At 31.2% G+C, this 139,209-nt stretch overlaps 17 protein-coding genes, 2 long non-coding RNA genes and 2 other non-coding genes across 32 annotated transcripts; 9 read left to right on the top strand and 12 right to left on the bottom strand.

Annotated features, from left to right (window-relative positions):
* Nucleotides 1–10,237: 10,237 nt before the first annotated feature.
* LOC133676882 (uncharacterized) lies at nt 10,238–12,186 on the bottom strand. The gene is made up of 2 exons (XM_062098665.1): nt 10,943–12,186; nt 10,238–10,837 (listed from the first exon to the last, which is right to left on the bottom strand). The coding sequence occupies exons 1-2, from the start codon at nt 11,883–11,885 to the stop codon at nt 10,491–10,493; spliced, it is 1,290 nt and encodes a 429-aa protein (XP_061954649.1). The 5' UTR covers nt 11,886–12,186; the 3' UTR covers nt 10,238–10,490.
* Nucleotides 12,187–14,603: 2,417 nt separating this feature from the next.
* LOC133677731 (omega-3 fatty acid desaturase, chloroplastic-like) lies at nt 14,604–17,469 on the bottom strand. Its single transcript, XM_062099866.1, has 8 exons — nt 16,690–17,469; nt 16,465–16,554; nt 16,268–16,334; nt 16,058–16,150; nt 15,797–15,982; nt 15,603–15,683; nt 15,210–15,347; nt 14,604–15,070 (listed from the first exon to the last, which is right to left on the bottom strand). Exons 1-8 carry the CDS (start codon nt 17,205–17,207, stop codon nt 14,885–14,887), a joined length of 1,359 nt encoding a protein of 452 aa, XP_061955850.1. The 5' UTR covers nt 17,208–17,469; the 3' UTR covers nt 14,604–14,884.
* A 7,107-nt stretch (nt 17,470–24,576) lies between these two features.
* LOC133677154 (selT-like protein) lies at nt 24,577–26,660 on the top strand. 2 transcript variants are annotated; one of them, XM_062099008.1, is made up of 5 exons: nt 24,577–24,827; nt 24,931–25,016; nt 25,688–26,006; nt 26,211–26,329; nt 26,453–26,660. In XM_062099008.1, exons 1-4 carry the CDS (start codon nt 24,645–24,647, stop codon nt 26,292–26,294), a joined length of 672 nt encoding a protein of 223 aa, XP_061954992.1. In that variant the 5' UTR covers nt 24,577–24,644; the 3' UTR covers nt 26,295–26,329; nt 26,453–26,660. The 2 variants fall into 2 exon arrangements, with proteins under 2 accessions (XP_061954992.1, XP_061954991.1); XM_062099007.1 differs by having other exon boundaries at nt 26,211–26,660.
* Nucleotides 26,661–26,808: 148 nt separating this feature from the next.
* LOC133677155 (uncharacterized) lies at nt 26,809–28,176 on the bottom strand. Its single transcript, XM_062099009.1, has 4 exons — nt 27,767–28,176; nt 27,597–27,697; nt 27,433–27,495; nt 26,809–27,161 (listed from the first exon to the last, which is right to left on the bottom strand). Exons 1-4 carry the CDS (start codon nt 27,807–27,809, stop codon nt 27,054–27,056), a joined length of 315 nt encoding a protein of 104 aa, XP_061954993.1. The 5' UTR covers nt 27,810–28,176; the 3' UTR covers nt 26,809–27,053.
* Nucleotides 28,177–28,321: 145 nt separating this feature from the next.
* LOC133677152 (uncharacterized) lies at nt 28,322–36,899 on the bottom strand. Of its 5 annotated transcripts, none has more exons than XM_062099002.1 (24): nt 36,670–36,899; nt 36,288–36,418; nt 36,116–36,200; nt 35,905–35,958; nt 35,573–35,664; nt 35,372–35,475; nt 35,150–35,225; nt 34,478–34,928; nt 32,991–33,329; nt 32,691–32,897; nt 32,502–32,600; nt 32,330–32,402; nt 31,517–31,644; nt 31,098–31,392; nt 30,762–30,997; nt 30,557–30,681; nt 30,331–30,445; nt 30,034–30,089; nt 29,806–29,899; nt 29,540–29,729; nt 29,379–29,453; nt 29,201–29,301; nt 29,054–29,116; nt 28,322–28,670 (listed from the first exon to the last, which is right to left on the bottom strand). In XM_062099002.1, exons 1-24 carry the CDS (start codon nt 36,724–36,726, stop codon nt 28,563–28,565), a joined length of 3,354 nt encoding a protein of 1,117 aa, XP_061954986.1. In that variant the 5' UTR covers nt 36,727–36,899; the 3' UTR covers nt 28,322–28,562. The 5 variants fall into 5 exon arrangements, with proteins under 5 accessions (XP_061954986.1, XP_061954987.1, XP_061954988.1 ...); XM_062099003.1 differs by having other exon boundaries at nt 36,288–36,420; nt 36,675–36,899; XM_062099004.1 differs by lacking the exon at nt 36,288–36,418.
* A 120-nt stretch (nt 36,900–37,019) lies between these two features.
* TRNAA-AGC (transfer RNA alanine (anticodon AGC)) lies at nt 37,020–37,092 on the top strand. The gene has a single exon. It is a non-coding gene; the product is annotated as a tRNA-Ala (tRNA).
* A 6,789-nt stretch (nt 37,093–43,881) lies between these two features.
* LOC133677728 (acyl-coenzyme A oxidase 4, peroxisomal-like) lies at nt 43,882–50,954 on the top strand. Of its 2 annotated transcripts, XR_009835822.1 has the most exons (14): nt 43,882–44,039; nt 44,140–44,244; nt 44,420–44,526; nt 44,646–44,723; nt 44,820–44,943; nt 45,045–45,118; nt 45,211–45,270; nt 45,375–45,484; nt 45,579–45,738; nt 46,921–46,997; nt 47,084–47,255; nt 47,346–47,438; nt 47,830–48,049; nt 50,838–50,954. XR_009835822.1 is itself a non-coding variant. In XM_062099862.1 (13 exons), the coding sequence occupies exons 1-13, from the start codon at nt 44,018–44,020 to the stop codon at nt 47,959–47,961; spliced, it is 1,314 nt and encodes a 437-aa protein (XP_061955846.1). In that variant the 5' UTR covers nt 43,882–44,017; the 3' UTR covers nt 47,962–48,114. The 2 variants fall into 2 exon arrangements, 1 of the variants encoding a protein (XP_061955846.1); XM_062099862.1 differs by lacking the exon at nt 50,838–50,954 and having other exon boundaries at nt 47,830–48,114.
* Nucleotides 50,955–55,033: 4,079 nt separating this feature from the next.
* TRNAA-AGC (transfer RNA alanine (anticodon AGC)) lies at nt 55,034–55,106 on the top strand. Its single transcript has one exon. It is a non-coding gene; the product is annotated as a tRNA-Ala (tRNA).
* Nucleotides 55,059–56,254, top strand: LOC133676411 (uncharacterized). The gene is made up of 2 exons (XR_009835601.1): nt 55,059–55,480; nt 55,892–56,254. It is a non-coding gene; the product is annotated as an uncharacterized LOC133676411 (long non-coding RNA).
* On the bottom strand, nt 55,439–55,999 carry LOC133676410 (uncharacterized). Its single transcript, XR_009835600.1, has 2 exons — nt 55,784–55,999; nt 55,439–55,656 (listed from the first exon to the last, which is right to left on the bottom strand). It is a non-coding gene; the product is annotated as an uncharacterized LOC133676410 (long non-coding RNA).
* Nucleotides 56,255–56,723: 469 nt separating the features above from the next.
* LOC133676409 (phosphoinositide phosphatase SAC8) lies at nt 56,724–63,123 on the bottom strand. Of its 2 annotated transcripts, XM_062098047.1 has the most exons (20): nt 62,823–63,109; nt 62,661–62,753; nt 62,445–62,572; nt 62,283–62,374; nt 62,128–62,185; nt 61,685–61,741; nt 61,460–61,493; nt 61,234–61,314; nt 61,032–61,138; nt 60,490–60,576; nt 60,322–60,399; nt 60,080–60,144; nt 58,699–58,797; nt 58,483–58,582; nt 58,219–58,327; nt 58,052–58,124; nt 57,871–57,964; nt 57,684–57,770; nt 57,135–57,210; nt 56,724–57,022 (listed from the first exon to the last, which is right to left on the bottom strand). In XM_062098047.1, exons 1-20 carry the CDS (start codon nt 62,989–62,991, stop codon nt 56,895–56,897), a joined length of 1,815 nt encoding a protein of 604 aa, XP_061954031.1. In that variant the 5' UTR covers nt 62,992–63,109; the 3' UTR covers nt 56,724–56,894. The 2 variants fall into 2 exon arrangements, 1 of the variants encoding a protein (XP_061954031.1); XR_009835599.1 differs by lacking the exons at nt 56,724–57,022; nt 57,135–57,210; nt 57,684–57,770; nt 57,871–57,964; nt 58,052–58,124 and having other exon boundaries at nt 58,296–58,327; nt 58,483–58,590; nt 62,823–63,123.
* A 5,685-nt stretch (nt 63,124–68,808) lies between these two features.
* LOC133676608 (cell division cycle 20.2, cofactor of APC complex-like) lies at nt 68,809–71,731 on the top strand. Of its 4 annotated transcripts, none has more exons than XM_062098312.1 (6): nt 68,809–69,186; nt 69,568–70,125; nt 70,218–70,799; nt 70,882–71,079; nt 71,205–71,277; nt 71,400–71,731. In XM_062098312.1, exons 1-4 carry the CDS (start codon nt 69,088–69,090, stop codon nt 71,020–71,022), a joined length of 1,380 nt encoding a protein of 459 aa, XP_061954296.1. In that variant the 5' UTR covers nt 68,809–69,087; the 3' UTR covers nt 71,023–71,079; nt 71,205–71,277; nt 71,400–71,731. The 4 variants fall into 4 exon arrangements, with proteins under 4 accessions (XP_061954296.1, XP_061954297.1, XP_061954295.1 ...); XM_062098313.1 differs by having other exon boundaries at nt 71,195–71,277; XM_062098311.1 differs by having other exon boundaries at nt 71,190–71,277.
* Nucleotides 71,732–74,398: 2,667 nt separating this feature from the next.
* LOC133676407 (glutathione transferase GST 23-like) lies at nt 74,399–75,770 on the bottom strand. Its single transcript, XM_062098045.1, has 2 exons — nt 75,346–75,770; nt 74,399–74,870 (listed from the first exon to the last, which is right to left on the bottom strand). The coding sequence occupies exons 1-2, from the start codon at nt 75,652–75,654 to the stop codon at nt 74,517–74,519; spliced, it is 663 nt and encodes a 220-aa protein (XP_061954029.1). The 5' UTR covers nt 75,655–75,770; the 3' UTR covers nt 74,399–74,516.
* Nucleotides 75,771–77,864: 2,094 nt separating this feature from the next.
* Nucleotides 77,865–79,189, bottom strand: LOC133677673 (glutathione transferase GST 23-like). Its single transcript, XM_062099795.1, has 2 exons — nt 78,753–79,189; nt 77,865–78,328 (listed from the first exon to the last, which is right to left on the bottom strand). The coding sequence occupies exons 1-2, from the start codon at nt 79,059–79,061 to the stop codon at nt 77,966–77,968; spliced, it is 672 nt and encodes a 223-aa protein (XP_061955779.1). The 5' UTR covers nt 79,062–79,189; the 3' UTR covers nt 77,865–77,965.
* A 273-nt stretch (nt 79,190–79,462) lies between these two features.
* On the bottom strand, nt 79,463–82,570 carry LOC133676695 (protein SCO1 homolog 1, mitochondrial). Its single transcript, XM_062098416.1, has 7 exons — nt 82,326–82,570; nt 82,036–82,242; nt 81,836–81,926; nt 80,972–81,184; nt 80,389–80,478; nt 80,162–80,294; nt 79,463–79,886 (listed from the first exon to the last, which is right to left on the bottom strand). The coding sequence occupies exons 1-7, from the start codon at nt 82,449–82,451 to the stop codon at nt 79,763–79,765; spliced, it is 984 nt and encodes a 327-aa protein (XP_061954400.1). The 5' UTR covers nt 82,452–82,570; the 3' UTR covers nt 79,463–79,762.
* A 3,039-nt stretch (nt 82,571–85,609) lies between these two features.
* On the top strand, nt 85,610–88,058 carry LOC133676430 (uncharacterized). The gene is made up of 5 exons (XM_062098074.1): nt 85,610–85,687; nt 86,015–86,111; nt 87,300–87,361; nt 87,452–87,510; nt 87,600–88,058. The coding sequence occupies exons 2-5, from the start codon at nt 86,035–86,037 to the stop codon at nt 87,618–87,620; spliced, it is 219 nt and encodes a 72-aa protein (XP_061954058.1). The 5' UTR covers nt 85,610–85,687; nt 86,015–86,034; the 3' UTR covers nt 87,621–88,058.
* Nucleotides 88,059–90,000: 1,942 nt separating this feature from the next.
* LOC133677510 (agamous-like MADS-box protein AGL62) lies at nt 90,001–90,639 on the bottom strand. The gene has a single exon (XM_062099590.1). The coding sequence runs from the start codon at nt 90,637–90,639 to the stop codon at nt 90,001–90,003; it is 639 nt and encodes a 212-aa protein (XP_061955574.1).
* A 1,282-nt stretch (nt 90,640–91,921) lies between these two features.
* On the bottom strand, nt 91,922–94,107 carry LOC133676801 (protein trichome birefringence-like 3). Its single transcript, XM_062098541.1, has 6 exons — nt 93,787–94,107; nt 93,450–93,687; nt 93,171–93,342; nt 92,830–93,029; nt 92,560–92,718; nt 91,922–92,401 (listed from the first exon to the last, which is right to left on the bottom strand). Exons 1-6 carry the CDS (start codon nt 93,962–93,964, stop codon nt 92,068–92,070), a joined length of 1,281 nt encoding a protein of 426 aa, XP_061954525.1. The 5' UTR covers nt 93,965–94,107; the 3' UTR covers nt 91,922–92,067.
* A 5,758-nt stretch (nt 94,108–99,865) lies between these two features.
* Nucleotides 99,866–102,359, top strand: LOC133676468 (bifunctional monothiol glutaredoxin-S16, chloroplastic). The gene is made up of 2 exons (XM_062098132.1): nt 99,866–100,314; nt 101,561–102,359. The coding sequence occupies exons 1-2, from the start codon at nt 99,928–99,930 to the stop codon at nt 102,062–102,064; spliced, it is 891 nt and encodes a 296-aa protein (XP_061954116.1). The 5' UTR covers nt 99,866–99,927; the 3' UTR covers nt 102,065–102,359.
* A 1,178-nt stretch (nt 102,360–103,537) lies between these two features.
* LOC133677274 (AMP deaminase-like) lies at nt 103,538–113,075 on the bottom strand. Of its 2 annotated transcripts, none has more exons than XM_062099201.1 (20): nt 112,517–113,075; nt 111,536–111,708; nt 111,203–111,395; nt 110,563–110,744; nt 110,404–110,455; nt 110,180–110,307; nt 109,903–110,082; nt 109,603–109,670; nt 109,381–109,523; nt 108,749–108,810; nt 108,056–108,169; nt 107,721–107,861; nt 106,822–106,974; nt 106,405–106,458; nt 106,214–106,324; nt 105,931–106,104; nt 105,774–105,854; nt 104,703–104,801; nt 104,159–104,278; nt 103,538–104,068 (listed from the first exon to the last, which is right to left on the bottom strand). In XM_062099201.1, the coding sequence occupies exons 1-19, from the start codon at nt 112,902–112,904 to the stop codon at nt 104,210–104,212; spliced, it is 2,565 nt and encodes an 854-aa protein (XP_061955185.1). In that variant the 5' UTR covers nt 112,905–113,075; the 3' UTR covers nt 103,538–104,068; nt 104,159–104,209. The 2 variants fall into 2 exon arrangements, with proteins under 2 accessions (XP_061955185.1, XP_061955186.1); XM_062099202.1 differs by having other exon boundaries at nt 110,563–110,741.
* Nucleotides 113,076–127,179: 14,104 nt separating this feature from the next.
* On the top strand, nt 127,180–133,689 carry LOC133676908 (chlorophyll synthase, chloroplastic-like). Its single transcript, XM_062098703.1, has 15 exons — nt 127,180–127,382; nt 127,491–127,535; nt 127,653–127,747; nt 128,283–128,370; nt 128,552–128,637; nt 128,735–128,821; nt 128,920–128,985; nt 129,067–129,150; nt 129,247–129,308; nt 131,171–131,246; nt 131,330–131,392; nt 131,513–131,594; nt 131,970–132,046; nt 132,733–132,780; nt 133,197–133,689. Exons 1-15 carry the CDS (start codon nt 127,277–127,279, stop codon nt 133,257–133,259), a joined length of 1,128 nt encoding a protein of 375 aa, XP_061954687.1. The 5' UTR covers nt 127,180–127,276; the 3' UTR covers nt 133,260–133,689.
* The last annotated feature ends 5,520 nt before the right edge of the window (nt 133,690–139,209 follow it).

The raw sequence follows: 139,209 nt of genomic DNA, 5'->3' as shown, positions 1-139,209 counted from the left end.
CATATATGTCGCACGTGAGTGCACGTCACAACGAATGTGTCCACTCTCTTGCTTGGGAGAGACAAAGAGTTCTTGTCTTTTACCAGTGAAAAGAGGGAATGAGTGTCGCCATATAGTATTTTGGTTACTGGAAACCTTAACTGATCTTAGAGATTGGGCACTAGGACTAGTTGCGTAAAGGAAATATATTAGCACCCGAAATATGTCCTACTTAAGGTAAGCTGTATTATTTAATTGTCTGATAAAAGCTGAGGTTTTATTGAGCTTTCTAATTATTAATTTGTCTAAGATTTAAGAAAAGTCATACTTGGTAAGGAGATTCTTATATTATCGGGTAAAACCTAACCATTCTAATGTAAAAAAATAACAACTAATTTTTATTTAATATTAGAAATACGTCTTAAGTATAAGTTTGTAATCTCAAATATTAAAAGAAAACAAAATAATTCTTTTGGTATTATTTTTGAAATATTGGTCTAGTTCTCATGACTTTAATAAACTGGTTATCAAAGCCAAACATACTAATACATAAATTTTTGAATTTTTTTGTTATATGACAATATGATATGAAAATTTCTATATTTGAGAGACTTGACCGTATGTAATGAAAACAAGACTTTTTTTTTGTTTTATATGTGTAATGTTTTGCAATGTTTTGGAGAAAATCGTGCATTTTAATATAAGATTTGTATCTTTATAATATAAAAATACAAACCAATATTAATAAAAATTGAGAAAAATACGCGAGAAAATCACAAATATTTTTAAAATATTTTTGGAATTTTTTTGAAAAATATTTTCCTTTTGTTTTTAATTAATATATAATATAATATAATATAATATTATTATATTATAATAAATTGGAATTGACCAGACCCAATTATATGGATTGAGTCCATCCTAACTGTGCCGAAATCAACCTAGAATAAATTGGGCTAAGATTAACCCAAAGGTGTTGGGCCAACGTTGGCTTGAGACAAGGCTTGATAAATAGAAAATATCATAAATATCTTCATAAATGAGCTTTTAGAGTGTCAACTACATAATTGTCATAAAGTCATGATATATTATTAATAATAATGTCCAATAATACCCATTATTTCAACATAATTGATAAATGTATTTGGTGATGATTCTTTTGTTTATGTTCTTTTCATTAATAGATCAACAATCATAAGATTGATGCTCATGAATTCAATTAACACTCGTTGTTTCTAAATTTTTTCTTTGGTGACAACGTATTTTAATTCTATATGGTTTGCAGTCTATCAATACTTTTCATTTTTTAAAAAAAGATAACCGTGAAATTATCACAATACATTTTCAGTGACTTAACATAATTGTCAACTACTTCAAGTTCTAAAATAAAGTTTCATAACCAATTCAACTGACTTGTGTCCTCAAAGCATGTCAAAAATTCAGTTTTTATAATGGATGCAACAATAATAGATTATTTCACACTCTCCCATAAGATTTCTCATTTGACTAAAAGAACACATATCACAATGTAGATTTTCTTATATCTACACGTCAAAGAAAATTTGAATATGAATATTTAACAACCTTAAGACGATAAAATTTTCTATAAGCAAGCATGTAATATTTTATTTCTTGCAAGTATCTCAATATTTTCTTTACATTTGTCTAGTGATCCAAACCTGGATTAATAAGAATACAATTGATGTTTAAGTTGATACAAGTTTGAACATACATCAAACTTCCAATAATTGAAGTATAAATATATTTATTTATTTATTTATTTATATTCCAATTCATTCTTTATGCATTACATAATATCAAATTTATCTCATTTTTTGAAGTTGAATAACATTTATTGAGCATCTATCTAATCTAAATATCCCTATAACTTTATTGATTTATTCCTTCTAAAACAACCCTAACAATTTCCCGGACCTAATATCCTTAGGTTTGGAATCATTTCAAGACTAAATACATATGGAATGGAAAGTCTATAGAGGCCCAATATGAGGTCACGAGGCTATTTTATAATTCTTAACATAAAATGTTAAGAATATAGGATAATCATTTCTCTATACTCTTAGGTGTATAGAAGTCTTTTAAAAGCCTGTTATATTCTTATCAATATTAATATTACGTACAAAATAATATATAAAAATCTCTTATTGGTCTTTTGTATTCCCATCAACATTAATGTCGATGTAAGAGCTATTCTCATCAACATTAATATTTTGTAAATAATGTTTCTTCTCATCTATGTTTTTTAGAGGAAATGACTCTTTGTCCCTCGACAAAATAACAAAGTTCATGGACTATAAATGTCCTTTGAGCCGTCAAGGTAAAGGGTACATACTTTTTTATTCTCTAAAGTATTCATATTTTTACTTTCAAAACATTTATCATACATAAATAAAAATTAACACTTTTGTTCTTGAATAAAATACTTATTCTTTCATTTATTGCATTCTCTTATAAAAAAAAATTCACTACTTTATTATTAAAGGGTTCCTAAATATAAGGATTGTTTTGTAGTTGTCAAATCTTTTATAATCAACTATCAATTTTGTAAACTCTGGAGAAGAAAATATAAAAATGAATATATAATTATCTATTATTCAAATACTCAATATTCTTTTTCTTAAACATAATGGATTTTGGAATATCTTCACATTTCTTTCTATTTATATACCTTTTTATTCACAATACCCCCATTTCATTATTCATACAACCCATTTCTTGAGATTGAAAAGCAAGTATATTAATCACCAGAAAAGTCTGTTTACAGTAATTCTCTTATTTTAAAGAAAAATTCTACTTTAATATTATTTAAAGCAAGTATAATTCCCTTTTCTTTTATATTAAAAAACTCATTATAGAGAAAGTTATCATGATTTAGAGCACAGAAAACATTTTTAGAATAAATGAAATGGTAATAAAAAGCAATTAATACACACACAAACATATATTACAATTACAATCTAGATACATTTTTTGGCACCCTACGAAAAGTTCCTAGCTATGCCACTTGACACCAAGTTTTGCATTTGGTAAGTTTGATTCAGTACAAGTAACGTATTACTTTGTAAGAGATACAAACGCTTCATTTCATTTATAACTTTGAAAAATAATTATTTTCTTTCCAAGTAATATAAAGAACTAATTTTTTTATTTAATTTTTTTGTAATAAATCAAATATTAATTTATTACATAATAAACAATGGTAAAGTAAAGTAAATATTTTAGTTTATTCAAAAAAAATTCACATTTTTTATTTAATTTCATGTAATATATAAAATAATTACTTTCTGATATCATTTTCAAGTGATAAATAAAAGTAACCGTGAATAAAAATATTATTTTATTTTAAAGTTGTATATAGAATAATTAATGAATTTTATTTTTTTATTTTAAAAATTATTAGTTATTTCAAAATAAGTAAACTATTTTATTTGTGATAGGATTCTGGCTTCCCTCACCATGTATGAATGATGGTACACAGTATAATAACAAGAAATATTTCTACCCGGGGCAATGTATCCATAGGATCCATCAAGAACAGTAGGTTGTTCGAATCTGAATTCAATAAAGTATTTGTTGCTTCATATGTCACGATGAGCAACTGGTGGAGTGCAGCCATGATGCAAGTAAGACATCGAATGCCCGTTGCCGTTGTCTTTGTTGATTTTTTTTTTTTTTGAATTTGAGAAAATTTTATTTTTTAAAAAGCGTATTTTATGGATCCAGATGATTGAATAAAACTTCGGAGGTCCCAGGCTCTTATAAGAGATGCACGCCCTAACTCAAACTCAAAACTTGCTGTGCAGATCTCAAGCCTTTTGTTATCACGCTACCTCCCTTGGAAACGTTGTAAGACATCGAATGCACGTTGTCTTTGTTGATGCTCACTCTTTTCATCCAATTCAATTCCACATCTCCAACATCATTTCTTAACGCATAAAACAAGCTTCGCTCTCTTTATTTGCAAATGATAAACATATTATTAGGAAATAATATAAATTATATTTTAAAATTTTATTTAATAATTTAAATTTTTAACTTAAATTAATTTTTTAATATAATATCAGAATTTTAATAACCAAACAGTCACGAATTCAAAACTCATCATTTTTAATTATTTAATAAGAATTAAGCATAACATATCATGGATCTATATAAGTTTTAAGTTTAAAAAATTTTTACTTAAAAAATTATTAAAAAATATTATAAATTATATCTTAAAACTTCATTTAATAACTTAAAATTTAAAATTAAACAATTGTTTATCACATGATTTGTTCGGACATAAAGTTCATAAAGCTTTACAATGCTCAAGTGCCGTATTTATTTATGGGTTTCGCCTCATTCTTGAAACTCTTGTCAAAACTTTGGCTCCACGGCCTCTCGACGATGAAGTTTCTTCAAGGCAATTATTTTTTCCACTTGGAAGTTGTGCTCTGTACCTAGACACTCCCATAACGACGGATCCAATACAATATTTCTGATGTCAAAATCCTCAGTCGCTGCGATGATGTCTTCCTAAGCAGCCTCCCATCAAAATTATTCTTGACGTTACGTCTAGACGGAGAATAACATCCAAGAAACAAGAGACCAGGGGAAGTAGATATGGTGATGGGAAGAAATATTTTGGTGGAATGAATATTTTTGTGGTGTTTTGGCTGTAAGAAGGAAATTTTTGGTGCTGAACAGCTTGAGAAATCAAGGTGTAGAATTTAGTTGCCATCAAACGTGGAAGAATTGTCAGAACCACAAATTGCTTATATTAAGCAATGTAGAAGAAGGAATTGAACCGAACAGATGATTAGAACAGAGATACAGTCCTCACAAAATCTCTAATTCCAAAGGGATGGATCCATTGATTTTGTTACCATCAAGGCCCAAACATATTGAATTGCTTAAATAGCCCAATGTAGAAGGAATTGACCTCTGATTAGATTATTAGGGACCGTTTGGGAACGCGGCAGCGGCCGCGTTCCTAAAAAATTTGAAAATTTTTTGTTTTTTTTTTTTGCTAAAATTTAATATGGTTTGTACGTTTTGAATCGTTTTGATGTGCTGATGTTAAAAATGATTTTTAAAAAATGAAAAAACATCGTTGGCATGTATTTTGGCACGAAAAGTTATTTGAAAAGCACCCGCAACCACACTGCCAAACACGCTCTTAGAATACTAGCTGTGAAACCGCGATATACAACTGGGTTAGAAATTTATTTATTTATTTATTTATTTGCCTGAAAAGTAATATTCAGGTGTTATAAATATGTTTTAAACCAAAAAAAAATCTATTAATAAATTGGTTTTATTTTACTTGTATGATAAAAAAAACAACAATAATAAATAGAATAAAAAAAAAGTGACCACAGTAACTTAGAAAAAAATATTGATAAAAGATTAAATTGGATAAAAAATAATCTAATTCAACCCAGGTTATAATGATAAATTTATAACCCGGATAATAAAGATCGAGTCATCCTATATTAATTTGTCAAACTCAAGTTATGAGATCAAAACAACTTCATAACAAAGAAAAAAAGAAAATTAAAAAGCTTATATATATATACAATGATGAAAGATGAAAATAAAATACGTAAAAAAATACAATATCAACCCACGTTAACTTTTCAAACCTGTGGCTCGGGTTATTATATTAGAAGCATCCTATTTAGAAAAATCACAAAACTCAATCCCAACCAACCATATGTTAAAAGCTTAATTGGAAAAATAATTTCAATTATACAAAAAGAATCCCTAACAATAAATGGTAATTAAAAAAAATAAGGATCAAAATTTAAATAAAAATAAATTTTATTTTCGATTGAATGGTGAAATTGAAAAGAAAAAAAAATTAACAAAATGATTACTCCAAAAAAAAAATCTAAAGAATAAGAACCGGATTAAAAAAAAAAACATATCACAAATTAGAATTGAAGAATGAAATTAAAAACAAACCAAAATTTTAAAAAACAGTCAAAAAATTAAAAGAAATTAATGATTAAATTTGATATATCAATAGATCAGATAACACCTCTAAGATTTTGCATTCTCATCACTTTTATGAGGTGAGGAAAGAGTGGGAGGAGAGGAAAAAAGGTCATCAACATCACATCGTTAACCTAACGGTGCCATGTGTCGTCTCAAAAGAAAGATGACTCTTTGTCATTTCCAATGACATGGCAGAAGATGGTGTTTAACTGTCGGGAGGCGTCATACGCATTGCCCGAATGGCACATATGCCTCCCATATGTTGCACGTGCCAGCCACGTTTTATTTTTTTATATATATATTTATTCAAATATCGAATAGCACCTTGTATGAATTAATAATAATAAAATGATCATTATGAAAATACAAAAACAACTCACTGGTTGCTAATTTTAATTTTTTTTGCTTCCAATAATATTTTGATTGTTTTAATATGCTTTTGAAATAAATTAAAAAAACTTATTAATCTCTCATCAATTTAGTAATAGCTAATGAAATGCTCCTTAAACCCAGTTTAAGAATTTTTTTTATGAGAAGAATAAAAATATCATTACATTCTTTCATTGAACAATATTTTCACTCACAGTAAATAGTGTTCTTCCAATAGCAATTAGTTTTTGTTAATAAAGGTATAAAACCCATATATCCCAGTGTAAAAGGAATTGAATTGATTAGATTATCCTCACCAAGATCTAGTTCAACCAAATTCTTTAAGTTCCCAAATTGCAAAGGGATGGATTCACTAATTTGGCTGTCGTTAAGCTGGAAGGACCTCAAATTGGAAAAATGGCACAACATAAAAGAAATTGAACCAACATGGCTGATGGAACAGAAATTATATGTTCCAAATTCATCAAATTCCCTATTTCTAGAGAGATGAATCCATTGATTTGGTTGCTTTCAATGGTTAGAAAACGCAAAATGGATTAACAACCAAATGCAGAAGGAATTGAACCAACAAGTATGTTATGACTAAGAGCTAGATTCTCAAGCTTCGTGAATTTTCCTATTTCTCGAGGATATGGATCCACTAATTCTACTGACATGAAGGCTTAAAGACCTTGACTAAATTGCAGAATGTTTCAGAGATTGGACCACTAGGTCCACTGTAACTTAAGTTTAAATTCTCTAGATTTCTCAAGCTCCCTATTTATGAAGGGATGGAACAGTAGATGGATTGGTAAGGAATGTCAAGTTCAACTAATTGGCGAAGGTTTGAATTAAGTGAAGATGGAAACCCACCTCTTACATAATCTGGGGATGCGTCCAGCCTTGCTGCAATCCACACCTGCCCACCGGCAACGGTTTGAGTGAGATTCATGTCGTCTTTATGTAATCCAAATTTATAAATACATATTAGAGTGCTAATAAAAATATTTAGTTTATTAATATTTAATTTATCGTTATAAAGGCACGATCAAACAAAAAATATCCAACAAAAACCTAGAGTTTATATATATTTAAAACTATAAGCATTTAAAAATATAACTCAGGATAAATATGCTTTTAACATAAATATAATAAAAAGATTTCTAGTATGCATATTAAACATATAATCAAATTTATGATTTATTATTGATATTAATTTAAAGTTATAGTATGCATACTAGTAGTAAAACATATCCATGTTTAAATTAAAATAAAATAGGGTACGTACTTGTTGAACGATTTTAAAGTGATAAAATTTTTGTTGTTGTCAAGAATGAATCGTTTGTTCTTAAAATTTTATTGTTCTTCACTTGTGCAACTAAAATGTTTGCAATATGTCTCTAAAGATTCCAACAATATTATCATCTTAGTTTAGATGCACTCCTAGATTTGAGTGGAAAATCAAAGTTTAAAATAAATAAAAAATACTAAAATATAAGGTGAGCAACAGTATGTAGAAATTTAAAAAATCAAAGTTAAAAACTTTTCTTTCACTTTTTTTTACCGTGAATTTTAAAAGTTAAAAGGTTAAAGAATTAATTTTTATGAAAAATAAAAAAATAATTAAATAGGAAAGCAAATAATTATTTAATATTAATCAATAATTTATTTAAATAATATTAATTAAACAAATTTCTAACAACTCCACCGTCCACTCCGAAGCAACGCCTTGCCTTCTGACGCTAGGAGGTACTGAGTCAAGTGCAGCCACAAAACCAGAAGAAAAATGTGATCCTCACTGTTGCAAGAAGTTTTGATTGGTAGATGAACGCCATGTTCGAGCTTAGTTAATTCCAAGTAAAACTCTTTTAGTCGTCCACGTGCACTAACACTTAATTTCCAAAACAAATCGTACAACAGGACATTCTGTCCGGTCCCATGCCAGAGGCGGAAGGTGCAGATAGTCCAGCTCCATCAATTATGGCTTTGGAAAATTAAAGAGATGTTAGAAAGTAATTGATTATTGAAATAAGTATTTGCTGGGAAATATATTAAAATAATATTATTTTATATTTTACAAAATTATTTTGGTATTAATAAATTAAAATGACTAGAAAATAATTTACTAATACTGAGATTTTGAATCAAAATTGATGCAAGAAAAAATTTTGTTGTTTTTAACCCCTGATTACCCACTATAAATCAAGAACAAAACCTAACTATTTAACCTTAAAACCATAACTGTTCGTGTAAAGGAAGGTTTCCGAGCCAAGCAAGCAAAATGTATGCATGTGGTTTAGGTGCAAACACATGGCCTGGTTTTAACTTCAAACTATCATGGTATAAATAATAAACGATTATTTTTTGTTTGATTTAGTTTTTATAAAAAAAAATTTGAAATCAGTTCAAATAAATCGGTTTTATTTTGGTTTGGTTATTTTAGAAAAAAAATCTGGTTCAAACCGGTTTAGTTCTGTTTTTTCCGGTTTTTGCTCGATTTGACTCGATTTTTTCCAGTTTTTTTGTTTGGGTTCGGTTCAGTTTTTTTAGTTTCAGGCTTATAAAATCAAACCGGTCAGTTTTTTAAAAATTATAGTCAGTTTTTTTTCACAATTAAGTTTTTTCTATTATTTTTTTCTGGTTTTCTCGGTTTTTTAGTTTTTTTTCTCCCTCCTGATCTTAAACTCGATTCTCAATCAACTCAATATCAAATCATAAAATTAAAAAAAATTAATTAGAAAAAAAAATAAAACCTAAAACAACTTGAATTAAAGTATGAAATAAAAAAAAATCACTATTTCATTTAATACTGATTTGTAAGGAGATAAAAAGTGAATTTTTTTTTAAAAAAATACTGTTAATATAATAAGTAACGAAAACATAGGAAATTGAAAATTAAAAAAAAAATTGTTTCAAAGTGAATGATCTGATGATAGGAACATTAGGCTGAAGAAAACGGCAACAAACTGACAGCGATTTGGTTTGTACGGGTATCAAGTTTCTAGATCTATAGAAAGAGTGATTGCAGGAGAGGACAGCTAAACCCCAACGCCTTTTCCTTTTTCTGCTTAACGAGGACTTTTCTTACGATTTTGCCATAGCATCAATGATAGATCACCTTCTAGATCGGGGATCATCTATTCATTGTTTACAGGCAGCTCTGAATTCTGCTACAGTTAATCTGTAGTTTATATCTATATATACAAGTTGTTCAATGTTATACCAGTGATTAAGTATTCTTTTCCTAGTTAACAACGACATAACACTTTTTAAGAGTGTCCATGGGAACTGTCCCTAGCATCCTAAATGCACACTCCCAGATGATATCAGGTGTATATATGAAAATCTCAGGTGCGTAGGTGCTTGGAAGCTTTCAGGTTGGATATAAAATCTACCCTGTCCTGGGGCTTAACTCAGAGGCTGTACAAGAATGTGATAAAGATTGCGTCTTAAAATATTTTTCGCTTGGAAATTCTTCTCGTTCTCGTCGTTCTCGTGTAGCAATGCATAGACTTTCGTCATTAAGTGACCCTAATTGTTGTCTTGGAGTGTTTGGAAAGTGGCCGAAAGAGAACTCTTAGGGTATATTCAACAGAATAGCTATATAGAGAGTCACGTGAAATAATTATCAAAATAGCTCTTTATATATTGATTTTGAATCTTTAAGGGATAGCTACACGGGATGCTATAATGTTTTTTTTAATCAAAATAATGAGTCATTTCTCTATGTTTTTCGCTCTTTCAAATGGTTTCTGCCATTAAAGATATACCCTTGGCGTCTGGTTGGTACACTACCATACAAAGCTTGAAGTAACAGTGGATTTGAAAGGTTGAGGGCAGCAGAATCCGATGGTCTTGTTTATGTGGTCATTGCGCTCATTTCCAGGCATTTCACATAACTTATCAAAGAAAGAAATATAAACAGAAATCATTTCCACAATCAACATGTTTACATTTCCCCAAAATATGTATTTTAATCCAATTAGCACCACCATACACCAGATGATTCCAAGAACCTTCTGCCCTTCTGCATCCCATGCCATGTGCATACTATATATACAAACTTCACTATCCTGAAGTCGGCTAACTCCTTTCACATTAGATTTTCAAGCAAGAAGTACACACAGAAAGACTTCCTTGAATCAATATTCTTCCATGTGAAATTCAGCAAGTTCTTCTACTACTTGGCATAGAAGTAAATCAAGGATGTGCTGCCCAAACTCAGTAAACATCTCTTCAAGACATTCAGAATCAAACGTGGTGTTCATTACCCATCTAGACTCCTTGACATCTTCCTCTGTCAACCTGCAGAGCTTTCTCAGTACTTCACTGTAATGTTCCTTGTTGCGATTATTACATGATTCAAAATCATTTTTCTTGATCCCCACTGGCTCATCTTCACCATTGATCAGCATATTATCAGTTAAATCTGGAGGATTTGGTGAAGATATCTTCTTTGAGAACTTCAAGTCCACAGGCCATGTGTCACCTGCTTAAAAGGGAAAAAGAATTAGCAACAACATTAAGTTGATTTGGATGTTGATAATGTAGAGAAAATCCACAAATAAGAAGTGTGAGTGCTTAATAAACTAACCAGGTAGAGGTATTGCGTCATGAGCCAAAAATTCACTGAGACCAAAAACAGAAATTGTGCTTGAATCTTCTGAGCTACAATCAGACTGCGAGTCTTTATATGCTTGCCGTTTCTTTATCCTCTTCATGAACTTTGATTCTACCAATACTTCCTTCTGATTTACGGGCTTCTTCACTGGACTTCTTGACCTTGGATTCTCTCGAGATTTTCTGCAAACATCTTTTTTATGAGGCATGACAAAGCCTGATGAAAATTGGACACCTTCGCAATTACCAACACTTGAAAATTGTCTACTGCTAGACACCCTCTTTGGCTCATTCTTTGACGTGGAAACCTTCATGTTGTTGTTATGTCGATTCTTCTCCATCTTTACTGCTCCTTCCCTTGTAATTATGCCCTCCTTGTTCTTGCTTCGCTCTTCATAATTCTTCTGCTTCATCTGATCTCCAAAACTGATCCCTTCAGATTTCCTCTGTTTTGATCCCATTTTCTTAGGTTTCTTGTCTTGATCATCCAAGTAAAGAACGTAGACATCATGGTTTTCTTGATTCATCAACGCTGGCACTTCACGAAATGATACTGATGTTCTCACTCGGCGATGTTGTGCTTGTGCTAGATCCAACTGGAGCAAGTAATCCATAAAATTCACTGACCTACTTCTTGTGACCGACTCTGGGCTACTCCTTCCTCGTGGAACCCGGTTGGTATCTGGCAATGAATCTAACCCCATTAACCTAGCCACCACACCTGGCGTGGTACTGACTGGAGCTTCAACATTAGCATCAATACCAGTTTTCGGATCTTTCTTTACATGATTGAAGAACTCTGGAGTGATGGGCTCTACTCTCTGATCTGATGGGTGTGTTTGGTGACTGCCTCTGCATAGAAGAAGACGTACCACGCCTGAAAAGCACCCAGAACCTGAGTTCTGTGAGTGACTCATAGTTTGGTTTGCTACTTTTGAGTATGCAACCAAGTGATGTACGTGAGATGCAGAGAAGAGACAGGCTTTTGAAGTATGCCACAAAAGAGGGATGAGCAGAGGCGGGCTTTGGGTTTTGAATGGAGTTCTGTTGGACAGTAGTGAAGAAAAAGTCGGCAGAAAAAAAATTCGGTCGTCGAATTCACATTGAGAAAGAAGAAAAATCAAAGAAAGATGCTACACCTACGCGCTGCTAGGTCGGGTGATAGATAGATAGATAGTACAATATAAATTATATTAGGATAAAACGACCTGTCAATTGCATTTTCTGACATGCTATCTGCCTACTATTATAATATGCCTAGCTAGTAACTATATTGAAATATTATTTAATTTCAGAAGAATTTCAGGGTTCAAGCATGGTATAGCTGTATTTGTTGACTTCCGAGACTAGATGGTCTGCTATGGTTCCGAGGAGGTTGGACCACAAGGGTCTTTGTGTTCAAAATTCTCAGCCACCGACGCTGCTGACTGTGATGTCTCTATGACCTTAGGTTAATTATGGGCCTGTTTGTGAGTTTTGTGTGGAAATGTCAAAGACTATGGCTTCTTTAGCCAGCAATTGGGATGGGCCTCTTTTACGTTATAGTAAGTTGATATATATTTTAAAATTATTTGTTTTTATGTTTTAAAAATATTTTAAAACAAATAAAAAGTTTTTATTTATTTTCTTATTTTAAATTATTAATTTTTGATATATTGATGTTAAAATTAAATTTAATAAAATAAAAAAAATATTATTTTAATATATCTTTTAAAAAATACTTTGAAAAATAATCTCTGCTGTAATATCAAATATGTTCTAATAAATTAAGCTATTTGTATAAAATAAATACATACTATTAATTATTTCTTATTTAACATTAAAGGGTTTCTCTTGGATCAGTTTTATATCTCAGTCGAGATTAGGTCCACTCTTTAAAAAGGGTTTCTCTTGGATCAGTTTTATATCTCAGTCGAGATTAGGTCCACTCCTTAAAAAGTCTTTAAAATGCACTCGAATTTTGAATTTAAAAAATCAAGAAATATACATTCTTAACCACTAAATCAACTCTATATAAAGTATAAATTGTAACTATAGGAGAATTTAAGCATGTTGTCACGCATAAAATACATAGCTGCAAGATTGCAAATAATATTTACAAGAATCAGAATACCGGTGTTTGATATAATTAAATTTTCAGTGATTGAATACAAAAATCTGTATATTGACTAAAAATCAGCTTATTTTATATTAAACTACTTTTCAAGTTTGGTTTCGGTTTTTTTTTTATTTTTATATTAAACTCGAAACTAAAACGAAACTAGTGAAATCAATAAGAATACACACATTATTAGGGTTAGTTCCCACTAATATTACGAGTTGATTGAGGATCCGGTTGATTCAAGATTTAATCTAGATTAAGTATTAAAAAATCAAATAAGAATTAACCTAATTAAACTTGAACAATTCAATTAAAATAATATTATTTTAATTAATTTAGATTAGATCAATCTTTAATATAGAATCTAAATTATAAACCGAACGATTGTTTTCATTAGAGTTTGGTAAGCAAACTCTATGGAGAAGACAGGCCCTTCTCCCACCAGTCAATTACCATGTTGAATGCAGCCTGTTGAGTTTGGTAAGCAAACTTCAAGTTATAGCCATGAAAAATTTCGAACAAAAACAGGATAATATCTCTCTATAGATGGTTCAAAAATACCCATCAACTGCTCGTATTGCAGTTTCAGGGGCGTGGACCACGGTGCTGTACCACTGATAAATAATTTGCAGATTCCGGATATAGGCGCAGGCAAATTGGCAATTCAGCACCTTACATTTCTTAATATTTTGTTGCAAAAAATGCTTTCTTTTCTAATCAATCATTTGATATTATCTACTCTCTCTTTTTTCATTTATTAAAATAAGAAAAGCAAAGTAAATTGAAGAGGAACATAGAATAGATGAGAAGAGTCAAACTATAAATAAATTTAAAAATATAAAAAGTGTATATTTAATTTCTAAGACTATGATGTGACTAATTAATTAATTATGATAAATAACAAAAAAAAAGAAATAATAAATTAACTCCAATTTCTCTGTCTCTACACGTGGCCCTTACTGATTTGATGGTTGATGTGAAGTCATTCATTGTGAAAAGGAAATGTAATAAAATGCTTAAATCAAAATGACGTTTAAGAGCTGCTTTTGGTCCGGTTTGATGGGCCATTCCTAAAAGTCAAAGTAGGGTGGACTTCTTTTTTCGTTTCTCTTTCACAAAATAAATATGGAGGAGAAAAATACAAAGCAGCACAGACCAGAATCCCTAAACAGAGTCCCGAGTCCTAATTTCGTCCACTCAACTACATAAGAGGGACGTAAGAGGCAAGGTTTTTTTTTTTTTTTTTTTTTGTTGTAGATTCAAGCCTCAGCGTGAATACCTATTATTTTTGTGATATTTTCCTTGTTTATTAGACTTATAAAATATTTAATAAATCTGAAAATTAATTATAATACATGTAAACTGATCTAGACACTTTAAATTACAAAAAAAAAAACCATTATCTTTTTTGACATCAAGGTGATTTCATAAAAATATATTTATTTTCTCATGTTTTTTTTAATTATTTTTTTCAAATTTATTTTTTAATATTAAAAATATTATTTTAATATATTTTTAAATAAAACAACCGACGGGAATCTAAAACACTTCCTTAATATACATTATTTCCTTCACTGTCACAGCAATAATTACGAAAATAGCCCTACATGTACACTCTTCCCAGGCACCAAGAAAGACCTGCAGTCAATCCTGGTAGGCATCAGTTTTTCTCAAAGGAAAAAATTGAGATCAAACGAGCCTGGCCTTTACCATGGCAAATCTTGCTCAGACAGATTGTCTAAGCTAGGCAAATAAATCCAATATAAAGCGGCTGAGCAAACTATCCTGTGATTCAGTTGAGGAAGGCCAGGGAATTCACTCTTCCGATGATGAGCGACTAACTTGAGAGTCAGTCTGGTAGTAAACAACATCCCCGGTGTCGCTAACGTAGTGGTCTCTTGCCATGCTTCTTATCAAGTCTCCGATTAGATGAAAAGGTAGAGGGCCTGATTTCTTTGGTTCTCGGTAATATTTCCCAAGCACTGGTTTGGCAGCCGCAGTCTATACATGCAATGAAGCAATAACAATCGGATAAGAGAAAACAGCAGGTCAAAACAAGCAAGTCTCTCCTCAGGTCCCAGAGAGGTGATCATCTGAAGCAATAACAAACAAGTCTTGTTCAGAATAAAGAAATACTCACTGCTTCGATCAAGTGATAGTGTGGGATTTGAGGAAACAGATGGTGAATGATATGGGTTCCAATATCATGATGGATGTTGTTAATCCATCCATAGTCACGATCAAGTGTCGTAAGCCCTCCCCTCAGGTAACTCCATTCCTGTTCAATGACATTGAAAAATTAAAATGTAATGATTAAGCTTCAGACCAATCTTTATAAAGAGACCATAGACATTTCTTTTCTTGGTGATAGAGTAACTACAAAAGACCTAGCAATGAAAATCAACTTAAGCATACGACTCTAGATATCAATATATTATAGTATTAACTTGTCGCATATTGGGATTTAAATATAGTGTCGAGATCAAGGATCAGGACAGGAAAAAACAATGACGCAGCAGTAGGACATGCATACCTTTCCACGATACCAAGGAAGCTTGTCTTCGTGACCATGGTGATGCAGGTAAGTCACTAAATCCAGCCACATAACAAAACCCTAACATTGAATAAAAACCAAGTTAAGAAATTCTTTGAATCGAAAAAGAAAACCTGTGGAAATTCAATTTCCATTGCATAGAAACCTACAGCACAAGGGAACCTGGCATTTACCACATATGGAATTCCATAGAGATTAAGCAGTTGAATAGGACCAATTACAAAGGATAAGCCAACAAGCAAAGCAACCATTGCAGTCCAACACACGGTAGAAGTGATCACATCGATTTTCTCACTTGGGACGAACAAATCGCTGTTTGGGTGAAAGTGTGAACCGGTTTTTCCAGGACTTCTGCTCCACTGTTGAAAAGAATTTTCAGCAATCAATTTCTTCAACTCTTAATAAAATTGCTCAGCAAAAGAACACATACTTACAAGATAAATGGGGTATGCAAGCATGGGAAATGGCACAGTGAATCGTAGCTTTTTTGTCATGTCGTCCAAACTTTTATATATTTTCTCAGACAGCTACATCAAAAAACAAGAAATTGGTAAAGCTTGAGGACTTACAGAACCGCAAAAGCAAAGAAGCTATAATGCAAACCGACAACGGAAGAGAACCCATAAACAGAGTTTATCACTAACCGGATGCCATGATTCATCCTTCTCAACATGTCCATGGTTTTGATGATGAGTCCTATGGCTAATTCTCCTGCGAAATAGAGCCAACACAATGCATTTCCTCATTAATTCCTCAAATCAATACATTACAATTTCTGCAGATTGTGAAAAGAAACACAAAAACACAAACAATTTGTATAAATCAAAGTGCAAGATATTACCATCCATGGTAAGGAACAAGAATTGAAGAATGCAAGATATGCCCCACCACACTATTTAGATTGTGGTTATTGGAAAAACTCCCATGGCCACTACACGAATCAAACTCAACATACAAAACACAGACTTAGCATCACCAAAACAAAAGGAACAAGCAAAATAAATAATAAAAAAAAACCCAGATCCATAAACAAAAAGAAAAGAAAAGAAAAAATAGAAGTGATTACCAATCATGTCCAAGAACAAAAATTGCCCAAAACATTGTCGATTGAGCAGCCCAATACAAAGGCCAAACAAGCCAATTGTTAAGATAAGCAGCAACTGCAGCTAAACCAAAAACCACAGCAACATCCCTAACAACATAACTCATTGACCTCCATGGATCTTTAACCCAACAATGCTTTGGTATAGCAGCTCTAACATCAGACAAATTAAATGGAGGTGGTGAGCCAGGATCGAATTCTATTTCCTCTTCTCCCAACCCATTAAAGCCTTTAATTTTATTATCTTCCTCACCATTTGCAACCTTAAACGGAGCACTCACTTTAAGCCCCCAATTCCTCTCCCTAAAACACCCTCTTGAAAACTTATCGAAAGGGAGTCTTTTTAAATCTGTGAGTGTCCTGTTGGCGTATAAAAATCTTGTCTTTGAAGGGTTGTTGTGAGAGATGATCCCAGTTCTAGGTCGAAGCAAAGTTCGAGGAAGAGGCTTTAAGCCACATTCTGACAACAACAGGCTAGCCATTGGAACCCAAACTGGGTGTGTCTATCTGGCTTCAGACAAGGAGAGACCCGGAAAGAATAAGTGAAGCAAGAAACTAATTAAATATAATAAAGAATAAGAGAACTAACAAGTGAAGCAAGATATCTAGGGATAAAAGAGTTCCCCTAAAAGATTATGGTAGTCTAATAATACTATATAGTTAGGCAAAAATAAAGATGACACTGTCTCCCTCTCCCTTCTCCTGACCTGTGTGGTCTCTCGACATATCTTCTGAATGTGAGGAGGTTATAAAGGGCTGAGACGGCTGACTCTTACTGATGGTATCGTGTGGCTTTTACTGTTGTTTGGTTCGCGTGAAACTTGCCCACGGGCCATTTAGAGCGTGTTTGGCAGTGTGGTTGCGGGTGCTTTTCAAATAACTTTTCGTGCCAAAATGCATGCCAACGATGTTTTTTCATTTTTTAAAAATCATTTTTAACATCAGCACATCAAAACGATTCAAAACGTACAAACCATATCAAATTTTAGCAAAAAAAAAAAACAAAAAATTTTCAAATTTTTTGGGAACGCGGCCGCAGCCGCGTTCCCAAACGGTCCCTTAATAGGAGTTTGGCGTGTTCAAGGAATTCTATTGTCTTTTTCCTCTTTTTTTTTTGGAGTACAAGGAATCAAGGATGATTTGGATGAACGATGATATGAATGTGTACGGGAGATAGACTGTAGCAAAGCTTATGCTGTTCAACAGTGAAATTTAATAAATTTTCTTAAATACTAGCACAAAAATTTAAATTCAAAAAACAAAAATAAAAGATAAGAAATTTTTAATATAACCTCCTCACAAACTAAACTATTTATTAGAATATTATTTTTTTATTTAAATTTTTATTTTAATATTAAATTTATTTTTTATTAGGTTATTTGAATCTTTTAATACAAGTTGTAGGTTAAACCGGTTGACTCGGATTTTTTTCAATTGGTTTTTTTTAATTTTATTATTTAATATTAGATTGTTTGAAAATTAGATTTCATAATTTGTTTTGTATATTTTTTATTAGGTTATTTTGACCTCATGATCTAGAAAATAATGCTTAACGAGTTAATCCAAATTGACTCCGGTTGTTTTTTGTGTCTATTTTTTTAATTTATTTTTTTTTAAAATTTCATCATTCAACATTGGATCGGTTGGAAATTAAGTTTCATAATTTGTTTTGATTTGTTTTCTATATGGTTATCATAATCTCATAACTCGAATAACGAATTTAACATGTTAACATAGATTGATTCAGGTCAATTCAATGTTTTGTTATTTTAATATTAAGAAAATATATCATCTGGATATTTTTTTTAGTCAAATTATAATTTTACGAGTCATTCATGTTATTTTTAGATTTACAGAGTTAATTCTTTTACATTAAATCAACTTCCACATAATTTAATTTTTATTTAATTAGAAAATTAATAACTTCTAAATATTTTTTTCTTACACGGCGTGGGTCAATCCTTCCAACCATCAAGGCAACTCTTTGGAATTACACTCGTGCCACCCTCAATTATTAGATAATAGATACATGACATGCATATGGTATTATTGATAGAGGTGGATATAAAAAAGATGGGTCAAATACAGAGTATAAAAAAATAGGTCAAATACAGAGTATTATTAATATTCATACATATGCTTTTCTTGTTAATTTTGTTTGATATATTTATTTACCAATATAAAGTTATGATTTTTTTATTTACTAATATAAAAGTATCATATATCATAATATTATTATTAAATTTAATTTGAGTTAACGTGAAAATTTGATCAGAACTTAAATAATTCATTTTTAATTTAAATTGAATATTAAATTAAAATTAATTTAATTTAACTGGATTAATTCCATAACTCAAAAACCTAAAAAAGGGACTCATAACTTGTTTTACTTGATTAAATACTTAATTTAACTTTTAAAGAAACTTAAAATTATATTATTTTAACTTTATTTTTTAAAAAAGAAAAGGCCTAAATTAACCTTCATCAAACGTGAGTTGACAAAGGCCTTATTGATCGCCAGCTGTGACAACATTGAAGGCCTTATGATGAGAAGCATGTGTCAAACGTGAGTTGAAAAGTAAACTTTCCTACTTTGTGCACTGAAATTGGATGGGGACACGGAGGCACTATGAAAGAAAAGATCTAGATCCCTCCCATGCCATCATCGTGCTTCATTTTATATATGCAATAATTGAACAATGGATGTGTAAGAATTTGGTGGTGATTATAATTTAAAATATTTTTTATTTAAAAATATATTAAAATAATATTTTTTTATTTTTTAAAATATATTTTCAAACCAGCACATTCAAATGATTTTAAAAAATAAAAAAATAATTTTAAACAAATATTTAATTTTTTTTAATTGTATTTCCAAACATTGCTGTTGTCTTTCTCAAAAAGAAATACGGACCAAAGGTTATATATCCATTATAGTCTAAAGGATGCAATCATGTTCGAATGGTTTTGGAGCTTTCTTTAGTACAATAATTGATACTAGACTTTATTATTAAAAAAAAAAAAAAAACCTCCACTGCCATCACTATTTTTAAAAGAAAAAACATCGAATATTTCTCCATATTATTAGAATAATATTAATTTTGTATATCAACTATTTTTTATATCAACTTCATCCTTTCTATTAGAATCACTTAACTAAAACAGTTAGATTCTCTATAAAATCACATCATTTCTAAAAAAGAAAAAAGAGTATAATTTGAATGGAAATATGTAAAAAGCCTTAAAAATAAATGTAAATTCTGAATTGAAAAGTTTTCAAGTTTGAGAGTAAGATTGATATAAGATATATTTGGTGATAAAATTGAGATCGTGTATATAGTTGGAGGGTAATTTTTATATTTATATTTTAAAAGTAATAAATATTTGGAAATCAAGAATGTAAGAATTTACAAAAACAGTATTTACTAAATACTATATCACTGTCAATAAAATAGCAACGAACTTGGAATACTATTACGATTTTGTAGTTTTTAGAGTAAATACATATAAAAAAATAATGTTAAATATCAAGTAAAATATAACAATAAAAAATTTCAAAAATGAAGTTTGTAGAGTCTTAAAATGGAATTCATTTACAAGTTTTATGAAATCCTTGGAATTTTTTCTTATCCTACTTTATTAATGTTTAACATTACTTACTTATATCAATGAAGTGTTATCTAGTAGTTAAGATACTGATATATCCCTGTAAAAATAAGAATACAAATTTGATTTTCAAAAAGCACACTTATTGGGAAAGACAACTACGAACTACGAACGACACTAGTTTCACCCTTTAAAAGGGTGTGAGTTTTTTTTGTAAAAAAAATAGTTTCATTGCCTTTTTGCTTGATTTTGCTGGCTTAGGGGTTTTTCAAAAATCCTTTTTGGTCCTTTTAGTTTGAAAATTAAATACTTTAGTTCAAATTTTTATTTTATTTACATTTTAGCCCTTGAGCTTAAGAGAGAAAAAGAAATCGTTGAAAAATGATGAAAGAGAGAAATTAGATGGTCTAATTTCATTGGCACTTAATATCAAAGTATTTATCTAGACGAGAAAAGTGTCATTAAGATGTTTTTGGACTTTCATATTGCTTGAAAAACAAAGTATTTAAAATTAGAAAAAAATTAATTTCAAAATTTAGTAATCTATTTTTTTAAAATGATTTTTTTGGTAATTCTATTGATAATTAAAAATCTCTTCAATTTGTTTTTTGGTTTTAATGACCTAAATTCGTTGCCAGAATATTTTGGCAGATAATTATTAAATGAGTTATATATATTCACTTTTTTAAAATGATCTCAATTTTGTCTCGAGAAAAGTTGGTTATAAAGACATAAATTAGTGACATAAATATTTCTAATTACCAAATGAATTAGATATTAAAACAATTCATCACTACTTACTCATAGAGTTATCGATGGATTGGTGACTAAAAGATTCCGTCCCTAATTAATAATAAAAATAGGAAACAAATCTTCATCACTAATTCCATAAAAAAATATTTAAAAAATTAAAAACATATATTTTTAATTTTAAAAATCAAAAATCTATTTTTTATATATAAAAAATTGTCAGTAATTCTATTGATAATTAAAATCCCTTAACTTTTTTTTTAATTTTAATTTTCTTTCAACAAAAATTACCTCAAAAAAAATTAAATTACTAACAGAATATTTCATCAATAATTCAAATTTTTTCCTTGTTTGTTTCATAAAAAATAATATTTTTAAAATAATTTTTCAAACTTTTCTAGTGAATTTTAGAGAATTGGGCAATGGAAAATGTTTCCACAAAACTTAAAAAATAATCATTTTTGCTACGAAAACATTTTTCTCTTCTTAGCAAAGAAATACACTTTCCTTTCTCACTTTTCTTCACTTACTTACGTTAAACATCAACATATACCTGTTTTTAATAAAAACAACTTTCTCCACAACTAAATTAAACCACAAGTAATTATTTTTTTTCCATATATTTCTTCTATTTTAGGGTTCCATTTCTTCAATTTCAAATTTATAGATCAAACTTATTGAGATGTTTTCTATGTTATGGGTTTTATTACTTATTACAATAAATTTTTCTATAATAATCTTATGGTTTAATCAATATTTTTTGTCATATGGTTGTATTTTCTATTCAAATTTAGGTGGCTAGAAACTACTCTCAAGTACTTTATCTTGAAACCTGATTTTGTTGAATGAAAAAAAGATTGTTTGCCTACTCAATTGCTTGTCGTGTTATATATGTGCACGTCTCTACATTGTTTCTTAATGATTGAAGGAATTATGTAATTACATTTAAGGAATATGCAATTTTTTGATATATTTCAATTCTAGAAATTGTTGATTGTTTTTCTATCAGTAATATTAGGATAGGATGAAACACTGACTAGGCAAAGAGAAAGAAGAGGGCGAGAGCGATCGAGATAGAGAAAATAAAAATAAATATCATATTTTTAATATTTTTTCACATATTTATATTAAAAATAAATTTTAAATATTAAAAAATATATTATTTTAATATATTTTTAAAAGTACTTGAAAATCAATCAATATCACAACACTAATTGGGCTCTTAATGATGCATTTCCCCCTCATAATACCACTGCAAACTCCTAAGCTAACATTAATAAAATCCAATTGGAAAGGAATTTTCATTGTAACTCGTGAGTGAATCATTGTTCACTTGAACAATAATTTTATAGTTTTGCTTCTCCATCTAAAAAACCTTAACACTCGCTTTTAAGGTTATTTTAATCTTCTCATAAGATCTACTAGTTATTATCAAATTAACCTCAGATAAATAAGTTTTTTCTTGTTTTAAATGTACAGTGAAAAGACTAAAATACCATTTGCATTAAAAAAAAATCTAAAACTAACATCAAGGGGCAATTTCATATTTTCATAATAGTTTTTTCAATATTATCAATTTAGTTAAGGAGAAATTTAGTATTTGACAAAAAAACAAAAGTATAATGAAACGATCAAAATGCTCTTAAAAGCAAAATAAATTTAAAAATGGTGTTAAGGGGCTTTTCCATCTTTTCGCAATAGTTTTTATTATTATTATTATTATTATTGTCATGTCAATTTAGGTGCAATTTGGTATTTGAACAAATATAAAAAAAAAAACCAAAAAGGTAGGGGCGTATGTGGCGCATTCTTTAGCGCATGCGGCGCCTCTCGACATCCAAAAACACTCTTTCATCATGTCATTAGAAGCGTTGTCATGTCCTTTTACTAGTGGTGCAATGCGTGTTGGTTGTGGTTGTCTAGTTTGTCGTCAATGGACCTTTCAACTTGATCATTTTTGTACTTATTCTTTTGATTTCTAATTTTTCTTCTTAGTTGTTTTGTAGAAGTTTTATATATTTTCAATTTCATCATTCAATCCCAAGTTGTCATATATTATGTTTTCTAATTTGATCGTCCTTCCTTTGAATATTTTTTTAGGATTTTTGTTTAAGTGATTTTTCTTTTTAATTTCACCATTTAATCAAAAAATTATTTTAATTTTATTTTCAATTTTGATCCTCATTCTTTTAATTATTTCTTGGTCCTTTTGCTCAATTAATTTCTCCTTTTAATTTCACCATTTAATTAAAAATAAAATTTATTTTGTATTTCAATTTTGATCTTTATTTTTTTAATTGTCATTTTTTTATCCTTTTGTATAATTGATATTTTTTTCCAAGTTAATCTTTCAACATTTAATTAGTTGGGAAATTGAGCTTCATTGTTTTTTAATATAAGGTGCTTATGGTCTAATGCTTTAGATGACAAGTTTGAAAAATTAATGCGGATTGATATTGTTTTTTTTTAAACTTATTTTCTTTTTGACTTTTTATGTTTTCTTTTCTAATAGATTATCCGATCTCATGATTGGGGCACATATTTGGCAGACATTTCCCGAGTTACAGGCTTATCTTACTAAGTTGGATTGATTTAATCTAGTTTTTTTTTTCTTTCTTTTTTATCCAATTTTATTTTTTTGTATTTAATAGGCCGGGAATTGAGCTACGTTATTTGTCCCGTTTTACAAAAATATTTTTTTTCTCAAGTTATCGTTATCATTTTTTTTTATTAATTTTGTCCATTACTTATTATTACTTTTTTTTTTATCATTTAATTAAAATAAAACTGATTTTTTAAAATCTGTTCAATCAATAACTCGAGATGTAAATGTTTTTCCCTCTTTTTTTAAACACATTTGCCTAAACAATATTTTTAATGAAAACAAATCTCGCTGCGCAACGTAGGTACAGTACCAGTACCTCTCCTACATTTCCATATGTGCGTGGAAAAATTCTATCATATTTGTATCAAGCTTCAAATTTAAGGTAATTCTGTAAATAAAACTTTAATTAGAGATAGATATACCAAAGGTTGGATATGTCTATATGTATGTTTATTTTACATAATATTAATCTAACTATTTTACATGATATTGAACTAAATCTTCCCTTATTTTTTTTATTTAATGGCAAGGGAAATTCTCAAACTAAAATAAGATAATACTAAGCTAGCTACCTTAAAATTCAAAGTCTATTTTAAACCGAGTTTTTAATTAAATTAAATTAAATAATAATATGAAGAAATCTAATTGATCTAGTTTAAACCCAACCTGGATACTAAAAAAACAAAATGCTATCGTTTTAATAAAAATAATTAATTTGTATGTGCTCTATAACCTGTAAATTTATACAATAACTCAATGAACCTTTTATCGTCAATTTCTGGGTTGGGTATGGTCTTGTTGTTCCAATGTGCCACTGGGCCCTAAGGCTCGATCGGAATAGTAGTGGGCATTGGCCCGTTTTCCTCGAAATAAATCGCAGATAAAAACGACGTCAAAAGCCGCTCGGTAGACTTTACAGCATTCCGTCATCATCCCTGACCTTGCTTTCTTGCTAGAAATGGATCGATCTCAAATCCTCCTTCTAGGCTTACCAATCTTTCTGTTTTGCTCAGACATTCTAAATCTCTTCACAACATCACCACCTCCAAAACCAACTCCAAATGATCACCACAACATCCATCAATTCCAAACAAAACCTCAACAAGTTCATCAACAACAGCCACTTCAATTTCCGAAACAGGTGTCTTTAAACTTCTCAAATTTCATGTTTCTTTATGCTTTTCACATAATCGAAGTGGGTTTTCTTTCTTTGTGATACTCTTTAATGTTTTGATGAGATGCAGAAATCAAGCACCATTGTTGGAGGATTAGGCAATATTGGGTTTGGCAACGTTATTAACATCAACTTCTGTGTTTCTTGTTCTTACAGGTTTAATCCATTCTCCACATTTTCTGTTTGCTGTTATTGTTATATTAAACTGAAATCGTTTAGGTTCCGTTTGATATGATTGATTTAAGTTTTTTTTTACTCGTAGAAAAGTTATATATATGTTTGGTTAGAAATTTTTTTATAAAATTTAGATTTAATTTTACTTCTGACTTGTAGATTTTAACTTACACTATATATATTCTTTAGAACAGTTGCTTTGAGTTATTTCTATCAAACTTACTTTTAACTTAAACTTAAAGTCATTTGAAAATATTTTTGTCATAAATTATTTATGAAAAACAACTTTGAAGTATGACTTAAAGTCAAAATTCACTTTTTATAAGTTATGTCAAATAGACTTTTAATTATCCTGAGTCTAACTTGCATTGGTGGTGATTGTTTATAAATTATTTTTCATAATTGTGTACCATCAAGAATCAAGATTATTTGCCATAATTATTTTTCCAATTGTTGCGGACAGTTTTTTTTTTATATAATTAAAAGTAGAGTAAAGGGAGGTATTTTCTCATTCATGTGGGAACAAATTAATAATATTAATTAGATCTAATTTTTAGTTTTAGGATTTGTGGTTGTAAGGTTACCGTTTTTAATCCTAGTTTTTTTTTCTCTTACATTTAATGTTCACAGATAAGTTGTGTTTCTTTTGGCAGAGGAACTGCTGTGACTATGAAAAATATGCTGGAATCAGAATTTCCTGGGATACAGGTTATTTTGGCAAACCATCCTGCTCCGCTTCCGAAGCGCCTACTCAGCAAAGTAGTTCCTGCTGTTCAGTTTGGAATAATTGGGATAATATTGGCAGGCGAACAGATTTTTCCAAGGTTAGGATTTGCAGCTCCACCCTCGTGGTATTATTCGTTGCGTGCGAACAGATTCGGAAGTATTGCTAGCACTTGGCTTTTTGGAAACTTTATCCAATCATTCCTTCAGAGTTCTGGTGCTTTTGAAGTATTTTGCAATGGTGAATTGGTAAAGTCACTTCTGTTTTTAATGCCGCATGTTGTCTTTTTACTTGAGCCAAATTTCCTTTTCCTTTTATGTTATGAATCATACTGCAATTTTAGACTTAGGAGGAGATAACCTTAAATACCTGCATATAGGTTGTTAGGATGTTTTGCAGGAACAAATGTGGTATGAATAAAAATGCTTTCTTTTGTGTTCTCCTCATCATAGGTTTTCTCCAAGTTGATGGAGCATCGGTTTCCTGGTGAAATTGAGTTGAGGGATGTTGTTGGCAAAAGACTTGCTATCAGATGATTTGTTCAGGACAATGTGGGAGATGTCTGGTCCTAGTGAGTGTTCCGAGTAGGCTATGAATCAAATTTTCAATGAGTTACATTGTTCACATTTATGATGCAACTTTCTACTTCTACTCATTCTTGAAGCTGACAATAACACGCGGCGTTGGTTTCCAGGTCTTCTGAAGGTCTGCTTCGTTTCTTCTTTTTGAACTTTTGGTATCCCATCCTCTTTTTAGACTCTAGATGGCCTTCAGTGCTCTGTGATGCTACATTTGTACAAGTTCAGTATTGTGGCGTAAGCCTAGCTATGATACTTTTAGACAATTTTTGGTGCATTGCCTTCAGTGCCTAGCTATGATACTTTTCGACAATTTTTGGTGCATTGCCTTCAGTGGTCACGGGTTTAATTTTCCATGGAAATAGTGTTTGGAGGAAAAGAAATAATTATAGAACATTAACTGTGAATCCAAGAGACCATTGAAGAACCAGTCCTATTCATGGAATTGGTGATTGGGAAGTTGGAGGAAAGCTGCTTTTATAATGTGCAACCCATAATCATCTATAGAAATGCAAGCACAGTTGAAAATTACTCCATACATATCAAAGTACAGTTTCTTAATTTTATAATGAATTACATGCCAGCAAGCATACTTTAGGTATAATCTCCTGCTGGTGTCTTGGAGAAATCTCACCATGCACAAGGGGTAAACAAACAGAAGGGAAAACCTGAAAAAAAGTGTCAGATAGCTAGCATATCAGGCCTGTATTATCTTTATCATATTTGCCACCATTTTCGTTTCTCCATCTTCTTGAGAAGTTCATTTGCCAATGATGCATAGTCTTCTGAATTACCTTCCAGCTCTTCAGTTTGATTGTTGATTTTCTGATAATTATTATACAAACAAAAATAAAATAAAAAATCATATTGCAGGTGGTAAGAATACTCTGCTTGTGTATAACAATCAAATTTCAGAAAGCAATATAATTGTGATTGTCAAGGAATGTATGAAGGCTGAAGAAATCCATAAACAGGTAATTTGCCTAAGCAGGTCATCTGGAGAAAGTTTTGATCAAATAAATTATGACACGAGATGAATCTAGGGAAATTAAACAACGAAAACAGAAGATGTTTAGATCTATCCCTGGAATCTTACACCAAGCTTTTCCTGCCTTTGCACCAGCTTGTTCTTTGCACTCATAGCCAGGGAAGAGGCATCCTGAAATTATTTACCAAACCGGAAAAACACAATCAATTCAAATCTGTTGGCCTTACCAATGAAATAAGAGTTGATTGATTTTAACCAAGATGCAACATTACCTTGGATTTTCTGTACTTGGCTACGATTTCTCCAAGTTTCCTGCTTCTGGGCTTTGTTTCCTCGCCGTAACCCAATAAATTTTCCCTTCCAGTTCTCTTCTCTGCAAAATTAGAGATGATTACTGTTCAATATAATCCATTCGAGCTGACACACGATAGCTCAGATTTACCTCTCCTTTTGTTTTGAACTTCATTGGATGATTTGGTCGCCATATGAGCAGGTTCAGTGTTTCCGTATCAATTCCGATGAAGAAAACACGAGCTGAGAGGGAAATATGAAGAGAATAGAGTTTTTGGGTATATTAATGTAATAAGCTCCACATACCTATATTAAGCCCCACCATAATTAGCATGCTTTAAGCTCCAATGGCCTATATTAAGCTCCACAACTCAAATGAAACCTCAAATTTAGTAAAATCTGGCCTCCAGTCATAATTTGAGCCTTTTTTAGCCCTGAATTTTTAATTTTCAGCACCTGGAACCCTTAAGTAACACAGCCAAATCACAATTTCACAAAGCAATCTAGAGAAAATTGATGCTATTATTTGAACCTGCTTGTCTTGCAGCAAGAACCTTGCCTTGTAAAACAACATAAAGAGGCCACAATCGTAGAACCAGCAACAAATAGCATAACCCTTGCATCTGGCTGGTACATTGCTGAGAAAAATCCAGTCCCGTTTAGCAAACCTTCTGGTTTCTCTCAGTTAATGAATGGGCAGCATCGGTTTCAGTGAATCAATCTCTTTCAATCTCTTTTTATTTCTAGAAAACAAAAAATTCTATACAACAAATGAAAATAATAAGAAATGTCTCGAGCTTCCGTGTTTTACATATTGCACAAAAAAATTAACTGCAGTCGGATAAATTAACATACATTAGAGATTTAAAAAATGCACTCCTAAAACTCACGACAAAAAGGGTACAAACAATCAAAACCCATGCCAGCAAGCTAGACTTCTATTTTCTTCATATTTGCCACCATTTTCGTTTTTCCATTAACTTGACAAGCTCATTTGCCATTGATGAAAAGTCTTCGGCTCCACTTTGGAGCTCTTCAGTGCGCCTACTGATTCTCTGGTGCAGAGTGATAAAAAGGTATCTTTAGGGGTCATCAAGACAATCTATGCACAGTTAACAGATCTAGAAGGATAAGCTGAAATTCACTGACTTGACCATGAGACATAACCAATGTAGTCTACAGGGATATTAATAAAGCAATGAAATTGTATAGTGAATTTCTCAGTTAGCTGCAAACAAAAGCGGCAAATATAGGGTGACAAGAGAGGGGAAACTCCCAATTCATTGTTGCCACAAAGAATTGGCATCTTCTCTTTTCTCTCATCATTTCCACTCAACAAAACCTACAAGTTAGTTTAGCTTTAACAAAGTAGAAGCCATTTTATCCATTTCAAATACCAAAGCAATCTCACAGAAATCTTAAATCCATAATATCTTACTTCAAGTTTTTCCTGCCTTTCTACAAGCTTTTTTCTTGCATGTGCAGCAACCGAAGCGGCATCCTGAACACAGTAACCACATCAGACAAGGAAATCCATTGGAACAGATGTTAAGATGGAGGAGACAAGTTGATCACAGGAAATTACCCCTGCTTTTCTGTATTTAGCCATAATTTCTTCAGGTGTCCTAAGTTTGGGCTTCATATCATCAGTCGCACCTACTAATTGCTCCCTTTCCGACCACTTCTCTGGAATGCAAAATCTGTAGTGTTAAATGACCAACATCAGTTAAAACTTGCATAACGTGTGGAAAAATCAAATTTACCTCTCTTCATATGCTTCACATCTTGTGATGAAGTAGTTGCTGTGGGTAGAGAAGGTTCATCTATCTCTATATCATCTGCACGGGGACAGTTTTTAGTATGGGAGAGAAAAGACTATGGTACAGATAGGCACGGGTAATAACATATATTAAGGTCCACAAACCTATGTTAAGCTCCACAACTTCCTCATTATCTACTGCAGTTTGATATGAATCTGAGAATGGCTGCTTCGAAAAAGCACCTTCAAGATGACTAAAATCAGATTTGGGATTCAGAGTAATATCCACACTGTGGTCTACCTTTCCCCCTTTAAAGCCTTTGACAATGCCACCCAGAATCCCAGGTTTAGTACCCTATAACAACATAAGATAAGATACAAAAACAAAATTATACTTATTATAATCTGAAACTGATGGTAGTAATTTGCACCTGCTTCTTCTTCTGATTCGAGGAGAAATTAAAGGCAGCATCGGCGGCGGCGGCAAGTACCTTATCATGAAGACATGGAAGAGACTCTGGAATCCTACAAAGAGCATTGCAGGTCTGTCAGAAGTTCGCTTTCCTACTAATAAGCACAACTGAAATTTACAACGACGATTGTCCAGGCATTGGCTATACATGCATGGCATTAGTTAAACATGCTTTTTCATTATATACCTGAAACAATTTTCACCGGAAAATAGTGAGATGAAGGCCAATTCACACCCATGAGCCTACAAAATTATCGACATTAGATATAATCACAATAGTTGTGAAGAGTGCAGAACAATTAGACTGTAATTTATTGAAGTGACAACACACCCATGGCTCAAAAAGGTTGACATGACAAGCAGTAGTTTAAGAAAGTATGCAGTAGTATAAAAAGGTAGACATGGCATGCATAAGTTTAACATGGAAAAAACAAGTACAAAGATGATTTTCTGACGATGTCAAAATTTTAGAAGCAAATAATACCAGTGTAATCTGCCCATTATCACAACTCATCATCTTCTCCATGTTTGCCTTGAAATTCCACCTTAGAACTGACATTAAGGAGGTTTCTTTCACCAACTCTAAACCCGAAAATGATCTGTCCAAATATAGGCAATATCAACAATATTGCTACTAGTAATACTATTTAGATGTGCAGTACGAAAATGCTGGAAAGCAATCTGCATTATTATGAAGATAAGAATTTCACCTGATTTCTATTACTCCGCTCTGGAACAGCAAAACCACTCCACAAATGCTTCCCTCTTTCCTAAAAGTTGAAGCCCAACAGCAAGGTTTTGCATGTTTCACTTTACAAATGGTTTTGTTGTTTCCCTAAGGAAGATATATTAGTTGGACTGCAAACAGAGTAAATCATTGTTGAAAGTAAAAACAAAAAAAGGCAATGGAGCTACCTGAATAACATTCTTTGTAGAGTATAAGTGCAATGAATCCTCACAACAAAGCAAAATAAATGAATCCAGCAATCTTTCTCTGGTTAGTGTGTTAACTGAAGAGTGATGCTCATTATTATGTGAACTAATCCCTGTTGAAGTTGTTGTATGTTCAGATTCATTTTTGGCTGTGAAATTTTGGTCAGACTCCTCCAGCTGCTTTCCATCTGTTAAGCCAGGTACAGAAGGACTGCCATCTGTTGAAAAAAATAAAAATAAAATTCCAGAACTTACTTGTGAAAGTCAAATACAAAGAAACAAAACTCTTATTTACTTCTACTTTAAGATTATACTTGCCTATAACATACATAGAAATTGCAACTGATTTCTTTTTTGGATGCCATGGATGGGAGCTGATCATGCTACCGGTTCCACCATCAATCATATAAAGAGTTGCATCCTTGGTAAGGAAAAACATGAATTGCTCTATAGGGTTGATTGGCATATTAGAATCTGAATGCTTTGGGCTTTTCACAAGGCTACAAGTATTTATACATTCAACCCAATTCACTGAAATGACTGGCGAGCAAGAGCTGGATACAGATTCTGTAGAGAACAAAACTGCTAATGAACTCGTATCAAGTACAACCACCTGAAATGAAAGCATACAAGACAAGAATTCATATGAACAAAGAAACTAAAAGCCCCAGTCAACAAACTTAGCATGAAAACAATCAAAACAACATAATACAAATGACAAGACAGACAATACTCACACGACCACATTCTAGCCCCACAGCAAGCTTGGCTCCATAATTAGCAAACTGTAGTGCAAGAATAGGAGAATTGAGAAGAGAAAAAACAGCTCTAAGTGGAGGACCTTTCCCTTGAGGCAACGTGTGAACTATGAGACGAGTAATAAATCTATTAGTTTGAGCAAGTAGAGATGTAATGATACTTTCTCAAAACAAATGCAATATCAATGATCCAGTGACAAGAAATGAACTGTCTGCAGTGAAAGGACCATGTAAATGAGGAACTTTTCTATCTAACTGAAAATGGAAAGCTTTTTCAGTAATAGTTTCCATATCAGATGGCTGAAATCAATTAAATGATGAAGTAAGCTTGCCATTTTTCTATCTGCAGCAGTTTGCATATGATTAGTGACTAAAAGTGGTTACAATCTAGCGAGCTGGAAAATCAAATGAGGTAACAAAAAGATTATGTTCTCAGAGTTGAAAGCCATCATGTCACGAAGTCAATTGCTCAAATTCTTAGCAATTTGAAAACTTTTTCCAATATGTACTATTTTGAAAAAAATTCTGGCATTTTAAAACCAGTTTTAACAACAGGCCAATTGCAAAAATTTGAAATTTTAGCATAGTCAATATTCCATGTATGACTTTCTTTTTGCAATTGATATTGGATAACGAGCAGGAATTCTATTTTTGTCTGGATGAAAGTTCATAACTCATCTCGAAACAGAAAGTAAAGCTGGATCTCAAATTTGGACTCTCTTGCCAAAGAAAGTTAATGTTTGAAGAAAAAAAAGTTTGTGTGCTTCTAGAGAAGGACCTCCTACAACTTACCTTCATGTTTAGTATCTATGAGAAAGTGGAAGGTAGTCTCATCTGAGCTGCCATCCAGGTTATAAATGCGAACCTATACATCAATGACATAGGTATGGTAAATACAGAAAAAAATGACAAGTACACATTAGTTAGAAGGCAAAAGAAAAACCACTAAAGAAACATCTCTGACCAGTCCACATTTGTTGCCAACAGCCAGACTTAGTGTTAGGGAACAGAAGTCTAAATTTGTCACTGGATCACTAAATCCAGCCACTTCTATGCTTTCAACCTGACAATCATATGAAACTAATAAGAATAAAAAATATGCGTTCAACCTAAGAGCAACAATTTCACGGATAATGATAAATGAATCTCAAACCTCGCCTTCTACAATGCAAATAAGTGATAAGGCAGGATATGTGGCATCCCATAACCGTACAGATCCATCTAGATAACCTGCTATGTACACTCTCTCAACACCAGTATGTTCTGTGAATGACAGATGACTGGGCACACCCCCAGTCAAGGGCCAATTTGCAGAACCACCCTGGAATGGTGTGGATCCGCGTTTTGTAGCTGAGGCTATCTGAGAGATAATTTAGCATATGAAATGCTTTAATGACAGATTAACAGAAAAACTAAACATTTCAAAACAGAATAATTTAGGAGTCTAACATACCTCGGAAAACATCTTTGATGAGTTTCCTCCTGAGGGCAACGTAATGAACTTTGCCACAGTTATGGGTGGATCTACTGTAGGTACTACCATGGGAAATCCCATAGTCAAGACACTTGCTTTATGCTTTTGCTGAGATGGTAAGGCAGACAAGCTAGCATCATCAAAAAGATGAAGTTGTCCAGGGTTTGCCAATACAGAAACAGCAGCTTTGGGATTACCCTCTGTTGGTCCAGAACATGGTAACAAAATCATGTCCGCAAAAGAGCCGGCAAGTGTGATATCCATGCGACCAACACATCTCACTGTTTCCATCCTAGATGACCACTCTAAAGTTAACACCTGAACCACTCAGATCACTTATCAGACCAAACAATTGAAGGTTGAAAAACTCCAAACATCAGTTCAGTAAATGATTCAGTGATTGCAACATGAAAAGTGCCACATGATTACTACATATTAGTCCTTGATGTCATTTTTACAATGTACCATTCAAAAACTGGACCCAAGCCCCTAAAAAAGCTTACAATTTAAATAGCATCTGTATCATTTAAAAAAAATGTATTTGAATGCTTGCCTTTTCCTTTCTCTGTTAACAAAGATTGCAATGCTCTTTGAGAATTAAACTAATTCCTCACTTTGACTCTTCCACTCCTTCCATGCCCTGGCTGATAGATGCTAGAGGAAGAGTCAAAGGGAGGTTCTGTTGAGTCTTAAACCAACTCTTGGGGGTTATTCATATAGTTACGAGCTATTCCAGTCCCACAAGACAGTTCACTCTATCAGTGACATCTATTCGAAAGTTTGAGTTTGCAACACACATAACCTCATAGAAAACAATAGAAACAAATTATGAAGCTCAATTCTCAATCAAGTCAATGTTGAAGGATGAAAAACAGCATTTAAATTCAAAGTCAAATCCATTCTACAATTAAGTGTAGGTAGACTGATGCTTGATAATTATTGATTTATTTTTTATTTTTTTTGTATTTAGAGAAAATTAGTGTTTGTTAGGAGTAAAATTGAAAGCAAAGGGGATGGAATTAAAGCTCTTAAGGTGCTGCATGAACATTTCAATTGAACAAGAAAAAGACATCCTATCAGCAAAAAGAAACCTAAATAAAGACAAATATCAATAGGAATGACTAGAATTTCACTATACATGCATCGGTAATGAATTAACAATTAAAAATGAAAGGTACAAAATACTATGAAAGTCATATTCCTTTTGAATTCTATTTTTGTAGTTGCTAAAAGCTAATCTAATATACCAAGCCCAGACAATGGATTTGGAATGTAGATCTGAACCTATCCTTGAAAATCATGTGGGCTTTTCCAATAGCAAGACTTAAATTGCATATTATGTTTTTTATTCTTTTAAAGAATCTGAAGTGCTTTCTTATAAGAGATAAAAAGAGAGAGAACAGTATACAAATGTATGCCAACAAAAATAAAGAAATAGTAAATTGCTAAGAAGAAAAATAACTCACTGTTAGAACTTCTTCAGATCCTATTTCATCACCACCATAGATAAACAATCGGCCATCACCATCATTACTAGGTCTATCACTTGTGGACCAGTGTAAAACAATAATAGGGAGCCTCTTTTCAGCTGATGATAATTGTAACTTAACAATATTGCTGTTTGTCGATTCATTTTTTTGACCTCTAGTGGACGAAGTAGTTGATGTTTTCCAAAACAAGATATCCCCGTCTAAATATCCCACTGCAAGGATGGACCCTTTTGAAGATGCCCAACTTAGAGCTGTGATCTCTTTCTCCTCTAAATGATGATGAGATGTATCTTTGGGAATATTAGGGTCTACTTCATTTTTAGAATCATCCTTCAGTTGGAGATCCTTGCCACCTCCAACAAAAAGGATCTGACCTTCAGAAACATCCCAGAGAACTATCAATCCATTTTGATATGCAATCAGAACCCTGCAAAAGAATTATGATTTTTACATTTCCAGTAGAGATAAAAACATAAAATCTCAATGATAAAAAACCAATTCCAAGCTCATGAGTCACAACTTATATGAATTAAAGAAAACAGAATGGTGCTAAAAGGGAGATGGAAAATAACACCAAAGCCAGACTTTCCATCAAACTTCCAAAATAAAAAATAATTTAAAGTAGATGATTAAGCTCTCATGTCTTGCCTATTTCCCGAAGAATGAGGCTGAGGAAGAACTCCAACAATAGGTTGGTGATCGGGAGATGGAAATCCAGCTGCTTCTGTGAAACACAAGACCCATACAGTAAGAATGAAGTAAGAACTGGAGCACACTGGAGCCACAGGAACACTCAAAAACTTATTAGTACAACGCACAGAAGAACAAGAGAAATAAGAGCCTCAACTATTCAACGAAATAAGAAATTACCCTTTAAAGAGTTTGCAGTTATATGATAAGGCAACCACAAAAGTTTAGCATCTTCAGAATCATACTTCAGCACGGACATTGAACCGTGTTCATCTCCAATATACCTATGCAGCATTGTTCCAGCAATCATTTCCACTCTCATTCAATTAGCAGAAAATTAAACATGTATGCAACACTTTATAATTTACATCAATTCTGTACATGAAACAAGAGCGACTGATTACAGAAAACGCAGTTATATTCAATTCCCATTGTAACGAACATGCTAAGCATCTGCTCTCCAGATTCCAGACCTGCAAAAATGAGTTAAACAGGTAACCATAGTCAATGAATTTAATCAAAATCATACACAACTTATGGAACATTGATTTTTAAATCAGCAATCAATTAAAAAGCATGCAAGCAGCAAGCAGCAAGCAACAAGAAGAAACCCAACAAAATGACCAAACACAAAAATCTAGCTGACTTTTCATGTAAGTTTTTCAACATAGCAGAATCCAAAAACCATGCACGTCGCTGCGGTAGAACCATACCTGAATATCGTTCTCAATAGAAATGCTGATCAAGAATCCTTGATTCTGTAAGAACTGCCAAATGAAACCAAACATCAATTTCTGATCAACAAATAATTGATGATCGAATGCATCAATTAACAATAAAAAAATAATATTCCAAATGATACCGAGCGTCAAAATTCCAATTGAAAATACAAAAATACTCCACATATGTTGTAAGAATAATAACCTCTATGTTCTTGTAAGGCAGTTGCTTCGGTGACGTAAAAAGTGCTTCAATACCATCACCACCAATCACTTTAATTCTCCCATCCCTGCAATCAAACCAATTAAAATGCAGTAAATAATCAGCATTCACTCCTCAACGCTACAAATTATACTTTAACCTGAAAAAAAATTACAGTGTGGCAATAGCCAAAAGGCGCTGAATGGGATCAAAAGCAAGAAGGGAAGCCGTGGACGGAATCCCGTGGTGTATAACAACTTGCAAATCAAAGTCCGCTGCCGTCAAGCTGCTGCGTTCCTCGTTATTCTAGATCAATAAATTACGAGGTCGTTTACTTTCAGTTAATGATGACTTCAAGGTGATTAACATTTTAATTAGCAATATAGAATTTGATTTTCCTACGCATGCTTGAAATTATTAAATAAATAACTGAAGATCACTTAAATTGAAAAGAACGGCAAAAAAGAATTATTTAAATGGAAATGAAACCCTAGAGAATAATCAATAATAAAAAAAATTGAAAGAAAAAGAGAGAAAGGTGAGCGTTGATGACCAACCTGGTGGTGGTGGTGGAGGAGGACGGCTTTTTGAATGAGTCGCTTGGCAGAAAGCATGGCGAATCGGAGAGGTTGGAAAATGTGAGAGATTATTTGTTGATTAATAAAGACGAGAGTTTACTTTGTTGGAGTGATTATATCGATGCTGCTGCTGCTGCTGGTAGCACATTGCTGGACCTGACTTTACTGGTCAATGAAAGAAAGTAAAACAATACTTTTAAGACGTTGATTAATTCTTCACAGTTTGTTACTCTGTGGTTTCAATTTTCAATTCAAATACTCCCTCAATCATTCCGCCTTTTAGAAATATATAATTATTTATATCTAACAATAGGAATCATTAAGTAAAAGGGGATGTAGCTCAGATGGTAGAGCGCTCGCTTAGCATGCGAGAGGTACGGGGATCGATACCCCGCATCTCCATTGTATTTTAATTTTTGAGAATTAGGGATTTTGTGCCTGAGAAATGATTTTTTTATTTTCAATTTTCTTGCTCTCATAAATTTTTTAATATGATATTTTTAAATTGATTTGTAATAAAGTTTTTGATTAAATTCAAATTTAAAATTTCACAAATAGCAAATTTTAAAAATTTGATTAAATTTAGAATATTTGCAAGAATTTACTTGGTTTTTTTATTTTTTTATAGCTAATTCTTTTTTCTCCTCTTATCCTTTTGTATTTATTAAATTAGAGACTAAATTTTGTTTTTCTAGCTTGTTTTATGTGGAATTTTTTTCGGTCTTGAAAAATAACTTAATTATCTTGGTGTTTTATATTTATTATTTTTTATTGGGTTTTTATAGCTAATTTTTTAAATTGATATTTCCTGATTCTATTATTAAATATTTGAAATAGTTTTTACAGCAATTTATAATATTATAATTCCTTTTCTATTTAATCCTCCTTTATTTTTTTTATCATGCGAGTTTTGTTTTTATTCTTTGTATTATTATTTATTTTATTTGATATAAATTTCTTAATTGATTTTTATTTATTTGCTTTCTTTAAGATTTTTTATTGATTTTAAAAATAATTTAGGTTTTCTTTGGTTTTTTCATTTATTGTTTTTTGTTGGATTTACTTGCCTAATCAATATTAAATTGGTTGAGAATTGAGTTTTTTAATTCAACCCGGGTCTACGATTTAATGGATTACGAGTTCTAGGTCTTTGACTAAGTTTAAAAGGTTTGCCCAAGTTTTCTTGATTTTTCTTTCCTTTTTTTTTAAGCTAATATTATTTTTTAATTTTATCATTCAACTTTTTTATATTATTAGTGATTAAGCTTTGTTTTTTTTTTTTTACATTATTCGCCTTCTATATAATTTTTTTAGCCTTTATGATTTTGTGGGTTTCAATATTTCTTCTTAGGTTTGTCCATATGCCAGTCTATTTCAGGTCAATGTCCTAAATCACATTTTAAAACACGCTTGCATCATAAAATTACATATGTTTTTTAATTTCATCCATTTTGTTTTTTTAGTCTTTTAAATTTGGTTATTATTTTTTAATTTTATTTGAAATTATTTTTTAGATTGTTCATCCTTTATGATTTTTTGATTTTTTTTCTATTAAATTTGATCATCATTTTTTTTATTGCTATCTTTTTTGTTTTTGCAAGTTTTTAAAATTGATTTTTTTTTCATGATTTCATCGATTAAAAATAAATTGGTTAGGAATTAAGTTTTTTGATTCAACCCGGGTCCATGATTGCACCATTTGTGAGTTTTAGATATTAGATCTCAAGTTTAGGAGGTTTGCACAAGTTCACTTAGTTTTTTTTTTCTTTTTTAAAGCTAATATTTTTTAACTTCTTTTATATATAGTTTTGTTTAATTACTTTTTACGGTTTGTCTTCTATGAGATTAGTCTCGGGTCATGATCAGGGTCAATAGTTTCAAAATTTAATGTGGGTTAATTTTTATTTTTTTAGTCCTTTTTACTATTGATTTATTTCAATTTCATCATTCAACATTTAATTTATTGGAAACTGGTATTCGTACCTTTTTTTTCTTATCTTTTCTATTGGGTTATCTCGATCATGTGGTCATGGTCACGAGGTTTGCAGGTTAATCCGAGTTGATTTATATTTTTTCCTATTACTTTTTTATTTAAATTACTTTTTTATTTATTTATATCATTCAACATTGAGTTGTTCGATAATTGAGTTTCATGATTTAATTCAAATTTCTTTTGAATGCAATCACTCTAGTGTCACGACTGGGTCAAAGATTTTAAATCCTAACCTCAGGGAGCTCAAATCAAGTTTTTTCATTCTCTTTTTAGCTATATGTATTTTTTCTTAATATTTGTTCTTCAATATTTTATTTTCTGGAGATTAAACTTCAATTTTTTTTTGAGTTATCAGGAATTGGTTTTTGAGTTTTTTTCTTGCGTTTCTTTCTATTAAATTGTCCCAATCTTATGTCAATGATCACAAAATTTACATGTTAACCTTACTGAGGTTTTATTTTATTATTATATTTTTGCTTTTCAATATTAGAGTTGTTTGATAATCTAGATAAGTTTAAGTTGGTTCTTTTTATTTTTTTTTCATTTTTATTTTTGTTGTTAGTTTATTTTTTATTACTGTATTTTTTTAAAATTTATTATTTAAATTACCAATTAAACTAATATTGAAGATTTTTTCTTAGTATTTTTTTTTATGTAAAAAATATATAGCCAGCGCAAGCCACAAATTAGTAATTTTCATTTCTTTATCCAGGTCTCTCTCCTCCACTCTCGCATATTAATCTTCTCATTCTTTCATTTTGCTCTTCGGTAGGTCATTGACGACAGAGTCCTTGACAACGCAAAATAGAAGTGCTGGCTTAAAGCCCCCCCCCCCCCCACCCCCGGGAACCAAGGGCGGAGCCACGAATCTTTTTTATCCTGTGCTACGAATAAATAAATATAAATTATTTTTAATATTCAGCATTGAATAAATGCTCTAGTTTAGGCTTTTTATTTTTCATAAATGCTCTAGTTTAGGCTTTTTATTTTTCATCACTTCATTAATGATACATAGAAATTTTCGCATTATAAATCAAAAGATGAGCTAAGAAACCATATTCCATACCGATGGGAGTTAAGTAGGTGGCAAAAGATGTGGTAAGTGCATGAAATATCATAAAGTTTGATTGAGTATTTATTTATTTATTTTTATTAACGTGGATATCCGGGTCAACTCATGTGTACCTGACTAATCCCACGGGTCCTGAAGTTAACGACCATGTAAACCTTTAGTGGTCTTGAGGTTTGTGAGATTCGAACTAGTGATCTTTAGGTAACAAACCTAGAGCCTGACCAATTAGGCTACACTCTTCATATATAGTTGATTGGGTATTTATTTGCTGCTATGAGATGGGGCTAAAGAGTAAAGAGCGTTTGGGAACGCGATGCAAACCGCGTTTCCTCAAAATTCATTTTTTTTGCTAAAAATTAAATTTTTTAGTATGTTTTGGATCGTTTTGATGCATTGATTTAAAAAATAATTTTTAAAAAATAAAAAAAATCATTTTGATATATTTCAGCATGAAAAAACATTTTAAAAAACAATCGCAACAACACTCCCAAACATAGTTTTTAAAATTTTATTTTTAAAAAAATTAATTTTTTTAATGTTTTTTTATGAATCAAATATATATAAAATGGGTTCTTTTATCCGGAATAGAAAATCCTAGAAATTTATTCAACGAGTAAGAAGAGAAATTAATGGGATGCCAAATGCTAAAAAGCGCAATGAAAAGGTACGAGGCTAATAAAAAATAATGCAGAGGGAATATTTACATATATGAATTTTAGAAAAGGTAAATAAAAAAGCTATAAAATGAGATATTATATTTTTTAGGATCTATTTTTCTACTGGCTGCAGCACCTCAGTCTTCTATGCTCCTCCGCCCCTGCCCGGAACCATTTGAAAGTGCGCTCAAAACGAGTCAACCATAGGGGAGAGAAAACGAGGAAAATACTTTGTTGAGAAACAAGTTATTTTTTGTAGCTGTATTGCCGGTAGTGGGAGAGGACTCTGGCAATTCGGTCATTGAGATCTTCCTCGCTGGATGATTCATGGTTCTTCTCTTTTACAGGGAGCAGTAGCTCATCGATGTAGTGTTCTTGACATACAAGCCAAGCTTCAAAGGATTCCTTGAATGATTCCACATTGGTCCTAGCCATTTCTGTTATATATATAACAAGTGTAAAGAAGAGAGAAAAGAAAGGAGTAGGGCTGTAAAATGAGAGAGGAATGGTTGCTCTATTTCCTTGCTCTGACAGATAGTATATTCCGGGAAATCATTAGAGAGGAAGAGCCTACTGTCAGACGCGTGTGGGATATCTGGGCTCAGAACTTGAAACTCAACATAGCAAAAGAGTTGTTTTAGGAGTTTGTGAGAGACAGGATAACTGCATGAATTAATGTTTCTTGGCTCACTGGTCTAAAAAGATTACAGAATCAAAACTTAGAGAGATATTCAATAGGGCTTGGTGCATTTCGTCTTCTTAATTATTAAAAGAGATGATTCTTGCCACTTGACAGTTCTGCACTTTTTTACTTTCAGTTGTGTTTTTTTTTATCATGCTTGCAAGTTCATCGGCATAGCTAAAGATAAGGCTAATCTTAGGCTATCCACTTGTACATTTTGGTTAACTTACAAGTAAGATTGTCAAATCGCAACAACTGTTTTTTTTCTTTTTTTTTAATAGATAGCTATTAAACTTGGTTGAACCCTAATGATCTGTTGATTTTGAGCTTGATTTGAATTAATTTTTTTATATATATAATTAAATTGGATACTGATCCAGTTAAATATCCAGATAATCCAATAAATCAATAAATAACTTGGTTGATCCAATCACAAATCTAAATGATACTGGACAAAGTCAACTCTAAAGATTTTTTATTTATTTATAATAATATCATTTTATCTGAACAAACAAACAAGTAACAGATATTTTCACAAAACCATGGAAGACAGAAGTGCAAAAGAACTTTGGAATTATGATGATTGAAGAAATAAGCTTAAGAGGGGAGAATGTTTTGTGGAAAACCAAGTATCATAATTCTGTGTTATTATCAAGTTAGACTGAACCATAATAATTCACTCAAGATCAATTTTTATGTTTTTGTTGAGATTAGTAAGAGACTAGACTAAATGTCCCACTTAAATTCTATATAAAAGTTAGTGCATGGTTAATGCAAGTGTGTGAAGGATCTAAAAACAAGAAAAATACAGATTTAAGAAGACTCTACTGTGTCTGAGTGAGTGAGTGAGTGCAAGAGTTCCATTAATTGTTCTTGCAGACCTTGTTTTGTTTTCGTTTCCAGCAGTTAGAAGCTCCCCAAAGGTCTTAATCCTGGCAATTCCCTCTTATTCTGCAGTTCCATATTTTAGAAACATTTATTGCTTTATAAAATGTTAACCAATCTGATTCAGGTGCGTGGTTGCTCTTTTCATGCCTTGACAAATGCTAGCATAAACAGATGGATTGTTAGCTGAAAGCCCGATCAAGAGAGTGAGGAGGATGAAGGACGTATCATGATATGTTTGGTAATGTAATTTCCGGTGATTTGAGAAAAACTCAAGAATTTTTATTGAAATATTTCTAGAATTATTTTTCTCAGAAAATATTTTGATTGAAAAGATTTTTTTAACAAATATATATTTTTTAATTTTTTTTAATAAATATTTAATAAAAACTTATGATGACATGGATCTATTTATATCTTCTTTAAGATGCTTGTATTTTTTTTTGTTATTTTAAATAAATATAAGGGCTATTATAATTAATTTGCAACAAAAATGATCCTTAAAAATAAAACAGTTAAAATTATTAATTCAATTTATTTTTACATGTATTATAAATAATATAATTGAATTCAATTTTGTAATTTAATATTTTATTATAAACATAAAAATTATAATAAATTATCAATTAAATTTAAATTTACTTATAAATTGTCTAATTATTAAACCCAGATCGGCCCGGTGGGTCAACTCGGGACTTGGTAGTTGAACCGGTTTGGGTAAGACAAAAAATTGGCAAATGCAAAAACCCGACCAAACTCGGGTGACCCAACAGGTTGACCCATGACTTGGGTGAACTTGGACAAAACCTTTTTTTTTTAAAATGTGATTTTTCTCCTAGACCCCTTTTTTTATATTTTTTATTTGGTTATTAATATTTTTCAAATGTCACTATATAAATACTAAAAGAATATTTTATTTTATTAATATGGAATTTGAAACCTTTTATTATATATACTTTATGTTCCCTAAAGGTGATCATTTTCGGTTCTGTTCGGTTTTTAACCAAAAAAATAACCAAACCAGTTTTTTTTTTTTTAAATCGAAACCGAATCGGAACCGGTTCAAACCGGTTTGGCTCGAGGCTTTTTCGATTTGGCTCGGTTTTTTTCCAATTTGGCTTGATTTTTTTCTGTTTCGGTTCGATTCGGTTTTTTCAGTTTCAAGCTTACAAAATCAAAACCGAACCAGTCAGTTTTTTTAAAATTTTAATCTGTTTAATCAATTTTTTTTCACGGTTCGGTTTTTTTGGTATTTTTTTTCCGGTTTTCTTGGTTTTTTAGTTTTTTTTGCTCACCCTTAAAAAATTTATTTTTTCAATGTACGATTTGAAACCCTTTAATATATATACTTAATATTCACAACAAAAAAATTATATTTTTTCAACGTGGGATAAAAAACTTTGAAGGATTTGAAACCCTTTAGTATATATATTTTATGTTCACAAGAAAAAAATTATTTTTTAATGTGAGATTTGAAGCCTTGTAATATATATATTTTATGTTCATAAGAAAACATTATGTTTTTCATTGTGAGATAAAATTTTTTTAAAAATATTTTTTTAAACTTCATTATTTATAACATATATAGTATATTCACATGAATTGTCTTTTATAAAATTTCAAATATATTTTTAAAAATTTTTAAAGTTAACCTGGATTAACTCATGTAACTCGTGTTCTGACTTTTTGGTCAAGTCAACCTCGAGTCAGTTTGATTAATTCACCGAAATAAATCAAAATTTTTGCTCTAAATTAATTTTGTAGTATTTTTAAGAGTTAAAATTTATTTAAAATCAAATTTTTAATATTAAAAATAATTTCAAACAACATAATTCATTAAAACCTTAATTAAATTCAATTAAGAGACCACAAACATTCAAAATTTCGAATCATGGCACACTTATTAAGAAGTTAAGATGTCGTTATCCTCATGACCACATCAGCGTAGCTTTGCGTGTCAATGCCACTCTCTCCACCCATAAGATCGTAAGTTTTAAAAATTAATTTCTCCAACCGTCTTTTTCCTCTATTTTCCAGCCATGGCAATCCCTAAAAATCAAGGTCTGTTCTCAAATTTTATCCATATATATTGCCCCTTAATCATGCAATTAATTGTTATTTTTAGCTCTTCTATGATTAATTAAAAACTCTGTTTTATCAGATGAGGTTGAGCAAAATGCAAGGAGTTCATATTTTAATTTACCGCCGTTGGATGTTTCCGTCGCCTTCCCTCAAGCAACTCCCGCTTCCACATTTCCTCCTAGCGGTAAAATCATTTATATATATTTTTTTATTTTTTTATTTCTTTACATCATTGTTTGAAATTTGATTAATACTGAAATTTTATTTTATTATTTTCATTTGATTGGTTTGAGAAATTTAGGCTAATTTCGGAGTCGTTAATTAATGATCATGCTGTTATTTTTTTAAAAAAATTACAGTGTCGGATTACTTTCAATTTAGTGATTTATTAACCGCGGAGGATCAGGCCATCAGGATGAGAGTGAGGCAGTGCATGGAAAAGGAAATCGCTCCGATAATGGCTGAGGTTTTTTTTTTTTTGAAAAAAAAAAGAATTACTTCCGGCTTTTCCTTTATTAAATGCTTGAATTTTATGTTCAAATTTTGGCAAATATATTTATATATAGATTGTTTGTGGCGTTATAGTACTGGGAGAAGGCGAAGTTTCCGTTTCATGTTATTCCGAAGCTTGGTGCCTTGGGTATAGCTGGAGGAACGATAAAGGTAATTTGTGCATTTGATTCGAGTTTTAGTTGTTAATAGAATGTAGTGAGGTAGGAAAGGTTTAGAAATGGATGATTAGCGAACTTGAAACTTCAGGGTTATGGGTGTCCTGGTCTCTCGATCACTACAAGTGCTGTCGCCATTGCAGAAGTTGCTAGAGTTGATGCAAGCTGTTCGACTTTTATTTTGGTGCATTCATCTCTGGCAATGCTCACCATAGGTGAGATCTTGGGTTAATTATGTTTCTCTTGGAGACAGGTTAATTTATGGATTAGTTACTAAAACAAGGATGTTGCTAATTGTCTGGATTTTGAAGAACAGCACTTTGTGGTTCTGAGGAACAGAAGCAGAAATATTTACCTTCTTTGGCAAAGTTTAGCACTGTAGCTTGTTGGGTAAGTAAGCTTCTTTTGGCACACAGCCACTATATGTGTCTGGTATGTAGTTATGCTGGATTCCAATTACTCTATATTATCCTAATCTTTAGGCTTTGACTGAGCCTGACTATGGAAGTGATGCAAGTTCTCTGCAAACAACAGCAACCAAGGTTTGAGCTCTTAACCTCTTGTGAGCTATTTACTTTTCTATTTTTCCTGTTATTCTCTTGAATATTTTGTTATCTTGTTTTTGCTCTCATTCTGGGATATGCAGGTTGAAGGTGGTTGGATACTTGAGGGCCAAAAACGCTGGATAGGAAACAGTACTTTTGCTGATTTGCTTGTTATATTTGCTCGGAATACCTCCACTGATCAGATTAATGGGTATGGTTCTCTCTATACATAATATGCAGTTTCTCAATTTGGATTGTTTTCTTTTTTACATGCATGGGTTACAGGTTTTTTTTTCCTGTTTCAGATATATAGTGAAGAAGGATGCTCCTGGATTAACAGTTACAAAAATTGAAAATAAAATTGGCCTCCGTATAGTACAAAATGGAGATATAGTCATGAAAAGAGTTTTTGTTCCTGATGAGGACAGGTTGCCTGGAGTCAACTCGTTTCAAGATACAAATAAGGTACAGCAGTAACATGTTCTTTCCTAGAATGTTGTCCCTAATCATTTATGTCTGTCTTGCTATGCTTTTCTTGATAATCTACTGTTCCATGGCAGTCCATAAATCTTTGGTTTTAGGAAAGACCAATTAATCTACTTGTGTTACCTAAAGATGGTGAATAGAACTTTAGTTTTATGTTGCATATCTGAAGCTTCAGCATTTACCTGGAGTGAAACAGTAATCCTACCAGAGGTTATTAATGCACCAGACATCACCACTTGGGCTGCCTCAGCTTCAGTGCAGAACAAAAATGTTACTCTGGGATCATTCCATTCGCAAAGTTGAGACCTCCCACTTGATTCTGTTGAGATTTAGTTGGTCAATTGGAGAATACACAAAATTATTAGTAGTATGTAGTGGAAGAGAGAAATGGATCAGACTGTCGAATTTCTTATGAAATTTTTATCACGATCTTTGTATTCCCCCTATCTTCCAGTAAGCAAATGAATTGTGAGTAAAATATCATTTTACGTTCACTCTGACAATATTTTTCTGCATTTTGTTTGGCTTCAGTGGGGCTTATTAGAACATTTTTAGTTTGAATATGCTTCAGAAATTTGCACTGCTGTTTGGTATGTTTGCTCCTACCCCATTCTACTGAGTGTTTCGTAACATCACCGGACAGAAGAAAACTACATTTCTTCCTTTTACCCTTCAGGTTCAAGCTCATTAAAATTCAATTAAATAAAAAAAGGAAAAATAAAAGATCCTTTAAGTTTGCTTGGGCCATGGTTTTTGCATTTTACTTGATCCATAGCTTTTAGGACATTTCCAGTTTGAGTATGCTGCATAAATTGTTATAATTTGCAGTGGCATTTGGTACATCTGCTCTGCTCCCATTATACTTAGTGTCTAATAATAACAAGTATGCAAGAAACCCATTGGGGGTTGATGGCTTTTAATGGAGCTATGTCCTTTTTTTCCTTTGTTTATGTAAGGGAGTTTTAATGACCTTGAAAATCAATACACAATGGTTCCCCTATAGTATTAATTTGCAGGTGGTCTGTTTAATCTTGCTTCCTGTGAACTTCTTACGTATCTGGATTTTCCAGTCGTCTTATTCCATTGTGTTCATATGTGATCTTATCCTTGCATGCTTGAGATTTCCAAGCTCCTTGTCTGAGTAGTGCTATATAATATTAGGTTCTTGCTGTTTCACGTGTAATGGTTGCCTGGCAACCTATTGGCATATCAATGGGGGTCTATGACATGTGTCACAGGTAATCACTGTACATCCTCATTCTCAAGAGTACTATTTTATTTTAACTTCCCACACAATCATTACTGACTCGTAACTGATTCAAAGGTATCTAAAGGAAAGGAAACAATTTGGAGCCCCATTGGCAGCCTTTCAAATCAATCAACAGAAACTTGTCCACATACTTGGTAATGTCCAAGCAATGGTACTAGTTGGTTGGCGCCTTTGCAAGTTGTATGAAAAGGGAACAATGACCCCAGGTCATGCCAGCTTGGCAAAGGTATGATTGACTGCAAAGTTGTGTGGTATATTTGGTGAAAAAGAATTGTGCTTTCTAGCCAATAGCCATGATGCTGTCTTGTGTCCTCAGTCATGGATCAGTTTGAAGGCAAGGGAAACTGCTGCTATTGGGAGGGAGTTACTTGGTGGCAATGGAATTTTGTCCGATTTTCTTGTTGCCAAGGTTTTCATTCTAAACTCTTTACTGAAAGTTCATTCTTACATCTGACAAAAATGGAACCTTTCATAAAAGAAATCCATGCCTGATGTCTTTTGAATTGCAATCACTAGAAACCTTATTTAGCCTTGTATTTTTTGGTTTTTTGATTAGTTTCTTTTCACTCATTGCATCAACCGGTGGCTTGTTCATTGATCCCTATTCTTAGATGTGAAGAATCTGTGTTTTCCATAGGAGTCGAAGTTGCTTTCTAGGGCTACTTTCTCATTTCTTCTTATCCTCAACGGGCTATACTAGAATTTTTTTGTTTCTTTCAGTGAAAATCAGCTACATTTGTTTGGTATTTGTGGCAGCTGTACATATTATTCACTCTTCTTTATTTGGAATAACATTGCAGGCAATGGGTGATTTAGAACCCATCTACACATATGAAGGCACATATGACATCAACAGCTTGGTAACAGGCAGAGAAATCACTGGTCTTGCCAGTTTTAAGCCTGCAATGTCGAGCAAGCGAAGTCGCCTGTAACAGCATAAACTTTCCCATGACATCCACGTGTGTGCTCTTTCTTTTCTGCAAGTTGGGAAATTACTTGACAATCTCATAAGGGAAGATTACAAAATAAATTCCAGACACAATGGCTTGAGAGTTGTTAAATAAAAGGTTACTTCTCGACTTCAACAGTCTTCTCTTTATGCTTGTACGTTTGAGGCACTACTAATTAGGTGGCTCTTGCGCGCTTTTTTTTAAAAAAAAAGAATTTAACGCAAAACAAAATGTGCGCATTTATTAGTATAAAGAAAAAAATTAATTGTAAATTAAAAAACTAATATATATATATATATATATATATAATATTGAATAAATCAAGAATTATATGTTAATAAATACTAAAAAAATTTATTAATGTTAATTAAAAAATAAAACTTAAAACAAGGAAATAAATATTATGTAGGGCTGCCTAAAGAAAAATGTTTATTAATGTTAGAAAGAAAGAAAAAAAATATAATTTTATTCAAAAATCAAGTAAAAATTAAATGATATCTTATTAACAAAATTCATATCTTTTTTTTTAATTTTTTTGAATAATCTCAATTAAAATTAAATACTTGTGAGGTTGGATATTCCATATATGTATATATAAAATTTAATTGTTAATTGAAAAAAATAAAAGAAGAAGGGCTAGGTGTTTGGGTTTGGGTGATCCAATGTGTTTGCGCATTAAAAAATAAGGCTATGTGCACAAGTTTGCAAAGTCAGGTATGTAAGTCTAGTTTATTTTTTTTTTTAATATTTAGCTAAAGGGGAGGTAACTTGTCATTTTTTTATTTAAAAAAAGATATTTTTTAACCAATGAAGAGTGGTGAGAAAAACAGATTAAGGTGTTTTTTCCATAACAATCCATTTTAACCTATTTTTCATAAAACAAATATTTAATAAACACTATTATAACCTTAATAAACTAATAAATCAACTTAAAAACATCTTTAAATTTATCTAAAACACAAAATCAAATCGAAAACAAATTATCACTCAACCCCAATTTACTTTTAATAGCATTATAAAGAGTATAAAATACTTCAATGGAGCTCCTCTTATTGAATGGAATTAGTTGACATAAAAATCAACCTTTTTCATTATTAAAATATAGGCAACCGATAAGTTGTTTTTGTTATTTTTAATGATTTTTTCTCATATCTTTCCAACTAGAGATTGAAAATGAAAAAAAAAATAAAGTTTTGTACTAAAACAAAACCCTAGAAAATCAAAAGGACTATGACAAAAGTAGAAAGCAAAATAGAGGGATCAAAAAGAATTTTTCTTGTGAATTTTAGATTAGCCATGCTATTTTATTGTATTTTACACGCTAGTCATTTGTTTTTGTAATTGTGCATAGGTACAACAAATTATAAGAAACTTGCCGTTAATCTAATTACAAAATGATGCAATTGCAGAAAAAAAGGTTCGATAAATTTTTTTTAAAAAAGAGCATTATGAAAACATATCCACAATGCCATGTGTTTGTATATACAGGGCATAAGGGTACCGGGAAAATCCATGTTTTTTGGTTAGGGGTGAGCAAAAAAAATAAACAATTAATTAAACCAAGAAAATATAAAAAAAAACCGAACTAAAAAAAAGTGAATTAACCGATTAAAAAATAAAAAAAATTTGGTTCGATTCCCTGAGTTTGAAACAGATTGAACCGAACCGGTTCAACCAGGCTAACACTTATAAAAAAAAACAAGTATAAATATGATATTTTTTCTAACCCTAAACCTACATTAGCATTCCCTAAAAACAAACCTAGCTACCCCCTCCCTATGCTCTATGCATCTCTCCTCTTCATTTGCTCTCTACATCTCTCTTCTTTGATTTTTCTTTTTGCTCCACAATTGTTAAGCTCGTACTCCATACTCCTCCTATCAAAGTCACACCCTTTTTTTTATTTTTGCTTTTAATTGTTTTATTCTTCCTATCAAAGGCACACCCCTCTTTACTTTTGCTTTTGATTTTTTTATTCTTCTTATTTCTATTTCTTACATGATCCTGTAATTATTGTATAATTTTCCATGCACATGTAACCAAAAAAGATTATTATGTTGAACCAGTAAAAGGTTTTTTTGTGCTCTCGTTGATGTTGGTCTTGAGAGGACAACAATTTGGAATCAAGTTTGGCACTCGATGGATGGTGAGGATCTATGTAAACTATTTGTAATTCGTTTCTTCTTGTTCAAATAATAATGTTTTGATGGTTTTACATTTTAATAATAGATATCTTTTTTTATCTTTTCTTTGTTTAGATGGCTTGTTGAGAAAGCCAAGATTTATCAAAAAATAAGCACAGAGCTGTGAAAATAGAAACAAGACGAAAATGGAATCCTTGAAACATATGGCCAATGAAAAAACTCAGAAAAAACAGAAATAATATGAAAATAGAATTCCTGAAAAAATATGGTCAGTGAAAAAAAAACCAGAAAAAAACTCAATTGAAATAATTTCAATTTAAATTGGTTTGCAAGGGAAAAAACCGAACTGAACATGGTTGGTTCAAACCGGTTTTCGGTTCGGTTCAAAAACTTGAAAAAAAAATAATTTTGATTTGATTATTTATTTTGGTCTAAAATCGGACCGAGCTGAAAATGCTCACCTCTATTTTTGGTCTTTCTTATATTATAATTTACATGGTTTTGCTAAATCCACTAAATCAATATCCCATTCCAAATCCCCTCCAGCATTTGAATAAGAGGGAGAATTTGGAATGTGATCCTTATTTATATATCTTTTTTCTTATATGCTACTTACTCATTTGCCACTAGAAACATCATTTCCTTTTCAAATTACATTAGTTAAGAAAATTATTTGTGTTAATCTTGAGCTATGACTGAACTCTCCGTGAGATTCTTAGATGCATTATTTATAACTGCTATTATGTATTTATTGTAAGTCAAAATAAGGTTGATGAACATAAATGTTTAGTTTATTATAACAAATTTAGTATATAAGCATGCATTTTTATATATCATGGCAAACTAACAAATAACACATAATATCATATAAAGATATAACATTCATACTATGCATGTATCCAAATTAGCATAAGAAATTGAAATATAATCCTAACATGCACACTAACATATTAGATTATATGAAATCAAAGTAGAGTACTTGTTGAAACACTTCAAAAATTGATAAGTTTTATGTTATCAAGGATTAATCTTTTATCATTAAGACTTTATTGCTTCTCATTTCTAGCAAAAGGATGTTTGCAATAAACGTTTCAAGATTTTAACAATACCACATTGTTTATATGTACTTCTAAATAAGGTCAACGAATCAAAGGAAATTGTAATTCAAATGTCTCTATACAAATACTAATCTTAGCTCTAGATTGGAAGGAAAACAAATAAGATAATTAGATTTAAAAGAAGACAATAAATTAAAAATAGAAGAGAGGAAGAGTGTAAAATCTAGAAAACAATGTAGAAAACTCTTCCTTCACCTTTTTTTGTAGCTGATTTTAAAACTAAAACGGATAAAGAATTAATTTTCCATCATTACTATTTTTTATGACCCACCATAAAACTATAATTAAACCTAAGCGTTTCAGCTTCAAATATAATATTTTTTTTATCTAAAGAAACTCTCTTGGAAAAAAAAATGCTAAGATTTATGAGCTAGATTAGATATAACAACGAGTGAGAAAAAATAATTCCTTATGAGTCAAATAATTATTTTATAATAAACTCAATTTCAAAACCAAAATAGATTAGTAAAAAACAAACCTAAACCCAATAGTCAAAACTCAGGGTTTAAGGTCTAAGCTTAAGCCAAGTGCGCTTGTGTGGGTTAAACTTATATTACTTTGTTAATGATCATTTGTGATCCTTTAATTTTCCATTCAATAAACTACAAGACAACCTTGTATTTTTTTTCTATGTAAAATAAAAGGTTTTGGGTTTCACAACAAACATGTTAACTAAGGGTTTTTTAGATTAATTTTTCATATACTCATAATTTATTTTAATCATATTGATGTTCCATGTTAAATAACTTAAATGGAACAATAATTTCCAACAAATATTTAACCTTAAAAGTAAGTGGGATCCATTATAAATTTCCCACCAAATGTTCCCATCAACGATATTTTATTAAAACAATTTATAACAATCCCCCACATAAATGGAAATTTTTTGACCAGTTTGGAAACGACTCAAAGATTTGTTGAGAGATAGGAATTTGATAAATTACTACATCAATATAGATAGTTTTTGGCTTTGAACATTTATTAGTGAAACACTATCATATTTACTCAGCTAATTAGTGAATATAATGTCTTAAACTATTCAGTCTTGTATGCAAACCTAGACAATATTGTTCATATAGTTCTCTACCTAGAAGTTTTTTTTTTGTTCTCATTATTATGTTCATTTTAGCCCTAAACAACTCTTGAATTCATGAATGCTTTAGAAAATTCTATCCTTTTTAAAATTCCTAAAGAAATGACCATATTTCTTACTTATATTGACAATCTTTCATTAAAAGTATATTGTTGGACTCCATTTGGTTTATTAATATATGAAAATTATTAAGAGCACAACCCAACCTTTTATTATGTTGGAGTTAACACTTATTTTATCATTGGAATAAGCATGAATTAATAATTTATGAGTATTAATGAGAATGTTATATAATTTAGTTTCTTATTTGTACCCAGATCTTGGAATCACCAATTAACTAGTTATTATTACCATCATTATTCTCTTTCATCTTTAAAAGCTTTAAACCTATTCACTTCGATGAAGTATACATAAGCTCTTAAAATAAACCTTTGATAGCGAATCCACAATATTTTCCTTTGACTTTTTATAGTTAATGGAAATAATCTCATTTGAGAGCAAGTGTTTAATAGCATTATGTTTACAAAGTATATGATTTTACTATTACCATTATACATACTACTTTATGTCCTTCCAATTACAGATTGGTTGTCGCAATTAACAAATTATTGACGCTAGTTTTTGTCAACATGAAATATTCTCAATGAAATTCTAAAGCCACTTAGCTTCTTCTCCAGTTTTATTAGGGGCAATAAACTTGAGTTTCATTGAGGATCTTGGAATATACATTTGCTTAGAAGATTTATGTGACACTGCCGCTCCACTAAATGTGAAGTTATATTAACTAGTGGGTTTTAAATTCTTAGTGTCGAATATTCAATGACATTACTATATCCTTCTAGCTAGTATGTTGGGTTACCAATATAATGTAGCCTATTGCTTAAGGTACATCTCAAATATTTGAGTACTTTTAGTATTTTTTTTTAATGACCCATACTTGGATCACTGATAAATTTACTCAGTTTGCTAACTAAGCATGCAATATCAGGCGTTGTGCAGTTCATAACGTACATTAAACTTTTAATTATTCAAAAATATTCCAATTAGTTTATTCCTTTATATTTATTTTTTGATAGATGCACATTTATATCTATTGATATTTTTACAATGATATTGTCATCTCTAGAAAACTTATCGAGAATTTTCACAACATAATAAGATTTGGGATAATAGCAATTAATCAGATTCCCTAGAAATTTTTATTCCTAATTTAAACTTATTAGTTACTATTTTCTAAACAAATTTAATTATAAAATCATTATTATCTAAAATAAACATATTGTTCATATAGAAACATACAATGACATAACTTTTATATATATATATATATATATAAACACATTCATAAACTTTATTGATTTTAAACTCATTTAATAACATAATTTTATTAATTTTTTTATATTATTGTTTTTAAATCATATAATGATTGGATACATTTACAAATTTTTTTTTGTTCATTAATATCAAGCCCTTTGAATTGTTCTATGCAAATCTTTTTTGAAGGCCATCATTTAATGAAACTATCCTAATGATGTATTTAATGTTAGGATGGCTGAAGATAAGCTTTGATCATATTAATGTTCGACTACACCTATATAGCATAAGACTTTTGACTTTTTTTTTTTCATTACACTATATTTGCACCTCAAATTGGCGTTGCAACAGTAGAACATGCAGATCGTTGGCATTAATTTGCAACGCACATCCTGCACTGCCTGCCCTTTTGAGGCCGGAAAACCATCTTCTTTGACTGAATGGTTCACGCAAATCTAATTAAGAGATTGTTTATTTTTTTATTTTAAAATAATTTTTTTAAAAAATTAATTTTGTTATTATAATTTTTTATTTTTAAATTATTTTTATGTGCTGATGTTAAAAATAATTTTTTAAAAATAAAAAAATATTATTTTAATATATATCTAAAAAAACATTTTAAAACATAAACACGTACCCATCCATGTGAAACTAATACCATTATTAAAAATAAAATATTTGAAATTATCTACGCAGTATAATATAAATACATAAAAATTCATAGGTTCAATTTAAGTTTTTGCAAATTTTTGATTGAGGAGTTTTTCATTAATCTTAAAAAGATTTTGCTTTAAGTAAAATATTTAAAATAATTTTTTTCCTATCATTTTCCTGTGTCATCTTTAATTATTAAAAAATACTTCAAAAAAAATTTAAAAAATATAAATTTATTCATAATATCATTCAATAATTTCAATAACCACTTTCATTGCCTTTCCTCTCCACCAATACCAGTATTAACTACTAAAAACAATTTTTTCAAATTATCTACGCAGTTGCTCGAATTGAGGCCTTTAACTTTTCCAAAAGATTTCAATTATATTTCTTCAAATAAAGGTGAATCGAAGCTGCAATGCCATCTTGGAATTGGCATTATATATTTGGATACGAAATGCTAATAACAATTAATTAAAATAATGAATATTCAACATTATTTCATGTAAATTACAAGATAAAATTCAGGTTTCTACTGCTTCCGACCTTACATAAGACCACACAAGCGAGGCCTAGGACAAAACTGCCATTACTCCAGCCCAGATAACAGCAGGCAAATACTGCTGCGCATGTCGTCCCGCTATTGAAGAGGAAGACAGAATTTCAATTTCAAATACTCTTTTTGACATTATAATATTCTATATTGTTGAAATATGGAATGGTGAGCCAAAGGGGATGTAGCTCAAATGGTAGAGCGCTCGCTTAGCATGCGAGAGGTACGGGGATCGATACCCCGCATCTCCATTACGGATTTTGTACATTATTATAACTGAGTGCTTCATTTTTTCAGACCTGTAGATTTGCTTTTCTAACCCTCGCCCATTGTCGTTTTATGGTAATGTGTTGGTGTTTCTCTAAATGGTAATTCTATTAAGAACGGCTAAACCCATATTGACGACAAAAAAGAAAAAAAAAGTGAGATAAATATGATGAGGAAGGTGAAAGTCGTAGTAAGATCTGCCAAATCAGAATTTATAATATTTAAAATGGAAGACAGAGCTATGCATATGGTTTGCAGTTGATTCAACTAAGCTTGTTATCTGAAGCCATTTGCTTAGAAACATCAATGATGATGATTAGAGCAGGAAAAATCATCCTGCATTTTGTGCACGAGCACGGTAACATTTTCTCTTTATTCCTCGAGAAATTATACTTTACATACGGAACTAACACCAATTTTATATTTTGATGAAAAGATAAAAATGCCCATTTATTAATAACTAAGGTCACTCCTCTCTCTCAAGATTTCTCAAATTCCCCACAGAACCATCATCACAACAGTCGCCTCCTCACCCTAGCAATAAGTCAAGAGATATAATTATTAGGTTTCAAATTTATGATATATATTAATTTGGTTTATTTGGGGTCTTAAATTGAATTTAAGTGAAAACCTAATCAATTAGATTTATTTAGGTTTATACCAGTAGTTGTTGATGTCGCTAATAGTTGTTGCTGTTGTTGTTGCCTTTACTTCTGCTGTTGCTTGTTGTTGTTGCTATTACGGTGATTATTATTGATGTCGCTACCAGTGGTGGTTGTTGTTGTTGTTGATGGCTATGAATTTGGACTCGCCAAGCTTGGTCCTTGTGGAGACAAGATGTATCCATCATCAAGAGTGATCTCTATCAGTAGAAAAAAATTGGCAAAATTAATGATACACGCAACCTGTTTGATAAAATGCCTCGTGGAAATTTAGTTTCATCAAGAGTGATATCTATGCACGCAAGAAATTGACAAAATTAATGATGCACGCAACCTATTTGTTGAAATACCTCGTAGAAATTTAGTTTCTTGAAACAATATGATATTTGTTGTTGGTTATAATGGGTAAGGTTGCTTATAAACTGGTTGTTGTTGGTTATAATGCCTCACAAGGACTTATTTTCATTTTACATGGACTATTATTATTATTATTATTTTGAGATGCTTGAAATGGGTTAGTATATGATGGAGAAGAAGAAGATGAAAATGAATTTAGTTTAATTTGTTAATTTTTTTTCATCATAGATTTGAAAATTAAAAAAAAAAAAAAAGCAGGGAAGAAAAAGATGCAAAAATGGTGGTAGAAGAAAGAAGATGTAGAAAATATAAGGTCAATTGGGATATTAAAAAAATCATAATAGCAAACATATAATATTTAAATAAAATAAAATTGTTGACCAATTTCGTAGATTTCTAACTCAATATGTGAAATGAAATCAACATCAACCAGCGTAATTTTTTAAAGTAAAAGGGAAAGGGTTCCATGTTCAAAACATGCATTGGATGTTTTACGTAATTTTCCCATTAGATAATACGTTGCAGTATGTTAGTTTAATTTTAAATTTTTATATTATAATAAATATCCGGAATTATTACACGTTATTAATAAAGTCCAAGATGCAACACCATCTTAGAGTTTACATTATATATTTGGATACGAAATGCTGATAACAATTAATTAAAATAAAGAATATTCAACATTATTTCATGTAAACTATAAGATAAATATCCTGTAAAGGTTTCTAAAATGCAGCACAACCGCTTCAGAACTTACATAAGACCACACAAGCGCGGCCTAGAACAAAACTGCCTCCCGTTAGCTTTAACAACTGCCATAACTCCAGCAGTCACTCCAGCCCAGATAACAGTTGACAAATACTGCTGCGCCTGTCGTCCCGCTATTGAAGAGCAAGACGGAATGTTAACTCTTCTTAAGAAACTTTGGATTCGAAAAACAAGTGGTAAACAACTATGTTAGTTACAAATCAAAACTTGAGAACGGAGAAATACCTTGCTGAATCGTGACAGATGTTATTGTTAAACCTCCAATAATCAAAGCTGATGCAGCTGATGCCACCGGAAGATACTGCAAAATTCATTTTGCCAATTAGAGACCTCGTTATGAATAGTACTGATGAATTGTCCAGCAAGTATAAGGAAATTATCCTAACAGAACAGCTGTCTGCATATGATTTGGTGAAGAACGTGAGTACTTATCTGGTTCAGGTTTTTTAAGCTAAATGTGCTGGACATTCTCTCCAGTCAAACTGAAAATTTCAGTAGTCTCAATCTCAAACTAGATGGGTTAGATTAAATTTTGTAGTATATATTTTAAGTTGGAGTAAGTATTCCCCTACCAGGTTCTCTCTACATGAAAACAAGCATCCGATTACTGACATAAAGAACAACATCACTTCAAGATATTCAAAGATGGTGTTTTGTCGGTGCTCCTGCACATGCATTTCTGTGCTATTGGCTATAGTATGAATAACAAGACCACCGGACTGAACTACAGTAGCAATAACAGCCCTGATACACATAGGAAATAAAACTACTTACAGAGAGTGATTCGAATCCGTTAAGCTGGAATGGTGAAGGACCATTTCTGCTGACACTATAATGGCCACTTATAAGATCTAATGCGTCCTGAAAACACGTAAATTCTGTTTGGTAAGTTTTTAGATCTACAACAATCATAACTCTATTGATTTATGTTGACGTATAAAAGATAAAGAAGGCAGCTTGCCTGGCGAACTCCATCTTGAAAATTGTTCAGATAGTATCTTGAAAGGGCACTCATCCCATCTTTGATTATTCCTCCTATAGTCTGTCTTCCATATCTGCAGCATCACATTTGCAACACATACTATTGATGATATTTATAGGCAATAAATTTTTTTTAAAAAAAGAGTTCATCCTTGAATTACCTAACTAAATCCCCTTTCAAAGCATGAGTGCCGGCATATTCAAGGCTGACCTCATCACCTTGCTCAGCCCACACTGTTGACAAATACCAAATGATGCAGATGAAAAATTATAAGGTAATTCCAAATCACTGTAGAAGACTGAAGCAAAAACACAAAAGTTTACATACATGCTCTGAACTTTCCATATTCTTCACTGAACATGGTAATAAACTCAATAGAAGAAAGCACTCCTATTCTTTGCATTTGCATGGTTAAAGACTTCTGACCAAGAAAACTCTGTCGGGAGGAAAAACAGAAGTAGCTTCAGCAAAATAAAAATTGAAACATTTTTTTCCTAAAAACAGCATATATTAGGCAACCAAAATACTTGGAAAAAGGAATATCAATAAGAGTGATGACAGAGAATCACAGGAAAAATGTTCTATACCAACCTGGGTAACATTTGTTCGATCCAAGCAGTCAATGCAGTTAGATCTAATAATGCCTTTCTGCTCTTCCAATATGTTTCCTTCTGCGTCTATGAGGATATATCTGCTCAGCTGGAATAGCAATGATTAAGAACAGTATCATGGATAGCTAGCCTGCCTGGATCAGGGCATCCTTATTTATAAGAAATCAAGAACAGGACCCCATTTTGCTTTCATTACCCTTGCTTTTGGAAGTCGTCTGAGATTTGATTATATAGAATTTGAAGATTATCGAAGTTTGAGTTGCCACAGACATGATGAAAATCAAACGGAACATATCTGCAATGAGCACATGTAAGTTTTTAAGTTAATCGCAAAACATAGTTTCTTTTAAGCACATTGGCTTCTGAAGACAAGTTATACTTCATTGACAAATAGTAAAACTGCAGTCCATAAAATGCTGCTTCATTTGAGAAAAGAGAAACTACTTGTCAGACTAAACAAACGAGTGCCGGATAAACAGTTAAAAAAGTTAGTTAACTATCATGAGCACTCTTGTTAATTTATCTTGTATATGTGAAACACAAAAACTAATATTCCTGTAGGCTTCTTCTCACACCTGTAACGGCTCCTACTCATCATATATCATATTTATCAAATTCCAAAAGCAAATTCTAAGACAGCTTCTTTAAAAATTTCTCCCTCTTGATAAACAAAAAATTGAGAACAGTCAGACAGTGACTTTCCTGACATATGAAAGTTGGTTAGCTATAATAAGCACTCTTGTTAATCTATCGTGTACAAATGAAACTCAATAACTAATAAGTATGTAGGCTTCTTCCTACAGTCCTCTAATGGCTCCATACAATTTTACATTTCTCAAATTCCCAAATGCAAATTCTAAGAAAGCTTATATCAAAATTTCTCCCTCTTGAGAAACAAAACATTGAAAACAGTCGACAATGACTTTCTTGAGTAATACCAGAGAAATGAGATCAAATTTTGCCTTGAGCAGTGAAGAAAGGCCTGAATTTTGAAGGAAACAAGAGGCCCACACTATTATCCACTAACTTCCTTTGGTAGGATGGTGCTTGTTTTGCTGAATTAGTTAGCTTGACCATAAAGCCCTCATGCTCTGTAACGAATATCCATAGCATAAACATTGCTGCACCATATATCATGGCATCCTATTCTACAACCTCAATCATCAATATTCCAAGTAACCAGTTTTATTCCACTAATTAGAGTAAATATGCCTTCCTGAAGTCATAGTAATCCAATAATTAGTCCTCAGAATATTTTTTTCTGTTACATTTGCCCAAGATAATATTTCAAAATCCAAATATCAACTACAATCAAACTGAAACGTAGAAGACAGCATATTAGCAGAACAAGTGGTGATAAAATCAAATTATGTGCAATGAAAGTCTATCAAGTGGAAGACAACTAATGCTATGCAAACATGTTGCAGCAAATAGTCTGTTTGGGACTTAACCATTGATTAAAACAAGGACAAAGTAAAGACTGCGATGATTTTTTAGGAGTATTCATAGTTTTCATCAAACTATCAAATATCAGTTCCAGATCAAAATATTACATGTATGGAAGTGCAAAATGTCACCTCACATTTGGAAGCTTTTGCATTTCAGCAGCATAAGCTGTGCTTAATTGACCCTCATCACCATGCTACAACAGGGAAAACAAACAAACATGAAACATTTCTATGGTCACAAGCAAATTACAAAGGAAGTGTTTGTGGTCCAATCCAGCTGGACAAGTTATATAGCTTCTTAGGTTTTGCAATTGACAAACTATACAATATTTGCGGAATAGAGAGAAAGGCATGACAGAAAATGATCATACTTTATTGGTTAAGTCAACTGCCATGGTGTCCCCATATCGTTGGTAAAGATCATGGAAATGGCGCTCAACAACTTTTGACTAGAGGAAAAGGACCAGATAAATATGTATTAGCAAACGCATTACATCTTCAAACAACAAAAACGCATTATATTCATGGTAGAAGTGTACCGTCTGCTCATGACTAATGATTCTAAGACATGGTCTATAGCTCAAATCAACAATCTGCTCCCAAAGTAGGGGAATCGAACCTCGAATCTGAAAAGTGGAAAAACAAGTACCTATAAAGCATTGAAATAAAGCATTCATTCTCTACTATTGGGAAGAATGGAATCTTCTATCATGCGAAAACTGATTACATGAATCCAAATTCTATATTGACAATAGCAAACATGATAAATTAACTTTTTGCGATTGCACCCCAAAACAATTGAATTAAGTAACAATACTGGATCTGAAAAAGAGAATTTCCATGCTCATATGCTTCTAATACAGGAATTTTAATTCAACTATTCAGAAATTATACAATTTGAGAAAAATAATTTACAAACTTGTGATTTATCACCAATGTTCTGCCTTAAACATAATTTAAATTTATTGTGTCCAGAAGCATGCTGATGAAACAGTTTGGGAAAGGAACAACTAACTTCATACAGATACTGATAATTTTGATTCTGCAACTAGTTTCAGAACCTAATCAGATACTGATATACCTGCAACAATGAAGATCTGTAACCTTCAAGCTCCAGCAATTGCTCAGTTTCAATAAAGTTAGCAGTGTCTCCTTCAAGGTTAGCTCCTCTCCTCCACATTCGTGTCCCTAAACCACCATTATATCATATTAAAAAAATTAAAATTTCTAACATGTAGTCAAGCAGATAGCTATCAGAGTCATTGAACATAGTAATACAATACCTAGACGCCGAGTACACCTTCTTGAAACTAATGTAACTGTGGCAGATGACTCTTTTATCTTTAGCTGTGCAGCTCCAAAGCGTAAATCTTAGTTAAATGAAAACAAAACAAATAAGGGACTTTATGTGGTGTACATAATAAATGTTCCCAGAGAGAGAGACTGAGCAAGGGGAGAGGGAGGTGTGTGTTAAATAAATGACATGAGATATCAGAAACATCAGGATATTTCCTTGAAGTAGAGGAATGATGAACTCATCAAGCTGCCACCAGAAAAAAACGATTGAACATTAGAAAAATGAAACTGATTGACGATACTAACTGAAGAATTGCAAGGATATGATTGTTTAGTTTTGGAAAGAACATCCTTCTCTCTATTTTTTCTTCCAAAAGGAAAACATTATCTAAATGCTAACCCAATTATTCCTTGATTTGAATATATGTAATATCTAACCTTAAACTCAATAAGTTCTTCCAAAAGACTTTTGTTCCAAACAAATCGAGGGTCAGCCTGAAAGACAGAAGAATAGAAGTTCAACATTCTCCACAAGCATGAGTTACAGTACATGATCGCTACAGAAGAAATATAACATATAATGAAGGTTTCCAACACTTTAGGAAAGCTGATCCAACAACAAGAAGGAGAAGGTATTAAACAAGACGACAAGTGTTTTACATTGAGCTTATCCTTTACCAAAGCTTATTCAGAAAAATACATAATGCTGAATTTGAAACTACAACAGACACTCCAAAATCAACAAAAAAAGAACCAAGCAAAATATGTAAGAAAACTACACCCCTCTGTCACAGCAGTAAGTTCTCACATTTTAAAACATAATAAGTAATCTGCAGAGTTCAAATAATAACCTGTACTTAATAACTAATGTAAAATCTTACTGATTTCCAAATCGGTTTACTCATCCACCCTTCTGCTAATTTACATCTTCGCTGCAAACTGAGAACAAGCAACCAAACACACCGCATAAACACAATATTTGATAACAATACAGAACAGAACATAAAGAAAATCCTGCAAGTTAAAGAGAATCTACTTCAAAGTTATATCCGTCTCATACGAATAATACAGCCCTGGAGTTGACTCCACCACTTTCAACAGATTCATAAAGTAGGCCTCATCTCTTTTCTGCACCAAAAAAAAATTACAACTACATTCTATTAGGAAAAAAAATCACGAAACAAAGTGAAACCCTAACTTCTTGCGCAGTAGAAAACTTCAATGCCTCATTGCAAGGCAAAAACTTCATCGCAGCAATTCGGAAAACAGGAAAACCAAGAAATTTTCCAACTTCTTTCCGCGAAATTATCACAAGCATGTACGTTCCTACACCAATTTAACACAAAATTCACTCCTAAGCAGAAAATTAATGCAAGAAGTACGAAAATTACATACATTAATTAAAATCAATTACCTACGACCAATCTAATTGTGCCGACGACGCCGTAAATCACGGAGGTTTTTGACGGACTAACTGAGCTTTCATCACAACCACCACCATCATTATCTGTTCAAAATAGCAAATCGAATGAGCTTGATTAAGAATGAAAAAAATGATTGATTAAGTCTTAATTACCATTATTAAGAGGCTGGATATCGCCGTGGAGGCGACTGATAGAGAAGCCACGATTAGGAGATTCAACGGATTTGATCACGTATTTGTCGTTGAATTCTTGCAATTCTAATTGGTCAAAAAGTTTGAATCTCCCTGAAGGAGGAGGAGATGGAGAGGGGGTAATTTCCATAATTCGCTTTTGAGAAAATGGAGAAATGAAGAGAAATTTAGAGAGTTTGGAAATTTAAGAAAGTCAACGGAAAAAATACATCATAGAGAGAATGGTCAGTTTTTAACAGCCTTTTGGGTTAACGGATACCCGGTTTTTTTAGTTTCCCGAATTTTTCTAATACGGTGTGTTTTGAGTTTAATGGATTAGGGAAAGGGATCAGTAGCATAATTTTCAGACACCGTCTATGATCTGGTGCAGTTGAAAATCATTGGGTTAATTTATAAGTCATCGGTTCAATTTAAATGATTTAGTTGAAATTCATATAAATTTGGTCAGGTAAATCAAATCATAATTTCATTTTCTAGATTTTTTTATTTTAAATAAATCAATATTAAAAATTATTTAAAATAAAACTTAATTTTTATTGGATTTTAAATTATGTGAGTTATCTAATTGACCTATTAAGCTAGGTTGAGTTGAATAGATACGGTGCTAATGTTATCCAATCAGTTGAGATTTATAGAAGAAATCTCTAATTAATTTAAAAACAAGATAATTAATTATCAATTAGGTCAAAATGTTTCAAAAATCTTTTAATTAAATTTTTTTAATCAAATTCTTTCTGGAAAGACTTGGAAAGTATTAACAAACATGGATAAAAGGATCCAATTGAGAAATGTGTCAAACATTTGACACTTAATTGATAAAATCTGTTGTGTTGGACTAATTAAGGTATATCCGAAATTATATTTACTTGGCATGATATTGTGACTTGCGGGATTCTATAATTTTAGAACACGATAATCACCTAATTAGGGTATCCACCAACAATAGCTTAGATGAGATAAGTTATGGGTACCCTAATTATTTATTTAACTTTAGAATTGATCTGTTTTTGTCTTAGCTAAGATTAATCTTCTTTTGGATAAGTTTATGGTCATGATGAATTTCTTTTTATAGGAGCTTCTTTTGGGTTAATTTGATTAATTTTTAAAATTTTATATTTTGAATACTTGTTTTTTAATAATTTTTTTATAAAGAATTTTGAGATACCGATCAACTTAGTAAACAAAAATATTTATCTCTATGAAAACTTGAAAAAGTGAAATTGGTAAATAATAATAATAATAATAACAATTATTTTATTATTTCAGATATTCGATGACTTGTTGTTAATGGTATTGTAGCTACAAACATATAACCATATCATAGTTTTTATTTTTCAAATTATTTTTTATTTGAAAAATTATTAAATTGATATTTTTTAGGTATTTTCAATGATTTTATATATTGATATTAAAAATATAAAATACATAAAAAAAATTAATATATTTTTAATTACAAATACTTTTAAAGAATAAGCTGCTTACCAGACATTTGGTTTTGCTTAATAAATCACTGGGAAAACATGCTCAAGATTTTAGGGGGAGACATCACAGAACATTCCTCCTCAAGTTGGGATGGGATTGGAACTTAATGGAGACTCTGTTTAACCAAAGGGATTTCCTTGTTATCATCAGCATTCCGTTCTCTCGCCGACTGGAGGACAAGCTCATTTGGCATTTCAACAGGGAAGGCTCCCATTCGGCAAAATCAGGCTATAAAATAGCATTAGAAGTGGAGAATCTAGACGTGGGGGACGTAAAGCAGGGCGAGTGGAAGAAACCATGGAAGTTAAAACTCCCTCTCAAAATAATGCATTTTCTTTGGAGAATCGGGCATGGCTATCTCCCTACGAAAACTGAGCCCAGCTAGCTATGCATGCAGTGGGATTAGCGGATACTTCGTGTGTGCTGTGCGGCATGCAGAAGAGTCTACTGATCATCTGTGTGCTCAGTGCCCTTCTACCATGGAATGTTGGCGCGTGCTGAATGTGCAAGCTGCTACGGATCATGCGCCAGGGATGCACAATTGGCTCTTCGCACATATGAAAAGTGGTAAAAGAATGAAATATATATATATAATTAAAAGGGTCAAAGAAAAGTAATAATTCAAAATACTTAAACTTAAACTTAGTAGAATACCAAGTCTAGATGACACGAGTCTAGCTTGCTTGTAGACTCAATACTCTTTAATTCAACTAAATACATATAATTCTAGTAAGATGTCGAACTCATTACATAACAGAGCCCAAATGCATGTGGGTATGGCATATACCTTTAAGTTCAGCTACATGATTAGCTCAAGTAAATATAGATCTAGCAAGATATTATACCTAACATCATTGAGTTCAGCTACGTGCTGAGCTCGAATGCAAGTGGATCTATCGAGATGTCATACCCAACATCATTGGATTCGGTTATATATTGAGTTCAAGAACATATAAATTTGGCGAGACACCAAACTTAATGTTCTTAGGTTCAGTTATGCGTTGAGCTCAAGTATATATAGGTCTGATAAGCTGCTAGATCCATCACCCTTAAGTTTGGAATTATTCCAAGTCCAAATACATACGAAGTTGATAATTTTTTGAAGTCTCATATTAGATCACAATGATTTATTTGTTTATTTTTATGTCTTTTGACATAAAATGTTAAAAGTCAAGAATAATCTTTTTCCTACATCCCTAAATGTATAAAAGTCTTCTAAAGGTTTTCCATATTTCCATCAACATTAATATTGTATAAGAGATATTTATCCCTCATTAATATTGTGTAATAGATATTTATCCCTCATTAATACTATAAAAAATAAATAACGTTTTAACCTCTCCATTCAAGCAACATAACAAAGTTTAGAGGCTATATATACTATCTAAACCACCAAAATAAATAATTCACATTTTTTATAATCTTTATAAGTATTCATAATTTTATTTTCAAAACATTTATCATACATAACTAATAAAAAACATTTTTGTTCCTGGAATTTAAAGTTTATTATCCTATTTATTGAAATATCTTATTAAAAATTATTGATTTAACTATCAAGATATCCCTAAATCCCCCAAAAAAATAATTATTTTAGAGGTGTTAGTTCTTCTATTATCAATCATTAACTTCGTGAACTTTTTTTAAAAAAATATTAATATAAATATGTAATCATCCTTTATTCAAATACTCAAAACCTTCATTTTTAAACAATTTTGTAACATCAACCATATACATATTTAGAAGAAATAAATAATAAATTGAAAAGTTCAACAATATAATTTTTTTAGTTAAGACAAAGGTGTGTGTTATCTTTATCTTTTTTAAATTTTTTACAAGAACAAAAACGTTACGGAAACAAAAAATTCAATAAATAATTGTCAACAAATGAAAGGACATCTCTCCGCTTAAAACATCACGCAAAAGAATGGTTAATTGTTATTATTTTAAAGTGATATAATATAGATAAAACTATTAACTGGTTGTTAGTTTACAAATTAGTATTTTTATTTCGAAGAATTTATTCAAATATTGTATAGTATTTAAAACGTAATATTTTCATGTATAAATTTATATGTGATATTTGCAATAGCATTTAGTTTATTGAAAAAATAAATTAATCATTATTTTTTACTTTATTCCACTAATGATAATGCACGCGTCATATAACTAACTAGTATATTGGCCCACACTTTATAATGAGTGAATAATATGTTTTCAAAAAACATAAAAAAATTTTAAAAATATAAAGAATATTTTAAGTGTTTTAAATTCGGCGTCCAAACTAAACCCAAGGGCCTTGAGTCTGGTTGAATCTAGTGGTTATGCCTAATTAATTATTTTAATTTGTTATTAAAAAAACATTTAAACTACCATTGAAATATCATAAACTAAAATACTAAATAATTTTTTTATAATTATTTTTTATTTCTTATAAAAACAAATTAAATTATCTTTAAAGTATTCTAAACATAAATTCTAATTAATGTTTTTTTTCAAAAAATATTTTTTATAAAAAAAAATTAAACTACCCTTAAAGTATCATAAACAGAAATACTAATTAATTTTTTTATAAATATTTTTTATTTTTTCTAAAACACACACTTAAACTATTCTTAAAATATTATAAACCGAAATGCTAATTATTATTTTTATAGTTTTTTATAGAAAAAACATTTAAACTATCTTGAAGTATCTTAAATAGAAATCTTAATTTATTTATTTATTTATTATAAAAACAACATTTAAACTATTTTTAAAGTATCCTAAACAAAAATGTTAATTAATTTTTTTATACATGTTTTTTTATTTTTTCTAAAAAAATATTTAAATTATCCTTGAAGTATCCTAAACCGAAATGCTAATTAATTTTTTTATAATTTTTTTATTTTTTTTATAGAAAAACATTTAAATTACTCTTAAAGTATTCTAAATAGAAATCCTAATTAATGTTTTTATATATGTTTTTTTTTATTTTTTTCTATAAAAACCATTTAAACTACACTTGAAGTATCTCCTAAACTGAAATTTTAATTAATTTTTTTTTAATTTTTTTATTTTATTGTAAACAAACATTTAAATTATCCTATAAACATCCTAAATAGAAACCCTACTTAATTTTTTCAAAATAAAATTTTATTTTTTTCTATAAAAAAATCATTAAAATTATCCTTGCAGTATCCTAAATAATCTTTTTAAAATTTTTTTTTATTTTTTTAAAAAAATATTTAAACTACCTTTAAAGTATTCTAAACAAAAATTCTAATTAAGTTTTTTATAAATTATTTTTATTTTTTATTAAAAAAATTAAAATATCCTTGAAGTAATCTAAACAGAAATCATTATTAAATTTTTTAAAATTTTTTTTATTATAAGCTCTTAGATCTATCAGTTAAGCAAAACCCAAAAGCTTTGGATATGGCATCAGTGTCTAATTAATATTTTTTTTATATATAAAACATTTAATATATCATTGAAGTATTTTAAATTGAAAAACTAGTTAATTTTTTTTAATAAAAAACATTTAAATTAGTCTTAAAATATCATAAATCAAAATCATAATTATTTTTGTTAATTTTTTCTATAAAAAATTATTTAAACTACCTTGAAAGTATTCTAAATAATATTTTTTAATAATTTTGGGTCTGATAAATATACCTTGAGCCAACATACATTAATAATTTTTAAAATAAAAATAAAAAAAATAGCATCCCTACGATCCTATATTTGCAATGTAGTTCACAGTACATTGACTTTATATGCACAAAACCAGCACAATAATTTTTCTATATGTTTGAAGTATAGTATAATTTCTTATAAATAAGCAACAGTTTTTTATCACATCCTCCACACGTGATTTTCATTATTTAACATTTTTTTAATTTAGTATTTTACTTATACATTTAATTAAATAGAAATATTCCTAGAAAAAGTTTATAATTTTTTAAATATATTAGTTTTTTTATCACATTTTCCACATGTGATTCGAATTATTTAAATAAAATAATATGCTTCCTTAAAATTAGCAACATAAGAAAAATTATATGCTGTTTATAAAGTTTTTAGTAACCTGAAAAACTTTGAATCTTCTAAGCATTTTTAATAATTTTAAAATTGTATATTTAATATCAGCAAATTTCATATTATACATTTTTATTATTAATGAATTATGTTTAATTAAATCTAAATATTTATAAAGAGATTTTTGGCATAATTAAATTTTAATATTATTTTTTATACTTGATCAAGTAAAAATGATTCCAAAAAAAACTTTATCTTAGATTAAATATTTAATCACTGAATTTTTATTTGGGCTTTCTCCACTAGTTTAGTGAGCCCAAGCCCAATAAAGAAAGGGACAGTTTCGTCAATAAAATTTACAACGGCTCTTCCAAGGGAAAAAAAAAGTGGCCGTTGAGCTTTCCAAAATGTAATTTGAAAAAACTCCTCATCTCTCTCTATTTATATTATCTATCTTCGAAATATCACACTCATTTGCCATTCATTAATTCTAAGCAGCACCAGTTTCATTTCATAATTCACGATTAATCGCTCTCACAAGATCAACAACAAATCTCTCTCTCTCTCTCTCTCTCTCTCTCTCCCTCTCTTATTTTGTTTATTATTATTTTTTTAATTTTTTGCTGGGTTTCTTTAATCTTAACCTCTGTTTTTGCAAAGTGTTTCTTTCTTATTTTTTTATTATTCGTTCTTGTTTTATTGTTTATTTTTTGATATTGACGTGATGGATGCAGGATCTTTGAACTCTTCTTCATACTTGAAAGCACAATCCCGGTTCCCCCTCCAAGAACAGTTTCTTCATAGAAAGAATTCTAAAGATAACGTAAGATACTTCAATTTTTTTCCATTTTAATTTCTTTTTTTCTTGTTACAATCTCTTGATCAGGAATCAATTCTTCTTGACCAAAACAAGAAAGAAAAAATCGAATTGTGTTATATTTATATCTTCTTGTAAATTAGTCCTTTTATTAGTTTTTTATAACAATTGAATTTTGTTTTTCCGAAAATATTCTTCATTGCTATTGAAATTCTCCAATTTCACCCACTGCAAACTGAAACAAAAGTTTATTTTTAAAGGTTAAAGACAAACATATGATTTTTTTTACAAGTGGACTAAATTAAAAAATTATGAAAAAAATCAGAGTCTATATTATAATTTGATCAATTTTGAATTGGGTTCTTACAAAATTCATGCTTGTAACAGCTAGATAGATTTATACCAAACCGATCAGCCATGGACTTAGATTATGCCCATTACATGCTAACACAAGGAAGAAAAGGAGGAAAAGAGAACCCAACAGCTACAGTCAACTCACCATCAAGAGAGGCATACAGGAAGCAACTTGCAGAAGCCTTGAACCTGAACCGAACTCGAATTCTAGCCTTCAAGAACAAGCCTCCTACACCTGTTGAACTTATCCCTCAAGACCACTTATCCTCCTCTCTTCACTACCAAGCCAAGCCCACCAAGCCCCGGAGATACATTCCTCAGACGTCAGAGAGAACATTGGATGCACCTGATCTTGTGGATGATTTCTACCTTAACTTACTGGATTGGGGCAGCAAGAATGTTCTAGCCATAGCTCTTGATAACACAGTGTACTTGTGGGATGCTTCAAATGGTTCTACCTCAGAATTGGTTACAGTTGGTGATGAAGATGGGCCTGTCACTAGTGTCAATTGGGCTCCTGATGGACTCCACCTTGCCATTGGCTTGAATAATTCTATTGTACAGTTATGGGATTCTGCTTCCTGTAAACAGGTACCTATTCTTTTTCCGATGTTGCCTTGTCTACTTCTAAGGTTTTCTCCTTTCATTGTTTGCTTACCTAATTTGTTTCATGATGTTGTCAGCTAAGAACCTTGAGAGGTTGTCACAGGTCGAGAGTTGGGTCAATGGCATGGAACAATCACATCCTGACAACTGGAGGAATGGATGCTAAAATAATTAACAATGATGTGAGAATTAGATCACACATTGTTGAGACTTACAGAGGGCATCAACAAGAGGTTTGTGGGCTTAAATGGTCAGCTTCAGGCCAGCAATTAGCAAGTGGAGGGAATGATAATATAATTCATATATGGGATAGATCTGTGGCATCATCAAACTCGGCCACACAATGGTTTCACAGGCTCGAGGAGCATACTTCTGCAGTGAAAGCTCTTGCTTGGTGTCCTTTCCAAGGGAATTTGCTAGCCTCTGGAGGCGGTGGAGGAGATAGGAGTATTAAGTTTTGGAATACACACACAGGTGCATGCTTGAATTCCATAGACACTGGGTCTCAAGTTTGTGCTCTGCTGTGGAACAAGAATGAGAGGGAACTGCTTAGCTCTCATGGGTTCTCTCAAAATCAACTCGTCCTTTGGAAATATCCATCTATGTTGAAAATGGCTGAGCTCACTGGCCATACTTCTAGAGTCCTTTATATGGCTCAGGTAATAATTTAAGGATCGAAACTTAATTTTGTTAATCTGTCTTGACTTCCTGTGTTTTAACTGTCTTTTTTTTTTCTCTCAGAGTCCGGATGGCTGTACAGTGGCAACCGCAGCAGGGGATGAAACACTGAGATTCTGGAACGTTTTTGGCGTTCCAGAAGTGGCTAAAGCTGCTCCGAAAGCAAATCCTGAGCCATTTTCTCGCTTCAATCGCATCCGCTGATGCCAAAAATGAAAACAACAAAACTAGTTGCAAATGTTTGGCCCAACAACAGCCAAGGTAAATTTTCTCTCTAATTTGTTCATGAAATGTCCCTATTTCCTGAGTTGGTTCTGCTGTTGGTCAATGGGGTCTTTCTATCATGTACTTCCTTATGGTGAAATTATCAGAAAAGCAATCTGCAGTGTGTGTGATGGATGCTTGTTGTTATCATAAGCTTTCAAATTGGATTTTGGGGAGCGGATATTAAATATTCAGGTGAGAAATTTTTACCTCTGCTTTCTTTGTTGCTCGCTTCTTTTCATTTTTTTTTTCTCGCCAATGAATGAAACTATGCTGTACATATCTTGTTCGGTCATGAAATTTGTGATGTGGGTTAGGTGGCGGGTGAAACTTGATTGAGCTTTACATATCTTTGAGCAAGCTTGGCATCAAGAATGAAGCAGTGCTTGCGGATTGAGGGTGGTCGACACACAGCATAAGTTGTTGGGCGACGTTCCTCCAGATTTGTTCAGATTTTGAGTTTTTGCATTAGAACAAAAGGAGATGATCACTTCATGATTATCCATGAATTTAATATGGTAAGTGGAGCAGTTTAGGATCGAGCTTTTCTTGTTCCAACCTGTGCCTATGGATGTTTGTCCCTGTATACTAGTTAGGTCAACGTTGCTTTTTGAAAGTTATGCCAAACAAGTCTTAGATGTTTAGAACATGCTTATTCTGCATTCTAAGTCATGAAATTAGATTAATTCAATTTACCATAAATAAAAACAAAACTGGAAAGAATTGAGACATATATAATTTAAAAAAAATTTATGAATACATCTAATTAAATAAAAATCAAGAACTATTTGTATCAATAAAAGCAAAAAAAATATCATTAACAATAACTAAATACTGAACTAGAAAAATCAAGAGATTGAAGTAGATCAAGATATTTGATCGTATAACATAGGTCATGTATTCAGTTATATTTAATTATTTTATTTATTAAAATTAAATTTTTATTTAATCAAATGATAATATAAAATAAATATACATATGAAAGCAATTAAATAAAATTAAGGAAAAAAATTTTCATTCAAGTTTGTAGATATCACAAAAATAATGTATCATTTTATGTGAAAACCAAATAAAAGCTAAATGATATTTAATAAAAAAAGCAAAATTACAAAGTTAAAAGATAGATGTTGATGTATATATTTAATATAAAAAAACAGGCCATAATTGATTGTATTTAATAAATTTATTTCTTGAAACTAATGTTTTTATCTAATAAAAAAAACATGTAGAGGAAAGAAATTGAATAAAATTAAAGAAAAAAATTAAGTAAAGCTACATAAAAAGAATGCTTTCTAATATTAGAAAATAAATATTAAAATTTCATTGTTAAAAATCAAATTATATTTTATTTTATTAAAAGAAACATCAAAGAAATTTGTTAAAAATTATTAAAATTGAAAAAATAACCAATGAAAAAAACTAATATTAAAAGATAAAATAAAAAAAATAAAAAAATAATAATAAACAAAAAAACTCAAATCATAATATTAAAAAACTAATATTAAAAGAGACCTAGCCCAGTGGTGTCGCATGCCAGTCCTAGAGGAAAAAATTAAATAAAATTTTTAAAAAAATTAAATAAGACTGTAAGAGAATATTTTCTAATATTAGAAAAATAATATTGAAATTTTATTTGTAAGTTAAGTAAAAATCAAATCATATTTTATTTTATTAAAAAAAACATCAAAGAAATTTGTAAATAATTATTAAAATTGAAAAAAAAATCCAATAAAAAATTAATATTAAAAGATAAAATCAAGAAAATCAAGAAAATAAAAAATAAAAAAACTCATGCATGCAGGCCTAGAGAAAGTGCAGGAACATGTACCTTTTAGACCTGTTTGAAAGTGTTTTTCATGCTAAAATATATTAAAATGATCTAAAACATAAAAAAATTTAATTTTTAATAAAATAAAATTTAAATCTTTTAAAAATCTGTATTTCCGAATACTCTCTAGTTTAGGCTCGTGTGTTGGTGTTGTTTTTTTTTTTTTTTTTCCTTCTTTAACAGGCAGAAATTAAGGCCATGAAAAGTCCAGTTATGTCGCATACTAATTCAGTTTCACGCCACTAGAGGGTCGCTAAAATTCAGAACAAGAGTGTTGTTTTTTTTTTCTACTTCTCTCTCTCTCGGGCTGATTGTTTTTCGCTTCTGTGTGTTGGCTCCAGTTTCTTTATTTCTTTGTTTTTCTTTCTTGGATCAAGCGGTATGTATATATATATATTGTTAATTAAACACCATTATCATGCATTCATACTTATAAATTAAGTTCCAATTATAAAGTAAACTTAAAAAGTTAGATTGATTTTTACAAGATTTGCAATAAAATATTTTGATGGTAATTATCATGTATATTAAAAGGATTTTAAAAAAAATCATTATTATTAAAAAAATCGAGAAAATGATAAGAAAAACCGGTTGGATGGTGAACTTAACTTTCTGTATTGTGTCTAACACTGACCAGATCCAAGAGATAATTAGGTTTGGCATTAGCCAGACTCGGCTATGACTGGGTCTACTAGTGTGCAAGGCGTGTTGGGTCTGGTCCAAGAGATGATTGGGTCTTTGGCATTGCCAGATCCAGTCATTGTTGCCAGGTCTAGTAACTTGGCTTGGCACTGCTAGGCCAATGAGATGTGCGAGGCCAATGAGATGGGCTTGGTGTACGACTTATGAGGATGTTGATCCCGAGAATTTTTTTATCATCGCATCCCGGGCATGGCTGGATTCGCTGCACCCATGGATTCAAACATAATACATGAATCTAATATCATCAATTTTATAGATTTTTACATAAGATCGTAGATGAACTATTTCTCAACAAATAAACTTAATTAAACAAATCTATATGCTCCACCAACACCATTAAATGTAATAAAGTCTCTCATGACCTGAAATGTCTCCATCTTTTAACCGGATAAAATGAGTAGAATATAAATTACAATACAACTTAAAATATCACAAAAAAAAATTATACTCCAGCCCCTCATCTCCACAAAAAAAAAAAAAAAAAACTCGTAGGTTATACATCATGAGTCCTTTAAAAGAAAGTTCATAATTTTCATTCTCTACTACATACATATTTGAAAGCATATCTTTATAGAATATTATTGTACTTTCTCTTTAAAAAAATATTTACTTAAGCATTTGAGAGTCCTTGCAAGTATTAGTCACAAGCCATATTAATCTACCAAGTATAAGTGCTATCAGCTATACCTTAATTATAGAAAATGGATGAAATTATCATTAACAATTAATTAACTAATTATCTAATATGAAAATTTTATTACTTAATTACTTTGGATTTTTAAGAACTCATCAAACAACATGAATGGCTGCCGCCACCATTATTAGTTATTCAGAGATAAAGGTTACATAACCAAAGCAAAGACATATATGGAATATACTTTCAAAATCGAAAGTATTACAAAGGCTAGTTCTTGCCTAACTTCTCCCTAGCAACTCTCATAGAGGCCAACATCTTGTCATAGTCAGGAATGTTCTCTTTAATCACAGGAACTTCAATGAAGTTCTTAGCCCAAGCATGTAATTTAGGTAGCGTGCTTGGTTCCAGCACTTTTACACCCACTGCTTCTTCCATCGCCGGCAACCAGTAAGCACATGGTCCATATGAGATGTCTACTAGATTTATATTGTCGCCCCCAAAAAACTTTTTGTCTCCGAGGGCTTGATCTTCTAGGATTTTCAGCACTTCCAATATTTCTTTCGCTGCCTTCTCCTTTTCTTCTTCGCTTGCTACGAAGAACGCTCCAAAAGCATCGGCACACTGGATTATAAGGGGGGGTGGGGAGGAATGGTCATGGAGGCATTTCGTAAACAAAAATAAATGATTGAGTGCAAATTTCTAATTCCTGTGGACATTTCGAAATGGTCATGGAGGCATTTCGTAAACAAAAATAAATGATTGAGTGCAAATTTCTAATTCCTGTGGACATTGAAAAAAATATTAATTTAAATATTTTCCAAAAAAATTTTATAAAACGATGTAATGGTTAATAAGATATGCTATTTTTTTATATCTTTTACGTTAAAACTTTACAATCATTAAAAGAAATCATTAATTTTTTGTACATGTACCATGTCAATGTGGGGAATAAGCTTCTAAGATTGTTAAAAAAAAAAAAAAGGATAGGACTGCCCCCCAAAATATTGTTAGGCCTTATGAACAGTGTAGCACAGTGTGTGTATCTATCTATGTTACATGGGGTAATTGAGGCCATGGGTTCACGGGAATTGTTTACCTTAGTTGCTCCGTATTGGATCCAAAATCGAGCCATGGCTCTGTCGTGAGGATCTCTTGGCAGCAAGGGATTCTCCGGCCATGTTTCTTCAATGTATTCTAGAATGACAAGAGACTCAGCAATTGGCTTGCCGTCATGAACAAGGACTGGGATCTTTTTATAAATTGGATTGTATTTCAATAGCAATTCACTCTTGTTAAGAAGGTCTTCTTCTATGTATTCATACTCTACACCTTTTAGTTTCAGAGCCCAGATAACTCTGCAGCTAAAAGGGCTGGACCAGAAACCATGTAGCTTCACTTCTGCCATTGTTGTGGTGAGTTGAAGAACTCAAGATTGCAGGGTACGAGTCGTTTTATAGTGATCTATGGCTTGGGCAATAAGATTGAGTTCGGAAATTTGGATACAAGGAGCATTTTTTATTTTCTTTTTTCCAAGTATTGACTTGACGAAGCCAACAACTTACAATAATATTGTTGGCGATCTTATCTAAGCCAATTTCCTTACAATTTCAAATGTGACAATTGAATAAGACTTGGGCTATCAAACAAAATATACAAAGTACAGAACACAGGCAAACTTTAATAAAGAAATTAAGAACCGAAGAGGACGGCTAGGAGACGGGAGCACAAGATAGATTTAGGCCTTGTTGTGTCGGTCGAGGAAGAGGCAGAGTGGACCCTTGCCTATAGGCCATCCATTTTTGTCTTAAATGCACCTTCTACATCAAATTAAGCTAAATGTGTCTCTCCCTCCCGAGCTCGCAAAACTATATAATATTTGGTGAAGAAGATATCGGAGGAGTTGAGATGTCAGATGTTGATCTTGATAAGACAAACCACCGCGCACAAATGATAGGATGACAGTGGTGTAGATGATGTTCTTCATATTCTTAAAGTAGTTTGATCGTAATCTCAGCTCTGGATGTTAGAACGACACAAGCTATCATTTCAGAGTGCGTGTTGCTGGTGATCTTTCATAATTTGAGTAATTTTTATTTTTTTCCTTTCTTTGAGCGAAAAAAAGACTAAAAAGAGATTCATGGTCATTGGTTAAGACTTTGTTATTTTAAAACATACTTGTGTTTGAAATAGATATATTACTAAAAAAAAAGGTTGCTTGTCGAGGGTTGTTTCGAGCCTCAAATTCCTATTGTTTTAGGTATTTGTTTTTTTTTTATCCTTAAATATTTTTATAAATTCTTAGGAGTTGAAAAACATTTTTATTTTATTGAATAATCAGGATTTATTATTTTTATAATTTTACTAACCTTAACCCAACTTGTGGGCTAATTCGGCAATTCAATAATAATTCAGACTTTCTATAATTTTATGAGACTATTATCTAGTGTTGACCTTAAACCCTTGTGATTTTCAATTCCTTGCTAAATTCCTTTTCGAAATAGTTGTAGATGAGAGTTTGTTTTTTATCATTTTGGATTTGAGTTTTGAAAAAGGGCACGAAAAATAAATCTCTTCATAAATATATCAATCTAAATATAAATTATTCATATAGAATCCAACTATAATATTTCATAAAAAACCAACCTATGAATTATGTAGAAAACCTCTTTGTTTAAATTTTTTTAAAAAAATCTCAATTTATTCTTTAACCAAAAATTTTATTAATCTGATAAAACTTATATTAAAAAAATTATAAGAAAAGGATTTAACTGAGTTTTTTTATTGTGAAGTTGTGTCGCGCGCCTACCAATTCAGTTTCACACAATTAGAGTGTCGCTAGAAATCCATACCATGAGTGTTTTTTTTTTTAAAAAAAAAAAAACATTTTGCTTCTTCAATCCCTCTCGGGCTGATTGTTTTTCGCTTCTGTGTGTTGGCTCCAGTTTCTTTATTTCTTTGTCACGCATCGTTCAAAACTGAAACCATTTATCTTTGTAAAAGATTATCATCCAGTGGCTTCACAAAACGATCCCAATTCGATTACTTGAGAGAAGATTTCTGTCATATCTCATGTCGGTGGGTGAGGGATTTGTAACTATCCTTGTTAAAAATACTGGTTACTAACTTATCATATGCATTTTAGAATATCAGGTTCAGAAATAGACTTGCGTCACCAAAAACAAAACTGTGAGGGTAGTAAGGTCTAAAGCGGATAATATATAGCAAATTGGATCGGGCTGTTACATTTAGTATCAGAGCCGATCTCACTGGCTGTTCTGTTGTGCGGACGAGGTCGTCGGATTCTTTAAGGGTGGTGGATTGTCATATCCCACATCGACGGGTAAGGGATTGATAGTTGTTCTTATTAAAAGTGCTGGTTGCTAACTTGTCATATATGTTTTGGGGCGTCAGGTCCAGAAATAAGCTCGCGTCACCAAGAACAAAACCATGAGGGTAGTGAAGCCTAAAAAAAATAATATATAGCAAATTAAGCACAAGCTATTAATTATTTTATCTAAGAAAATAAATAAAACTACAAAGACTAATTAATTAACTAATTATCTAATATAAAAACCTTATTTACGGGATAATTGTATTTTCTGGAACTCATCAAACAACATGAATGGCTGCCGCCACAATTATTAGTTATTCAGAGATAAAGGTTACATAACCAAAGCAAAGACATACATGGAATATACTTTCAAAAATCGAAAGTATTACAAAGGCCGGTTCTTGCCTAACTTCTCCCTAGCACTTCTCGAATAGGCCGTCATCTTGTCATGCTCAGGAATGTTCTCTTTAATCACAGGAACTTCAATGAAGTTCTTAGCCCAGGCATGTAATTTAGGTAGCGTGCTTGGTTCCAGCACTTTTACACCCACTGCTTCTGCCAAGGCCGGCAACCAGTAAGCACATGGTCCATATGAGATGTCTACTAGATTTATATTGTCGCCCCCAAAAAACTTTTTGTCTCCGAGGGCTTGATCTTCGAGGATTTTCAGCACTTCCAATATTTCTTTCGCTGCCTTCTCCTTTTCTTCTTCGCTTGCTACGTATAACGCTCCAATAGCATCGGCACACTGGATTATAAGGGGTGGGGGGGGGGGGGGGGGGGGAAGGTCAGGGAGGAAGTTCTTAAACAAAAATAAATGATTAAGTGCAGATTTCTAATTACTGTGGACATTTCCAAGATGTGAGTGGATATATTTAAGGGAAAATAGTGAAAAAAATATTAATTTAAACATTTTCTAAGAAAAGCTTTACAAAAACAATCGAGATGGTTAAGAAGATATTCTATTTTTTATATATATTAGAAGAAATCATTAAATTTTTCTACATGTACCATGTCAATGTGGGGAATAAGCTTCTACGATCATTAAAAAATAAAGGATAGGACTCTGCCCCCAAAATATTGTTAGGCCTTATGAACGCTGTAGCACAGTGTGTGTATCTATCTATGTTACATGGGGTAATTGAGGCCATGGGTTCACGGGAATTGTTTACCTTAGTTGCTCCGTATTGGATCCAAAATCGAGCCATGGCTCTGTCGTAAAGATCTCTTGGCAGCAAGGGATTCTCCGGCCATGTTTCTTCAATGTATTCTAGAATGACAAGAGACTCAGCAATTGGCTTGCCGTCATGAACAAGGACTGGGATCTTTTTATAAATTGGATTGTATTTCAATAGCAATTCACTCTTGTTAAGAAGGTCTTCTTCTATGTATTCATACTCTACACCTTTTAGTTTCAGAGCCCAGATAACTCTGCAGCTAAAAGGGCTGGACCAGAAACCATGTAGCTTCACTTCTGCCATTGTTGTGGTGAGTTGAAGAACTCAAGATTGCAGGGTATGAGTCGTTTTATAGTGATCTATGGCTTGGGCAATAAGATTGGGTTCGGAAATTTGGATTCAAGGAGCATTTTTTATTTTCTTTTTTCCAAGTATTGACTTGACGAAGCCAACAACTTCGGATTTTTATTTATTAAAATACAATCAGGATATTGCTATGGTCAAGATGCCAAGATATACCGCTGTGCCAAGTCGTTTTATAATCTATAATGACTCTTGCTTGGGCAAGAGGAAGGCCAAAATGGCCGCCGTTGGAGGGTTTTTTTTTTCTATGATACAGATGTGACAGTTATAGCTATTGAATTTGAATATAGTAACGAATACAATGACTTCAATGGCTGTATTTCTTATAACAAAACTGTGGATTTTGCATAACCCAAATCTCATTAAATTAGAAAAAAAATATATCAGAAAAACTTTCTGCATCAGTTCTTACAGGCCCAAGGATGATCAAGTCGGTAACAGTAGATCTCTTCTGTTTATTTATTTTTCCCGCAACTAAACAACTACCCTTATAGACCAATGGGTTTTTATCTGGATTTTGCAAAACTCCAGGTATTATCAAATAAAAAATCCAACTGAGGAAAATCCAAGGTGCTCTCAATGCACAAGAAGAACCACTGAAAAATTCCATAGAAAATAGTTCAGCTGAAGAGAAACAATAACTAAGCTTTTGCTTTTATGGACTTGTACTGCTTCATCTCCTTAATAACACCATCTGCAAGAGCATCAGCATCGTTGTTCTTCCCAAAGAATTTCACTAGTTCCATGTTAGGGTCCATCAAATATCTGCACAAGATTATGGAGATATTGTTAACGAACAGAAATTTAAAAACAAAGGTTGAAAACGCATGCAGTCCCCCTCTGATGTTGAAAATGTTATATGCTACGTAAGCTCAATTAATTGTCTGTCTTAAGTCTCCACTGGGAGTAGACATTATTCTTGTCATACTCGAACCACCAAAGAAGTAGAGAGTTTAAGAGATGGAAAGTTAATTTGAAAGTTTGAAGTTCACGGAAAGGGAGTTCAATTAAGACTAAGCATGCCCATAAGAAATATTTACGTGATTATGGAGTGATCCACAAGGTAATCTGAATCTTCTTCAGATGTCTTCATATAATAGATCCTGTATGCACGAGCAGTTTTCTTTATCTCTTCTAGGCTGCCTGTTAACCCAATTAGTTTTGGATGGAACTCTGTAATGGAGGAAAAGATGAAAAATCACTAATTAAATTACAAGTGGAACATGGGAATAAATTAAAATTGTAATCCAAATGTGTATAGAAGTACCTTTGACATATTCGCGTACTTGCTCAACATTATCTCTCTCAGGATCCACAGTTATGAATACAGGCACGATATCAAACCCTGCCTTCTCCTCTGCAAGCATTGAGCAAATAGTTCAAAACCACATCATGTAATAACAAAGGCTGACAGAAATTGCATCTGTACAAATATGCGTGAAATATATTTATAAAAGGAGTCATGAGGCTGAAAAATCCAGCACTTGCTGGTATTGGTACTTGTTCCATGTATATTTATAAAAGGAGTCACAAAATTCCAGCAATTAGAGAACAGTTCATAGACTTTTGAAATATTATGATTTATGAGCAATAGACAGCACATAAAAAAGGATTTCAGTAAATATTCGAAATAATTATTTGAATCAACAAAATCTCCAATACATCTCATCTATGACAATAAATTGTTCTAATACAGTGCTCTGGCTCCTCATAATCCTAGAATCAGATGACTAGAGCATTTTTCATCCAAATAAATCAGTGTTTCTCTATTATAAAAACTTGTATTTGTGTTAGTAATTAACTAATTATAAGCAATAAGTTCCTATCAAAAGAAAATATCAGCAACTCACTTATTTTATCAATTGCAGCAGCTAGCTTTTGCAGCTCGTCCGGGCAAATATCAGGGCAATGAGTAAAACCAAAATATATCATTGTCCATTTCCCCATAAAGTCTTTCTCTGAAACAGGCTTTCCATCATGATCAATAAGATTAAATGGGCCTCCAATCTCTGGTTTTCCCACAGATGGCCCCACTTTCACAATTGCAGAAGTTTTATTTATAGCTGCACACACAAAATTATCAACACAAAAACACAAACCATACAATCTAATACTTAAAATGGTCAAATTCAATTACCCTTTAAAGCAAGTTATCAATCTATTCAAGAGAAACTTGAATGAAAATTTTGAATAAGACAGAAGCGGTTAACTTATATTCTTACTTTTCTCCATATCAACCTGATACTATACAAATCAAACATGAAGATTCTGTCTTGTGCAAACATAAGGTGCGTGCTCCAATCCACAGAGTGAACCAGAGTGATAGAATAGCTAGCTTATAACAGGCCCCATGATTTAAAATTCAACCAGATATAGAAAAGAAAAGAAAAAAAAAAAGGAAGATAACAAGCTGTTAATCCCTCAAATAATCACGCAAACACACCAACTTGTCTTGGACAGGGATTTAACACGGCAGTATCCATTTATCTCCTACTTAAAGCGCTAAACTAGGGATGTGAACTCAGGGGAAAATTACTATAGTTTTTTACAAATAATTGTACATTATATTTCACTTAATACAATTTTCAAAGCAGAGTGGTGAAGCTACTACATGTACTTCTTACAATTGATTAAGTTAATTAATTTCCAAACTAATTAGTTACCATTTACTTAAGAAATCAACAAACATCAAACTCACCATAGAAATCATCTACCTTCAATACGTTGCTTCTTCATCCTGTCATAGTACCAAATTAATCCAGCTCCAGTAGCCGCCAGAAACAGAAAACTCAACCATGAAATAGGCTGCAAAAGATAATTAATTCCATAATAATAACATTAATCAGTCAAATTATATTATAAAAGCTGACGAAACAAAACCCTAATTTAAGATAGAAATGGAAAAAAAAAATACCCCACGCCGCACTGTTCTTCTAGCATTATTTTTATCATCTTGATGATTTGAATCCCCAGACTTTTCACTTCCATCAGATTTAGCCTCTTCAGTGTTTTTCGAAGTCTCTGAATCAACAACAGTAGTGGTAGCAGGAATTGAAGTGCTAAACAGAAATCTTTGAGTAATCTGTGGCAGCGACTGGATTCCTTCACCGAGAGGTAAAACCTAAAATAGAAAAGATAAAAGATCAAATTCCTGAGTTAGTAAAACTGAAATTGAAAATTCACGAAAAGACTCAACGAACGAACCGATCGAGGAAGAGGTGAAGGTGGATTTGATGATGTGGTGGTGCAGTGAGAGAGGTAGCGAGAAGTGAGACATCGGTAGGTGTGGCGCAGGTGGTTTGCTTTTCTTGATAGAGCAGTAGTTGCCATTGAAAATTGTTTGAGCTCGTCTTTGCTTCTTTCTTTCTTTCTGGTGCGGCGTCTTGGAGTTTATTTGTAAGTCCTGTACTAGTTTTTTTAAAACCGCAGTGTGAGCTGGAATTGTTTAACAACCCGTACCTACGGTTGTTAAAATCTCGAGTTCATTTATATAATCATATACGTATCCAAAATTCATTTAAAATTTTAAAAATAGATAAAATTAAATTAAAATTGTTTTAATGGGTTAAAATCATTAAACTCGTGATTTCAATATTGGTTTTACATTTTCATAAGAAATATAATATTACCATTCAAACTATGGCCTAACAATCTTGTTTGATATGATTACAAGCTTATTTGAATTAATTATTTTATTGTTTCTTTTAACAACAGAATAGGATGACAATATAATATAGATTTTGTATTTTATGATTTATTTTTACAATCTAAGTTTATATTGTAGTTTTTATATCATGTTAAAAATATATTTTTGATAAATTTACTCATAGCCTACACAGCGGAGGAGGCATATATTTTTTTTAATATCACCAAAAATTAATAAGCAGATATCACTAATATATTTTTAGTGAAAAAAAATAATTGTAAACTCAAAATAGAAAATTATACATGCCAATAAATATGAAAAACAATTATGAACACTAACCAAACCAAATATTAAGGAGAGAAGTTGAGAAACATACGTGTGTGTGACAATATTTGATTTAATGTGAACTGAGTTAACTTGAATTAATTTTTTATTAAAATAAAAACATTTTATTTTTTTCGTTGACCTAACTAGGTGTAGACAAGCCAATCAAGTCATCAAAAACTTCACTAGATCAAACAAATTTTATGAGGTTAATATTTTATTTAGTTTAACTAAAAACCTAACTTGGATGGGGTTTTATGTTCTAGATTTTTTAGGTCAACCACCCATTAATCCTTGATTAACAACTATAACTTACCTCTTAAAGATATGGTTTGTGTGGCCTTGCAGTAAGTTTTGTCATAAAAAACCCATTTTATAAAAAATGGTATCCAAAACTTATATGATGTCCAGACCCTAAATATAATCGATGTGAAATATTAGTATCGTTATAGTATCGAGAGGCTCAAAAGCTATCAGCACTCGACTCACATTCACACGTAAAATAAATGGAGTCAATGATGATATTAACCCAAACCCGTTACATGACCGATTGTAGAGCTATTATTGCACTTTCAGATAGGGATGATGATGAGCACTCACGACTTGGATTTATTAATATTCATACCGTATTCATGAGTCATCATATAATAAATTTAGATATTCATAAACTCTTAATTCAGGTATTTATATGGATATTTATTATTCAATAAAAACATTATATATATATATATATATGTATATATATATTGTATTAAAAAAATCTAAATATTCTACAAATATATTTATATAATATAAACATATATTTCGGGTTAGGTTCGGACGGATTTCGACTCGAGTTTGACAATATTCATATCTTATTTAGTATCGATTGAGTAGGGTAAGTATTTTAAAAAAAATACATACTTATTCAAGTTAGGTCAAATTAATATATGTCAAGTTTAAATTAAATTGGCATCCTCCATTTCAACTCATGATGGATTTTGTCATGAAAGAAACATCTTATATTAAAAACTTATAAGTTATTTAAATGCTAGACTCACGATTCATTTAGATAATGATGTCATTAGCTGTAGGTATTATTGAAAAGGTTAGAATGTTAAAGGATACATAAATACATTTTATTGAAAACACCTTTAAGTTTATAAAAATTTACGATAATTTTAATGCAAAGGATATAATTAAGAATATTTAGAACTTTCACAACCAGATTGAGAAAAAAAATGGATTTAATTAAAATTCAGGTTATAATTGAGATTTTGATTTTGATTTTTGTTTAGAAATAACTTCAATGTTTGGATAGATTTATGACCTATTTAGAAATATGATTGTGGTTATTTTTTAAAATGATTTTCACTTAAAAATATATTAAAATAAATTTTTTAAAATAATTTTTTAATTCAGCTCATCAAAATAATTTAAAAATATATAAAAAATTAATTTAAAGTAAAGAAAAAAATAAAATAAATTTAAATTTTTAAAACATAAGAACTATTTTATCAAAAGAAAGGGAAGTTTTTACCTCAAAAGCTTAACCGATATTGTAATTACTAGCTAATTCAAAGAAAAAAAAAGATTGTAATTACCAAGTTACTAATGATAAACGTTAAGAAGAATAACAAGAAAAAAACGTATAGAATCTGACCTGTCATTGGGTATTTCTTGAAGTTCTTTCTGATTAAAGTTTCTTAATACTCATCAATTTATTTTTATTTTTCTAATTAGATGTGTTTTCTATACGGGAGTATTTAGAAGTGCTTTTTGAAAATCTTTTTGAAAAAATTAAAATTTTTTTTTGCTTTGAAGTAATATATTTTTTATATTTTCAAATCATTTTGATGTGCTAATCTCAAAAATAATTTTTAAAAAATAAAAAATATTATTAGCATACTTTCCTGAGTAAAAAACACTTTTAAAAATAACCACAACAACACTAAATCCTACTTAAAAAAAGTGGCACCACATTCCTAAAACATTGATTAAAATAAATTAATATTTATAATATAATTATCTTATATGAAATATAAATATCTTAGATCTTAACAAAATTTTTTTCTAAATTAGCTAATATCTAAAATAACTTAATATTTTTTTAGGAATATTAAACTGATATGAAAATCATATATATTCATATACGATAATAATATTTATTTGTATTATTAAATTTTTTGGTTTATTTAAATTATTTATTTTTATTAAAATGATATAATTTTTTTATAAAATAAATTGGAATTGATGTGGCTCAATTTTGAATGAGTTTAGTCAAATTAACCAATTCGGTCAAATTAATATCTTTTTCCACTTAACTTAAAATCGATAATCTCTGAATCATATATTTTTTACAGGTTAACAAGCATGTTAACACGGTGAAAAGGAACTCTTATGTGTAAACCAAAGCAATCATTTTTGTAATGGACCCGGTACTATGGGCCTTATTCCAAGACCATGGGCCTTGTTCCAAGACCATGGGGCTCTGTTTAGTCTTAAAACCGCCCAACCCTAAAGACTCGCCTCCCTATAAAAACCGATGAAGCTGTCTCCACGCTAAAATTTAGGCACATTCCAGAAGCCTAGCTTTCCAATCGCCATTCTCTCACAGGTAAAATAAATCTTTCAACTATTTTCTTTATAGCAATCAATTCCTTAATTATCTTGTTTAATAATAATTTCAATTATTATTTTTACGTGCTTAATTTTTTTTTTTTAGAATTTACGGATACCTGAATTTGATAAGCTTAGGGTTTACTCACGATTTCCTTTCTATTAATTTCAAAGGGCTCCGTTTTTTTGTCTTTTTTTTTTAATTTTGCAATAGAAATAAAAATAAATTCCAATAAGATTTGTTGATTAATCAATTTCATTTCTTAATATCAAACATATTCTGATTTGTGTCTGTTTGATCGCCTTTTTTTTTTCTTTTAAAAAGTTCAATTGAACAAACAAGCCATGGCGGGTGGGAATTTCATGCACAGAGTCTTATCCTATGTTGTGAATGAGCTTGTCGTAAATAGTCTTGCTAACAGGTATTGTTGATTCTATTAATTTCCTGTCCGCCTTCGATTTTGTTGCTCTGGTGATGTGTTATTCTGTCGTTGGTTTATATTTCAATTCTTGAATAACTTTTTTCCAGATAAGCTTCTTTCTCTGACCATTGAGGTTGGATGGGTTCCTCAATGGTTCGTTCAGTTGAAGCAAAAGTGGCTCTTATCTTCGTTTATAATTTTGTTGGCAGTGCAATTGTTGTGCGCTGTGGCTATTGAAGTTGGAGAAAATTTGATTCCTCTGCTTTTTTTTTTGTTTGCTCGTTGATATGAGTGCTTAGATTTCTTGCTTTGAATCATTTAGATGTCATTGTTTCCTTTATAGTGAAATATGAGGTGTTTTGGTTTTCCTTTCGAATTAGTGCATCCTGCTAGGTTTTCCTTTCGAATTAAATTAATTTTGGAAGTAATGAAGTGATTTCATCAGTAGCGGTTAAAATTGTAGCGTTGTAAATAATGTCTGCATGAGAATTTTAGTTATCTAACTGTAAAGTGATCTCTTTATGGGAAATTGCCTGTTTCAATGAGTTTCTGGTTATATGCTATGAGTCAATGATTGTGTCGAGCTTTAATGACATGTGAAACTTGTATGTTAAATCTTCTCTTATAGGCTGTTGGGGTTGCCTCCCATTCCTAAACAGTTTGCTCCCTGAAGCGAAACAGCCTCAAAACTTAATTTATTGTGCCTGCAGTGAGTGCAGTGCAAATTTTGAGGTTTGAGAAATTTTTGCAGTTGAGTATTCATTTATTTATTGTATTCAATACTCCTTTTCCTCCACAAAGAAATAAAAACTCGACTCATATGTAAGAATGAAGCTATGGGACTATGTTGTTCTATTATTATAACTTTCTGTGTTATTATAATCTCATCGATTTGGTGGAGTTGATGGGACAAAAAATGAGTTTGCCTTGTTGATCTATCTACAGTTTATGAACATGGCTTCATGATGAATAATGATGATAGGATTTAGTTTGTTTGCCAAGGTGATAGCTGCTCAACTCCCAGTTCATATCTTTTTTGGCTCCTGTAGTGCCTGCTAGCTTGAAAGAGTCAGTTATTGCTTTATGATCCCAGCCTTCTAATTGTCAACCTTTGATTTTGAACAGAGTGGAGGTTTTAACCCTCATGTTATTGACCTTTTTTAATTTTGGTTTTTCGTGCTTGCGCAGTCCTGCATTCCAGAGGTTTGCAGTGAGGACATCAAGGAGGATTGATGATATTTCAAACACGGGTGTGTTTCTGTTACATTTTGTGATCTGGGCCTGCAATTTCAGTCACTGCTGGCTTTGAATCTGATGATGAATGTTGTTTTGTTATGCAGCGGCTAAGAAAAAGAAAGAACTTGCCGAGCAGGTGAAAGACCTTTCCAAGAATTTCGAGGTGATATGATATATACTTAATTTAATATCAGAAGAGATGTGTTGTCTTCCACGGAGTGCTGCTGACTGTGCATGTTATGTTCTGTGCAGTCTTTTAAGAACCAGCAGTAGTGCGGAAGTGGGTTTTCAGCTGTATGTTGCTGTTTCAAGATTCTTTCTCTCTTCATTTCATGGATGTTAGTTCCTGGCATCTATGACGACATAGCATAATTAGGATGACGGTGATACCTGGGTGATCTATGTAATTAATGCCTGGCTATAATAACAGTGGTGTGGACTACCGGAACAGAACCGCTGCGTGCTAACCAAGTTTGCCGATACAATTGCCCATACAATTAATCTTTCAATTTAATTTATCGGGGACGTGTTATTCAAGTTTGCAGATAAACTAGAGACGGCGTGACATTTGAAATCGTATAGGACTAGATACTTGATCTGCGCAGCGCTGGAGTAGAAATTTTGTCTAGAACTTTGTAGACATTGAATACTTGAATGATCAGTGGATGAATAGTTTGATTTATAAAAATTTAAGATTTTTATTCTTTAAAATAGCAACATATTCTTTTGATTTGGGTTAGCGATTATGAAATAATAATAATTTTATATAAATTTAATCAAAATAAAAATTTTACTTTTAATCAAATTTATATTGAAAAATAAAATTAATTAAAATTAATTAAAAAATAATGAGTTAATTTGTTATACTTAGACTTGTATTAAGAGACTAGTATAATCTTACAGTAAGTAATTATGGGATTTGGATATGAAAAATAAACCACCTGCCTTGAATTATGAAAATAAAATAATTTCATAAAAAAATAAAAAAAATGATTTGAGTTAACTTATTAATTCTTTAAACTTGTTATCCAAATTATAAAACTAAGTTAACTTTATATAAAACAAATTAAAACAAATTATAAAATTTAATTTATAATAAAATTATTATTGAATGATAAAATTAAAAAAAATCAATCTAAAAACAAAACATAATAAAACAATCTAAGTTTACCCGAATTAACTTATAAAACAAGCTATCATTTTTTAGACTGGAATAATCTTGTAAAAAGCATATTGAAACAAATTATGAAGTCTAATTTTTATTAAATTTAATATTAAAAAATAAAATTGAAAACAATACCAATTAAAAAAAGACAAGAAAAATTGAATTAATCAGGTTAATCTATAAAACCGAGTCGACCGGATTAATTCGTCAAGTTCATGACATGAATTATTAGACCAAGCTAATTATATGAAACTTAATTTTCAATTAATGAATCAATCAATGAATAAAATGAGATAAAATTAAAAAATATATATATTTTTTAAAAAAACTAAAGAAAAAAATTATTAAAATAAATGCACAATAAAAGTACATCTTTTTAGTTTATTTTTTTTTAATTATTATTGTTCTGATTTACAGTACTTGTCTTGACTATTCCTGCTGGAAGGCAAGATATGAGATAGCTGCTTTTCACACGAGAGAGTTAAAAAGTGTGAGTGTATTATATGGAGATGTAGCTCTACATCGCACAGAAATACTATGATCGTGCAATACAACGTGCATCATCATCACATTAAACAAAATAAAAAACAAAAAGATTTACTTACATAATCAACGTAGAAATTCGCGTGGAGTGGCAAAGGCGTATGAACCAAGATGCTTGTGGAAAATTAATTACAATCGTTTTTTCGATTATTTTTAGTTTTAAATAATTTTTTTTTATATTTTAAATAATTTTGATATGCTGATATTAAAAATAAATTTTAAAAAATATATTATTTTAATATATTACTAAAAAAAATATTTTAAAAAATATTTTTATATACTTGAAACATGCCCGTATAATTTAATTATATAAGTAGTATATTGCTCTTCTCTACAGTAGTGTACACTGGAAGAGCACAGAAGGAATTGCTGTGGAGCATTTCAATTAAGACAAAAAAGAAGAAGCCAGAATTGAAGAAAGAGATATTGATGAAGTGGTTCCTGTAATTAAATAAATAAATAAGGGTATTATAAGGAAATTAAGAAAATTCAAAGCTATTAATTAGAGAACCACGCGAATACACACCACGGATGGAGATTGCATCTTTGGTGTTTGCGAGGAGGAGTTCTTGATGCATGGAATCAAATTTTCCTTGCACATATAACTGTAGCTGAAAAAAGAGAAGACAGAAACTCATGTTTCTGTGATCCATTGTACAAAATAGCCCTTTATTTCAAAATTAACATCATGTCCAAATTCTTTGGCAACGCAAGAAATTTAAAGTAAGGCTATGTTATATTATTTGAGATAAATAGAAAAACTTGCTACGAATTCTATATATCAAGAAAAATTCATCAAAAACAGATGTGTGTGGAAACCCATTGACGTCCAATCACATTCATCACCTCAAAATACAGGCAAAAAAAAAAAATCATTTTGCCAGGAATCAAAAGATCAATAAATTGAAAATAAAAGTAAATAAAATCAAACTAAACATGAAGCCATTATTGAAATTGATGACTATTAAAGCTAAAAGAAGGTGTTTCCTTCAGATTAATGAAGGGATTGACAATCCTTGACTCACTAGGAGCATTATTTGCTTCAATCAAGCCAAGTCGAGTTATCACATTCTTCTTCAATTGTTCCATTGATTCTTTGTATGCTTCAAGCTCATCCTGCTCCATGTTATCAATGGGTAGATCCCACCAAAAGCCACCCTCATTCATGTCGTTCATGTTCCCAATCATCTTTGCAACCGTTTGCTCCTCTTCCAATCGCTTCAAAGATCTTGCATATTCTTGTTTATTATCTAACTGGCTCTCTGTATTGTTATTGGTGACCGGCGGGAAGTTGTTAGGGACCCTTTCTGTTTCAGCAAGATAGCGATCAAGAACCTTATCAACGTCTGGCTGGCCACAAGAGAATAGCTTTCGATGTTCAGAGAAGACAATGACTGCTGTTTCAGCTCCACACAAGGTAGAAAGCTCTGTTGCTTTCTTGAACAGCCCGTTTTTACGTTTTGAAAACGTGACATAACGATTGCTTTCTTTCTCTACTTTCTTTATCTCAATCTTCTGACGACCTTTGCTGGTCTTGCGTGTCTCCTGCTGGTGCCGCTGGCGGTTCGAATCCGTTGCATCCATGGTCGATATATAGAGATTAAGAAGCTTGAAAGGGGGAATTAATAGGGTTTAGGGTTTTGAGATGTTGGGTGGTATATATATTTATAGATTTATGAGATCTTTCCACTCTTATTTTGGAAAGTGTTTAACCGCTTGAATAGGAAATTACACCGTTTGTTAAAAATTGACAGGAAAGGAAAGAGAATCTCTTTCTTGCATGTTTAGGAATTATTTTCATAACATATTCTTTTTTCTATTGTCTCGTCTCCCGTTATGCATGCATGCCATTCTTATCCCAACCTTAATAATCTTTGAATTAGTATAAGAGACTCAAGATTTTATTCTCCCTAACACTTGTTCTCGCTATACATGCATGCCATTAAGATTTTACAGGTTCTTATAAAATTATGATACCATATTGTAGGAGTTTGATGTTTCTGTTAAAAATTTCTTAAGAGTTTAATTTAACGTAAACTCCATTGGGAATTTTTTAATATATGCCTCGTTACATTGGAAATCCTGTGGAGACAAAATCCTTATGAGGACTCAATTGAGATTTGAATTACACTTTGGGGGTCAATTTTAAATTTGCCCTTGTAATCTGTCTTGGTCAGTGGTCTGGTGCATAGTGTTTACAGAGTTCACTAGTTTACATGGCCGCGCTTAATTGCCGCTTGAATTAAGAAAACAAATTGATTCTGAGATATGTTTAGGTTTTGACTTTGAAAATTAAAATGTGTGTGTGAATTATTTTGACATGATTTATTTAACTTGATGAGTCTAAATAAAATTGGATAACCGGTGAAAAAAAATCTAGATAAATATTTTGATCCACTAAAAAAGATAATTTTACCTCCAAAATCAAGACAATTATTAAATATATTGAAGGACAAAATAGTTAATACACTGATTGAATTCACAGTGTTTCTCCTCACATGTTACAAAGAAAAAGCTCAACCCTTTTAGTTTTTTTTTTTTTAAATGGACTTCCTCTGCTCTCTGTGATAGAAGTTATTTCTGATCGTCAGATGTTTGCAATTATTGGAGTTCCTGACTTGCTTGGTACTGCTGTTGATAATGTTCTATGCTACAATGACCTGCTACTTCTCAACTTGTGACCTGTATGATATACTAGTGATGCTGGGATTTTTGTCATTTAGGTGCTCACAAAAGTCAGAAGGTTATTTTCTAACAGATTTATGTTTTTCATATAATTATATTGGATGCAGATCTAGAGCTATTGATGGGCAGTATTTTTCTTTCTTAATTCCTAAGCTACTGATTGCAAGAGAAAATCCAAGGATAAGATGAAAGTTTGGCCTGTAATTTGCCTGAAAGATACATTGTCAATTAAAATTGAAAGAGCTGACAGTGAAAAACAAAAAAGTCTATGTGTACAATTGATCACAGAAACACAAGAATTTCTTCGAGATTTCACACTGTTTTCAGCTACAAATAAGCAAGGAATATCCGATTCCATGTATCAGGAACTCCTGGTAAACACCAGTGTATGCAATCCGCATGATGTAGTGGGTCTGCCCTTTGTTCTTCTGTCAGCAATTTGCCTCCAGTCTCAGTGTAGACCGATGCGTGAGCATCGATTCGGTACTCTGATAGCTGTGTTATGTTGATGAAAGTAACAGGAACTTTCATTTTCTTTCCTATGCTGGCCACCACACTCATCATTCGTTTGTCAGAACCACTTCCCCAATATTTCTTCTTCAATACCGGTTTCGTTTCATTGAAGCACTTAAGCCCTTCTGTGTTGTTCCAGTCTTCACTTCTGTTGAAAAAAAAAACATGATTTTCAAGCGGTTACAGGTAGCATCAACTGTGGTCAAGGGGGAATATCTAGTACACAATGTGCAGTTTAAAAAATGAACAAAGACCAAGAAAAGGTATTAAAATGGATTGAATTTAAGAAAATCCTGTTAGAGAGACCTCGTGTGTGTAGGGGACATAGTAGTAAAGAAGACGCGAGTCTTGTTGGGGTTAATATTTGAGTCAATCCAGTTAGCCCATGTCTTCAAACCTATCTTGTAAGCAACTGGTGTGTCCAGCTCTTCATACCCTTCTTCCCCATTTGCAAATGAACCCCATCTGCAATATTCATTTAAACATTGTTAGTTCAACTTTGGCAATGCTTACTTGTCAGAACATGATTCTGGAACTTGCATAATATTTTGATAGAAATTTATTAAAGGAGCTTACAATGTTTTGAGCCTAATACCACTCATCCACCAAACATAGGTGTTGAACACAAGAAAGTCCACACCTCCCCAGTGTTTGGCGTGCTTGTCAATGGAATCCACTTTCAGTATCCTCTTCTTTGGATCTGCTATGATATGGTGATCGGTGTTGGATTCAATGAGAAATGGAGCCCAATAGAATTCAATGGTGGCATCATATTCCTGAAGCATTGATTAGAATCATTAGCTGAATTTGTAGAACTAACATGGTGCACATTGAATTCATAGCCTAGCTAGGATCATATTAGATAGACCTTGTTGTTCTTGGAAAGAAATCTAAAATGTCCTGCCAATTTTTAGTACCTTGGCTCTGAAGACTGAATGAGAGCCGACCTCTTTCATGGATTTCTTGTCTTCAGGTATAATCCATTCCACCAGACAAACAAATGATTGCCACTGACCCCTTTGAAGCGAATCACCTACAAACAGCAACCTCTTCCCTCTAAGTTTCTTAAGAGCAAGCTCTGGATTAAATCTGCAAATGCAATCATCACATATAACATGTTAGATAACTAAACTGTATATCATCCTTCAATAAGCTTACAACATCAGAAATTCTTGCAAAATAGGTAACTTGTTTACCTTGGCAAGGTACAGTCATCCGGCTGCCATTCCCACCGGCGGTAATCAGAATCCCTTCGTCCATTTTTGACACAAGAAACCTGTCTATCTAGATATGGGCAGCTCCTGTCCGTGTACAAAGGCTTGAGAGTCTTGTTAAACATCCACTTGCCTGTATTGACAGTGCACTCTTCCGGATCGAACTCGAATCTATCATCCATTTGGAAGTTTTTAAGGTTATCCTCTGCAGTTCTCTCTTCTGTTGGAAATGACATTTACAAGGTAAGATCATAACGGTGTTTCTTATAAAATATAAGCAGGACATGTTCATGAGTAAGACAAACTACCTCATACTTACTAGATTTTTTAACTGGATTTCTCCTAGGACAGGATTTGAGCTTGAAAAGAGACCTGGAAGTGTCAGTATACAAGAGAGCAATGAATGCAAAGCTGCAAATTATAATAGTGACAACGGAAATGGGCAGTTTCCCTTTCGAAGGTTTCATTGCAGCGGACTGAGAGGGCGCTAAGCTCATTGTTGGGGGCAGAGAACAGAAGCTTAACTGAAGCAACAGAATGATGAGGACACTTTTAGAGGCCTTGTTTTGGGATTTTTTATGGATGTTTGAGTAGGAGTAAAGCTAAAGCCATGTATAGTTAGGTTTTCACTTTTTTCTACATTTATCTTTTTAGAGTATGAACGCAGGTTAGGGTGGCATAAGTTGGAGGGCTAACATCTCGGGCTCGTGTTTTCCCTATTAGTTAGAAGCTATATCATTTCTGAGCTATTGTGCTATTGCTATCATGTTATACTATTTATTACGTTCATTAGGTGCAAAAGGTTCCTTGTAGAGCAAGTGTAAGGCAAAAAGGCAACCTCTCCCTTTCTTTACCCCCCCCGCCTTTGGACTTCTGTTCATGTATCATTAAAGATCAGAATTTTCTTGACTTGCATAACAAAAGTTATTTATTCATTGAATATTTCCTCCACAAGCATGAAAAATTTAATTTAATATGAGTTTAAAGATAACTTGGATGATTAGTAAAAATATGATATAGATTTAAAAAAAAATTATGATGATAATATTTTTTTTAATATTGAGACGATTCTAAATTGAATCAATTTCGGTCATTTTGCAACTTGGGTCATGGATTTCAATGGATTTAAGAACTTTGTTATTTTTATAAATTATTTTTATTTAATTTTATGATAAAATTAGATGTTTACAAAATCAAGCACCAATTCTAAAAAAAATATTTATTTGAGATAGTGATAGCCCTATAAAAAGAAGAAAAAGATAAACTATAAATTTCATTTCCCAAACAACCCAATATTAAAGAAGAGTAAAATAAAAAAACAATTAGAAAAATTAATAAATCAAAAACTAAAAAAAAACATATTAGATTTGATGGGTAAATCTACTAAACTCATGAATCAAATAACTCGGGTGAACACATTAAATCCACTAATAAGATAATGGATGAGATTAATAACTTGTTTATTTGTAATCAACTTTTCATGTATGGAGACAAGATTTCTATGATTAGACGACGACCATATATTGTGAATTAATCGAATGATGAAGACCGGTTTTAAACATGTAAACCTATGTAATTTTATAAATCCATCCTTTCCATACAATTAGATGGATTTAAGAGGAAGGATATCACATCAATGTGATGAAGTTGTGAGAATATGGTAATCTTAAGTCAACATCATCTTCCTAGATTGAGTAATATGTAGGTGAGAATGGTGTCGATGGCTTGAAAAGTGGATTTAGCCTAATAACATTTCACCATTTTATCACAAAATGTACGAAGTTGCTTTCATAAATAAATAAAAATAAATTACTTTGGTTTTTTTATCTTATCCCCGGTTATATGGAATTGCATAAACTATTCGAGAATGTAATAATAGTTATGTTTTAAAAAAAAATATATATTATTAAAACAACAAAATAAAATATAATATCAATCACATCCCGCTAAACTACAAAACAAAACATTCCTTGGAGACGCTTTATCATGGTAGGTAAATCTCATCCTTCTATTTGTTTTTTTATGGAAAAGAATTTAATGCGCCACCTTTCCTATTATGACCGCGCCAGTCCCAATCACTCAGAAAATGTATTATCGATCGGTTGGTGCCTAACAAACCCCACATTAACACTATAGTTCTCCCTCATTGTCAAATATTCAAGTAAAAGATATCCTCGACTTAGTTTTTTTTTTAATTAATAGATATTAAATTCTATTTTTGAACTATTTTAATTTTAGTGAATACTTCAAGTGATGTGCATAAAACTTGAATTGTCAAAAACAATAACAGATTAAAAGACATTTTATTGGACACAAAAAGAAATAAATCTACTATTTTGAAATAAATGTATGTGTCATTAAGTATAATAAATCTTAAATTTTAGCTATATAGAGAAATCATATCACATTTGATTTGATGTTTGTATTTTACCTCACAATTTATGTCACAATCAAAAAACAAAATTATATGATCTTAAAAAATATTTTTTTAGATTAACATGAGTATCTGGCTAGTTTGCGCGTATCTCGATTAATCTCACAGGCCTTGAAGTTAACAACCATATAAGTTTCCAGTGACCCTAAGGTTTGTGAAACTTGAAATAATAATCTTTGAGGAACAAATTTAAAATCTAATCAATTAAGCTACACCCTTAAATAAAAATTAATTATCCTACAGCTAGCTTTTGTTATTTAATTAAATAAAATATCGTTATCGTTTGTAATTAGCTGAAGGACCTGCGCCACGACGGTTTTTTTGGTCCTATTATCTTATTATCCAAGCTTTCATGTTCTTATAGGTTTCCTTTATTTATTACTATATTAGCTTTGGTGTTCGTGTTTTGCCATGAAACCGAACTACTTTTATATATAAAAAATGATGTTTAAATTTTGAAATGAGTTAAAACAAACATAAAAAATTAATTATGAAAACCACCAAATTTGTTTCATTAGTCGTAGGATTAGAATAACCCAATATAAAAAATAAAAAGAATTATAAAACCTTTTATGTTAACTTTTCAAACCTGAAAAAACCATGAAATTCAATTTTCATTCAATCATGGAAATATAAAATTGAAAAAAGGATTTTAATTATACAAAAAGATTTAAAAAATAACAATTAAAAGAACAAGAATCAAAATTAAAATACAAAATAAATTTTATATTTAATTAAATAATGAAATAGAAAAAAAATGAATTAGTAAAAGGAAAAAAAATAAAAAGAATGAGGCTCAAAATTGAAATAAAAAATAAAAACAAAATTGTAATTTAAGGGTGAAATTAAAAAGAATAATAATTTTTACAAAAAAGCCTAGAAAAAAAATTAGAAATCAAAACAATGAGGACTGAATTGAAAACATAATACCATCAATTTGAATTAAAAAATGAAATTGAAAATCAGTAAAACTTATACAAAAGGGTCAAGGTAAAAAATTAGAAATCCAAATAATAAAGACCAAATTAAAGAATATAATATTTGATAAATTGGGATTCAGGAATGAAGTTGAAAATAAATAAAATTTCTATAAAAAGATCAAGATCAAAAATGAGAAATCAAAAGAACATGAAATTGAAGTTGAAATACTTACAACTAAGAGGGTCAAACTATAATTTTCAAGAAATGAGAGAGATGAAGGGAAAAAAGGGTTAACCGATGACAAACTGAACCATAACCGGAGACACACGCCACATCAATAGGAAGAGAGCACGACGACGCTTCCAAAAACACAGCAAAAGGGTATTTTTGGATGTTGAAGGCGTCGCACGCGCCATCCTAAAGGCACAAGAGCCTCTCACTTGCCCCTAGGTGGGCCACACGCGCATGCTCTTTTTTGTGTTTTTTTTACTTAGCTAAATACAAAAGTGATCTGAACTAACTTTCTAATTAAAAAAAAAACAATGGGAAAAACTGAAAACACCCCTTTCAGGCTTAAAAAATTTTATTTTAAAGGTATTTTTATCATTTTACTATGTATTTTAATTGTTTATTATTTGTTATATTTAGTTAAATATCAAATTATCTTTTAGCTTAAATTGTAATAATAAAAAAAATTATTGTGAAAATATAAAATACCCCTTAAAGTTAGGTTTAGACTTTACTGTCTTTGGAAATGACCGCAAAGGTTTTTAGTTGAATGGAAAAAAAAACCATTATATTATTTCAATAAACAATACCGATAAATCTAGAGCTAAATTAATATTCCAAGATAAATTATGTTTTGTTAATTTTAGCTACATAGTGTTTTTGTTTTGTTTTTTTTAGCTACTATAGTATTTACTACTTTAATATATGCATTTATTACAGTTTAATATTTCATTTATTATCCGTTTAAATCTAGAAACTTGTTGACTTTCTTTTAAATTTCAATACATAAATAATTTACAAATTTGAAGAATGTTATCCTTTCATATTAATTATCTATTTTAAAAAAAAACAATTACTATTAAACTCTTCAAACAAATTGCATTACATGGGAATACTATTTGATTAAAACCAACCCCTCTTAAAATGTTATCCTCCATTTTTCTTTTTATTATTACATGAATTAACTAATACCATATCGTATAGGATGATCCATCTTTGAATGTAAAGTATGGTTCACTCGAGTCATTATTGATGATTTTTTTAGTATTGTTGCATTTGTCTCGTCGAGATTTTTTTCTAATACTAATAATATCATAATTAGAACTTTTATGTATCTCTAAGATTTCTTTTCTTTTCTTCTTTTTCTTTTTTTCCGATGAATTAATATTTTTTAAAAAAATATCACTATTTTGGATAACAACAAACTATAAATATTATGTATTTTTTAATCATAACATGTAAAAATTGTGTAATTTTATCAAAAACAAATTTTCAAATGTGTTATTTCACTAATATTTTTCATTAACTATTCTAATTATTATTTTTTAAAATCTTTTTTTTTTCTAGGTATTGCATGGACTGTTTCTAGCCACAATGAAGCAAATTTCTCTCCTTTCAAAGCCCACTGAACCAAAAGGGCATTGACTCATGCTCAAGAAAAAGTTAAACTTTAAACATAGAATTTTGCATCTGACATTCCCTGTCCAAAAAAAGAAAATTAACAAAATAGAAACTCATGATTGAGATCCAACGCTGATGTAACACCACTATTAACGATATCCCCAGTATTATTACTTCAATAAATATATCCTTAGTCAATTTTCCCTCATAGATTTAGATCGTGCGGTTTTTTTTTCTTAAATAGATCTTTTGGACTTAAACTAAGTGTTCAGAAAATATTTATATTAGATTCAGTTTATTTTTTAATTTTAAAAATACTCTTAAGAAAATTATTTTTTTCTCTGCTTTAAATCTTGACTTTCAGTGTTTTAATGTTGTTTTAATGTGTTGATGTCAAAAATAAATTTTAAAAATATAAAAATATTATTTTTATATATTTTCAAGTGAAAATCATTTTAAAAAGTAATCACTACTATATTACCAAACATGCTTTTAATATAAAAAATTTGAAGTACGATTATAATTTATAAATATGCAAAGTTCTATAGAAATGGAAAATGAAAATCTTTCCCTCTTCTATTTCTAGCAAGAGGGGGACTATGGAGAAATATAGTCGGGTTGATGGATGGATATTTCATTTTATCATTTACGTTGCATTTGGTTTGGAGTAAAAAAATAAAAAGACTACATATTAAAGAGTTAAGGGGTGAAGTATTAAGGATAAAAAAAAATACTAGTTAAAAAATAGAGTGTTAAGGATTAAAATGATAGAGAAATTATAAGAAGATGATTCCTCAAAAAATTAACATTCATGGAGCTAAATTGACATGAATTATAAAAATTGAATTCTAATTATACAGTTATATATATATATATATATATATATACAATCAACTTTTAATTGAATCAAAATTTTAACTTAATTTTATAAAATAATTATTTTAAATTTAAAATATTTTTTTTAATTAAGTATATATTTAATTTTCTTCGAGTCAAAAGCTAAAACTAATAAAAAATTAAGATTTGATTTTATACGTTAACGATTACGATTCAGAAAATATTTGTATTTCATAGAAAATGATTAAAATTGTGTTTTTTAAAAATTTTAATTTTTTATATTATTTTTTATGTTTTTATATTATTTTAATGTGATGATGTTAAAAATATATTTTTTAAAATATATATTATTTTAATATATTTTTAAATAAAAAAATATTTTAAAAACCATATATTAGTTGAATATTAAACTCTTCATTCAAAATTTAATGTCTATCAGAGAAGATGGGCCTCGGACAACCATTCTAGCCCATTAAAAAATATTTCCTAGGGAAGGGAAATATGGGTAGAGCTCTCAAGGAAACAAAAGCCCATTAGTGGATTCCACTAAAAGCCCAACTTCCTCTTATAAGCCATTTTCTGATAACCTGAAGCGTGCTCCTTTGCTCTCTGATTCGCAGCTTCTCATTTTGCTTTCCAATGGCTTCCATCACCATCTCTTCACTACAAACCTTTCCTTCTCTCCACTCTCTTTCTTTGAATTCTCCCCAAAATACCCCCACTCTCTCATTCTATTCACATTCAAAACCCTTCCCTTCCATCTCCTTAAAATCCTTCAATACAACACTTAAATTTAAACCTCGCTCTTTAATTATCACTGCAGCTTTTAAAACCCTCTCAGAGACGGAGTTAATTACTGTCCCATTAACGGAAGATGAGTTTAACTCAAAGATGCCGTCAGATTGTGGCGTTTACGCTGTTTATGATAAAAGTAATGACCTTCAATTTATTGGTGTCACTCGGAATATTGGGGCCAGCGTTTTCTCTCACCTGAAATCCGTGCCGGAGCTATGTCACTCCGTTAAGGTAATTTATTTTCCTTTCTTCTGTTTTTTCCCTTAATTGCTTGACCCTTTTTGTGATAATTACAATTGACACTCTGTTAATCTTGGATGTTTAACTACTATTATATTATATAATGGATTATTGAATTTATAATTTTTTGAATTTTAGTTACATCTTGAGAAATTATATAAAAATTGTCTTGAAAGTTGTTCTTAAGTCAAAATCTTGGTTGGTTAGATGTTGTGACACTTGATTAATTTAGAGTTCTAATGAGTGGATGTTGAATTCAAGAGCAATCCGAAAAGGAAAAGATTTGATGGTCTGGAACGGAAATTCTATACGGCCCAGTTTAAAAAAGATGGGATTTGGTTGAACTTTGATAGCGGAGCTTGAGTTATCAAGGGGAATCTGAACTTGGGAAATGTGTTATTGATGCTAGTGTGATTGAGTAGCCATTGGAAATCTGAACTTGGGATTGGTCTTCTAAATCTAGCTTGAGTATTTCATTGTTTGATTTTTACCATTTGCATTGAAAGATACCGCGACTGCACTCACATTGGAAAAAAAGACTTGTTGTCTGGCTTCCCCCTTATCGTTGTTGTTGTTCACCTCAACCAACTTTGTTTAGAAGACCACGGCCTTGCAAAATTAAGGCATCTAGTTGGAGAGTGGTGCTTAGGAGGATAGCATTAGTGATTTCTTCAAAATTAGAAGACCTTGCTAAGCTTTGTCTCTTAATGTGTCATGTGCTCTGCAAATGTGTTGCCCCATGGGATGGGAGATATAAAGTTTTTTTTTTTTCCATTTTTATTAGTAATGGTGAAGTTGGGGTCTGTCTTAACATGGTGGAGGATCTAATTTCAACAATTTTTGGGAGAAAGAAAGAAACAAGTTGTTTTTGAATTTTGCAATTTCGTTATTATTTAGTGTTGCGGGTGGAACAAATGCTAGAATCTTTGGAAGTCATTATCTTTCAAAACAGTGTTTAAGGGACAATTTTCGTTTCCTAAAAAAAAAAAAAAGTAACAATGCCTCGAGAGAAACTGACATCATGGGCGTATGTTAGATTTCACTATAAATACCATAAGAAATGCTATCAGTTGATAAGCAATATGGCAGCTTGCTGTGTGATCTTATGTTGGGAAATTTAATTGTTGAAAACAGATTGAAGGTGCACAATTGGCTTATCTGCATCTTCTAAATTCAATCAGTGTGATAAATGTTTTTATGCAGACCACTGACTTTTGCCATGAAAACTGTTATGTAGGTTGGAGTAGTAGTCGAGCCTGATAAAGCGTCTCTGACCGAAGCTTGGAAATCCTGGATGGAAGAATATATAAAAACCACAGGAAAGGTTCCACCAGGCAATGAAACGGGGAATGCTACTTGGATTCGACAACCATCAAAGAAGAAGGCTGATCTCCGGCTTACACCTGGTCGTCATGTCCAGCTAACAGTTCCACTAGAAGAACTCATTGACCGGTTGGTTAAGGAGAACAAAGTGGTGGCTTTCATCAAGGGATCTCGAAGTGCTCCAATGTGTGGATTCTCTCAGAGAGTAGTTGGCATTCTTGAATCTGAAGGCGTGGATTATGAGAGTGTTGACGTGCTTGATGAAGAATACAATTATGGATTGAGGGAAACACTGAAGAAGTATAGTAATTGGCCCACATTCCCACAAATATTCATGAATGGTGAGCTGGTAGGAGGGTGTGATATCTTGACCTCCATGCATGAGAAAGGTGAGCTCGCAGGTCACTTAAAAAAATAGATTATTGAGTTCTCGAAATCACCCTCTTATGGAGAATGTAGTAACACAGAATAATAATATTAGAATACCAAGATGTGGAGTTTTGTTGTATGTTTGTTATCTTGCTGTAGATCTTAGGCATGCAACTTCTAAGCTTTCATTATCCAAGTCATAAACAAAGGGGGAAATGGTTTCATGTAATTGATTTTCTTGGAAACTCACAAACACACACAAACACAGAGGGAGACTGCGTGGAATGGGGAGTTGGGACATGTATAAATATGTTTTTACTTGATTGTTGCGTTGGTGCTTGCAACTGCTATTGTGGTTCATATGTTTTTATTTGCAATTCTCAACCTTACAGCAACGCCTTCTTTGTTTTGGTGGGTAAAATTGTTGGCGTGGCTTTTTTTTTTAAAAAAAAAAAATGAACAGCTGGAAGAAGGAATCAACACTGTTGAAAAATGGACAGAAGATGGAAAAGAAAGAAATTAATCAAGAAGCAACCAAAGAAGTACCATAAAAATGTCCTGTTATTCAGATAAATTAGCTTTTATTTTGGAGTTCTATGGTGTCTATTGGATTCTGCTCGGTTTGCAATTCACTTGCAACTTGGTTATGGTCTGGCTTGTTTATTTTACCCTTATTTCATGGCATTCCCTGCTCATGGTCATCTTGGCAGCAACCTGCAAGACAATGCCAATCCAAGGTTTGATGTGGTGCTGATATATGTTTACGGGTCTCCATTAGCGCAACATTCTTATTTAGGCACCTCTTTTTAGCTCATTTGTTAAAGAGGTTGCTATTTAAAATATTTTTTATTTTAAAATATATTAAAATAATAATTAAAAAATATTTTTAATATGAACATATCAAAACGGTATAAATACATCATAAAAAATTAATTTAAAATAAAAAAAATTAATTTTTTTAAAAAGACCGGGCTCCAAACACTTTATCTATTAACACTTGGATTCCAAATGGAGTTGTTAAAGACTGTAAAATTAAGAAATTAAATGACAAAATGGAGGGCATCCTTGGACTGTCAAACTGGATAAAAAGTCATTTGTAATGGTACAATTTCAGTCTCTGAACTAGAAGTAAAGGAGAGGAAGCCATGTTGTTTCAGATCTGCATGCATGGGAACGTCTATGAAGGTGATCTTGGAAGTGGAGGCATTTCTTCTTCTTAATTTAATTACAAGTACACGCAACAAAATAAGAAAATTGACATTGGAAGTATAGAGCAGCCGATTGAAAGAAACTTCATCATTTTAGACAGGACCAGGCATTCAGAATTCGAGCACGATGGCATGAATTCATTTCTTTAGGAATCATAAATTTAAACCAATTCCTTTCCTAAAACTTCCGACGGGCCAAGCCATATATACGAGTCTAACATGTTCAAAGTTCAAACCCTCGCACACTAGTAGCATAGCAAGATTGGTTAGTTACTCGGAGTTGTGAGTGAGCTCCCTCAACAAAACACGAGAAATTAGAAAATGTCACGAATTAGACGAAAAAAAATCAACCGGGAGCAGCAGAGGACTTTACTCCAGGGAAATGTTTTGGTTACATACATCTGCATAGTATAAAACCGAACCAAAATTTGATGAGGCATATTCATCTGGAAACAAAATTAAAGTACGAGATTGTCCTGTCCTGTCCTTGCTATTATTGGTCACACTAACATCTGACATTGCAATGAGTGAACCATGCATAACTTATACTATACCCCGTAGTGCTACTCTTAATATTGACCTAATATACTTAATTCTAGTTATTTGTTCTGTCACGAGATCGGCATTTCTTCTTCTTTTTTTTTCCCAAGACACTGCAGATCACCATGTCAACAATTGCGTCTTATGCATGGCCTTCGTTCTCAAAACTCATAAGCTTCTATCAGCTTTGCTGTTGCTATGTATGAAGCCATTCCCCCATTTTTATTTTTTCTTGCCATTATCAGGTGCATGATCAGAAGTGTACAGCCATCTCATGTTTGATGAGAAAGTTGAATTCTGTTGACCTACCGCGACAACAATTGGAGCCAGGTTTATCAAAACTCAGTTCAACCGAAACAGATAGTAACGTGGAAAGGTATGGGATCTTATAGCACCTTTATAATTTAAGTAAACGCGCAAGGATGGGCTAAGAAAACTCCTGCTATTTACTTGTCCACTTCTTTAGGGATAACAGCCTTGCCAAGATAAACTTGTTGCATCTCATCTCTCCATATCTGCAAGAAAATAACCACATGGATTAAATCTGACAAGTCCAGCCAAAATGTTTCGGCAGCGAAAATTAAAATCAGGAGTTAGTGTTGTATGAATATAAATGCTACTTGCTACGAGACCTTCAACATGTGTCACTCTGATTACACAATGCTCTACTGTCCATTTAACTATTTGGCTCTCATTCAGATCAATATTAATTGAAGCCAAAAATGTGGCACAAAGGAAGAGAGGAGGGATTAGTTGTGGGGAGGGGGGTTGGAGGAATAAGGGACTACTACGAACTACTTATTTGAGATCCTTGTGCTCCAAAAGGGTATTCATCCTCATTACTTGCAGTGAAAAAGAAAACCTTTGAACAATTCAAAAGAGGTCATGGCTTCTTGTTTGAATAAGTCAGTATTAAAAAGTTCTGAATCAGGTCCATACCGCATCTCGAAATTCCACCCGGATATGAGGCACATTTGTCCTGTGAATATCGTTTCCATCTGGTCCTCTCTTGTAGTACTCTTTACCAATCCAGTGCGACTGGAATTTCAAGGGCAAATGTCCAGAAATTAGATTTAAAAGCATTTATATAAACACTCAAATATTTTTTCAATAGAATCAAGAGTAGCACAGCAGAGTAAAGTTGGAATACTTTAATTCTGTGCCAATTATCTGGTACTTGGATTAATTCAAAATCAAGAACAACAACAATAAAGAGGCTGCCCATTGAATCAATAAAATCCTAATAGAAGATATACAACAGCTAAGAAGAATCACATTAGTTTGATCAGGAAAGCAACAAACACGCATTCCCCAACAAAAAGAAAGCGAAAAAGCACATAGTATAGCATACAATTCAAAGAATTGGGCAAAAACAATCTTCTACGCTGGCCATTTTAAACCCCCAATGTCCATCGTATCAGGGAGTCAATAATAAACCATACTGGTCATAAGATGTACCCATTTCAATACATTCAGTCCATTTGTGATGGATGTCACAATGCCATGCAGACAAATCACTCCGCTTTGAAGACAACCCAAGTCAGACTAGCTTCCCCATGGAAAGATATATATTAGGCAACACACAACATGGCAAACACATCTACATTGTTCTTCATAGGCATGGGCAACAAATGATATCTCAAAAGCAACACCTGAAAGGAATGATCCCTTCATGACCAGTTTGAATATTCTAACCCCCATCTTCAGTTTTCTTTAACTTGTTAAGATTAAGAATGAAGAGAAAAAATACTCGTGTTACAAAGTCAGTCGATGAAATAAGGAGTAACCAATCAAGCTAATCAGTGATTACGATGAAGGAAGCAAAGGAAATTAGTGACTATATAAATAGAAAAAATCAAAGATTTTAACTATCCCGTTTCTCTGTCTCAAGAACATGTTGTCTTGATTTTTTTTGTTTTTATTTTATTTTCTTAACTAAACTTGTTGCACCAGATCCTTTCTTTTATAAATTTCAGAATCTTAAATCCAAGCTAATAGAAACGAATGTACCTTTAAAGCATGTGAGAAACCTGATTGGTAGACCGAATTTCGAGCAATCTCACACAGATCACATGAACTCAACTTCCACACCTGTCAGGAAAGCTTGCAATGATAAATTTCACCTCAAGAAAAAAAAATCACTTCAGGTGAGAAAAGGAGCACTTACAGAAGCAGCTATGCTATATTCTTCCACCAAGGGCTCTTTTGTTAAGTGAATTTGGAGCGGGTCATCAGTAGAAAGGGAAACATTGAGACCCCTTTGGAAAAACATAGGAAAAGGATTCCTATGGTAGTCTAAAAATAAGGAATTGTTGCTCAGAGGAGACATAGCTAAGCCAATCTGTATAGCAAAAATGCCACCATTTATGATTAATGTCACAAAAATTAGAAGTACAGGACATCCATTTAAAATAACAGTAATGATACTAAAAAGAATATATCTTCCATACTTGTGATAGATAATACAAATATTGAAGAACTGGAGATTTCCTCAAATTGATCCCATGGGCAATATTATGAGATGTAAGAAATGTTGCAGCAAGATGGTCAGTATCGCCAGCCTGAAAATGATAGTTGTCATGTAAGGTGGCAGAAGATCTGAACATTTGTGCAAAGTAGAAGGAAAAGCTGGAAGGAATACCTCTCCAGAATGGGGACGGAATTTGATAGTTGTCATGCCCTTTGACTCACGAAGCTGAAAAACAATGTTGAAATAGATTAATTGAGGAAGAAAACAGCCACCAAGTAAAACATTGGGGCGGACTGCCAGATCGAGCTGGGAGAAAAGCTATCAAGCTATGTCAATCAACATTAAATCATTTGATGGTTGCATTTTTCTATTTTGTGTGGCAGAAGTTCCATCTAGATCATGACATTTGAATGTAAAAACCTGGAAATATTTTAATTGTCACTAATGATATCATGACAAGAATCAGAATGGTCATCAGAACATGCAAGAAACCTATCCAAGAAAAATATTCCAAAAGAAAGAAGATAATAAACATCTTCATGTAACACGTTATTAAGTAAAATATTGCTTCTGAAGTATAACACAGACCTTGTTTAATGTGTGGAGGTTGGCATAACAGTAATAAACATAATATGAAAATGCAGGATTGAACACATTGGTCCATTGAGCTGGTGTAGGCATGTGCTTTGTCGGTCGCCTTTCAGGTTTGCTTTCATCATCAACCAGGTCCAGCCCAACAACCTGAAATATAAAACAAATGGCAAGTTGTATATTATTTAATAAGAGGGGGGAATAAAGTTGGATGTCGAGCACCCTTAAAGCCTCATAATAATTTCTGTGAGCATAGGAGGGTCAGGTTATGATTTCAGAGGAGGAAACAGAAGATGATGAAATTTTAATATCCCACAACCACCCTAGGTAAATGTATTACTTGCTTCTTGTACTTGATCCACCATCAAGTCCTAAGTCACATGTTTCATAGACAACCCTATCAGATTTTGCCAGTTATACCTATTGGTAAAAATTTCTGGCAGGGATCTCTTTTGATCTCCCATTCAACAGCCTTCCAAAATATAACACCTAAATGAGAAAATAACACATTGAAGCATGGACCATTGTAGTTTTCCCCCTTCTTTTAGTGATGTAGTAAAGGGAAGCACAAACAATGGGCACATAAACAACAACAACAAAAAAGACAAATCAAAACACCAGTGTAATCTGGAAACAAAACAGCCAACAACTAACCAAGCTGACTAAATCTGCCAACAAAAACTTAAATCATACTCATGTCAGTTGAAGAATTTAATTGTTTTAATGCATAACTGCTAGATCCTCCAAACATCTCAACAAAAGTTCCTTGGAAAGCTGGTTTGGTGATAAAATAGGGTGGTAAGCACCACATATCTACTTTCAATTAAATAAAATAAAACCTTTTATACACTGTGATGCTATCTGCAAAATAACAATCTGTTTAGAAAATGGCAAACCTGTTTCAAGAAAACATGCAACTGAGGATGCGAATCTGGATCAATTGTGACCTCGAAAAGCGGAATGAAGATATTATCAAGAATATTCTGAAATGATGTAACAATCCCCATTTCCTTGTAGATATTGTACAGTCGAGGAAGCTGAAAATACACAACATATTACAAAACATGAAATTATATACTGACTCGAATTTTTCTACTGATATGGGCATCTCATTGTAAATGTTCAGCAACAATCAAACCCACCATCACTCTCAGCTAAGCTAACCAACTTTTCCTTTAAGAGACCAAAAAAAAATGAACTTCAGTAAGAGGGATTTAGATACTGTTAGTACCTGGATTAACCAAACAACATTTTCACTGTACAATTCATTATTCACTATCCAACTAGCCAATTGGTCCCATTCACTCTGTTTTCTACCGTATATTGATATTCTGTATTCAGCCATCTGCAATAACAAGATCATAGAAATAGGGGAAAACAAGCATAAGCAAAAGTGAAGCATACTGTGGATGCTTCTTAAGAAACACGTCAAGAGTTTTTTCCATCATCTAATGTCAGAACATGAGCCTCAAGCAGGGTAGGAATTAGTAAAGCAAAATATCAAGATCCAATAATCAGAAAAGCTTCAAAATTTTCCTACACCTCAAATCCTAGGATGGGCTCACTCTAAAATCATGACTATAAGATTCAAGAATTTCATAACAAAAATACTAAAATACAGCTTCTACCCATAACTTACTGATCTAATCAGGTCTAGAGAATGAGAGAAGGATCAACAAAAGACGAAACACAACGAAACATGGTCATGAATCATGAATGTGGTGTCTTTGGCATTTCTTAATTGTTGTAGGCATGAAATATAGACAATTTTACCAAATTATCACTAATGCACAGATTTTAAATATTTAACAAAGAATGACCAGTACTACGAATTTAAATATCATTGGAAAATGTGAAACAGATTAAGGAAACCGGAATCTATATCCATGCATAAAAATCAACTACAAGTAGGACAAAGATGTACCTGATATTTACTTGCAGAAAGATCAGAAAAGACTTGTTTTGTCAGTTCACCAAGGAAACGGCCTGCTCATCAACACACAGCAATAAGCATAGATAAGGCAAAGTAGAACATATAACTAGCAGGGAAGAAAAGCGGCTTACAAATTAGTAGAAAAAAAATAAAACATCACAACATGATAACCATGAAACCACTATGAGATGCAAGCATGTAAAATGAAACTTGAGAGTCTTAAAATGTGTGACATTCTAGTACAAAGCTTTAAGGTTTCCTTTGCAGTTCATTGTGAGCCCTGCTAGCCTTCAGCAACACACAAAATGAGTAATCCTCTCCTTTCAACACAATGTCACTTACTCGTCACACAATTGGCAACTTAAGCCCTTTAAGCTAGAAGTTCCAAGTTTTTAACCACTATGTTGTTCCCTTGGGGATCAACTGGAAGACAGTTTCCTATACAATAAGTATTTCATTTTTCTCATTGCCCCTGTTCTTTTTTCATAAGTTTGCTTTAAGAGTATGAAGGATGAACCTTCTATCCACCCACCCAGAAGAAGTGAAAAAACAGAAGAAAAAAGATTTTTTTCTCTCAAGAAAAAATCAAGATGTACATTGGATAGGATTAAATTAAGATGTACCTTGGATAAGATTGTCTTGTTTAAGGAAAATCTCCCTAAGTCTACTCTGACCACAAGGATTGTACTTCAGGTTGAACTTATCAAAGCGATGAAATGTGCTCTTGTCCGCATGAACATCTAAAAGGTCAACATTGAGATCATACCTGTTCCCACAGATATCGATATGATCACAACCTTCTATATGACAATATGAAAATGATAACAACAACAAAAGTTCTTTACCCAGTCAAATCCAAACTCTCAAACACTTCTTTCAATGTCAAGTATGTTCCATCTCGAAAAATTACAACCTGAATAACAGGAAGAAAAAAAGTTCAAGACAACAACAAATATGTATTAAATATCCACCTAATAAACAAATTGTATCATATTGTTCGTGTGGACATAATATTAAAGTTCTGGTTAACTGCGCAAGATTATGGAATGATTAATGGCCCATTACAATGCAGAAAGAAAAGAAGAGAAAGGTGTATACTGTTTGATTTCTGCAAAAAAAAAGAGGCAGGGAATCCAAATCCTTACCTCATCAGGCTCTTTCCTCAGTTTTGACTTTATAAACCTTAAAAGATGTTTCTGGTTCATGCATGCAGAATGATGAACATGTGTATCAACTTTCCTGACATTATAAAAGTCACGGTGTGGAGCACTTTTCTGAGCAAGAAACTCTCTATCCGCATTAAGCATCAAATGAAGGTTGAATTTCTGAGACATTGGGATAAGCATAAATCCAAAAGTCTAATTATTATCAAGAAAAATAGCTTCTCAATAAATTGAGATGGTCAATGAAAGATGTATTTACTTGTTCTAGGAGATTCAACCGATGATGACATAGAGTTCTGATATTTCCAATTGCAATAACACGAAGTATGTGATGCAAATCAGTGAAAAACATTGTCGCATCAGCAACAGGAAAAAGTTCTTCCTTAGCTAAGAAAAGAGGAAAAACAAAGCATACATTAACATCCCAATAATGAAATAAAGGATTGAAACAAAACAAGCAAGAAACTGAAGCTCAAAGCTTACAGTCTTTATTTGGATAGACATGGATTACCCCATCTTGCATCTGAAAATAATGCTGTGCAAAAAAACAAAGAATGGAAGGCATATATGATCAAAAAAAGGAAGTAATGCATAATCCTGACTAGGTGTTTCACAAAATGCCTAAATGAAACATATACCCACATCAGATTTTCCCTCTGGTGTAAAGGAGAAAGGGTCAGGATTAGGCTTTGGTGTACTGGGGTCAGAAATAATTTCTTTCTCCCATGGTGCGATTGCTTCCTTGAATACATATCTTTTTCGCATTTCAAGACATTCTTGAAGAACTATATAGGAATCCACTTCATCTGGTGATGGCACCTCTGCTGACGCAAAATAAATTTGTTAAAACAAAGTCATTTTAAAATGGAGCATCGAAGTCCTAACAGAAACTTACATGCTTGCAATCTTAAAAGCAATGAATAATTCAAATAGGTACACTAGCATTCAAATTAACCAAGCAAAAACACAGACAACAACTTTAAGAGGGTAGACACAAACAGAAAAAAAATTAAACATGTATCCATTAAAGAATGCACATCTATTCTGCATCATTCCCTCTAAAGAATTTAAATATATGCATATTTCATGATAAAACATAAGCAAATGCTTGCATTTTGTGCTCATTCATATTGCACTTTTATAGAGAATAGCAGCAAAAGATCAGATTAGTGATATTAAAAATTCATGAAGCAGGATATGAGAAACCCTTTAAATATTTTACCAATTTCGCAAGCCAAAGCAAGGATAATTAACAGAAGTATGGATGAGAAGCAGTCAATACCCATAGGAGAAATTTTAAGTCGCGCAAAAGTTTCCTGTTCTGGTTCTTTCCTTAGAATATCAGCAGCAATAGGATCAGGCTGAACACCATGCAAGTCACCAGACACACTATGGGATCGAATCATGCTTGAAGCAGGTATAGGGACTTGGTCTCCATTTGCATTAATGTGTTGTGGTAAAACATCCTTTATATCCTAAAAATGCAAGCCACAAAATTAAGAATAGAAGGAAATCCTGTCAAAATGAAGAATGTGTGTGCATGTGGGTATGTAAATGAAAGACTGATGCTGCTTAACAAAATAAGAAATGTGCATTTCCAAGATCTCAAACTCACAGCATTTCCATTAACATGCAGATATGTAGTGTCTAGTTTAGAATTGTCAGTCATGTTATCTTCATCATCTGATCCTTCCACGCTGTCAAAGGCACTAGCACTAGCACCAGGAGACTTTGGAGAAGTTGGTCTGATAAAACTTCCAGGCCTCTTGATATGCCCAGAAGATTTCCCTGGAACAGCACAATACTGGATGTTTTCAGCAAACAGGATAACAGCTCCCCACCTCAAATGAAGAGGTGAAAAAACAAAAAAGAATGGAGTAAATAAAATTTCAATTGAATTCCAATTCATTCCAAGTTGGCACTATTTGAATCCACAGCTGGTGGCCTTCTCTACATAAGGGGTAGAAGTGGGAGTAAGATTTTATTGGAAGGCACAAGGAAGAGCAGCCCAAGCAAACTGTTAAGAGGACACCAGTAATTAGCTAGATAATCAAGCCATTAACGACTCTGGACCATTTCCAATTTGTTCACCAAGACGAACTACTTTAATCCCAAGTTAAGTTTCCTTATTCATCTTCAACGCATATACATGCCTTGCAGAAGATAAGCTTTCAACCCTGTTACTACACAACAGATAAAATTTCTTGCACTTCACTTCTTATTCAAAATATATATTAATAAATATCATTCTCGTTTGCTTGGTTTTATAATCCGCACATAATCTATTTTTTATCCCTCTTTTAACATCATTCCTTCCCTCTTAAAACAGAGAAATATAAAAATCGCAATTTCAACAAATACAAATGATCTCCGCAAGCAACAATCATATTAAATACAAAACAGAATACAAGCATTTAAATAATTATATTATATTGATTATATTATACACATAACAGAGTTATTAAATTAAATTAAAATAGTCCTAAAAAATCATGACTGCGATGTTGAAAATTATTATAAGTAAAACTATCAGAGCAATCAAATTCAAGCCGAGCTTTAAATATTCACTCCGGAGAGAAGTCCGAGAAGTTCATACCTTCAGGCAAAGTATGAAGCCTCGGCAATCCAGCAGGAATCCCGTCGACATAAACCACCTGACCATTACGTTTCTCCTCTCCATCAATTCCACCACCGTATATCGCCGTCACGTCCGGTAACGAAGCCGAGCCACGCTTGTTATAGTAACCGCTACTTCCCTTCCTCCGTCCGTGACTCCGGCGCTTCTTCAAATGCTGCGGCGACGATCCTCCTCCTCCGCCGCCGCCGCCGTCGGAGTTGTCGTCTCTTTCTCGTTCTCTCTCTACCGTCTTGGCGAACTCGAGAAGTTGATTTAGGGTTTTGCGGTGCATATAATAAGCGGATACTGCCACAAATGATGCTCCTACTAGAGCCGCCATCGCTAGATGCAGCGAGTACGCTTCCATTACTTTCTCTCTCTAAAAAAATGTTTCTCTCTCTAAAAAAAATCTGTTCAGGTGGATTTTTGAAGGATTGTAGTGAGCTGTGTTGACAGTGAGCTGAAAGGACTGTGAAAGGGAGAGAGCTAAGTGAATAGAGAGGAGGTTTGTGTTTTTGTTTCGAGCTAAACGCGGCTTGTTTTGGGTATTTATAGGCGAAACTGAGAAGAGGACATATTCATTTTCTCTCTCCCTCTATTCCTCTCTCTATCAGAATGTTTTTAAGAGTTCAAATCAGTCACCCATATATAAAAATATGTGAATCTGCTCACTGAACTTTAACATCAATCAGTATTACCCCCAATCAGGCCTTTTCTATTGGAGAGGGCTTACTAGTTGTTATGAGAGTCTATTTACATAAAAAAAAATAATTAATTCGAAATAAAAAAATATTTTTTTTCAAAAATATTTTTAAAACACAAAAAAAAAATCTTTAAAAGTTGTTTGCTGTTTCTATAGGTGAGTTAAAAAAAACCATTTAAGAAAAGGTTTCCAAATCTAAAAGCAAGAAATTTTTTAGTACTTGAAGTATAAAAAATTAAAATTTATATATATGATAAATCTAATTGTGAAACATTATTTTTTTTATTATTATTATTAATATGAGTATTCAGATTAACTTATACGCATCTCGATTAATCTCTCGAACTCTGAAATTAACTACTATATAAATTTTTTATTTAAATAATGTTATTTATCTTTTTATTTGGATAACCGTGCCAGTCACTTTTAATTTTTAGTTTTTGAAAGTTCAAAACCATTTTATTTAATAAGAAAATAAATATATATATATATAGGACATTTAATTGTATATGAAGATTCAGGTAATTTCCACTAATCCAAGAGCCTTTTCTTTTCTTTGTAAAGCAATGTTTAATACGTGATAACATTATTATGTTTCTTTCTTTTTCTTTGTGATATTTATTATTTTTTTATTTTAATTTTTTTAGAATTAAATTCATGACTACCTCTCCAAATAGTAATTACTAGTTACATAACCCGCGCGATGCCGCAGGTTATTTTTTTCATAAAAAATATATTAAAAAACTAAGATTTAAAAGTTTTGAGTTTTTCTGCAAAGCTATACCCAAAAGTCTTGGATGTGGCTGCAACGCCTGATCTAAAAATAATATTTATAATATTAATAATAACATTAAACTTACATGATCCAAGTTTAAGTGAACCTGACTGCAACACTGGATTCAAGAATATTGGATATGGGTCCGGCTATAAGATCGTTTCATAAAAGTATGATAATTAAATAGATTAATTAAAAAAAACCAACAGGAAGAAAAAAACTAATAAAGAAAAAGAAAAAAAAATTGAAATAATTGGGTTAACCCTTCAAACCAAGTTAACCCGTAAAATCTGAGATTCGTGTCATGAAAGTTTGATAACTAAATAGAAAAAAAAATTGACGGGTTTACCTAGATTTAACTGGGTTAACTCATCAAACCAAGTTAACCCGTTAAGCCTAAGATATGTATCATGAAAGTATGAAAATTAAATAGAAAGAAATTTAACATCAACAAACTAAACTAAATGAAAAAAATTAATTAAAAAGAAAAAAATCCGAGTTAACTCGTCAAATCAAGTTAACCCATCAAACTCGATATCCGTATCATGAAAATATGATAACTAAATAAAAAAAATTAACATTAATAAACTAAATCAAACAAAAAAACATTCATTAAAAAACAAAAAAAAACTAAAGACAGTTATATAATATAATATAATAATAATAATATAATATAACAATTATAATAATATAATATATTAATAAGTGAAAGGATGTGAAAGGCGCAGGGAAGCTACAGTGTTTTTCCCATGCCTTTTAGTATATTGTTAATTATTTATTTAATCAGTGATGTAAGCATGACTTTCATTATTAGTCTTACGTGTATATTCAGTTACTGTTATGTTAATATTACTAATAGTAATCATTATTATTTGGTGTTGTTATTACACTCTTTTTTTAAGGATCCACACTTGAAAAATTTAAGAAAATATTTTATTAAAAAGATACATTTATAAAATTTATGTAATGAAATATGGTTTTATTAACATGTTTATGCTTAATTATATATTTTAATAAAATAATTCCCAAGATATAAGTTTTTAAAAATAAACTTTGCAGGGTTGTATGGACTCCACAGCTAATTTCTCTCACAATTAAATGTTTGTGATCAGCATGTAGTTCAAGAAAACTCAAAGAACTTTCTAGATTTGGAAGAGGAACAACCTCTCAATATGTATAATGGTGATAGGGTAGGGTTTTTATGCTAGAAAGTAATGCTAAGGGTCTGATGGAGGGTAAAATTGATCAAAATATCATTCTTTAGAGGTCATATTGTGTAATTCCGAACTTTAAAAATACAACTGAAATTATGTACAATTGGAGGGCTGGTTCCAATTTCTTCTTTTCCCCTGGAAGAGCACTTTTTAGCTTACTTTTCAAAGATGGCTAAAAAAATTGTGAAATCGCGGCTTTTGTGCAATTAATGATTGTTTATTGAGGGGTTTTTAATTTAATTAATTAACAGGATTAGGGTAATGGCCTTATGGGGGTGGAACCCCTTGTCGGGTTATGGTGGAGGGGGCCAAGAAAGGGGTCCGTGTAAATAAAGGTGTGGATTGTGAGTCATTTTCGTTATCCATAAATTGGGTTCCATATCAAATATGCCAAGGAGATGCAACACATGTTAAAGGAGGTGCTTTTTGTCTTGTAACGTTTTAAAGCAGGTGTTCAAGATTAAGATTTTAACCATTTTCTCTCTTCTTTAATTAAGATTTGAGTGCTTCTTAAACAAATTGTTTTTATGTAATTATTGCTCCAACTTTTACACTTTTACTTTAGTAAATGTAACTAGATTATTGACTTGCATAGTAGCTTCGATTCAAGGGTAATTATAAATACCTTGATTTAGTTTTGTTTCAACTTTTTTTTTCGATTAACATACATGTACTGGAAACTTTTTTTTATTTTAGATTAACGTGTATATTCAGGTGAGTTTATATGCATTTTAATTAATTCCACAATATTTGAAATAAATAACCATGTAAGTCTCCAGTAACCTTGAGGTTTGGTGAACTTAAATTAATGATCTCTAAAGAGCAAATCTAAAACCTAATCAGTTAATTTTAAATTTTGTTTTAACTTTATTTAAGAGCGAGAATATTTCGTGCATTTAGAAATTTTAAAAATATATATATATATATATATATATATAATTAGTATTTTTTAATGTTTTAATATAAAAAAATATTTTAAATATACATCACAATAACAGATATACTTTAAATAAAGATGAATATGAAAATAATTGTGTTTATATAGAAGTGATGGTGAAATGGATATTGATTTATTCAGGTACAAAGATGGATGGGGTCATCTTTAATTGAAGGCCTGAATTTATATATATAATTTTTTTTGGTATTTATAATTTTTTTTAATATGTATCTAAATGGGTTTTCATTTCAATATTAACTTAATTAACTTTGCTTGCTGTATGTAAAAAACTTAACTTCTCGTAACTGGTTGTGCATTTATTTAATGAAAATTGTTCGTGAAACAAAATCACGTGGATCTTTGTTGTCTTCAGTGAAGACAAGTATAAAAGATTCAAAATTACCTCTGATACAAATGGAAGAAGGTGTAAAACTTACGAAGTTTTCATGAAGGAACAGAAATCTCCACTGTCATGTATATTTTACACATAAAGGGTCCATTTTTTATTTTTTTGAAAGAAATATATTTACACGAGGAAAATACTTTTTTATGAAAAAAAATCTTAAAAAATAATTTATTTTTTATTATTTGAATGTATTAAAATAATATTTTTTATGAAATTAATTAATTTGATGGTTTAGAATAATAGCAATGAGATAGAAAAATTAAGATGTTTCTAGAAGGGACAGTGGAGATGGTGGTGGGAGTTATAATGGTATCACTAGCTATGATTATGGTGATAGTATTCATGATAATAGTTGTAGCTATAGCTTGTTTTGATTTTATTTTTAAATATAATTTCTTAAAGAATATAATTTTAAAAAATATATATTTTTTTTGATATAATTCAACTAGTTTTTAGTCATTTCATGATTTTTGTTGTTTCATGGTTTTTTACTATTTTGCTTGTTGTGTTTTGTGTTAAAGATTTTTCAAAAATCAAAATTAAAAAGAAAAGAAAAGAAAAGAAAGAGAGAAAAAACTAAAGACAAAGAAGAAAAAAAGATTTAGTGAGTATTGTGATAATCAAGTACGAATTTAAAGATGAAAAAAATATAATAAGGATATTCTCTTATGAGGTAGAATATTTTTAGAATAAGGAACTAAAATAAAAATATTCCTAGATAGGGTAGTATACATATAAGAAAGATGAAGGATATTTGAATACGTTACAATTATATTAACTTCAAATAAACATAGGAAGTCTCATTTTGATAATTATATAATTGAAATGTTATATAAAAAAAACAATTCATAAAAATCATGTTTCGAAAGGTATATTAACCACCTTAAATTCTCACGTAAATCTCTAATATGTGATTTATGTTATTTTTTAATGTATTTTTTTAAATGAAAATCTTTTAAATTTGAAAGTTACATATGCCTAAATTGTCTTGCACTTAATTTTATTAATTAGAATAAAGGTGATGAAATTCGAAATCCTAATCATTTGATCATCAATACTTTAATACTATATTAAAAAATCATGTTTACTCAAAAACTTAAATTATTATATGAGAATTCAATGTATGATTTATATCATATTTTAACAATAATTATCAAATTCGGTTCAAAGTTCAAGTTGTTTGTTTGTCAGATCAATTCTAAAATGATGTTTTTTTAAAAAATAAGATGATATTGTTTTGAATTAAAAAAAAATGAAGCAATGTTGTAATGGGCAGAAATTAAATAAAAAATCACTAGAGTAAATTATATTTGATCTCACTTGAATTTGGCTAGATCAAATTAATTTAAAATAAAAAAAAATGAATTGAGCTAATTCTCATTTGACTTAACGGGTTACCTAATAAATTTGCTAGGCTAGATTTGATAAGTATGATTTTAAGAAAAAGCATGGTAGAAAAGTTCTGACTTTTAAGCTGTGATGAAACAAAGTGTCAAGAGATTACTACTTAACTACTGTAGGGCATAAGCTAGAAGGCATGGGGGCATGAACTCAGGATATGCGTATATAAAGTGCCCTAATAATAGAGGAGATATTTAAAGGTGCTTTACCACAGATAGACCTTCGGAAATCTGTTGGCATCATATCGGATTCGCAAGAGACTATCCTCGGTTTCAGGATTAGAAAGTGGACTCCACTACGGGTTCTTCTTTCTTTTACATGATGATTACATATATAATAATAATAATAATAATAAGGGTTAATAATAATAATAATAATAATAATAATAATAATAATAATAATAATAATAAGGAAAGATCGAGAGGGTTAATATCATCTTGCTCAATTTCCAACCTTTCAAAATATGAATTAATAATCTCTTCCTGTCTATGTATGATTCCTATAAGGAAATTAATCATTGCGGCAAAGTTTTTTTTTTTACTAAACATTTGAAATTCAACCAAATAGAATTATTTTAAAAAAGTTTGATCAAATTAAATCTTTTACTATTGATTAAAAGGCGTAAATGATGTGCATAAATCGGTAATTACATTTAAAATAATAAAAATTATTTAAAAGGTAATTATATATATAGTTTTGTTTCTGATTTTATTTGTTTTCTCCAGCAGGTAATAATCTTTTAAACTTGTCGAGGTATTGTCTCTTTTAAATAAATATTTTGATATTATATATTATGATTTGAAAATAAAAATATTGACACTCGCTAGCAATCACAACAAGAGGAGAGTTTTCGTCTATGGAGCTTGGTAAAACGGCATGTCCCTCCATTGATTAATAATGATTTGAGATTCTTCTGCCTATGTGAGCGACAACAACAATTCTATTTTAGAAAGCTCTAAACAAGAAGATTAGAGAATCCGATTTGATGTTCACAAGAGAACTAGTAGTGCCCTTAGAGATCATCTTTTATTATTATTTTTATTATTTTGTTTAATAATTTTTTTAATTAGTAAGTTGTAATTTCCATAGCATCTGGGTTTTGAAAATAACGATGTGCTCTGCATTATTTTGTGTTTAATGATATTGTTATATTCTATGATAAAAAAAACCCAAAAATATTAGCTATATTTTTTTGTTAATAAAAATTTAATTAGTTTTTGGTATCTTTTTAAGTTTTTTTTAAATTTTTTCTCTTTATTTTAAAGCAAAGCCAGACCCAAAAAGGATACATTTTAATTTATGACTTAATTATTTCTTCAATATAAATGGCATCTACAGAATTATTTGTGCTTTTCAATTGGAATTAAAAGATTTCACTTGACGTGATTATTCAAGATTATTAAAAAACATTTTATTTGACAAGAATTTTAAAATTTTTTTGAAGTGTTTTTTGTTTGAAAATGTATCAAAATAATTTTTTTATTTTTTAAAAAATTATTTTTGATATTAGCATATCAAAATAATTCAAAAATAAAAAAAATAATTTTTAATAAAACAAAATTTAAATTTTCATGAAATACTATTTAAAATATACAATCCAAACACAGCTAAGGGGACGAAAAAATTGTAGCAATTAGATACATCCGTGTGAAGCACTCGTTTCTCACAATTTTCACATACCACCTGATTTGCTAACCTCTTGACCCATTTTATCTCCATAAACATAAAAAAAATTACTTTTTTTTCTTTTTTTGTTAAAAAAAGTTGCCTATGTCTATCTCGACCTTGTATTAGAATAGAGGACAAACTACTCACCCGAAGTGTCTTTGATTACAGGGGGAAATGTGTACTATGATTGAGCAATGTATGCCATTCGGGCTTCTCGAGAAAATGATGCGTCTGGTAACATATCTATAATTGTATGATCGGATATGGTCCACGGACCACAGATGAGCTGGGCAGAGCATTGACTGTTCATGGTGATACTTCATGTTGTTAGGTCATATGCATCCATGACGAATAATCCAAAGAAGGTACTCCCTTTGCTATAACTAAGAGATCTAAACAAATGAAGAAACCAGGAATATTATTATATTTGATCGGTATGGAGCAAGAAGACAGAAGATTTGTAGTCTGTTTAGACTATCACCATAGATTTTACAGCAAGGATTGATGTGTTTTTCCACTTTACAAGTCAGTTTTGGAGCCTCATGAGCCTTGTAATGATGGCTAGTAAAAGTCTCCATAGCAGTTCTTACTGGTTGTAACCAATATGGATAGCCTATTGGGTGTGAAGAAGACTGGAGCATAGATAAACAAGTAGGCTGCTAAAGCAGCCATTGTTTAGTTTCGAGTCTTTTTCAGTAGTCGCTTGTGCATGACAAAGAAGAAGCGCACTTAACTTCTGTACTTGAAGGGAGATACTTGTTAATTAAAGAAATCCTTACATCTTAGTCGTCCATGGCTAGAATAATTCAAGTGTCCATTATTCCATGCCTGCGCATCTGCAGATATATCTCTGAGATTCTTGCTGTCTAGCAATCTGTCTAGGCAGCACGCATGTGCTGGAATCACGAGGGTGCCTATCGTTTCTCTCCTAATCTGTAACCAATATGGAATGCTAGTAGTTGTTGGATACGTTATTGAAAATATTAAATGAGTGTGATGGTTTACCATAGCTGATAGGTAGGTTTGCTTTCACTTTTCGATGTTAATTGGGATTTAGGAGGCTGTAAAAAGAGTTAATGTAATAATTAATAATAATAATACTAGACGAGTCTTATATACAGGCATCAAACACGAGTAAATTTTAGAAAGTATTTATATTTGTTGTTTATATTTCACTCGAATCAAATCATGAATTAATCCATTAAATCATCTAAATTTATCTAATTAACTTTTAACTTGATTTTAAATTATGAGTTAACCCATTAGATCACATGAATTTATCTAATTAACTTCTAACTTGATTCTGAATTATAAATTGACTCATCAGGTAATCTGAACTTATCTGATTAATTTTTAACTTAATTCAAAAATAAATTTTAGTTCGGACATGGTTTTAGATCGACTAATTACTAAGTTAATCTACTGAATTAGATTGAGTTTAATAACTACGAGAATCAAACTGTGACAATTGCTCAAGGAAACTACCGTTCTTGTGGTGGACATAGGTGCGTAATATATCCACTAATGATGTAATAGATCCCTGATTCGAGGATTCCATGCCTTGCAGAATTAGCATTGTGGATGCTCTCTGGGCAAGTGTGTGGTGGCATTGACAAGGAAAGGGGGGAAACTGGCTAAAAAACGCCATCTTACATGACAACCTTTGCATATCGTGAGTTTGTGGGAAGGGGAAGGGTGAGCAGACGTTGGAGAAGATCTTCATGAATCTTATGCCCGTATAAATTATTCCTTGCCACCAAAACGGAGGTGCTGACACAAAAGATGTCTTTGCCTTGCCAGGTTCTTTCTGAGGAACGGAAAAATTCCCAATTTCTACAGGTTCCTCTTTTAGGTATTATTCTTGAATCTCAACAGTTGAAAGAATGGAGGACGGGCCATTTATGCTCGGTGGAGATGGGAATCGAATTCTCTCCGAGCAAGAGAATATGCATAATATTGGCAGCTTGAAGTTTGGAAAAAAGAAAGACAAGAGGATTGAGAATATTGAAAAAAGCTTCATGGAGCACCCCCACTTAGCTTTAAAATGGCTGCATTGCCATATTACTACCCAGGCACTCAGTTCATTTGACCAACATTTTTTCAAATAGTTTATTGGGAAAACAAATTCCTTTAAGACCATGTTTGTTTTCTGGAAAGTTCTAAACTTTCTTGTATTTGTTTGTCATTAGAAAAGTTGGTCAACGAAAAACACTTTCCAGTCAATGAAAATACTTTCCGGTCAGTAAAAAACACTTTCCGGTCAACAGAAGTCAAAGAAAATTTTGGTTTAGTTTCCAGGAAAGTGTTTTTTCTTTTGGCTATGTTTGTTTTCTGAAAAGTGGTTTCCGGGAAACCACTTTCCAAACTTTCTTGTGTTTGTTTGCCATTAGAAAAGTTGGTCAACGGAAAACACTTTTCAGTCAAAGGAAAATTTGGCTTGGTTTTCAGGAAAGTGTTTTCCTGGAAAATTTGAACGGAAAACACTTTCCGGAAGTTGTGAAAAAATTAAAAATGTCATTATTTGCGGATTATATCAAATTTGATCCTCAAACTTTTGATTGCTATATATAATTTGTTTTGAATATTTATTTTTCAATTTCATCTCTTAAAATTTAATTTTTATATTAATTTTGGTCCTTATTTTTATAATTGTTATTTGCTTTTTCCTTATCATTTTTTTATTGAAATTTTTTATCTATCAAATTTGGTCCTCATTCTTTTGATTGTTACTTATTTTATTTGAAATAATTTATGAAATGTTAATTATTATTATTTTAATTTCTTCATCTTTTATTTTTTTAATTTTTTAGATTTGTTCTCTATTATTTTGATTATTATTTATTTTATTTGAGATAAGTTATGAAATTATATTTTTTTTCAATTTCATTCTCATTCAACTTTTTAATTTGTAAGATTTGTTACTCATTATTTTCATAAACTTGAGAAAAATAAAACATTAATAAGTTATTTTCCAGCTCATTTTCCATGATATAACCAAACACTGGAAAGTGTTTTCCAATTTATTTTTCATTATATTACCAAACATCGGAAAATACTTTCCCGGAATTTACTTTTCCCAGAATTTATTTTCCAAATAAAAATTATTTTCTAACAAACAAACAAGCCTAAATCATAAATTATTGTTATGGTTAATTGATGTGACTTACAAGACTTTATGCTACATTATTTGGAGTTAATAATGTTTAACTCCTTGTCTTACCTTTTGTCCTCGTAGAAAATGAATTAACAATAAAGTTGAAGACACAATATAAAAATAATTTATATATAATAATAAAGTACAAGTAATTTCAATTATAATCAATTAATTATTTAATTAAAATATTAGAATGATACGTGGATTGCTACTAAGATGGATCATTTACTTTATCTGCACGCTGATCTAGTATTTTTTTTCCCCTTTTTATAAGGAAATTTACTTTTAACAAAACACAGACGATGTTTTTAATAAAATAAAATTTTATTTATTTTTGTGTTTTAAAAATAATTTTTTTATATTTTTAGATTATTTTAATATGTTAATATTAAAATTAATTTTAAAAATAAAAAAATATTTTAATACATTTCTAAAATATAACATTTTAAAAATTAACAAATTATTACAGACATTCCCACAGTATCATGGAGGAGAATCTTCAACAACATTCCGAAATTACTTTAATGGATCCCACATATACAGTAATTTATGTTTTATTATTGTATTGTTTACAGGTTTGTTTTAAAAGCAGCCGCAGCCCGTAAACAAACCTCTTGATTTATATGCTGGTATAGTATTTTTTTTTCTTTTTTATAAGGGAAATTATTTTTAAAAAATGATGTTTTAAAGAAAAGAAGTGTTTATTTATTTTTATGTTTAAAATTTTTTTATTTGATTTTTATTTGTGTTTTTAAATTGTTTTAATGTGTTAATATTAAAAATAATTTTAAAAAAATTAAAAATATTATTTTAACATAATTCTAAATAAATAACATTTTAAAAATTAACAGTATCACATACATCCCCACAGTATCATCGAGGAGTATCTCCAACAACGTTCCGAAATTACTTGTTTAATATGTAATCTATTCTTAATATCATGTCACATCCATCTTTCTTTGATTGATTGTTAACTAATTATAAGATAAATATACCTTTTTTCTTTTAAAGACACCAATAGCCTCCAGGGAGTTTTTAAGTGGAGTAATGGAGGCAGTTACCATCAAAGCTTTTCCTATTTTTTAATATTTACCCTCTGTGGTGTCACGGTCTCCGACTATTTTTTTACAGCTACATTTTTCACTCCCTCCGGCCTCTACCCATTGCACAATCTGTAAAAAAAAAAAAAAAAAAAAAAAAGATTTCCAAACAAACATCCTTCCTGGAGGCTACCAGAGCATGCTCCTCCATTATGAAAATGGTTAGATCACAGTCATAAAATTTGGCCTCATCTGGCTAGTCAACCCAGGAAATCATCGAATCAAAGTATATCCCAAGCTTAGTTTTACTTTAAATTGTTTCCATGTTATTTTTTTTAAAGAAAAAGTCTTAACTTAGATTGTGACCTATGTTTTGGATTAAGTTATTGTTTGGTATAGCAGTTTAATTATGTTTTTTTTTTAAATTAGTTTTATATTAATTTTTTTATGTGTTTTGATCGGTGATGATGTGAAAAATGAATTTTAAAATTTTTAAAATATTTTTTGATTTTTTTTAATTAAAAAATATTTTAAAAAACAATATCTATTGTACTTCTAAACAAACACTAAATCAGTCATGGGTCAGGTCTTAGGTTAACACTTGTTCCAGGTCTTAGGTTAACACTTGTTCTTATACATTGTTTGAAAATGCAGTGTAAACCGTGTCCCATAAAAATTCAATTTTGTTTTTTGTTTAAATTTAATTTTTTTATGTTTTCAGACCATTTTAATGTGCTGGTATAAAAATAAATTTAAAAAAATAAAAAATATATATTTAATACATTTCTAGATAAAAAACACTTTAAAATACAATAAAAAAATACTTCTAAACATCCTCTAAAGTAATAATAATAATAATTTAAAAAAAAAAGCTAGGTTTTGGAAGACAGACTTGTCAGTTTTCAGCGTCCAGGAATGTTAATGTAGAATTAGAGATGTGTCCCCTGGACTATCTCAAGAACTGGAGTGTTGAGCTACAACTGGGCTCAATGCCTCAAACGTAGCCCACTACTAATACCTCCTCAGATTCCGTTGTTTGGACCCTTGAGGCATTGGATCAGCCGCTCAGATTCCTTCACATTGACATAACATTTAAAGACATTTAAGAAGTTTTTCTGATTTTATATGCTTAAAAAATCTGAGAGAAAGTTTTCTGGGTGTAAGTTTTTTTTCCACGTGGGATTCTAACAAATATTAATTATTATGACGGTTAAAACCAAAAAAAAAAACTTGATAAGCTCTGAACAAAAATTATTGAATCCTTCTTCTCCAAATTCCTACACTCTTCGTAAAAAATATTGTTGCCATAATATTTCACTTTTCACCGGAAAAACCAGCAAGGCGGCAACTGAAATGCTTCACTTGAAATCCAAGTCTATAAATTATTTTCTGTAAATCCTTGATTTCTTGCCGTCGAGGAGTGGTTTTCTTGCAATTAAACCATGTTGATTGCGCAGTCTGATAGCGCTCCTCTCTACCTTTTTTTTTTTTTAATTTATTGTTATTATTATGTATTTCGATGTTTATTTCTTTTTTTACAAGAAAGCAATGAATTATCTCACATCCAAGTAAACTTTTAGCCACCGTTGGAGAAATCTCAAATTAATCTCCAACTACATAATAAATACGTTTTAAATCTCTAGAGAAAAAAATATTTTTTTATTGAATTCCCATATCATTTAACATTCTCAATTTACCCTGTTGAATTGCATTTTCTTTTATCGTTCATGCTATTTCTTTTTAGTACAATTGGTTAAGATAGTTCATAGTTTGATAGGATGACATGACATCAAATGTTTTTTAAGTGTGATTATAGTTATTTTTTAAAATAATTTTCACTTGAAAATATATTAAAATAATATTTTTTTTATTTTTTAAAATTATTTTTAACATTAACACATCAAAATGATATGAAAATATTAAAAATATTATTTTGAAACAAAAAAAATTTAATTTTTTTTAAAATATTTTTAAAATACAGAAACAAACAGACTAAAATTTTTAACCCTTTTAAAAACCAGTCACCCAAATAAAAAACTTTATTTGTGGTGATTCATTTGAAATTCACTTTATGTGACTTGTTTTTGCATTATAAAAATATTTTTAAAAAATAAAAAATATTATTTTTATATAATTTTATACAAAAATTATTTTAAATAATAATAATTATTATTATAATATCAAACAAAACTAAGATGAGATTTAACTGGAGATTTGCCTAAAAGAAAATAGGTATTAAGCAATTCCTACAATTAAAGCCTAAAACACCAAAAAACAAAGTTTACATCGCTAAAAAAAAATCCAACTTAATGAAAGTTATCTATGATAAAAGAAGTTGTGTAACCTATGTTTTTAAAAATTTTAAATTTTTTTGTTTAGAATAATTTTTTTATATTATCATATCATTTTGATGTGTTGATGTAAAAAATAATTTTTAAAAAGTAAAAAAAAATATTTTAATATATTTTTAAATAAAAAATACTTTAAACCACCACCGCTACTACAATCTCAAATAAACCCTAACAAATGTAAGAAACCTCAATGGAGAAATTAATTTTGGCAACTTTTTGTATATTATTCTCATGCTGAGATTAGATAAAAAAAAAAATTATCATGCGGGTAGAATTTACAATATGATTAATCAATCATCAAATATTTAAAAAATTAATGTTTTAATCATCAAATAAAAATATAAATTATTGTATTTTGATTATCGGATATAAATTTATTGGGTTTGGAGGTTGCTCCACACATTGCTACCACATAATATTATACTAAAAAATAAAATTACAATTCTATAAAATTAAAAAAATAATTTTAAAACACCGGTGAAACAATAAACTGATGTATCTATCCAATTAAATTAGATTGGATTTTATATATATAATTAAATTGAAATGGTATTTGTTGTTTTTTTTTTAAATATTTTTTATTTTAAAATATATTAAAATAATATTTTTTTAACAAAATTATTTTTTATACCAACACATTAAAATATAAAAAATAAAAGAAAAATAATTTAAAGTAAAGAATTTTTTTTTAAAAAAATAAGACGTAGAAAAAACAAACATTAAAAATCATTTTTTTTTAGGATGACATTGTGTGATTGTTTTTTAAAAATCACTGTTTTTTAAAAAAAGGTGTTGTGTCGTTTCGGCTACTCGTATCCCTCCTACACAAAAGTCAAAAACAGACAATCACACAATGTCCGAGGTTCTATGGTACAAACGAGATCGGTCAAACACCACAATTAACGATTAAAGGAAAAGCCACGTCACAGACAGACCTCACTTTAAATATAATTAACAACACTGTAACCACCTCCCTCATAGTCTCTCTTAAACTAGTATTTCTACTGCAGGTGGAGTCATCAGTAAACACAAATCACACCAACTCCACTTCTCCAGAGCTAGCCAGCCTGCTTTTTTCATCTGTAGAAAAATGGCGTCCGTACTCAACTCAGCTCTGTCCTTGAATTTATCAAACTTTAAAAGGAAACGAGTTCGAACTCAGTATCTTGTCTCTCCGCTTTCTCTTTCTCTCTCAAGTGAGTCGGCTTAACTCCTTCGTCACTCAGCTAAATATTTCTAAAACCAAACGACTATTCAACTTCAACCTGGCCTTTCTTTCTTTCTGTTATTATGGTGTTTTGCAGGGCGGAGAGTTACGATAGGAGCCGCAGAGACCGATGCAAATGAAGGTTTCTTCTTCTTTTTTTGACATTTTATGGTTTAATCTAAGCGCGTGGATTTTTGTGTTTCTTTTTTAAAAGATGAATCTTAAAAAATGGTGTTAAGTTTGCGTGTAAAAATTGCAGCAAAACCTCAGGCACCAGAGAAGACGCCAGATAGTGGTGGTGGTGGTTCCAGCTTTAACCAGCTTCTTGGCATTAAAGGAGCTGCTAAAGAAACTGTCAGAACTCAATGCCCTTATTTATTTATACTCACCAAGCTTCAAATCAACTTATGATATTCATTTTTTTAAATAGTGCTTAATTTACTACTCTAATCTTTTGTGTATATAATCTGATTTGATATTCAGACAGATTGTTTAATATATCTCAGATGGTAATAAACGGATGAGATTGATTGACTGATATTTCTAGTGTTAATATTTCTACTACTTTTAGTTACAATCTCCTGAAAGTTGACCCTAAAGAGTCAAAATTGAGACTTGGCAAGTACAGAAGGTTTATAAGTTTGAATAAATATGCCCTTGAAGAATTCATAGTGATGAAAAGACATCCTAGTAAATTGTTGCAATAAGGAAGGTCATAAGTTCGTCTCGGAAGATTTTGTGGTCCTTGCCTAGATTTTGGGATTTTTGCTGGCTTCCGATGGTAAATTGTCTTTGTGATTTTGAATGTTGTCGTGCGAGGGAAGAGTGAAGAGAAGGATTACAGGGTTGTGCAAATGGTAGAGTTGATTGTGTAAATTTTGTGCTGCAGAATAAATGGAAGATTCGTCTTCAGCTTACAAAACCTGTTACTTGGCCTCCGTTGGTTTTGGGAGTAGTTTGTGGAGCTGCTGCTTCAGGTACTCTCTTTAAGTGTGACATATCTTGGTCCTCCATTGGTATGTGGATGACCAGATTGTAGATGCTACAAGTAGACTATCCCCTTAATTTTAATGCCTTTTTAAAGCTTTCCCTTTTCCATGTGAGATAATCCCGAATTATGCATGAACTCACTTCTGATGCGTTTTGCTTAAATGGCAGGAAACTTTGATTGGACTTTGGAGGATGTTGCCAAATCAATTGTTTGCATGCTTATGTCTGGACCATTTCTTACTGGCTATACGCAGGTACCCTTTCACGCATGTGGAGTAGGTCCTCTGGGGTTTAACTATATAGATATATGAATTCAAATCTCAAAGGTTTTCTCACATTTCACTCCCACAGACGATTAATGATTACTATGACCGAGAGATTGATGCAATTAATGAACCTTATCGTCCAATTCCATCAGGGGTAATTTCCGAGAATGAGGTGTGTAATATAACTAACTATCTTTGTTTATTTTAATTATTATGTAAAAAGGAATAGTGGATAACACTTCTAAAGTATTGTCATGCAACTCTCTGTAGGTTATCACCCAAATCTGGATTCTGCTTCTAGGAGGCCTTGGCTTGGCTGGTTTACTGGATGTGTGGGTAAGCAATTAAAATGTTGAATCAGCCTGTGTTTGCTGTGCATGACATTATTCTGGTTCTTGAATCCTTATTCTTTAATAGGCAGGGCATGACTTCCCTATAGTTTTTTACCTTGCTTTGGGTGGATCATTGGTTTCGTACATATACTCCGCTCCTCCTTTGAAGGTAGAGTTTTCATTTCACTCTTTCATCAAGTCAAACAATAGAACATCGTTATTGCTGTTGCAATTAACTCTAACTTGGTTCATAATATTGTTGTAGCTAAAACAAAATGGATGGATCGGAAACTTTGCTCTGGGAGCAAGCTATATCAGTTTGCCATGGTGAGTAACCCTCCCTGTGTCTTTCTTCATAAAATGGATGCTGACATTTATATACTATTTAGTGATTGTTGACGCTCCTTTCAATTAATCATCTAGCATTCAACCCTAGATGATACAAAAGCTAACTTTATTACTTCATTCGTAGCCATATGAGAGCAATTATGTAACTATTTACAAATCCATTCCAAAACACTTTATTTCATAAATCCGTTTATAAAACATGCTTGCAAATATTATATACCGTTCAGTCACAAACATTACATAAGCAAATCAATTTGAACATAGCAAGTGTTTGATCTTCTTTTAAAGAATAATACATGTAGAAGAGGGAAAATGCACAATTAAGAAAAATATTTATTTTGTTTTTAAATAATAGAGTGTGTAAAGATTTACTTACCTCCCTTAAACAATCAAAGTCCAAAATCTTAGATCAAACAACCTATTCACAAGCATTTAATCCGTTAAAGTTCCTTAAACAATTACTTACCATAGTTTGTCAATTGCACACTGCCTAATAAATTAACCATAACTCTTTCTAGAAAATTCAAAATTTCACTCTGCTTTTTGGGCTGTAACTAGTCTCAATTACTTTTCCATGCATATACAATTCACCTAGTAATTCCTTTTATAGAATTTATAATATGCCCTAAAATCATTCATGGGCGCTGCTGCAAGATAGCCTGCGTATTTTTTACTATTTTCACCATAACTATCTCTACAAAAATCGGATTAATGCACCGTTTATTTTTTTAGAAACTAGACAGAATATGCTTTTTCTACATGTAAAACTTTGGTCAAAACTACATCTATTCAATACAGTTTTTGGGTCGAACAGAAGCCTTTGTTAAACACTTAAACTGATAACTTCTCATATTTATATATAATTGTTAACCTAATACTTTCAAACCATTAAACACTCTTAATCCATCTTACAATGTTATAGAATCTATCATATTAATCAATCAATTAAATCATGAAACCATAAAATTTAACAAAACCTAAATCAAAATTAACTTCAAAGCTAAACCCATTCCACATCCTTACTAACAAATATATTTTCTCTAAATCAATTCTTTATCATCTTTAAATCTTTTATAATCCATCAATCAAACTTAACAATATATACATCAAATCTTTATCAATCTCAACAAATTCAAAAACATATCAACAATAAAAATAATGTATATCAAATTATGATATTACCTTAAAAACCCAATTTCTTCATCACACATGATCCATTTATTCCCTCTCTTCTTTTCCTTCTTTTTCTCTTTCGTTTCGTCTCTCTCATCTTCTCTGGTTCCTTTATGTTTCTTTTTTTTTTTGGACTATATACATTTATTTAATTTTGTGAAATGTCCCATTTGCCTCTCAATCAGAAATGTCCACAATTATTCATATGAAGGCAACATTGTCTTTTCAACCCAACATGTTCATGATATTACAGAAACTACAAGAAAAAGGTTCAGACTACTATATACTGGTTCAAATTGCCCACATGATGCACATGAAGAGGCCAAGAGCCTAGGACACATTTTGTGGCTTATGAGCTAGTGACCTAAAGATTCTTTTGTGCTAACACAAATTGAATCAATGGAAAATGATTTAGAACCAACCCTTTATTCTTGTGATCATTCAAATCTTTATTCATCATAAAGCACCTAGAAATTGATAAATTGGGTGGTAAATGTGTTTAAGAGAACCTGTGTGCTTATGGTTTTGCTGCACTCATGTATCTCACCAGTTTTCAGTTGAAACTAAATGTCCCCTGGGTGTATTTCCCAATGTTATTGAAAGTGAAGACTGTGTTATGAACCATGACAGTAAGAAAGCTTTGACTTCAATTAGTCTCTTGTTGATAGGTGGGCTGGTCAAGCTTTGTTTGGGACCCTCACACCTGACATAATTGTCCTAACACTCTTGTACAGCATAGCTGGGGTACAGTTGACTGAAGTGACTTAATATCTGATTAATATGTCCTGTCTGACTATTGCTAATTCACAGTTGTTCAATATCTTCAGCTAGGTGTTGCTATTGTAAACGATTTTAAAAGTATTGAAGGAGATAGGCTACTTGGACTTCAGGTTAATGCACTCTCTCACATATGCTTGTAATGCATAGCTCTTGCTTTCCATAAATAGAATTGTCTCTTACCATTATCAGTCTTCGTTTCAACCTTTCATGTTGCCATGCAATTTGAGCAGTCACTACCAGTAGCTTTTGGTGCTGAAACTGCTAAATGGATTTGTGTCGGTGCTATCGACATAACTCAGATATCTGTGGCTGGTATGTTGCTTTTTACACTTTCAGTTACCTTATATTGCTGGTGTTCTTCTAGACTACAAAAAATATTTTTTTGATAATTAATGGAACTGGTTTTGCTTCAAGTTTGGGAGATGATCCTCTAGCTAGATGGCATCTTCTTTCCCTGTGAAGTTAAAAATGATAATTGAATGGTTGTTTTTGTACAAAATAAAGCTGTAGGAATCACGAATCATAAAGCTGTAGGAATGTCTGTATAGTTATTAAGGGACGAGGGATTTTGGTGAAACAAAATGTATGACACCCCCCCCCCCCCCCCCCAACAATTTAACCATTGAAATATATCTTGGTGAAAGTGGTGAAGGTATATCTCATTTCAGGCTGTATTGATTATTGCAGGTTATCTGCTAGGCGCTGGTAAACCGTATTATGCCTTAGCCCTACTCGGTTTGATAATTCCACAAGTTTTTTTTCAGGTGAAGCATGATTCCTAAAGTATAATGAGCTTACAGTTCACAGGCATTTTTTGGGGTTACATATTTCTTTCTTAGGTTAGACCAAGGGTGTGGTTTTGATGTCACTTGCAAATGGCATCCAATTGGCATGCATTTAGTTTCGCTCTTGCTGGTTGAATTCCTTGCTTCTTTAAGCTTCATTTCACTTTATTTTACGTAAGTTGTCCTGTATCCATCTCTTTTTCTACATCGTCTTTGCCATTCTTTTCCCCTTTTGTATAGCCACATCAGCCTTTAATTTTGAAGTGGGCTGTTATCTGTTCATGACCGGTCACTGCCCCAGCCTGCTTCCATCACTGCTGATTAGTTCAGAGTATATTCTCCTTCAGGGCCTTCAATCTTAGCTGTCTTCAGGATTGGAGGGACATAGTTTGACCTTCAACTAAGCACATATGTGAGAGGTTGTGAAGCCCTATAAGAAGTACCTATGCTTGAAAGCTTTTCTTTTTTGCTTGCATTTTATTTAGGTGACAGTAGAATCCTCCTGAACATATTCAACATTAAGTTTCAATGATTTATTAATGTCCCTTTTTTTTTCCTTCTTTGAAATGGTAGTTGGCATTTCTCAAAAAGAAATAAGAAATGATAGTTTGTTGAGAGAATGAACACTATGCTGATCTTTTCTTGCAAAAATTTGTGCGCTGCAGTTTCAGTACTTCCTGAAGGACCCGGTGAAGTATGATGTTAGATATCAGGTACCATGAATTTCTTACCTTTGTAACTTCTGTTCTTTGAGAATATCCTGTGGTGTGAAGTGGGAATTAACTGCTGGAACCAATTTATCTTTATGTTATAGCACAGCATGACTAAGAAAAGATAGGCAAATGTTGCTTGCAATTCAATACTAAGATATCATGTCAGGCCTTGAATGGTCCAGTAGTCGTATAAAAATCACAACTACCAGGAAAATCTGTAAGCCAGAATTAACAAAAATAGCATGTGGTAAATTCTTCAGTAATGTTCTAGAGCTTGTCTTTTTGAACAAATATTCAGCCCACATCACATCAATCAAGTCCACATGTAGTTTAGCTTCTGGTGCTCGAGGAGTTAACATGCAAGAATAAATCTTGCTTTAGCCAATTATCTCACAAGCACTGGCATTGTATTTCAGGCAAGCGCGCAACCTTTTCTCGTGCTTGGTTTGCTGGTGACTGCTTTGGCAACTAGCCATTAATTCCCTTCATGACAAAATCGCCGTCAGCAAGGTGAGCTAGCAAATGCGCCTCATACGTGCTCCTGCTTGACGTTATCAATCCAGCAATAATAGATTGCCTTGAAGCGAGAAAGAGTTGGCAAGATTGTCTTTCGATGTCAGGATGTCGCAGAACCAGAGTAGGACACCATCGAACTCAGAAACTATAGTCAAGATTTCTGGATCAATAAGTTGCTTGTGAACCAAGGCTCAACCCAAAAAAAAAACAGTTCTTTTCATGGAATCGATAAGCGAAATGTGCAGCACAAGTCTGAGACATAGATTTCAATTTATGTTTCGTAACTTCATGAATGTTGTGAATTGTGCAGTACAAGACTAAGACTTAATTTCCTTTCATGTATTGTGACTTCAAACTAATTTTCTATATTTATATATAAATCGATTTTGCTAACTAGTTTTGTGGGTTGTTAATTTCAATTCCGGAGCATTTTATATATATATATATATATATATATATATATATATATATATATATATATATATTCGAAAGATCAATTCATCAATATACACAATTCAAATCTAAAAATTAAGTAATTTCAAATTATGCAATACAAGAACACGAAATTAAATGTCAAAACATGAGGAAGTAATAAAAGATTTTTTTATTGACATGTGATAATCACTACTTTACTACCATTTTTATCTGTGTATTTCATTGAAAGAAATTCTCATTCATGGGCAATTCATGATAAGAAGCTGAAAGCGAACAGTGCTGCTGATGATGATGATACCAAAATGGTTCGAATGGTTTGCTCCCTTGCAAACCGTGAGGAGTGCATGGATTTGCCGAAGTCAAGGGTTTGAGTGTTTAGCAAAGGTTCGCGTTATAAGTTATTTCTCCTTGTTCGAAGCTGGATTTAATCAAAATGTTAAATTATTGGATAAAAAATAAAGAACTGAAATATGGTTGCAAACCCATCCCATGCTTGTTCTCAAAACATATTATCATGCTTATGCAATTTTCTATATATGCATATACATATTTTTTTTCATCCTTTGTTTGTGTTTTTAGATTATTATCAAAATTTAGTCCATGGTCCGCAAGGACCTTGAAATTGTTTTGCTATATTTTTTATATATTAATAATCATGTACTTATATAATTTAACATTATGAAGTACATGTTTTTTTTATTATTTTATTATCAACAATTTTAACCTAATATTTTTAAATTTTTTTTATTTAACTATAATTTCAACTACAATTTTAGTTAAACACGTATTTTAATCCAATTAGCAGCAATTAAAAATTCTTTTCTAAAATCTGTTTTATTTTTTCAAATCATAAGCATAAAATCTACTATAATATTAAACACACACTAAATCCATTGCGTAATAAGCCGGACAGTTCGAAGGCAGGATAGATAAATACAAGTATTATGCCAAGGAAAATATTAACAGCGATAAAGGAAGATGCGGAAGAACGCAGTTATACAAACTTCAGAAGCAAGACAAAAGGGTTACACCAGCAGCTTAAAAACCAGCAAACCTATCTCAGTATCTCTTACAGGGGAGACAAACAACGGAAAAAATCCACGCCCGAGGCCCATGAAAAACTGCATGGTCATGGTGCGGTCATTTTCTTTTTTATTCGGTTTTTATTAAAAAAATAATTAAATTAAAATTAAAAAAAATATCGAAATCGGTTTAAATCGACCGGTTTCGATTCAGATTTTTTAGGACAAAACCAGTTCAAACCGGTTTGACTCGGTTTTTTCAATTTAGCTTAGTTTTTTGGGTTTGGTTCGGTTCGGTTTTTTCAGTGTCAAGTTTATAAAACTGAAACCGAAACAAACCGGTCAATTTTTAAAAAAATTTAATCATTTTAATTAATTTTTTTTATAATTTTTATAATTTAATTAATTTTTCAGTTTTTATACTCACTTATATGATAGTCACCTTCCTCTCGATTATTTCAACACTTCTCTGTCTTTCCTTGAAGCAGGAAATGTAATGCATTGGCTTTTAAAAGCAGGAAATTTTTGTTTTTAAAAAATGCTACCTCCTTTACTATTAATAAGTAATGTATTTAACCTTGATAGTCTAGCATAACTGGTTAAATTCTAAATTTATTCTCTAGAGATTATCTGTTCAAGTTCCACAAATTTTAAGGTCACTGAAGATTTACATGGTCGTTAACTTCAGGGTCTGTGAAATTAGTTGAGGTATGCGAAAGCTGGTCCGGACATCCATGTTAATAAAAAAAAAATAAGTAATGTATCTTCCATGTTTTTTTCACATAAAAATTATTAACTAATAATTATTTGTTCATTTGAGATAAATAAATCATTAGCTTGCTTGCCTTGAGATGGGAATGCATGCCACTTTCAAACAATTTCCATTGCCAGAGTATAAAATATGAATTTCAATAGTTAGGAAATAATAATCATCTACCAGAATGATACAATGAGCTGGATAAATTGAAATAAATATTCTGTTGAATTATCACGTTGTAAAATATCATATCTGTGGCGGGCTTGGTTTGCACCTCAATGATGGGCCTAGGATTTGTATCCTTATCACTGGACGCATTATACAAATCACGAGTCATGACTCATAAGAAACAGCAGCCCAAAAACCTATGGGTCGTGATACTTGCCTGGGAGGTCAGGGTCCAGCTCTGAGTGCGAAGCGCACTTTTTTCGGCGTGATCAATTGCTTCACTCAACCTGACGAGGATAACTCGACTTCCAAGAAGCCATGTTTGCCTTAAGGCCCGCAACACACTAGTCTCCAGATTGGATCCGTGGTGTTCATTTAACCTAATTTTTTTTATTTTTAAAAAATTATTTTTTACATCAAAATAATATAAAAATATAAAAAAATATTTAATTTAAAATTAAAAAAATATTTAATTTTTTTAAAAATAATTTATTAAACATAAAAACAAACAAACCTTTAATAAAATACTGAAAAACACACACACTGACCCTAAACTATAGATAAAAAACTTAGCCCGAATTATCCGGGTTTCAAATGGTCAAACTTGCCTCCAATATAATTTTTTAATTTTTTCAAATGGATTATGGTCAGCTCACGTGACCAAAAACCCCACACCTTAACCGCCAGATTAATTCTGATACCGGGTTTAATAACTATATATTACACGACTTCATTCACTAAAGATTGATAACAATCATATGCCTCTTTTCATCGGTGACCCCACTAAATAATATTAAAACATCATCTTCTTTTTTTTTAACTTCATAGTAAATCATCATCCATCATATAATATTATTCCAAATGATTGACTCTAGAATATATAACACATAGTTTTTTTCTCCTTGACCCTCGTCTCCATGCAAATTAAAGTGGTCCATGGCCATATAAAATGTCAATGAACCATTATAGAAAGGTTTTTAATTTATTTGTTCGTTATTCTCTACTTCTACTCTTTCCATGCTTTTTTTCTAGACTTTGGAAATAAACACAGAACAATTTTTAAAAAATTATTATTATTTTTTCAGTTTAGTTTGTGCGTATCACGACTAATTTCATGGGTTTTAAAGTTAATAATCATGTAAATATATAGTGACCATCATATTAACAATCACATTACTTGAATTTAAAATTACAAGTTTATTACTCCTATCCTTGACTAATCTTTAAAGAATTATTTCTTTTACGTATGCTGACTTAAAAACCAAAAGGTCTGATATTCTCTGAGCCCCAGACTTGTTTTATAGTTTATTTTCAAATCCAATGATATGTTATTAACATGTAAATCTAATTATTAGTTTTAAAAAGGGCTCAATTCTCTAAGTAAACTTCATCAAGTTTAATTAAAATTATCATATATTTTTTATTAGACCGATATATTATTATTATTATTAAATAAAAATTGATAGTTAATGGTTTTCATTTTATTTTGTGGTATTTGAACGTTTTGAAATGTAATTGTATTCATTTCAATTCCAATAAAAGAACATTCTAGTGGTTTAATTTAGATTTTTGAGTAAAAATTAAACATATCTCTAAGAAATTCCACATTAAAATAACGTTAAATAATTTTACTTTACCAAAAAATAAAAAAATAATCATTTATAGAAAATCTATGAGAAAAGTAAATAAATAAAGAAAAATAAAAAAAATAGACAAGGCCCAGGGGCTCCTGGCATGATGTGGGCCTGGTTTACAAGTCCCGAGAACCTGGCCCTTTACTAATTAAAAGAAACCAAGCAGGGCGACGCACCATCTGCCGTCCTTGCCCCTCGAAACTTTATTCCCCTTTCTTTTCACAGAAAAGCCTTGGAAAAATCATCTTAACAAAGTGCATATATCATTTTCAATCTTGAAATACAATTTAATTAGTTTAAAAACTAAAAAAAAATCAAACCAAAATCCAAACGTTAATTATATTTCCAAGGCACGTTGCATTACAAGTTGAATAAAAAAAATATGACCACAAAATACTTTATAGTAAAGTTGTTAAAATTACGATTTAATTTGTATAATCATATAATTTTATGAGTTAAGAATTGTTTTAAAAACTTAAAAATTAATAAAATTAAGTTAAAATCAAGTAAAATCAATAAAATCACAAAAATTTATAATTTTAATACCGATTTTACTATTTCAGCAGCATATCTAATTTTTATGTTAAAGTGCCTTTTTGAAGGAGGCAAAGTCTATTCTAAGTAAGTCATCCATTACGGATTTGACTAGCTACTCTAGCCATGAGCTTGTAGGGCCAGCTATTTTGAAAAGCTTTGACATAAAAAAAAACAAAAAAGTACATCTGCAGCCGTAGAGCTGTTTGTTTTTGTTTCTTTAAAATATTTTAAGAATTTAAATACAAAATATTTTTTTAAAATAATTACTATTGAGAGGAAAAAAGAGGACTGATATTGGTTACGATGGCGGCACGAAATTGTTCTTAAATTGTACTTTTAAAAATTTTAATTTTTTTTAATTAAAATTTAATATAATTTATACATTTTAATATACTAATATTAAAAATAATTTTTTAAAAATAAAAAAATATCATTACAATATATTTTAATACATTAAACATGAAAAGATCTTCACCAGTAATCCTTACTCAAACAAGATAGGAAAGTAATTTCATGGAGACTCTTGTTATCCAACAGTCAAATAAAATTAAGATTTTTTTGCAACCAAATAGGCATAAAAGACAAAAACGCAATAGTTAAACGAAGAAAAATCAAGAAGAGAGAAAAGTTGAAGTGAAGGAATTTTTATCGAATTTCTTAAAAAAGTGCAATTTTCATGAGTGCGGGTTGCGTATAAATTTAAGAAGAAATTTATAGCGTATTTAGTATTGCGATAGTTGTTGTGGTTGTGGTTTTATAAAAATTATTTTATAAATTTTTTTTTAATTGAGATTGGTTTAAAAAAATAGATGTTTGGTTAAAACTGTGGTTGAAATTGAGGTTAAATAAAAAGTAGTTTAATGTGTTTGATTAAGAATGCTTTTAAAATTAAAGTTATAAAATAATTTTAATATATATATATATTAAAATTAATGGTTTTTAATTTAAATGTTGTAGATTTAACTATTGTTATTACTTCATGAAATAAATAATACTTTATATAAAATATTTTTTATTATGTTATTAAACTATCTACAATTCCATTACTTACAAAATTCATTCGACAAGAATTACAGTTTCTATTATTTTTTGAGCGTGCAATAAAATTAAATAAAATATTATCAGGAATAAAATTGATTTGATATTACAGTGCGAGTGAATTTAATTCACTCTACACTAGTTTTTCGGGAAAAAAATATTATTTACATGACAATACGAGTAAATTTAATTCATTCTAAACTAGTTTTTTTAAAAAAAATACAAAAACTAAACACACTGAAGCAAAAAAAAAAAGTTCACTCGAACAGTGCAAATGAATTGCACTATTTGCGTAGACAATGTAAGTGAATTGCACTGTGCA

Source organism: Populus nigra, chromosome 17 (genome assembly GCF_951802175.1).
Source record: "Populus nigra chromosome 17, ddPopNigr1.1, whole genome shotgun sequence".
NCBI classification, from domain to species: domain Eukaryota; kingdom Viridiplantae; phylum Streptophyta; class Magnoliopsida; order Malpighiales; family Salicaceae; genus Populus; species Populus nigra.
Note: the sequence above shows the minus strand (reverse complement) of the source record. Positions and strands in the feature narration are given on the sequence as shown.

What these genes read in the sequence shown, in the direction of transcription:
- LOC133676908 (XM_062098703.1), top strand. Translation starts at nt 127,277, where the DNA reads ATGGCGTCCGTACTCAACTCAGCTCTGTCCTTGAATTTATCAAACTTT. An exon ending in AGAGACCGATGCAAATGAAG is followed by an intron (nt 127,536 to 127,652) that starts GTTTCTTCTTCT and finishes TAAAAATTGCAG; the next exon opens with CAAAACCTCAGGCACCAGAG. An exon ending in TTCTTACTGGCTATACGCAG is followed by an intron (nt 128,638 to 128,734) that starts GTACCCTTTCAC and finishes TCACTCCCACAG; the next exon opens with ACGATTAATGATTACTATGA.
- LOC133677673 (XM_062099795.1), bottom strand. Translation starts at nt 79,061, where the DNA reads ATGGCAGAAGTGAAGCTACATGGTTTCTGGTCCAGCCCTTTTAGCTGC. An exon ending in TCCAATACGGAGCAACTAAG is followed by an intron (nt 78,329 to 78,752) that starts GTAAACAATTCC and finishes CTTATAATCCAG; the next exon opens with TGTGCCGATGCTATTGGAGC.
- LOC133677154 (XM_062099008.1), top strand. Translation starts at nt 24,645, where the DNA reads ATGGATCGATCTCAAATCCTCCTTCTAGGCTTACCAATCTTTCTGTTT. An exon ending in CACTTCAATTTCCGAAACAG is followed by an intron (nt 24,828 to 24,930) that starts GTGTCTTTAAAC and finishes GATGAGATGCAG; the next exon opens with AAATCAAGCACCATTGTTGG. An exon ending in TGTGTTTCTTGTTCTTACAG is followed by an intron (nt 25,017 to 25,687) that starts GTTTAATCCATT and finishes TTCTTTTGGCAG; the next exon opens with AGGAACTGCTGTGACTATGA.
- LOC133676882 (XM_062098665.1), bottom strand. Translation starts at nt 11,885, where the DNA reads ATGAGTCACTCACAGAACTCAGGTTCTGGGTGCTTTTCAGGCGTGGTA. An exon ending in TGACGCAATACCTCTACCTG is followed by an intron (nt 10,838 to 10,942) that starts GTTAGTTTATTA and finishes CCTTTTAAGCAG; the next exon opens with GTGACACATGGCCTGTGGAC.
- LOC133677510 (XM_062099590.1), bottom strand. Translation starts at nt 90,639, where the DNA reads ATGGATGCAACGGATTCGAACCGCCAGCGGCACCAGCAGGAGACACGC.
- LOC133676407 (XM_062098045.1), bottom strand. Translation starts at nt 75,654, where the DNA reads ATGGCAGAAGTGAAGCTACATGGTTTCTGGTCCAGCCCTTTTAGCTGC. An exon ending in TCCAATACGGAGCAACTAAG is followed by an intron (nt 74,871 to 75,345) that starts GTAAACAATTCC and finishes CTTATAATCCAG; the next exon opens with TGTGCCGATGCTTTTGGAGC.
- LOC133677274 (XM_062099201.1), bottom strand. Translation starts at nt 112,904, where the DNA reads ATGGAAGCGTACTCGCTGCATCTAGCGATGGCGGCTCTAGTAGGAGCA. An exon ending in ACTTAAAATTTCTCCTATGG is followed by an intron (nt 110,745 to 111,202) that starts GTATTGACTGCT and finishes ATTTTGCGTCAG; the next exon opens with CAGAGGTGCCATCACCAGAT. An exon ending in ACCTCCACACATTAAACAAG is followed by an intron (nt 106,459 to 106,821) that starts GTCTGTGTTATA and finishes ATTGTTTTTCAG; the next exon opens with CTTCGTGAGTCAAAGGGCAT.
- LOC133677728 (XM_062099862.1), top strand. Translation starts at nt 44,018, where the DNA reads ATGGCAATCCCTAAAAATCAAG. An exon ending in GGCAATCCCTAAAAATCAAG is followed by an intron (nt 44,040 to 44,139) that starts GTCTGTTCTCAA and finishes CTGTTTTATCAG; the next exon opens with ATGAGGTTGAGCAAAATGCA. An exon ending in GTCTATGACATGTGTCACAG is followed by an intron (nt 46,998 to 47,083) that starts GTAATCACTGTA and finishes ACTGATTCAAAG; the next exon opens with GTATCTAAAGGAAAGGAAAC.
- LOC133676801 (XM_062098541.1), bottom strand. Translation starts at nt 93,964, where the DNA reads ATGAGCTTAGCGCCCTCTCAGTCCGCTGCAATGAAACCTTCGAAAGGG. An exon ending in AAATCCAGTTAAAAAATCTA is followed by an intron (nt 93,688 to 93,786) that starts GTAAGTATGAGG and finishes CATTTCCAACAG; the next exon opens with AAGAGAGAACTGCAGAGGAT. An exon ending in GGTATTAGGCTCAAAACATT is followed by an intron (nt 92,719 to 92,829) that starts GTAAGCTCCTTT and finishes TGAATATTGCAG; the next exon opens with ATGGGGTTCATTTGCAAATG.
- LOC133676430 (XM_062098074.1), top strand. Translation starts at nt 86,035, where the DNA reads ATGGCGGGTGGGAATTTCATGCACAGAGTCTTATCCTATGTTGTGAAT. An exon ending in TGATGATATTTCAAACACGG is followed by an intron (nt 87,362 to 87,451) that starts GTGTGTTTCTGT and finishes TTTGTTATGCAG; the next exon opens with CGGCTAAGAAAAAGAAAGAA. An exon ending in ACCTTTCCAAGAATTTCGAG is followed by an intron (nt 87,511 to 87,599) that starts GTGATATGATAT and finishes TGTTCTGTGCAG; the next exon opens with TCTTTTAAGAACCAGCAGTA.
- LOC133676695 (XM_062098416.1), bottom strand. Translation starts at nt 82,451, where the DNA reads ATGGCAACTACTGCTCTATCAAGAAAAGCAAACCACCTGCGCCACACC. An exon ending in AGTACGCGAATATGTCAAAG is followed by an intron (nt 80,295 to 80,388) that starts GTACTTCTATAC and finishes CCTCCATTACAG; the next exon opens with AGTTCCATCCAAAACTAATT. An exon ending in GTGGATCACTCCATAATCAC is followed by an intron (nt 79,887 to 80,161) that starts GTAAATATTTCT and finishes AATCTTGTGCAG; the next exon opens with ATATTTGATGGACCCTAACA.
- LOC133677731 (XM_062099866.1), bottom strand. Translation starts at nt 17,207, where the DNA reads ATGGCTAGCCTGTTGTTGTCAGAATGTGGCTTAAAGCCTCTTCCTCGA. An exon ending in TTTGTTCTTGGACATGATTG is followed by an intron (nt 16,555 to 16,689) that starts GTAATCACTTCT and finishes TGATTCGTGTAG; the next exon opens with TGGCCATGGGAGTTTTTCCA. An exon ending in CTTGTTCCTTACCATGGATG is followed by an intron (nt 16,335 to 16,464) that starts GTAATATCTTGC and finishes TCTATTTCGCAG; the next exon opens with GAGAATTAGCCATAGGACTC.
- LOC133676468 (XM_062098132.1), top strand. Translation starts at nt 99,928, where the DNA reads ATGGCTTCCATCACCATCTCTTCACTACAAACCTTTCCTTCTCTCCAC. An exon ending in AGCTATGTCACTCCGTTAAG is followed by an intron (nt 100,315 to 101,560) that starts GTAATTTATTTT and finishes ACTGTTATGTAG; the next exon opens with GTTGGAGTAGTAGTCGAGCC.
- LOC133676409 (XM_062098047.1), bottom strand. Translation starts at nt 62,991, where the DNA reads ATGGAAATTACCCCCTCTCCATCTCCTCCTCCTTCAGGGAGATTCAAA. An exon ending in AGTTTTCTACTGCGCAAGAA is followed by an intron (nt 62,375 to 62,444) that starts GTTAGGGTTTCA and finishes TTTTTGGTGCAG; the next exon opens with AAAAGAGATGAGGCCTACTT. An exon ending in ACAGATCTTCATTGTTGCAG is followed by an intron (nt 60,577 to 61,031) that starts GTATATCAGTAT and finishes TCCACTTTTCAG; the next exon opens with ATTCGAGGTTCGATTCCCCT.
- LOC133677152 (XM_062099002.1), bottom strand. Translation starts at nt 36,726, where the DNA reads ATGCTTTCTGCCAAGCGACTCATTCAAAAAGCCGTCCTCCTCCACCAC. An exon ending in TGGGGCTAGAATGTGGTCGT is followed by an intron (nt 31,393 to 31,516) that starts GTGAGTATTGTC and finishes CTTTCATTTCAG; the next exon opens with GTGGTTGTACTTGATACGAG. An exon ending in TCCGGTGAAAATTGTTTCAG is followed by an intron (nt 29,900 to 30,033) that starts GTATATAATGAA and finishes TGCTCTTTGTAG; the next exon opens with GATTCCAGAGTCTCTTCCAT.
- LOC133676608 (XM_062098312.1), top strand. Translation starts at nt 69,088, where the DNA reads ATGGATGCAGGATCTTTGAACTCTTCTTCATACTTGAAAGCACAATCC. An exon ending in GAAAGAATTCTAAAGATAAC is followed by an intron (nt 69,187 to 69,567) that starts GTAAGATACTTC and finishes TGCTTGTAACAG; the next exon opens with CTAGATAGATTTATACCAAA. An exon ending in ATTCTGCTTCCTGTAAACAG is followed by an intron (nt 70,126 to 70,217) that starts GTACCTATTCTT and finishes TGATGTTGTCAG; the next exon opens with CTAAGAACCTTGAGAGGTTG.
- LOC133677155 (XM_062099009.1), bottom strand. Translation starts at nt 27,809, where the DNA reads ATGGCGACCAAATCATCCAATGAAGTTCAAAACAAAAGGAGAG. An exon ending in AGTTCAAAACAAAAGGAGAG is followed by an intron (nt 27,698 to 27,766) that starts GTAAATCTGAGC and finishes CTAATTTTGCAG; the next exon opens with AGAAGAGAACTGGAAGGGAA. An exon ending in CCAAGTACAGAAAATCCAAG is followed by an intron (nt 27,496 to 27,596) that starts GTAATGTTGCAT and finishes AAATAATTTCAG; the next exon opens with GATGCCTCTTCCCTGGCTAT.